Below are 107,096 nucleotides of genomic sequence, written 5' to 3'. Positions count from 1 at the left end.
AAGCACGATGCCCTTGGTTCAGGTTCTGGTCCCGTCTGACAACATGTGCAGAACACATGAGACATTCTGGCCAGCCACGCTTCTAGGAGCATTCTGGCCGTTCTTCCGAGATAGATGCGCTTGTTCACCTGATGGTTCACGGCACTTTTCCTCTTCTTTGCCAGCACCATAATGCAACCCCATTACTTCTTCTTCAGTCCTCGTTATTCATTGTCCAACTTTCAGATGCTTACGACGCAACTGTAAATAACATGGCCTGGCTCTGGCATAACTGAGTCCCTCAAGGGCCAGCCTTGCTCTTCAACACTTTAAAGAAGTCTTGTGCAGCAATAGACTTCCTAAATGAAAAGGATGGCTGAGAGTCAGAGCCATCCATTCACTTAGTCACTAAATGAGAAATTCCAATACATGCCATGTTTACATGTTTACATGGCATGTATTGGGATTTCTCATTTAGTCACTAAGTGAATGGTGCTATGCCCGAGTCTCGGGTTAAGAAATAAACATGTGCTATGCCCAAGTCTCAGGTTAAGAAATAAATATGTGCCAGACAACAATTGAAAACGTAATACTAAACGAGATACCTGCAAGCTGTTGTGCCTTTTTATTTCACTGCGTACGAGCAGGAGGGTGGAGCTCATTATCTGGATGCCCAAACACATGGTGATTATCATGACCAAATCCACATTTAAGTTACCACGAAAACAAAATTGACCCCCGCCCCCCAAAACCCCTTTCATTATGCTAATTTCAGAAAATAAATACTTTGTCTTTGCACAGAGATGAAAGGTAGGGGGAAATGTTCTTCAGGGTGAATAGAATAGATGTCAGGAGAGCCCCGGTGGCCTGGTGGGTTGTGCGTGGGGTTGTCAACCTCAAGGTCAGCAGTTGGAAACCACTAGCCGCTCCTCGTGAGAAAGAGGAGGCTGTGGACTCCTGTAAAGAGTTACCCACTTGGAAACCCACAGGAACAGTGCTACTTTGTCCTCTGGGGTCCCCATGAGTCAGAAATGATTCCACGGCAGTGAATGAGGGAAAATATATGTGCAAATAAATATTTTCACTTCGTCCTGCTATCCAGGACTTTGATGGCTCTTGTATTCTGGCTGTTGGCAGAGTGATACCAGCTAACTCCAATAATTGTCTCTGTTTCCTCACTGCTGTACCCCCATCACCATGCATTTCCATTCATTGTTTCTCTTTCTGACCCATCCTGCCTGGGGTTTACGGAACAATAGGTGAGTGGGGGAAAGGGCAAAGGGTAGTTGCTGTGCTGGAAATATGCTGTGGCTGTGGATTAGCTTTTTTTGTCTCTTAATAAGGAGAGAGAATTTCATAAGCATGATTTGGGAATCATGGCTAAGAGGACTTAGAATCTGAGGTGAAGACGTGGCCAAATGGAAATAGAGCATTAGAGTTTGTCAAGTCTTAGTATTCCAACAGCTTGAAGGATGATTCTGAGGAAGAGAAGGAAGGGAGGTGTCTTGGTCTGATCTCGATTCCAGGCTGGGAAAGATTGGAGCACAGGTCAGGCAGCAGTCTGCAAGACAGAGAGGCTCCCGGGGAATGAGGGAAAGGGAACCTTATCCCTTAAGTCTCAACAGCAGCAAAAGAGGCCAAACTCACTGCTCTTGAGTTGATTCTGACTCAGAGCAACCCTGTATAAACATTTCTGAGACAATAACGCTTCACTAGAACAGGGAGCCTCCTCTTTTTCCTGTGAACCTACTGGTGGGTTTGAACGGCTGACCTTGTGGTTAGCAGCCCAAGGCTTAGCCCACCGCATCACCAGGGTTCCTTGCTCCATCTCATAGGTCTCTTTAGTTGGTCAGCAGAAGCTCTCCTCCCCATTTTTATTCTTAGTTATAAATACAAGTACGTCAACCATAAATCTTTGATTTATTATACCTTTTTTCCTCTTTTAATTAAAATATATATATATTTTACTGTGTTTTGGTGAGAGTTTGCATAGTAAATTACATTCCAAAACAATTTCTATACATATTGCTCAATGACATTGGCTATATTTTTCACATATCAGCATTCCTTTTATGTGTGAGTGGTTTTCTTGATACAGTGTTCACAAATCATACACCGCCATGGTTAAAACGCTTTTGAAATGAGTTAGATATACATAATTACAATCAGTTCCAGTGCTCACTTCCCCCTCCCAGATTCTCTGTTGCTCCCCACATCCCCTCACCTTCCCTGTCCCTACCGCCCACCCGTCACACACATGCACAGTAAACCCCTGCACCCGTTGTTATCTCTGTGTGTCTACTCCTTTTGTGTGTCACACACTGGGAAACCCCGTAGCAGCAATAAAAGACAAAACAAGATAAAATGGCATTAGACTTTTTTTTTTTTACAAGACCTCTTTCTCTCCTGGGAATCTATTTATCTTTTCTCAGAAGGAAGGCCTGGCGATCTCCTTTGGAAAAATCCGCTACTCCACATCCTGAGGAGCACTGCTCTACCATGACACACCTGGGGTCACCATGAGTCGAAATAAGCTTGATGGCATTTGTTCTATACGGCTTTCCCAGGCTGTCTTTGCCTTCTTTTGTGCACATGCTGTTTTTCCAGCTATTCTGTGACAGAACAGAAGATATGGTAGATGATGTTCCTAAAGTTTTGAAGTTGAGGAACAGTTTTTCCCCATTGCAATTATAATGTTCGACCAAATAATGTGCAGGTTTTCAAAAACCACACCAACACACCCACTGTCATCCAGTCAATTCAGACTCATAGCCACCATGCTCAGGGCTTCTGAGACTTTCCATCTCTACAGGAACATACACCTCGTATTCGGCTGCAGAGCGGCTAGTGGTTTTTTGTTGCCAACCTTTAAGTTAGCCGCCCAACACCTAACCCACAATGCTACCGGGGCTTCTAAAACTTGATCCAGCAGTGCTTCATCCTTAAACACCAGTGACCCGGAATGAATACTCAACGCATCTAAAAAGCCTGGTCCCCCTTGTTGCAACAGAATTGTCTAACTTTCCAATCACGTGTAACATGTTAGAATTGACAATGGCCTACAAGTTCATAGTTTTATTTTACAATTTCTCAAACACGTTCACAGATATTAAGATGATCAGAAAGAGAACCTAGGGATTTCTGAGGGCTCCAAGCCTGGAATTACCCACGGTGGGCCTCTCCGTCCTGCCTCGATGAAGGAGGAACACATTAATACACGGAAGGCATACGGGGTTCTACATGGCATTCGTGTTTCATGTTCCTGAGTCTGATATTTCATATCTGGGTCTCAGCTCCTCAAATTACTGCACGTCTGAATCAAACAATGGCACATTAAAGACTAGACAACTTGTGTTTTTGAAAGAGGGCTTTATTTTTTAGGGCTGCTCTCCAAGGAAGGAGCCCTTATGGCATAGTGAGCTACATGCTAGGCTGAGAACCACAAGGTCAGCAGTTCAAAAGCACCAGCCAAGCTGCAGGAAGAAGATGCACGCTCCTGAAAAGATTCACAGCCTCACAAGCCCACAGGGGCAGCTGTACACTTCCCTATACAGTCATATGAGTTGGAATCAACTCAGAGGCCATGGTTCTGGTTTTTAGTTTGGGGCTCTATTTAGAAAGCATGATTTTAAAAATAATCATGATGATCTATCATTCTATACAGTTATTTAGATATACACATATTGCATTTTATATTGGCAGTCTATTTAGAAAGCATGATTTTAAAAATAATCATGATGGTCTATCATTCTATACAGTTATTTAGATATACACATATTGTATTTTATATTGGCAGTCTATTTTCTTCTCTCCCTCCCCCTCCTCCCTAAACTGTCCTTGATGCCTTTATTCGTTCTATAAATGATAAAGGTCATTTACTCAATGATCTTGCCAAAGATCACTGGCAACCAAATAAAAACAGAACAACACATTCTGTAAACATGATGTGCCAATACAGTCTCAAATTTTTCACCCCAGTCTTTCACTCTAATTCCTCTCACCCCAGAAACTTTTTGAGGGATTTCCTATAGTGAATCCAATTTTAGGAGCGAAGAACATGATGTATAGAGAAGTCAAGCAACTTGCTCAAATTCATATAGTCCATAAAGGGCAAGGCTTGATCCAAGTCCAGAGGGTCTGGCTGTAAAGTGATCATCCTCAATCAGCCTGCTGTACTGCCTGCTGCCTTGCTGTGTCTGTCGCACCTCAGGCTCTGTGGGAACATTGATCTGGAATGGCCACTCAGGCAGTACAAGGATAGCGCTGCTGGCAGCTATTTTTTGTTAGTTGCGTGGAGTCCATTTCAACTCAAGGCCAACCAATGTTGTTGGAGCAGAACTGTGCGAAGATTTTTCAAGGCTGAGACTTTTCAGAAGCAGCTAACCCTGTCTGTCTTCCAAGGTACATGTGGTTGGGTTCAAAGTGCCAGCCTTCCAGCTACTAGCCAGGTGCTTAAGCATTGGCACCACCACCCAGTGACGCCTAAGAATAATAATGGCAAAGAAAACTGTAGCTCTATGTATGGTGTTGCATACAGAGCTATGTATGGTGTTGCATACATGCGACAGGACGGGCCAGAACTACCCTGTTTGGGTTTCTGAAACTTTACATTTTTATGGGAGCAGACAGCTTCAGTTTTCTACCATGGAGCAATTGGTGGGCTTGAACCACTGACATTGAAGTTAGTAGCTCGGTATGTAATGCCACGATGCCAGTTGGAAAGGACTCGATGGCACTGGGTTTGGTTTGGGGGTTATGTAGGGATGGCTTACACCTGTGTGCACAGAAACAAAGGGCTCACAGCTGGACTGATAGTGAGAGGAGAGTGTGAAATTGTCAGGTATTTCATTTTGCTTGGCTCCACAATGAACAGCCATGAAAGCAGTAGTCTCATGGCCTAGAGCACTGAGCAAATTATCAAGGGCTCATGAGGGAGGGGACAGTGAGGAGGACCGGGAATGAGGACCTGATGCCAGGGGCTTAAGTGGAGAGCAAATGATTTGAGAATGATGAGGACAATGAATGTACAGATGTGCTTTACACAATTGATGTATGTGTGGATTGTGATAAGAGTTGTATGAGCCCCTAATAAAATGATTTTAAAAATAAATAAACTCAAAAGTTAAAAAGCCAAGCTTTCACTTCCAAGACTCAGGTGTGCCTGACCCAAGACATGGTATTTTTTGCAAAAAATAAAAATCCATTTTATTGGCATCTAATTCACATATCATAGTATTCAATAGTTCAATACTATCAAGAAGAGTAGTATAATCATCACCACAATAAGTTTTACAACATTTTCTTCATTCTTGTACTCATCACTATTAGCACCCCATTTCCCCTCAACCTTCCCGGCCATAACGCTAAGGAGCCATGTATTTAGTTTCTACCTCTATAGATTTACCTATCCTGGATCTCAAATACAGAGAAACATTTATACAGCAAACCAACTAACTGATAAGAATAACAAACTAAAACAGACAAAAAGCTCAATCCAAAAAAGGGCAGAAAATATTTTTGAAACTAGAATAAATCTAAATGAATTATGATGAGATCAAGTGATAGGGTGCTAACGTTTACCCTAACTGCATCAATCCACTTCCCAGTGCACTCTGCATGTGAGCAAGCCCTGGACAGCCCTGTGGGCAGTTCGTCTCTGGGTGTGTTGGGTCAGAGTCGGCTGGATGGCTACATGTGTGTCCAGACAATGCTCTAGGGGTATCCGGACAGTTATCCGATTGATTTTAGGCCAGGTCATTCTTTACTTTAGGGAGTCTGTCGTGTACATTATAGGCTGTTTAGCAGCATGCCCTATCACTTCCTTTCCTCCGCGCCCCCAGCTGTGAAAACACAGGTCTCTAGACATTGCCAGATGTCCCCTAGGGAGCCGAATCACCCTGCAACTCCTCCTGAGAAGCGCCAAGCCAAGCACTCCACTTACATTAAGTCGTATAATTCTCACAACTGCCCTGTGAACTTACTATCATTAGTTCCATTTCACTCACTTCACACCACTTCTATCCTATAATCGAATCATCCAGAAAGAGTATTAAGAAGGGGGGGGGGATCATAATCTGATCAGCTTAATTACTTCTAATTATCTTACTTGCAGATTAGCCATCTCCTTTGGTGATGCAGCAATACTTGGACTAGCCTGCTGGTGTGGGGAGAAGCGTTCCTTTATGAGGAGCTCTGTTTGAGTCTTGGGGGGAAGTTCTAGTCTCCTCACTCATTGTGGTTCATCTGACACTGAACACTGGTTTCCTGAACACTGATAAAATGCCAGGCAGCATTCTGAGCCCGGAGACACGGTGGCCATGACGTCCTCCCCCTCCCATTCTACTGGCAAGGTCCATCGGAATTCAAAACAATGATCCAGGAAATGAGGTTACTCGTTTATCTTCAGACCATGAGAATTGTCGTGAAAATAATAATCATCATCAGGCAACAGCACAGAGGGTGAACTGTGTAAGGAGAGAGTCGAGGCTGGAAGGCACAGCGTGGCTTAAATGAGGATGTTAATGAAGGGTTCCTTTGATTCCTTTCAGGCGACCTTTGGGAAAAGACAATACAACAGGGACCCAGACAGATCAGTGGTTGCTGGAGGCAGGAGGGGGAGGTGGGGCTGACTCTGAGGGGCACCAGGGAATTTTTAGAGCCATGAGACTGTATCTTAATTACAGTGGGGATTGTACAACCGGTTTGCTAGTCGAAACTCATAAAACCGTACACTAAAAAGGGGGAGAGCTTCGGAGGGGCTTCAAAAAAGTCCTTGGGAAAATGGAATGAAACATCAATGAATTTTTTTCCCCACAAATGTTTGGAAACCTCCCTCCCCTCCATAAATTACAACTGAAACCCCTCTCTCTTGCTCTGCTGGCCTCCCCTTGCCCAGCCCCATTACAGACACACACTGTAGCCTTTGTTTGTTTGTTTTTTAAATGGAAGTTATTTAGGCTGTTGAGAATGCGGGCTGCCCTGCTGTTTGCTAGGCTCACAGTTCTCCCCTGGGCCAGAGCCTGGAATTAATGGAAGAGAAAACCAGAGAGCCCCAGGGTGGAAAAGCTCCTGAGGCCTGCTGGGGCCCACATTGACGTCACTGCTGCTCTGTCCCATCGGTGGCGGTGGTGAGATCATAGCAAACGAAGCAGACAGGAGGGCACACCGTCTCGGGCCAGCCCTGGGTCCGGCTGCACCTTCTCTGGGCTCACCTGGCCGATGGCTTCCCCAGAGGGTCCGACTGATCCGGCTTGCCACCACGGTGGTTAGCGCGCCCTGGACTGAGCAGCTTGCCCCAGACACCCGTCCACACCCAGGCCGCCCCAGAGGTGACACACTCTCATGCCCAGTGCCCAGGGCCCCCGCTGCTGGGCAGCACTGACCTTCCCCAGCACCCTCGCCGCCCGCCCCCGCCCCCAATCCTGCCCCTCAATCCGCAGGGGACAGAAAAGGCAGCTTGTTTTCTCTAAGGAAACAGACTGCACTGAGAGCAGCCAAGGCCAAGGCCAAGGCAGGAAAGAATCTGCTGGGGCTGCTTTCCTTTCCAGGGGTGCACAACCAGTGCATGCAAGGTGGGCGGCACAGAGAAGGGAAACCCGCCTTGGGGCGGATTCCCAGAACAGCGTTTCTGGCAGCGAAATGTATTCTCTTATACATTATACACACGCACACACATCTTCTATGCCGACGCAGAAAAACACCGTCAAAACTTTGTTCTGCTAACCTCGAGCAACCTTTGTCTCTATAGGAAAACAAGGAACCCATCAGCTCAGAGTGGGTGCAGCCACCAGCCACCACTTCCGAAGGTGGGAAGACACTTCTTGATTTTCCTGAGGCTGGCAGGTGGAGGGGAGGACCAGCGAGCAGGAGGGTCAAGAAGAACTGGTGTTCGTCCAGTTCCCAATGTCTGGCTCAGACCATCTGCCCTGCGGGTGTCTCTGCGTGTGAACGGTGCACGCCTCCTCCCGGTCCACTGTGTTGGTCTCTCGATGAGCTGGTCAGCCGCCAGTTACTCAGCCAGATCTGTTCCCCAAGAATTCTGTGCGAACTATAGTCCCCGACTGAAGAATGCAAGGGTGATTGCAAAGGATGCGGGCTTCTGAAAGGATGGACAGCGTGGGAGAGGAGGACGCATAATGATGGATAAGAACTTTACCTCTCTGACTCTTTGTCCTTTCTCTGCACGACAGCCAGAAACACAGTGTGGCGTGCGCTACAGGCCTCTCCTGCTGTCCATGCAATGTCGCTGAGGGGGATTTTCTAAGAGCCAACCATCAGCGCAATAACAAACCTAAATGCCTAACCTGGCAACCTGTTGCGGTCAGAGCCGTCATGCACAATAAAGCAACATGCTGCCCCCTCCTCTGCCGTGCCCTTGACTGGTTGTGGATGTGGATGGATGTGTGATCCAGAGGTCTTCCTTCATGAACTGGCTTTGGGGAGTGGATCATAAGGCCTTTCTTCTTAGTCTGCCTGGCTCTACATTCTAGATTAAAAAAAAACAAAACCCACAGCCTTTGAATTGATGCCAATTCATACCAACCATATAATGACAGAGTAAAACTGCCCCTGTGGGTTTCTGAGACGATAACTGTTTATGGCAATAGAAAGCCCTGTCTCCTGAGGAGTGGCTGGTGGTTTTGAACTGCTGACCTTGCGGTTAGCAGCCTAATGCATAACCATCCTGCCACCAGGGCTCCTGGCAGAGCCTAAATAAAAGCCCTGCAGACATCTGTTCAGCCTCATAGTGATACCCAAGACTCCACTGACAGGTGGTTACTGGACATGAAATGCTTTGACCAGGAATCAAATCCATGTCTCACACATGGGAGGGGGGAATCCAGCCCCTGAAGTAAAAGGAAACTACTTAGTATGTGTAGTAGTAATATCATCTATTGTCAATTTGAGACTTAAGAGTGAAGTGGTGGAGTTTAACCTGTCCATCAAGTCACAACTTGATGACCTCATTTGGAGGTGCTAAAGAGATAAAATGGCTCACTGGAGGCAGGACACACAGACACTCCCTGTGAGACATTCCTGTTGAGAAGACATATTGAGCTATGCTAGATCCCGGGAGCTGAGGAGCCACATGGAGACCCCTGCCAATGCTGAGATGCTTCCACTGCCACTGGATCCACAAGATTTTCACCCACTGGCCTGTGATCTTTCTTCCTGCATTCAGCGTCATTGCATGTGCTGCGTGAGTCTAACAAAGAATTTATAGACTGGTAACGAACATATGGGCTAATATTGGATTTATAGACTTAACCTGGACTAACACAGTATGACTCTTCTAGTGAGTCTTTGCAATGCCCACCAAATGATTGGATGAGACCATGCAAATAGTATTCATGAAATCCCGGGGATTGGTTAGTTTTGCCACTCCACTGGGTATAAAAGTGAGCCATCTCAGAAGCAGGAGTAGAGGAATCCCTCAACTATCAAGAAAGATGACCTAACAGTGAAGTGCCAAGACCTTGACACAGAGTGGTGGGCTTCCTGACCCACAGAACAAGGCAGAGGCCAAGGGGTCACATGGCTGAGGACTGGCGAGATGATGGGACTGTTGGCATGATCAAGAAGAGGACTCATGACTATCCTTAATGTTTTCTGATCCTGACCTGTGGGAGTCCATTGACTTCCCTAATAAACCCTTGTAAATGTGAGGATTGTCTGAGTCCTGAGTGGCCAGTGCGATGGATGACTGAACCCAGCAGCGAAACAGAGTGCTGTGGGAGGGGAGGCTGGTGTTCAAACAGGGTGAAGAAGGTTGGAGGGGGAAGCCATGCCTGACCTTTGCCTCGTAGGAATCATCCTTGGGCAACATGGCATTGGATTCTCTTTCACCCATGTGCAGCCAGAGCAGATCCAATGTGCCCCCGTGCCATTTCTTCAACCACAAAGCCACTTTTTCCCTCAGTCTGGCTTAGTTAACTAACTATGAAATTATTCTCTGAAAATATAAAGCAGAGGTCACATTTCAAGTTGTGTGATAGGTGTCAGGTTGGGGTCCTGTCTGGTAGACAGTGAATTTGGAAAAAAATGTATTAAAGACAAAGATATGTCCTATGTCAATATTTAGCTCATGAGAATCCAGTCACAACCAGAAGTCTTGCAACATTTCTTTTAAGTGCCATAAAGAAGTAGGTTGAGAAGCTGGAAGGTTTCGTTTATTTAATGCATGGAAATAAATATAAGAACTTTGTATTCATTTCTTTGACCTTGAAATTTTGTAGAACCTTCTATTATGGATCTTATTTTTTAAAACCCTGAAACTTTTAGTAAAAGACCAGAAGCAAACTCACTGCCATCAAGTCCATGCCGACTCACAGCCACCCTGTAGGGCAGGGTATATAGCTGCCGCTGTTTCTAACTTTTCATGAAAGTAGAGCGGCTGACATTTCAAACTGCTGGCCTTGCAGCGAGCAGCCCAACGCATAAGCACTATGCTACGAGGGCTCCTTGAAACTGGTGGCAGAACACTATAGGCTAAAGGAAAGGTCCCGCCGGTGTATGTTATAAGACAGAGAGATATGATCATGCTCTAGTAAGTTGCTTTTATTCAGAGCTTCATAGGCACAGAGACTTTTCATTCATTCAGCAATTATTTATGAGTGTCTCTCATTGAAGCCCTTTCAGCTACTCAGGAGAGAGGCCAGGAAACCAAGGTTTAAAGCCTGTCAGGCAACTGCTAGGATACAGGGCGAACAGGGGCGGTGAGAGCAGAGTTCAGAAGGTCCAGGGTGAGACCCCAAGAAGAGATGACCCTGGGAGCTGAAACTTGAAAGACAGGCCAGCGGAGATTGAAACTGAAAGGAAAAGCATCACTGTGGGGGAGATTGTATATTCTAGAAGCCAAATTGTGTGTTCTGGAAACTGAATTGCTCAGAGTGGACCCACAGCTGGCGAGGGAGACAGGGTTAGACTGTGAAAGACCTGCCAACCGTGCCAAGGTGTTTGGCCTTTACCTTGAAGGCAAAGACAGTTCTTAAAGCATGTGTAAGCAGGATATTGGGATGAAAACAATTAGGCTTGTACTTTTTAAAGGTTAGGGAGGCTGGAAGGAGGGTGTTTCAAGCCTGCTGTACAAAACCCTTCCCCCCACCTCCATCCCACCCCCCCACCCCCAGTCAAAACGTGGCCTGATTTTAACAGGCCTACTTATGAAATGGTGAATGGAAATGTGTGCATGAGAGAATGTACATTCCTTGTGCTTGCCCCAGCGCTGTGTGCCAGCAGGTCTTGCCTGAGTGCCTGACCCAGCAGTGGGTTTGTAATGACCTTTCCTCATGTGCATGGAAGGTGTGAGTTTTGACTGAAGAAGGGGCTCCTACAAGCGGTCAATCACGACAGTTTGAGATTGTATTGTCACTGAGCCCTAGCCTTCCGACCAGACGTGAGAATGAAGCAGAAGTGCCAGGTGACTGGGAGAAAGACAAGGTTTTCGACTCCCGCCCGGGAAACTCACAGAGGTCGCTCTGAGATAGGAAGGACGGGAGACAGTGACTGGGAAGGGCCATGTACTTGTGACAGGAACCCTGAGTGGAACAAGCTAGATGGCTCCCACGTCAAAGACAGCAACGCACCCTGAGTGGGTCTGAGAAAGGGGCCCAGTGGGGAAGGAAATGAAGCAGATTGCCTGTAAATGTAGACCTGCCCTGTGGGTGTGGAAGCTCGCTCTGAGGGTAGAAACTATCGAGTAGTAGTGGAACAAATGAGAGACGTTATTGCTGTTGTTTATATGTTCCATGATAATTTCATCTTAACTCCCCTTCATTCATTTTGGAAAATTCTAGATTACCTTGAATACGAAAGACCGAAGAAGAATGGATGCATGTGTACTGTGTGCTGGAGAAGAACATGGAAAGGACATGGACTGATAAAAGGACAAGCCAATCTGTCTTGGAAGAAGTAAGGTCACAGTGATCCTTAGAGGCAAGGATGGAGAGACTCTATGTTACACACCTTGGACACATTGCCAGAAGAAACCAGTGCCTGGAGAAGGACACCATGCTGGAGGGGCAGCAGAAGAGAGGAAGGGCCTCAAGGAGCTGGGCGGACATAGTGGTTGCAACCTGGGCTCAGGCCCAGAACAATGGTAAGGGTGGTACAGGACTGGGCAGTGTTTTGTTCTGTTGTGCATAGGGTTGCTATGGGTTGGAATCCCCTTGATGGCAGCTAACAACAACAATAGATTACCTTGGTTGTGGTAAAGGAAACACAGCTTTGGGTGTATGTTAGACTAGGTTGACTAGAGAAACAAATCTAGAGACACTCCTATATGTACAAGAAAGAGCTCTGTATCAGAGAATAATTATATATTAAGAAAACATCCAAGCCAAGTCCAGATCAGGCCCATAAGTCCAACACTAGTTCACAACTCCTTCTTCAGACCCACACAGCACATGCAGGGATGCAAAATGCAGGAAAATGACAGGCCAGTGGGTGCAAAGTCTTGTGGATCTGTAAGGTCTCTCTCTCCTGGCTAAATTCCAACCTCGGTCCTTGGCTCCGCACGAGAACCAATTCATGCTGAAGCCTGGCTCGTGATCCAAGTGAATTTAATGGGAGTTAAAAGAAGCTTCAGGTTTTACGTGGCACCCATAGGATTCCTTTTGACCTTGTGGCCTGGCAGAGACTGTTCAGGGTCACGCAAAGATCTCTCTCCCAAGTTTTCCTCCGAAAGACCAGCCAAGACAAGACAAGCCCCCTCTCCCTCCCGGTTCCTGCCTTTTCGAGGATTCCCGGGGGAGGCGTGGTGAATGACCCCAGGTCGCTCCCATTGACTGAATTGCAATCAGCTGGCCCAGGTGGGCTGCTCCAGGTGTAACGCCCATCCATGCCCACCGGTGGGAAAATCCAGCTTTGTCCTATGCTGGCTCTCCTGGGCATGCGTCAATGGACTTCCCAATCCCTAGGCTAAGCTACCTAACAGATCCCTTGGCAGTTGAAGCATCTCCAGGGCTCTTGCTGGTCTCAGCTTGGCTCCACCTGGCTTGTCAACAGGTTGGCGCAAACAGAGAGAGAGTGTGTGGTCTGATTCCAGGGAGAAAGAGAGGAAGTCCCCATCTGTCATTAGAAGGCCATGCCCACCAGGAGGCATCATCCGACTGTGACTTGATTGACAGGCTAGACTCCACCCCTAAACTTTTTTTATCAAGTTGGCATGAAACTATGTAACTACCACAGGGTTCTATTAGGGAAAGTTAAAAAGGAAAACAGATTATCCTGAGGAATCAAGAGAAAGTGGAATAAGAATGTGAGGTGAATTTCACGGGATTAAGGAGGGTTTACTTGGTCACCTGCCTTTCCTTACCTGGAGGATCTCCATGCAGGGGTGTGATCTTGCCATACCTTATATAACCATGCATTTTAATAGGAGGCTCTTATATGTCAAAACTTGGCTAGCAGAAATATCTTAAAATTTTAGATAATTCTGCACCTCCATCTCATTCCGAGGTTTCAGACTTTTAATTTACATACCATATATAATAATAGTTTAAGTCTTGGTTTTTCAGCCCCCATTTCCCACATAGTCAGAGCAGGAAATGAAAAGTAATCATTTCTTTGCTAAGGGGATCCACAGACTAGGGATAAATTCTGTTATCTATCAGCTCTACACTTTACCCAGATTAAAACATCGATAACATTTGTATAATGATTATTGTCGATTAAATTTATCTGAGCACACATAAAGGACATCATATTGGCACCATCTACCAAGTTATCAGTGGAATAATAAAATGATAGGCTGAACTATTCCACTTCTGATCACTGATAGGATGTTTTATCTTAAGGAAAAATACTAAGACCTTAACAGAATTTATTGAAGTAATCTATCATTACCTTATGAATTTATGGATTTGTTATGCTGAAGTGGTAAGACCTCAGCATAGATTCTTAGCTGTAACTACTTCTTTAAAACCTGTTCCTTACTATTGCCAGAATGAGAAAGATAAAAACAGCCTTTTCAAATTCTAATTTAAATTGGATAAAACCAGGCTGAATTTTAGACCTTCTTATTAATCTACTTTTGATGACTCTATTTATATGCTATATGAAACGCCTTTGTCCATTGCAACAAAAAAAGAGTTGTCCTATGTACAGTCATTCTCTAGTTTTAAAAATAGTGTGTCTCTACTATGTGACAGATGTTGTTGTTAGGCGCCAATTATGTGTAGATTCTGTTTGTGGGGTCTCACGGAGACCCCCCTACCACAGAATGTGCCATCCTCACAATTGTTCTTATGCCTGAGCTCACTGTTGCAGCCACGGTGTCCTATGTGACAGGTAGCAGTAAATAATAGACCCAGGGGATGGAACACTGAGCTGTGTGCACAGGCTTCTGCTCTAACCACGTGTACATTTTAACAGGGGTAGGTAAGGAGATCTAACAGCTAAGCAGTTGGCAGTTCATGAAAACTTGGTGGCTGAAAGCTACCTAGTAGCTCCCTAGGAGACAGAGTGGGCAATCGGGCCCCATAAAGGTGGTTGCTGGGTGCCAATGAGTCAGTTTGGGCTCACAGCAACCCCATGGATGACATAAGGAAACACGGCCTCGTCCTACACCCTCTTCACAACAGGGGCTATCTTTGAGCCTCTGGTTGCAACCACTGGGCTGATCCATCTGATTGCAGGTCCTTTGTCTTTCTTGTTGCTCCGCTGCTTTACCAAGCATGGTGTTCTTCTCCAATGACTGATCGCTCCTGACAATGTATCCAAAGCATAGGTGGCCGAGTCTCGCTGTAAGGTTTCTCGAGTGGGTAATACCTCAATTCTTGGCTTCGGATGATGAAAGAATTAACATCAAAGCCTGTTTTGTGATCCAAGTGGGGGTTTTTATGAAGGACAGGACAAGTTTCAGGTTTTACAGTCTCGCAAGGGTACACGCTATTTCAGGGAAGTGTGCAGAGCCGCGAGGAAACTGCGCTGGGGCTCACAACTGGTCACGAGCAACCTCGTGGAAATGGGGGAGGGATCCCAGGGACTGAGGGAGGGCAAGAGGACTGAGGGCTGAGGTCAGAGGGGGTGCGAGACATGAGTGGGGACAAGAGCATCAGGGGGGCAAGAGTCTGTGGGCCCTGAGTAAACCCTCAGCAGAAGCATTGGGCTCCAGAGCACCCCCTGGGGGCACACCCAGGCAGCAGCCCATGTGCACCTCCACCCTCCGACTTGCCTCTGTCCAGGAGCAGGGTAAAAGAACCTAAGAGGAAGTTCCAGAACATGCCTCCTGCCTTTATTCTGGCCCACCCCTTGGCTGGGGGAGACGTGGTATTGGTTGACCCCACTGGCTATGTGAAGTCCATCTGGGTGATGTCATGGACCCGGGCCTAGTTTGGGCCACCCACGAGTGCCTCCCACCTGGCTGGGCTCTTGAATTTGAGCATGCTCAGTTAGAGTGTTCATAATGGTTGCCTGATTTCTTCTCAACCTCCTTTATGGGGGCCTTTGCAGGCATGGGAGGGTCAACCCCCTTGTCCCTGATCTAGCTACCTAGCATCACTATCCTTGCTTCTAAGGAGCATTCTGGCTGTACTTCTTCTAAGACAAATGTGTTTGTTCTTCTGGCGGGCTATTCTTCACTAGCACCCTAATTCAAAGGCATAGTTTTTCAGTCTTCCTCATTCATTGTCCAGCTTTTGCATGTGATTGAAAATACCATAAAGATTATAGCCTAGGCAACCCTAATGGGACAGTTCTACTCTGTTATATGCCTTTTTATGAGTCAGAACAACTCAACAGTATATGATATCCCACTCTCCAAAAAGCAAGCTCACCACCATTGGGTCAATGCCAAGTCATGGTGATCCTGTAGGAGAGGGTAAAACTGCCTCTGTGAGTTTTCAAGACTGTAACCTTTTACAGGTGTCGAGAGCCCCATCTTTCTCCCTAGGTATGCCTAGTGGCTGCAGAGTGTTGACCTTGTGGTAGCAGCTGAATACATAACCACTGTGCCGTTAGGGCTCCAACATCAGGCAGTGCCAAATGCGAAGAAATGTGAGGATAAAGTCTAGTGGGTGAGAGAACACTGCCCACATCTTGATACTGTCTCAGTTCTTCTTGGCTAACCCCCCAACTTGTACCGTCCACTGATGGGTCTCCAGAGGGAGAATAGGGCGACCACCTTATTCCATATGAAGTTATTGACCAACACTTAAGAAACCTAATCTGTACCCACTTTTTAAAGAGAGGCATTATTAGTCAATTTTGCAAAATCAAGGACCCAAGCCTTAGAAGACAAAACGAGCTGGCAGGCCCAACAATGGTTTCGCCGAGCAGTACATAGGTCCTAGTTTGTGCGTTCCTAATTGAGTTCCTCATTGGTTGAGTCTTAGGAGGTTGACAGCCCTCAGCCCTGCCTCGTTTTTTTTGTAAAGTTTCTACCAGCAGGGCAGATTCACAGGTCTTTTGTTTCCTTAATCCCTGAAGATGGACCAGTTTGAGGTATATTGCTCACAGTGGTGGGGGGGGGGTGCAGGTTTACCGAGTGGTCGGGAACAGGACCATTCATCCACACATTCAGCCAGACATATGACCAGAATAGCCCCAAATCTTCCAGTCAGAGGGACACCGAAGGTTGAACAGGCAAGTGTGTCTGCAGAACCAGAGGCCCGCGTGGAGGAGCGCAGCGAGATGCAGCGGGAAATCACATCATGCAGGCATGCTTTATTTGACTGGCTTTTATGGGGGTAGGAGCCGCGGTGATGTCGCAACTATGCCTAGTAGGCAGTTTGAAACCATTAGCCGCTCAGAGGGAAAAGGGCTGGGCTTTCTATTCCCATAGTTAGTTAATCTGGAAGCCAAAGGGGGCGGGGGTCACTATGAGTCAGCAGTAACTCCATGGCAGCGTTTTGTTTTGTTTGTTTTTTTCAATTGGAGTAGTGGAACAAATTAGCTGAAAACACAGATTAGTAAAACAAATGAAAAAATCTCAGGATAGAACAATGCATTTCATGTGTTAGGAACAAAAGGACATGGTGTCTGGGAATTCCTATTTTTTATACTGGGATTCAACTTTTGACTGGAATAGTGATGCTTCTGGATCTTTTATTATGGACTTAAAGATGGAGTAAAAACTCCAACAGTGAACAGTAAAAAACTGTTGTGTGTGTGTGTATGTGTGTGTATGTATGTGTGTGTGTGTGTGCGTGCGTGTGTGTATGTGTGTGTGTGCGTGTGTGTGTTGGGGGGGATGGTGACTATGAGCAGAATATTATTTGCTGTTAATATGCACAAATGTTAACATTGTGAAGAAAATGAGGGCTGGAAAGAAGTGCTTAAATTCCCAAAGTCCAGGCTTTGGTTTACGCAAATTTTATTTTATTTTTTTACTTAATGGACAACACTACTGAAGTAAGTTTTATCTGTGAGCCTGTGATCTGCAGTTCTGAAAAGAGTGTGAGCCAGGGGGGGGGGTTGTGGGTGAGGTCTTCAGGGGTGGAATTTGGAAGGCTTCTCCTTTCTGATTGTAACATTTGCTTCCCTTTGAACTAGCAGTTCACAAATTGGCTTCAGTGTTTTTTTTTGTTGCTTTTTCTAGTCACTTTCCCAGGGGAGTGGGAAGGGAGGGGTGGAGTGGGTGAACCACACATCCCTAAACAGATCTCCCAGCCTTCTCCGCAGCTGCCACAATGTCAATCTGCTAATAACTTGCACATCCGCCTGCGGAACCACCCGCTACCATTGGGTGTTCATTCTGAAGACATACTACAAGATTTCCTGGGCGAGCGTGATTTTACAGGGGAACAACCACAGTCAATCAGATGCCTAGTTGAGAGTAGCAACACCAAGTCTGAAAATAAAGGCATGTAAAAGTTGCTTTCAAAACCAAAATGAAGTGAACCCCTTGCACATCAGTCTAAAACCAAGAATGAAAGCCCCTCTTCCTTGCCCCCTCCCTGCCCCACCCCCGAACTCCACGAGGGCAGATGCCCTGCTCAAGCGTGATGAGTTTATGGAGAGCTCTTTAGGTTAGTAGTCATCAGATTCCCAAAAACCACAAAGGATCTCTGGTGGCACTGTGGATGAAGCGTCTGTGAGGTCGGTGGTTCTAACCCACCAGCTGCTCCATGGGAGACCGTTGATGCTATTGTTCCCATAAAGACTTTCAGCCTGGAAAGCCTATATAGGGGCCCGTGGGTCAGAATCCACTGGATGGCAGTGGACTTGGTTTAAAAACAACAAAAACCCTCTGTCGGCTTGATGGTTAGAACCGTAAGGTGCTGAGTTTTAACTGCCCCGTAGGATTTACAAAGCTGTCCGTTTTAGGGAAGTAGGGGGGCTACATCTTTCTTCTGCTGGTGGCCGAACAGGCCTGCGCTTAACCCATGGCGCCATCAGGGCTCCTATTGGGCAGGTAGGTGCTCCATAAATTCCTATTCTCAGCACACAGCATATAGTAGGAGTTGAGCGTCTTTGCATGTGGGAAGCCTCCTTTTGTCCTATTTCCATGATGCCACTGCAGTGTTGAGGGTTTACTGCTGGGGCACACACTATCTGGGGCACCGTAACGAAGAGATTCCTGCCAGGAAAGGATGGCAGGGGGCGGGGGGTTGCAGGCGAGGCCGGCTCCCTCAAAGCTCTAGGACACCACAGCCCTCGCTCTCCAGAGTCAAAATCACAGGCTGGCTTCTCTAATCGCCTTCCAGGCCGGCAGAGGGACCTCTTCTTAAACTTCCACCCCCAGGAATTCTCCCATCCCAGTTTCTGGGGGCCGGGAACAAACGGAATCTTTGTCAGGTCCGCCGCGCCCAGCCCCCTCCTCCCCCAAACCCCGCCCAGCCCTCGGCCCCTTTCTCTCCCCGCTCCCCGGGCCCGCCGGCCCGGCCGTCTGCGAGCACAGTACTCCGAGAAGGAACGCCAAGAGCGTGTCCCCGGCAGCGGCCCAGGCAGCAGCGGCGGCCCGGGAGCACGCGGCCCCGCGGGGAGGGGGCGGGGCCTGCGGGAGGGGGCGGGGCGGGGCCTGCGGGAAAGGGAGGGGCGGGGCCTGCGGGAAAGGGCGGGGCGGGCGGCCACTCGCGCCGCGCCGTGACTGACGGGCGAGCCGGGCCCGGCCCCCTCAGTCGGCCGGCCGCTCGCCCCCTTCAGGGCTGCCCCCGGAGTGAGCGCCCCGCGCCCCGGTGCAGCCACACGGAGGGGGAGTGGCCCGCTGCGGGCCGGCCGGCCCCGGGGGTGAGGCTGCCGGGAAGGGGTTGGGGGCGCCCGAGGAGCCCGGCGTCCCGTTCTCCGGCCCGCTGCCCCCCCGCCCCCGCCGGCCCTGCCGCGGCCGCCTGGCCGCCCCGCCCCGCCGTGACCCCCGGTGGCCGCCGGAGCCCGACGCGGTAAGTGCGACTTTCTCCTCGGCGTCGGGGCGGCGGCGCCGCGCGACCGGCCCCGGCCCCCCACCCCCCGCGCGGCCGCCCGCGCGTCTCCGGGCCCAGCGCCGAGCCCCTCGGCGGGCGGCTCGGAGGCTCCGTCGTGCGGGGCGGGGGCCGGACGGGGCGCAGCGTGCGCGCCCGGGGCTCGAACCCGGGCCCGGCCTCCCCGCGCCGCCCTGAAGTAGTGTAAAGTTTGAAGGGCGTGCAGCCGGGCTGCTTGCAAGTCCTGTCTGGTCAAAGAGCTTGGAAGCCGCTCCGGGTGATTTACCACCCCCCCTCCCTCCCTCGCTGGCTGTCATAACCTAATAACCTAAGTCTTAAGTTTTAAGAATTAATTGCCTCACCCACCCACCCCCGCCCGAGTGTGGAGAAACGGAAAGGGGACTTGGCCATCACGAGATCCCGCGTGCCTGCCATAAACTTTCCCGTGGAAGCTTCCGTGCCTACCTTGGGATCAGAGAAGGAGAAAAGTTTCCCGAGACGAAGAGTAAAATATCGACGATCACTTGGTTAGCGCTTCGTTCGCTTTTTAAAACTAGTTTTGGATAGATGACACAGCCACACCATTCGAGGTACCGAAGAATCATTGCCATGAAGCGCCCCCCCTCCCCCTAATCACCAAGCTGCGGGACTGCCCGATAGGGCGTCCAAAGCTGGAATCTACCGAAGCTAATGGCCTCATCTTTCTAGGGCAGAGCGGTCGGTGGGGTGCAGTGCTTTACCTACTGTGCCATCGCCACTCCTCAAGATTATACAGAATCGCCCCCTCCACCCCGCTGGAGCCCCCCAAAACTCAGTCTTACCCATTTCTTGTGCATCTCTCTAGGGATTATGCATATGCAAATGACCTTGCTTCTTGCTTTTAAAAATGAGCTGTTGTTTATTCACTAAAATATCTTGCAGTTAGTAGTTGCTCTATAAATATTAATTCTCCTTTCTCTGAGAAAAAAAGTTCAGTAAGTCTTTCCTTTTGGATGACAGAAAGCAGTAATGATTTTACCACCACCACCACCACCCCCAATCTGGTTTTAAGTGTTTACAGATTTGACTTCACTATTAATGCGGATGATCTTTTAGTTTGTCATGACTTATGTGAATACTTTAACGCAAACATGAATGTTCGGATAGTTTGAGGTAATAGGGGGAGGGAAAAGGTAAAATGAACTGATAAGATGGTTGATAGCAGGAAACAGACAACTAAAACCGAACCGACGGCCATGAAGGCACTGCTGGCTCATGAAACAGGTCTGACTCTATAGTACTGCTTCCTAGGATTTTTAGGGCTGTAACCCTTTACAGGAGCTGAAAGCCTCATTTTTATCTCGGGGAATAGCTGGTAGGTTTTGCTGCTGACCTTGCTGTTAGCATCCCAGTGCCTAACCCACTATGTCACCAGGGTCCTTACACAGAGCAAAACATACAAAAAAGACAAGTCAAAGGATATGGCAATACCAAACAGATGTGACAAAATCTTATAGCGTGGCACCCCATCAAACTTAACCAGAAAAAAACTCATAAAGGTCACCAAACACTCATAAAGGTCACCAAACAGACCTGGAACTATTAATAGGCTTTTCTTTTGTTGTTGGGTGGTGGTGTTTTTTTGTTTTGGTTTACTTTGTTGTTTTGTTTGTCTTGTGTTTGTGCTTATTATTGTGTCTACCTGTCTATCTAGATAAGATAGGCGGGTAAACAATCCAGACTAGAAAACAATGGGTCTGACAATTCCGGGGTACACAGGAGAGGGGGAGGCCAGGAGAAAGGAAGTGGTATGTCAACAAACTTAGGGACAAGGAAGCAACAAGCAACCTAAAATCGATGGCGAGGAGGGTGTAGGATGCCTGGTGTTGTTTGATCAAGGGCAATGTAGCCAAGAGGAATTACTGAAACCCAAATGAAGGCCGAACATGATGATGGTGGGGCAAGAGGAAAGTAAAAGGAAATAGAGGAAAGAACTAGGAGGCAAAGGACATTTATAGAAGTCTAAATACAGGCATATGCATATGTAAATATATTTATATATAATGATAGGGAAATCTATGTACATATATTTAGTTGTTAAGTGTTAAGGCAACAGATGGACATTGGACCTCCACTCAAGAACTCCCTCAATGCAAGAACACTTTGTTCTAATAACCCGGAATTCTGTTATGCTCACCTTCCCTGACACGATTGCTAAAGACAAAGCGGGTGCATAAGCAAATGTGGTCAAGAAAGCTAATGGTGCCCATTATCAAAAGACATAGCATCTGGGGTCTTAAAGGACTGAAGATAAACAAGCCGCTGAGAAGCCACAAAGCTCACATGGAAGAAGCACACTAGCCTGTGTGATCATGGGGTGTCAATGGGATCAGGTATCAGGCATCAAAGACACAAAACAAAACAAAAAATCATATTGATATGAATTAGGGGGAGGGCAGAGTGGAGACCCAAAGTCCATCTTTAGACAATTGGACATCTCCCCTTATAGAAGGGTCACAAGGAAGAGACGAGCCAGTCAGTCTGCAATATAGCAAGGGCAGCAAATGCACAGATGTGCTTGACAGAATGGATGTATGTATGGATTGTGGTAAGAATTGTACGAGCCCCCAATAAAATGATTTTAAAAAAGACACATACAACTTTCCTCTAGTTCTTTAATCTCTCCCCCACCCCCACCCCCCAACTCTCATGACCCCAATTCTACCTTACAAATCCAGCTAGATGCCAGCATGTACACTGGTATAGATAAGAGCTTGCAACACAGGGAATCTAGTACAGATAAACCCCTCAGGACCAATAATGAGAGTAGCAATACCAGGAGAGTAAGGGTTAGGGTTGGGGGGGGAGGAAACTGATCACAGTGATAGACATGTAAGCCCCTTCCTTGGGAACGAACAACAGAAAAGCGGATGAAGGGAGGTAGTGGTCGGTGTAAGACATGAAAGAATAATTTATAAATTACCAAGGGAGGGAGGGAAAAATGATCTGATACCAAGGGCTCAAGTAGAAAGAAAATGTTTTGGAAATGATGGCAACATATCTACAAATGTGCTTGACACAATGGATGTATGTATGGATTGTTATAAGATCTGTAAGAGCCCCCAATAAAAAAATTTTTTAAAATAGGATCTTGTACTAGAGGTGAGTCACAGTTTTGGCTCTGGACTTCCTAGAAGCCAGGAAAAAAAAGGGAAGAGGGGTAGGGGGGAGAGGCAAAGTAAGTTTCAGTGTGTTTTTAATTCTAAGTTAAAAAAAAAACAAAACAAAACCGTTCTTCTGGCAAGCAGAGCATTTTCTTGTAATGAGACCTGAGAGATACAGATTCTCATGGGCCTTAAGAAAAAGGGAACTATGTGATGCAATTGACAGCATCTTTAAACTATCCCAGTAGAAATTAATGAATCTGAGACTATTTCTTCAGTGTTCTTTAACATAAAGCAGTGCTAAAATTCTAAAGATGAATTCTCAGAAATTTTACTTCAATCCATTCATAACATTTAGGATCACCTAGAAAAGTCCCAAACTGTGTTCTCAGAAATGTGACTCAATAGTTTGTTTTCTGAAAAAAGGAATTTGAGCTCAAGTGAGGGTGAGGATGCTGGGTCGGACAGATTTCAGTAGTCTTTTACCAGAGAGTGTCTTGGAAGTTTAATATAGTAGTGCTCGTTTACTTTTATTTTAAAAAGTGTAACACTCAGTTTGTGAGCTTTGCCAAGTTTATTTGGCTGTGGAACACAAATGGAGAATAACTGAGCCTACAGGGATGGATCGATTGCATACCCTTCAGGCCATTCTTCATGGGTACTTTCTGTTTTTCAGAGCTAGAGAAGAGTTTGAAGGGAGACAATCTGGCAAGGGCCAAAGTGAATATAATCAAAGTCAGAACTTTAATATACTGTAGATCAAAGGAAAGTGACTTTTCCCCAGCATTCTTGCAATTCATCTTACATGTTGCAACATTAGACCAAATAATCTCTAGGGTTTCTCTCTCTTCTGTTTTTCATGGTACTCAGTGTCTTGAATTACACTAACTAGGATTATGCAAGTTTAAGTCATCCAACTCTGTGGTTGTAAAAAAGCCTCTCAGAGACACTATAGGACATGCTGGAAAGAGCATGGGATTTGGAAGCAGAGAATCTGGGATTGTACTGTGAATATGCAGGGTTATTGCTAGCCAGCTTCTGACCCTCTCAATCTGGTTCCTCATTTGTAAGATTTGAATGAAGACAGTGAACAGCTTGTTAATGGATAAATACTAGGAGTCTATAGGTGCTGTGTAGTAGATGTACAGCTATAGTGTGTAAGTGCAATGTATCTGGTGTCCTTCACTATCTACATGTGTTCCATTCCTGAGTACAATGGCAAGAGTTTGGAGGGCATGATTATGTTGTCTTGTTTAGTGTTCTCTATTTTACCTCTCTGGATTCTAGTATCCATGACAAGGGATACACAGAACTCACAGACAAAAGTCATGGTTAAAGATTTTATGAAGGAAGTTAACAAGTTACCGTGCTACTGAGAAATCTCAGGGTTGAGCTGTTTATCAGGATATGTTACAAAGTTCTTTTAGGGCTGTCCAAAGGAACATACTTTGCTGGAAGCCTCAACCCGAAGGCATGTACTTCAAACTCTTGGGTTAGCAAACCCAGCTTCCTGAATTCAGTGCCCAGAGGCTCCCCGCTTCAGTAAGTCTCAAGTCAAAAAGGCTTCACTTCTGTGGGTTAGCAAGCCCAGCTTCCCCAGTTGAGTGCTCAGAGGCACCCCAGTCCACAAGCCAGCCTCTTGCACAAAAGCATTCAACTTTGCTTGCCCCGTGGGTTGGGAAGTTCACTCCTCTGTTCCTGCTCTGACTCCTGCTCCTCTGATGTGTATAGGTGTCTTTTGGATCCAAGAGGTTCACTGCTCCGGAGTCTCAGGTCCGGTGAACGTGCTCCCACTCTTTGCTCTTGCTGGTAATGAGATCCCTTCTCAAGCTTCTCATTTTATACACAGCAGGATGGCACTCCAGGGAATCCTTTTCCCTGTTACTCACAGGTGAAGTCTTATCAGTTTCTTCCCCCACCTTCATACCAGACCCATGCAGGGAAACCTTGATTGGTGGGAGTTAGAGACTTTGGCTAGAAGAACCATATTAAATAATTCATCTTCCCTGCAATCATCCAACCCAAATATTTTTGGTTTCTCAGTTTCAGAACCTAAGAAATAAAAGTTGAGCGAATGAAGGATTCATTAAAAAATTTGCAGAAAGAGTATGGATAATGAAGGAGATTTCTATATGAAAATAGCTTAAGCCATGTGATCATTCTGCAGCTATATTGAGGACCAAGCTATTCATTGTGTCCACTCCACTTATGAGAAAAAGATTTTCTAATTACATCAGGCAGGATCAGTTATGCTATGGTAACAAAAGACGCCCACATTGTAGCATTTTAAAACACCAGGTTTACATCTGCAGCCAGGCTCAGCAGTAGAGCTCTGCCTGGTGTTCCCTTGGAGGCTCATGCTGTCAGAGGTTGTAGTTGGACACATGCTCCCTCAGTGGACAGGTCAAGGAAGGGGGTCTGATGGATGCACATTCTAGTTCAAGGCCCAGCACGTGAAGTGTCGTGTGTAACTTCCACTGTCATTTCAGTAGCCAAACTAGTTATAGTGCCACACCCCACTTTAAGCAGGTGGGGAAAGGCAGCACTACCATGTACCCCAGTGGAGGAGAGATGGATTAGTCTGTGAATACTTTTACTGGCAACTCCACCCAGTGGCCTTTGTGGTGCTAGGCGTTATCACACAACCTGAATAAGTCAAATCCAAATTATGGTTTTCAGTCTTCTCTTTGGAAAGCTGAACACAATATTTCTTTGTGAATGTATCTTGTGTTTAGTCATAGAACTAGGCTGATGAGAATTGAAAAGAACATCTTACACTAATTGGAAATGAAATGCTTCTTCAAACAGAACAATTAGATGTACTATTTTGGCCAAGTGAATGTCATTCTTTTTTAATGTAATTGCCATTCAGTAAACACTTAGATATGATGTGTATCAGGCACAGTGGGGGCCTATGAGGATACAAAGATAAATGGGGAGTATACAACCATAGTAGAAAATGGCTGTATTTGAGTTCTCTCTTTCATTTTCTCCTTAAGGAAACAACAGTAACAGAAATTTCCTACAGGATAAAACCCAAGTGTGTGTTTGTATACACATGCATGCACATGCCTTTTGTTATCATAGCATAACCAATTACAGGAATTTACTTAAAACTAGCTTAAGCAAATGAGTGTTTAATGAAAGAGGAATGTAGATCAATGTCACAGTGCCTAAGGGCAAGAAGTGCTTCCTAGTTTTAGACTCTACTGGGCTGCTGACACCAAGGTTAGCGATTTGAAACTACCAGCTGGTTTATGGGAGAAATAAGAGGCTTTTTACTCCCTCGAAGATCGACAGTCTTGGACATCCACAGGGGTGGTTCTCTGTCCTACAGGGTTTTTGTGAGTTGGAATCAACTTAATGGCAGTAAGTTTGATCTTTTTTTGTTGTTTTGCTTGTTTGGCGGGGGTAGGGGGGTGGCCTAAGGAGGCAATGGTCGCCCGATCAATAATAGAAAGTCAGGGGCCAGGGCTTCTTTCCGTCTCTCCAGGTCTTTAGAATTTCTTGCCAAAATCTCTTTCTACATCTACTTAAGTTTTTTCTCTAATGACGTTTTCTCATTTGCAGTTAAATGGGTGTTCTAACCTCAAGAGCTCACACACTTGAAGAAAAGTAACGAGCCTTTAATCGTTCCAAAAGATCTGGATTTTCCTAAGGGCCACATCTTGGGTAATACTCAGAGGTTAGCCACAGTTAGGCCTGGAAATACTAGAGTTGGCCTCTCAGCATGACAAGTTAGGGTTGCTGACGGGCTCCTGTACTGTTTGTGGGAGCTTGGTGATTGAGGAGGAGGCAGTTCTAGGAGCCTGCATCTTGAGATGCCATAGAACATTCTGCTGCACAATTAGCATGAGTTTAAACCTTCTAGTGGGACAGACTGATGACAATATCAGGGTAAGAAAGTAGAGATGGGGCTGACTTGTAGCAGGTAATGCCTCCTCCTGGACCCTGGCAAGGCTCATCCTCACTGTAATCCTTCATTAATCCTTTCACCCTCTGATAGTCTCGTTCTTGCATGTCACCTGCCTCCCATCCTGATCCTGTGTAAGGCTCCTTGCTTCTGAGGCTAATGACGCAGGAAGAAATAACCTTGCTCTTTGTTTGCCTCTCATCCAGTTTGGTCTCCTAAACACTATCTTATTTGAATATTGAACATTTTAAGATGCTATTGCCATATCCCACCATCAAAACATACTTTTATTCTTAATAAATTTCATGATTTTTTCTTTCTTCGTAAGCTTTATGTACTGAACTTCTCTAGCATAGCTCCATTGCATGTTCTATGTGTGTAATACCTCCTTTCTTATTGGTTGAAAACTGCCAGCAAACGACTGAGGCAGTGAGCCATGGAGAGGTTCCATATGTGACCAGGAACAGGGATTCTCAGAAAAAGAATACTGTAGTAATAGAAGAAGGTGAGTGGAAGCTATGTATGATATTAGGTGGGATTTATCAGGATATACGAACAACAAAACATTTGGGGTGGGGGATCCCTTATCTCTTAATTCTGTTAGTTTCACAAATATTTTTGAAGCCCCTTATACGTTGGGCTAAAAAGATAAACCAAAAGAGAAAAGACTTGGGCTCCAGATTGAGGGAGATCTGGACTATCCCTTTAAGATGTTCTTATCCTCTTAGTAGGTACATGAAGGGATCTTCTGCTGTTCAGCTAAATGTTCAGACTCACAGAACTACCATAGATGGTCTCCTCAGAAGGATACGAGACAAGAGCCACAGCTTGTCAGCCAGGCAGCATCCAATGGTCCTCATCAGTGGGAGTCATCCCTTTTGCAGCCCATGCAGTTTGTAGAGCCATCCGGGAGAGAGATCCAAGTGCCAGCTTAGGTGCAAGGGAGGAAACTCACTTCAGATGGGTAGGAGCCACTCAACTTAAAAGCCTCTTGTGCCATAGGAGCAACTGTCTCATACCACTCCATAGGCTGGGACATGCCAGTTACAAGAGACCTATCAGTCAAGAAAGTTAGCTTTGGCTTCCTTATCAGGTATTTCTCGTGCATTTATAGTTCCTCCAAGTCCAGATACAATTTACTAGGGTAGGGGATCATTTTTTGTGTAAGTAAAATTGCCTAGTAGCACGTTGATATATCAACTTATATCAGGTTTCAAGGGGAACAAAGCTTAAGAGTTAACTGAAGGTTAAATACAGATAGGGGAAAAGGTTTTATAAATATTTTGCTTCCACTTTTATTGTCTACATTGCCATTCACCTTGATGGAAAAACTCCTTCGGTGTCTTAGCACCTACATACTTAACATCAGATAGGAGCCATTCCCTGTCATCTTGGTGGTATTACAGTTGCTCTGTCACAGCAAATATATCTCCATATTTATAACATGTAAGGAGCGGGTGGCAAATCATTTCACCCACCAAATCAGAGGGCATTAAAGTAACCCAAGATTTTGGTACCATCATGCTATAGTCATTATAGTTCTTTTGTAAACAAGCTTTTAAAAAAAGATTTTATAGGAATAATTAGTCCAATGAACTAATGGATCATGCAAACATCAGTCTTCATGATCCTGAGACCGGAAAATCTAGATGGTACCCAGCTACCACTACTGACTGTGCTGCTAAGGATCGCATTAAAAGGTCTTGAATACAGTGGCTCTGAAGGAGAAAGACTGGGCTTTCTACTCCTGAAAACAGTTGCAGTCTCGGAATCCCACAGGGGGTCAATAGGAGTCTGCATTGACTCGATGGTAGTGAGTTTAAGCTGTTTGTGTTTTCATAAAGTGGGAGAGAATGGGGAACAAAAGTCAAAATTATAAAAGAGACGAGGCTTACTGGTCATAAAAAGACTCTGGGCCTTACCCTTCAGGTCTAGAACTGAGCTCACCCCTGCAGTAGAATAATTAACCACTTAAGAGCCAAAGGGGACAGCATGTACCCAAGGCCAAAGTTCCGAAGATTTGAGAAGGAGGAAGAAACAAGGAGTAGGATACGTGATGGACATTGAGAGCATTGTATTTAATGAGCTACCACAAAATGTGTATGAATTATCAAATACAAAACTGATCATCTGAGTTGTAAATCCTCACCTAATTCACACACAACTAAAAAAATTATTTTGTTTTTTATTTATTTACACACAGAAGTGTTAAAGCCCAGTATACATTTAACCCAAAAACACCCAAACTGTTATCATGTTAAGTCTCACTCATAGTGACTCTGTAGGACAAGGTAGAACTGCCCCTGTGGGTTTCCCGAGGCTGTAATTCGCTATAGGAGTAGAAAGCCTCATCTTTCTGCCATGGAGCAGCTGAAGATTTCCGACTACTAGCCCTGAGTTTTCTCAGGACCTACACCTCACCTTTGCATTAAAAATGAGCTCAAAATGGCTAAAAAACCTGATTGTAAATCCCAGATCTATAAAGATGGTCAATGAAAAAAATAGGGATAAATTTAAGGGCCCTGTTACAGGGCATAGGCATCCCATCAAATATAATGAAGGCAGCATACACAGTAGACAACAAAATAGATGACCGATACCTACTAAAAATAAAACACTCTGTGCATCAAAAGTGTAAAAAAAAACTCGTGGACTGGTGGAAAAATCTTTAGCAATGATATACAGGACAGGGGGCTCATCTTTCAAATCTACAGAAAACTGCAATTCCTCAATAACAAAAATGAAAATAACCCAATTGAAGAGTGGGCAAAGGACATACACAGATAGTTCACCTAAAATAACATCCAGAATAACATGAAAAATGTTCATTATCAGTAGCCATCCATGAGATGCAAATCAAAACAATGATGAGATAGATATATTACACTGACAATGACAGGCCAAGTTTAAAAAAATACAAAAACCAGAAAATGTGCTGGAGAGACTGCAGAGATTGGAACGCTGATACACTGCTGGTGGGACTGTAAATTGTACAACCATTGTGGAAAATAGTACAATGCTACCTCAAAGAACTGGGAATAGAAATTCCATGTGATCCAGCAATAGTTCTTCATACCCTAAAGAAATAAGAGCCATAATATGAACAGATGTGTGCACTCCCATGTTCATTGCAGCACTGTTGACGAGAGCAAGAAATTGGAAGCAGCCCAAATGTTCATCAGTAGAAGAATGGATAAAGGAGCTTTGGTACATATGCACAGAATAATAAGCCTCACTAAAAATCCATGATGAAACCTCGACTTACTCCATGATATGGAGGGTCCTGGCGAACATTATGCTTTGTGAAGTTGGTCACAACAGACAACAATTGTATGCGACCACTGCTATTAAGGATAAGAACCAAGACACAGATTGGCATACCGAAGGAAACAGACTTTGAAGGTCCCAAAGGGAGGATAGGCAACATTGGGAGGATGAAGCAGTGCACTAGAAGGTTGACGGGGGAAGACATGGAGGAAAAGGCAGACAGAGGTCTGTAAGAGGGAGAAGAAAAAGGGGAGGCGGAAGGGGGATAACATTGTGGGCTGGGGTCACTAAGTGGTTTGAACCACTAATTGCAGAGTTGATAGTCTGACATGTAACCCCTCCCCGCACCTAATCTATAATTTTAAGGTAGGAAAAAAGAGAGAGGAATGGGGAAAAGAGAGGGAACGGGAAGTGGGAGGTTTTGCAGGGATTGAGATCAGTGTCACAAAACAAAATGTCAATTCAATGGAAAACCATTTTGCCCAAATGACAATAAAAAAATTTTTTTAAGTCATTTGTTTTACTACCAAATATAAATACCGATAAGCAGTTGAGAGGATCCCTGAGTTGTGGGTTGTGAATTGGACTGCTAACCACAAAGTCTGCAGTTCAAAACCACCAGTTACTCCTTAGAAGAAAGATGAGGCTTTCAGTTCCTGTAAAGACTTACTGCCTAGGACCCAGTTGGAATCGACTCCATGGCAGTGAGGAAAACAGTTGAAGAGTTAAAAAGTATTGTTGATATTCCTGTGGGCCAGCGCTTCTCCATAAAAGAAATAGTGGCAGAATGGAGGGAACCAAATGGAGGGAAATCCATGAGACACTTGCATTTGGTGTGTAAATCCACTTTGGCATTTAACTACAAGTATGATCACCTCAGTTACAGTACATTGATGCATGGGAGTGAGGTTAAGAGCTTTGTGCTCTTTCTCTGTTATCACCCTACTTGCATTTAATTTAGTCAAGTCTTGTCACTGCGTTAGCAGGTGAGCTGCTCATCTCAAAGTCCAGGCTCAAACCCACCACGCATCTCCTCAGAGCAAGACGGGGTTGTCTCTAAGATTACAGCCTGAGAACCCCTATACAAGGTTGCTATGAGTTGGAGTAGACTCAGTGCCATACATTTACTAGAGATCTAATCTTGTCCAAGGCAGCCATATTCTGAAACTGCTTTCTCATCTGTGATAATACCTGTTTTACCTGCCTGAGTAGTACACGAGAATGTTTTGAAAGTAAGCTGGTGTGGTGCACTTAAAAGCACCTGGTCTTTAGAGTCAAACCTGGATTCAAATTTAACACTGGGCTCAACGAGATACATGAAGTTCGGCTTTAAACGTGCCTGAAGGATCATTGCTACAGTGGGCTCACACATAGCAACAGGTATGAAGATGGCACAGGCTCAAGCAGTGTTTCCCTCTGTCACACCTAAGGTCAGCTATGAGCTGGAACCGACTTGACGGTACCTGACACAATGGACCTATCTTTATTGTCCACCACGGAGCCCTGTGGCATAGCGGTTACAAATTGGGCTGTGATCTGAGAGGCTGGGCTTTCTACTCCTGTGAAGAGTTACAGTCTTAGAAACTCACAAGGATGGTTTTACCCTGCCCTATAGGGTTGCTCTGAGTTGAATCAACTGTATAACAGTGAATTTGGTTTTGGGTTGGTTAGTGTCCACCTGTAAAGGGGTTGTGTAAGACCCCTGTTTATTGGAGTTTTATGACAGTGGAATATCTTATTCAATATAAAGTATTTTACATCTTATGCATAGTTAGGTACTTCACAAATTGTAACTGCTGTTAGATCTAGACTTGCTGGCACTATTTACTTTAATCCCATTTCACTGGAGAGGAAACAAGAGTAGGGAGGCGAAGTGAGTTGCTTAAATTACATCATTAGTTGGTGAGTGACTTAGCTATTGACATAGGCACTTAGGCTACCACTTTAAAGTGATAATGTGGGAGAAACACAGCAGAAGTACTCTTGAGCCGAACAGCCTCTCATCCTCCTTATTACTTTACGCCGATTTCTTCTGTCCCTTCTGTAAATGGGGACTGACAGAGCAGCGCCAACACAGTCCAAGGCTCAGTGGATGCTCTGTAGAAGACCAGTGACATCTTGTTCCTACTGAGTTGGAAACTAACCAAAGGTGGTGTTTGTTCCCAAGCCTCTTTTTAACATTAGACTTGTTCTAGTAATTAAAAAATAGTAATGAATGTATTAAGAGAAGTCTTTCCATGAAAATTAAGTTGAATACATTGTAAAGCCTCAAGAAAAGTGAGTTATTAAATTTTGCTGTCAAATTGGGTACAGGCCAGGTAACTGTAAAAGACTAGGGGCGAGTCATCAACATTGAAAGAAGGGCTCTTCAAAGTGCCTGAGACTTTGCTCAGCAGTGGGTCTGCCGACCATTTGTCCATGGTCCATGAGGAAATAAAGCACTCCCACCAGAATGGAAACCAACTACCTCAGGCCATACACTGTTGGGTCCTGTGGATGTTATTTTCAGGGTAAAACTTCAGTGTGCTAATTCACATTCTGGCACAAATTCTTTATCTCATCACAGACTGACTACTGGTCTAGTGCATTTGGATTTATATTCCTCCAGAAGTGTTTTTTATATCCTCTCTGTATTTAGATGTTTCATCTAAATTTATGTAACAGAGAGAACCCAACTCCAGTAGGGGACCTGTATCATACGGCATTAACTCTATGGGAAACCTTTGTGAATACACTTGCTTTTATATGCTCAAGTTCAAATGTGTAAGAGAATGTACATATATTTATAATTGCCATTGAACGAACCAACTACAGATTTCATTTATACCCAAAAGGATGACCTTGGAGTCAATTCTGATTCAGAGTGATTCTATACTATCTATTGACTATCTCATCTTTCTCCCACAGAGCCCTGTGGTGTGTTCGTGCTGCCAACTTTTGGGTTGTTAGCCAAGTGCTTTAATTACTTTGCCACTGGGGTCCTTTTCATTTTAAGAGTGGGTACTTTTACTACCCATAAAGGCCCAGCTTGTCTGGAAATAACCTCTTTGACCTTTGTCAAATCTCTTAGCAATCAACACATGCCTCTGTGTATTTTTGTCCTGCTGTTTTGCTGTTCATAAATTAAATGTACGTTAAAAAAATTAAATGTACGTTTCTGCATTTTGAGTGTCTCAAAAACCCTAGTTATTTCTGTAAACCCTTCATAGAGTTTACAGTCTACTAAAGGCAGACATTCAATTAATAATTTCAACAAAATGAATGAACTGTCTGAATAAGTTGTTTGGGTGATATATGAAAAGGAGTCTGTTAAATGTTGTTGTTACACATTGAACTGTAATCTGCAAGGTCAGCAGTTCGAAACTACCAACTGCTCCCCAGAGGAAATATGAGGCTTTTACTTCCATAAACAGTACCGTCTTGGAAATTCAGAGAGCAGTTCCATACCCTATCCCATAGAGCAGCGGTTCCCAGCCTGTGGGTTGCGACCTCTTTGGGGGTGGAATGACCCTTTCACAGGGGTTGCCCAATTCATAACAGTAGCAAAATTACAGTTATGAAGTGTGCAACAAAAATAATTTTATGGTTAGGGGTTCACCACAATGTGAGGAACTCTATGAAAGGGTCACAGCATTAGGAAGATTGAGAACCACTGCCTTAAATACTGTTCCTTTTTAATTTTCTTTAAGTTTGGGGAACAAAAAGAAGTCTGAAGTGGCAAGATCAGGACTGTAAGGTGGATGATGCAACGTTTCCCAACAAAAATGTTCATAGGGCAGCCCTTGCTACCCTGGAAGAATGAGCAAGGACCTAGTTGTGAGGGAAAAACATGGTTGGCCTCTCTCTCACTACAGCAGTTCTCAGTCTTCTTAGAACTTCTTTATAAGCCCTTGTGAGTCTCCTCTGTCCTTTGAGAAAATTTATCAAGATGACCACGTTGGAATCCCCAGAAGCATATGCTATTACCTTCTGAACTACTTTTCCAGGGACCTAACTGCCTCATCAGATCCCCCTTTAAAGCCAGTATTTTGATAGGTCACTTTTTTTTTCTTTTGAGGGCAGCATAATGGAACTAAGAAAAGTGCATTACAGAGCGACATAGTTAAGCATCTTTTGTTTGGAGTAAGCCCATGTATGTATGAACCGGAACCCTAGTAGCAAGATTTTTATTACTTACCCTCATTTATAATTAAAATGAAATTTGTCTAGCGCTGCACTCAATCCTTCTGAAACTCTCATTTCTGTTAATGTTACTCTTCTTTCAGTCACTCAGGCTTGAAAGTGCTGTCGTCTTTCACTTCCTTCTCTCGCTTTGCCTCACACACCCTGCAAGATCGTTGCATCCATCCACCTTTCAGATCCCATGCTGTCAGTCAAATTTAAACCATGTGTTTCTCTCACCTGAAGAGCCTTTACATCGCTTTCTTTACTGATGATACCTCTCCTCACCAGCTCATTCTTCACAGTTGTCCTAGCCATCTTCTTGAGGTGTGCTTCTAAAGCCTCAATCAGAACCTCGTTACCGCTCAAGTGAAGTCAACACTAAACTCCTTGGTGATTCAGCAAGTCTCATTCAAAGCCTTCTTCAACTAGATTTTTAAGACCTTTCAAGTCAAGATGTGTGGCACTCATTTACTCATTCATTCTTTGAGTTGAGTTCAGTAAATATCCGATTCCCACAAACTGTACAACTTACTGAAAGTGCCATGGTATGGCGTTTTCTATCACCTCCCAGGCATATGGAAGTTGGACGATGAAGAGGGAAGCCTGAAGAAGAATTGGTGCATTTGGGTGTTGACAGAGAATATCAAAAGTAGTGTAGAATGCCAGAAAAAACTATAAATCCATCGTGGAATAAATATAGCCAGAATGTTCCATAAAAGTGATACTGGCTAGAAAGCAAATGTTTTGAGATTGATGATGGCAACCAATGTACACATGTGCTTGATACAGTAGATGGATATATGGATTGTGATAAGAGTTGTACAAGCCCCCGATAAAATGGGACTGGGCAGTGTTTCATTGTTTCGTATGTGGGGTCATATGAGTTACAACCAACTCAGTGGCACCTAACAACAATAAATATCACATATAAGTTATTAGGGATATAGTAACCCTTGCACTGATTTTCTGGTTACACTACAGGTACAGCTCAGACTTGTTAAAATAGATGATGTGTCAATTACTTATACATTTTTCAGAATGTAATTTAGGGATCTACATATTGTTTTATAGTTTATTTTCTCATCTTTCTGTTCCCTTCCAAATCTATTAAGGACATTTGCAACAACAATTAATTTGCAAGAACACAAATTTTCTCTTTTTTTAATACTTACAATGTTAGATTTTTATATGGTTGAAGAAGAGGTATTTGGTATTTTTTCTAGAATTAAAGTCAATATTAAAAGTACATGGTTTTCCTGATATCTTTTAACCTGGGTAAATGATTAACTCATTTTCTGCTATCATATTTTTTTAAGTTAGAGAAATTTAAATGATTTTGAATTAGCATTCCATTTTTAAAACAAAGCAAATTCTGCGAGAAGACCAAATTTTAAAGTATCCTGAAATTCCCAAATGCTAGAGGCATCTTCAAAATAATGTGATACAATTCAGGTTTGTATAGTGGGTGAAAAACTCTGTAAAATAGGATACTAAATTAGTTACAGAGCCAAGACCAGGGACAGAACTTAGTTCTTAATCACCAACATGAATGCCACTAAATAAAATGTGGGTTTTATTATTTTTATTTATTTAAAAAAATCATTTTATTAGGGGCTCTTACAGCTCTTATAACATTCCATACATCCATTGTATCAAGCATATTTGTATATATGTTGCCATCATTACTTTCTAAACATTTGCTTTCTGTTTGAGCCCTTTGGTATCAGCTCCTCTTTTTTCCCTACCCCCTTCCCACCCTCTTGACCCCTTGATAAAATATAAATTAATACTGTTTTCATATCTTACACTAACCACTGTCTCCCTTCACCTACTTTTCTGTTCATTATACCCCCAGGGGGTGGTATTATGTGTCAATCATTGCAATTGGTTCCCCCTTCCTCTCACCCTACCCCCCAACCTTCCCCCTACCCTCCTAGTACTGCTACTCCCATTTCTGTTCCTGAGGGGTTTGTCTAAACTGGATAAGAGCTCTTATCTGTACCAGTATACATGCTGCAGTCTAGCCAGAACTAAAAGGCAGGACTGGGGTCATGATAGTGGAGGACGAGGAAGCCTCAAAGAACCAGAGGAATAATGTGTATTTCATTGGTGCTACACTGTACCCTGGTTGACTCGCCCCTTCCTTGTGACCCTTCTATGAAGGGATGTCCTATTGTCTACAAATGGATTTTGGGTCTCTGCTGTGACTCCCCATGTTCTCAACACTATGTTTTTTTTTTGGTTTGTTTTGGGTCTTCTGGTGCCTGTTACCTGATTCTGTCAACAGCTCATGATCGCACAGGCTTCTTCCATGGCTGCTTGTTTAACTTCAAGCCTTTAAGACCCCAGACACTATATCTTTTTTTTTTTTTTGGACACTATATCTTTTGATAGCCGGGCACCATCAGCTTTCTTCACTACATTTGCTTATGCACTTATTTTGATCGATCGTTTAGGGAGGGTGAGTATCACAGAATGCCAAGTTGTTAGAATAAAGTGCTCTTGCATTGAGGGAGGGCTTGAGCAGAGACCCAAAATCTATCCACTACCTCAGTTTATTGCCATATAAATATATGTACATAGACCAGTTCCTCTATTTTCATGAATTAATGTATTCACAGGAGCACACCTATGTTTATTCCTCTATCCATAGCTTTTCTTACTACATCTTTCCTCTGTTTCCTTTTACCTTCCTTCCACCCACCACACTCACCTCTTACTAATTCCTCTCAGCTAGATTGCTGTTGCTCCAACACCACCAGGATCTCTACATCCTCTTTGTTGTTGCTTTTAATTCCCTAGTTGTTCCCCTGTCTATGGTGTTGTTTTCTCCCTGCTCCTTTCCCCCTCCTCCTACAAGTCCCTCTGGAACAGTTGGTCCCTTGCTTTCTCCTTGGACTTGCTTCCCATGTCTATCTTATAAAGGTAGGCAAAACAACAATAACAGAGACAAGACAAAAAGAAAACAAAAGATTGAATAAAAGAGAAACAAAAAAAAAACAAAAAAGAAAACACACACACACACACAAGCTCTTAAAAAGCATAGATAATTCCGGGTCTGTCCGCTGACCTTTATGACTGCCTCCCTATCAGTCCCGGGGCATTCCGGGAACTGCCCCTCCTAGACTGAAGTCTATATAGGGGGGCTGCTCAGGGGGTTTGTGTCTTTGCTTTGCTCCCATTGATGATCCGTTAGGCTCCCTTCTTGGTTTGCCATCTCGAGAGGCCATCTTGGCAATCAGTCAGAAGAAGATCACGAGTTCAGCTATATTCAAAGGTGGAGTCCAGAGGTTTTATTCAAGTTGCGGAGCCAAATATGTTAGGTTTCTGGGGAGTGGTAAACCTCGGTTCCAGCTTCAAAACACTGAAAGAATTAATACAGCAGAAGAAGTACTTTTGTAATCCAAGTGACTTTTGTGAGGGAAAGGGAAGTTTCAGGTAGTACAATCCCAAAAGGTACATGCAATTTCTGGAAAGCATGTAAGGCCTCACGGGAACCACATAGAAGTTCAGTACTGTGCACAAAAACCACGTGGAATGAATACCAGAACAGGAACCCCACCCTCTGCTTGCAGAACACCAGAACAAGAACAATACAATGTGTTCTTGATGTGTTTTAATGCAATGTATATGATTCACTGAAGACTACAGGATTAGAGTGATCAATATTTATTAGTCTAAAACAAATATTTTCTAAAAATCTTTGTGAGGTTTGCATAATGGTGACTACCCATATCACTTAGTTCCTGCTTAATTGTGATTTAAATTAAGTGAAGTTGTAGCTTTAAAAGCCACTGTTGACATGATCTCATCTGCCGCTCCTCCAATGACAAGTCAAAGTTTCTCTTGTAATGCCAAGTAAGTAGTCTCCTCTGCAGGAGCAGTGGATTATTTAATGTGGCTCAACTAGCCAAAGTGTCTTACTCCCACCAAATGAATGACTTTCCCTCCATGGGTTTGGTAAGAAAATGTGAAGAAGATAGGACTCACTTATGAATAATTTTGAACAGGATTCCCTGAGATTCCATCCACTGTGAATAAAATGAAGCCTCTGAGAAGCAGGATCAGGGATCTCATTAACCAGCAAAAGCCAGGAATGGACCACCTCCTCTGGACCCAAGATCCCTATGCAGTGAACCTCTTGGATCCAGATGACAACTGTTAGCATCAGAGGAGCTGCAGCCGTACCAGAAGCCAGAACATGGAGCAAAGTGGTGGACTTCACAACCCATGGAGAAGTAAAACTGAAGGCTTTTGTACAGGAGGCTGGCTTTGGAGTAGGGTGCCTCTGGGCACTCTCGGTTTGCTGACCCACAGAGCTAAAGCTTAATGCTTTCTGGATGAGGCTTGGGGCATTTATTAGCAGACTTGAAAGAACTATGTAACATGTCGTGATAAACATCTCAACCCTGAGCATTTCTCACTGGCATTACAACTTGTTGACTTACTTAATAAACCCTTTAATCCTGAATTTTGTTTGTAAGTTCTCTGTAACCATTGCAATGTATATTAGAACCCAGAGAGGTATAAGAGTGAACACTAATTATAAAACACACCATCATTTAAATTCACAAACTAACACTTGACCCCATTTTAAGCAGAAATTACTTTTAGATCCCTTGATTACATTTTGAAAATTAGATTTATAATTGACATTTAACATTATATGTTTTAAAGAGTGTCTGGGCTTTTGTGTATCAAATTTACCTTGATGGAAAGCAAGGATATTAAAAGAAAGGTACAGAACATAATTTTATGAGTTTGAATAAATTTTTGTATCAATTTGATATGACATCTGCTATTTAATCCTTGGATTTCAAAGTGATTGAATTTTATATATGAAGGATGAAATAAAAACAAGAAGTTGATAGGATAATGTGATAAGAAAATACAGAAAAAAATTTATTACCACAAGTAAACCTTTCTCTAATATTTTTAAAATATCAGATTCTTTATAATGAATAAAACTAAAAATCATTGCCATATGAGTAAATTCCTACTTATTGCAACCGTATAGGACAGGGTAGAACTGCCCCTGTGAGTTTCTGAAACTGTAACTCTTTACAAGACTAGAAAACCCAATCATCTTTTTCCTATTGAGTGTTTGGTAGTTTTGAACTAGTGATCTTGCAGTTAGCAGCCCAATCTGTAATCACTATGCCACCAGGACTCATCCTAAAGTTACACTATAGACATACTTTTTAGTCAGATAATTATTGGATTCTGCCACTAAAGATGTATTTATTGAGCACCTACTACCCACCAGGTACTGTTGTAAGCTGGAATTACAATGAGGAACCAAAATAAAACTGACTGAAACGTACTTTGTCAAGGGGAAGACAATAGCACATTATCATATAGTCAAATCAATCAAGTGGAAAAGTGCTATGAAAAAATTAAGAGAGTCAGGCATAGAGAGTGATGAGGGATATTCTACTTATATAGTCCATGAAGACCAGTTTGATAATTTAACAAAATGATATTTAATATATCTTTTTACTTTATCATAATTCTCCTAAGAAGTACTCATTAGAACAATATAGACTTAGGGGTACAGTCCATTTATTTTATTCAATAAAAGTTGCTGAAAGAAGAAAAAGTATAAAGATAGGCAGGATAGGCTATCGTACAAAGATGGCGACTGGACTGATGGTTCCTGAGGCCATGGGAGCGGAAGAGACGGGGAGGTGATGGGTGAGCCAATAATGAGGTGGGGGAGAGGAACAGGGGAATAGTAAGGATTCTAAAATTGATGGTAAGGAGGGTGTAGCTTTTCTGGTCATGTTTGATCCATCAAATTGTATCTGAGAGGTGAATGATGTGTAGTCATGACAGTGGAGCAGGAAGAAAAAAAGAAAAGAGGAAAGAAGAAGAAAAAGTAAAGATATATGTGTATATGTAAACATGTAAATACAGGTATATTTGTTTATATATATGTAAATGCAACAAGAAAACAAATAGACTAAATCTTACCTCAGTACAAGAACCGTTTGTTCTAGTAATGTAGCACTGTATGATAGCCACCTTCCCAACACAATTACTGAAGACAAAGTGGGTGCATAAGCAAATGTGGTGAAGAAAGCTGATGGTGGTGCCCTGGTATTAAAAGATATAGCATCTGGGGCCTTAAAGGCTTGAATTTAAACAAAAAACCATCTAGCAGGGAAGCAACAAAGCCCACATGGAAGAGGCACACCAGCCTGTGTGATCACAAGGTGTTGAGAGGATCAGGTATCAGGCATCAGAAGATTAAAAACAATCATGCCAATGTGAATGAGGAGGGTCAGAGTGGAGACCCAATGCCCATTTGTAAACAATTGGAAAATTGGACATCCCCTCACAGAAGGGTCAGTCAGGGTTCGGTAACACAGACAAAACACACAACATTTCTCTAGTTCTTTAATGCTTCCTTCCCCCCAATATCATGCTTCCTTTTCCCACTATCTAGCTAGACCAGAGCATTTATACTGGTACAGATAAGAGCTCTCAACAACATGCAGAATCCAGGACAAATTGACCGTTGGAGAACTAAGATGCACTTGATACAAGCTATAGTATTTTCATTTGCCTCATATGCATGAGAAGATTAGACATTGAATCTGAGGAAGACCAAAGAAGACTCAATACATTTGTGGTTTGGGTGAAAACTGTTGAAAATACCATGGATTGCCAAACGAATAAACAGTTGTGTTGTGTCTTGAAAGAAACGCGACCAGAGTGCACCTTTAGAGCCAAGAACACTGAGACTTTGCCCTACATATTTTGGATATGTCAGGAGAGACCAGTCCTTGGAGAAGGACATCATGCTCGGTAAATTAGAGTGGCAGAGAAAGAGAGGAAGGCTCTCAATGAGACAATGGACACAGTGGCTGTAACTGAGCTCAAGCATAGAAACAATTGTGGGATGTTGCAGGACCAGGCAGTGTTTTGTTCTGTTGTATGTGACTCATTGGCACTTAACAACAAGAACGAGTAGGAATTGCCTTACCAAAGGTAAGGCAAAAGTTTTGCTGTAAAATCATAGGAACCTTGATTAAACAAAAATATCAAATTGTGAGGCTATAGTTTCTTGGCATGTCTTCCATCTAGGTCTATAACAGCAGTTCTCAGCCTGTAGGTCGTGACCCCTTTGTGAGTTGAATGACCTTTTCACAGGGGTTACCCGATTCATAACAGTAGCAAAATTACAGTGATGAAGTAGCTACGAAAATAATTTGATGGTTGGGGGGTCACCACAACATGAGGAACTGTATGAAAGGGTCGTGGCATCAGACAGTGTTTTCATCTCTCTAGCCCTTCCCTAAAGACTGCACTCTAGGTTTATACCTTTTCAGAACAGTAAGTTATCCTCCAAGGACTTAAATCCTTGTATGTGTTCTTTGAGTTTTGAGAGCTTAAAGAAGTGTGAACAGGCAAGACTGGGGCTGTAGAGTGGATGGTGTTAGACTCTGAAGACAACTCTGGAAGCAACCCTTTTCTGCCCTTAGAGAATAATCAGATTCATTGTCATGAAAGGAACAAAATTCCTCTGATTTCCTGACCTTTTTCTCACTATTGCAGTATCTAATTTTCTTAAAATATCTTCATAGTAAGCCCCTGTGATCATCCTTTGAGGAAAATCTATGAAGATTATTCCTTTGGAATTTCAAGAAACCATCCATAACCTTCTGCCATGACCTTGAATTTAACTGGCCCAGCAGATCCCCTTGGAAGCCACTGTGTTGACTGGAACTTTTTCCCAAGGCACCATAATGAGACTAAAGGAGCCCTGGTGCTGTAGTGGGTTCTGTCTTGGGCACAAGGTCAACAGTTTGAAACCACTAGCCTCTTTGCAGGAGAAAGACAAAGCTTTCAATCCACAGGGAGAGTTCTGTGTCTTAACAAGGTGACTATGGGTTAGAATTGACTTCATGACAATGAGTCTGTAGAGTTTGGGAGTAACAAAACTAAGAGTCTTTTTTTTTTATAAGAGCACCACCACCAATCAGGTGTCTCTTTGCCATAGCCAGGGGTTCAAAACTAAGAGTCTTAACTGAGAGAACTTGTCTGCAGGCATCCACTGATAGTTTGAACATGTTTCTGATAAACCTATGTGTGTGTGAACTAAGGAGCCCTGGTGGCATAGTAGATTAGGTGTTGGATCACTAACTGCAAGATCAGTGGTTCAAATCACCAGCCACACCATGGGCGAAACACAAGACTGTCCTCTCCTGTCAAGATATACAGTCTCAGATACCCTGTATAGGGTCAATATGAGTCAGAATTGACTCAAGGGCAGTGGGTTTTTGTTTTGAGCATACCAGTACTGGAACTCAAGTAGCAGTGTTTTTTGACTGACTTTTGTGAAAAGGAGTTTATTTGTATTTAGGCGCATGTAACTAAGCCCATCATCGTGCCAGCAGGGATTAAGTGCTGCTACTTGGCCTTTGTCAACCAAAGATCCTGGTATTCCTTCAAAACCAAGCAGCTTATTTCAGTGGCCTATCTGTCACCTGCATTTCTTGACTACTTAGGACTGGCGCTACTCTGAAGTTTATGTCTCAACACTGGTGAAAGGGTCCTTGTGTCCACTTGGTGCTAGAGCATGGTTTAACAGTGATGTCTCCTGAAGGCTCTAGACTTGTCTGTATTGTACTGGCACATGTCTGGCCTCTAGTGGCCTTTTATGAAAGGTTAATCACAATTAATATAACTTTTTAGCTGTTGGAGCTAGCACATTGTAACCAGTCTCTCTGATCTGTACTCTTAATAGGTTGCATATATAGCTTTAAATTATATAAAATATTAACGTATTTTCTTTTGTATGCTGTACACTTAATTATCCTTTTTTTTTCCCTGCCAAAGTGTCAACTTTAAAACTTCTTACGAGTAAGATCTGTTTGTGGTTCATATTTCATTCCTTTGTGGTGCCTTGCATATATAGGTACTCAGTAAATATTTATTCAAATGAAGAGAGTGATGGGAAGATCATTGTGGGCTATTGCAGTAATAGTTCTTCAGTGGGTGGTTATGTATCATGTATTGCAAGATATTTACCACCACTGCCGTTAGCACTCTGGTTATGACAACACATAACCTCCCCTGCCCCTGCAGTTCCAAAATCCTTCCCAGGAGATGGGTAACCTTAAAGCGACCACTGTGGGGACCCTCAGGGCTAGGTGAATCGGGTAAGCCTTTCAAGGGTGGGAGTCTCTGAGTTGTGCAAACCTTAATGTGCTTGGCTACTAACTGAAAGGAAGAAAGTTCAAGTTTACCCAGTGACTCCTTGAAAAGAAAGGTCTGGTGATCTACTTCTGGAAAGAAAAACCAGCTATTGAAAGTCCTATGGATCACAGTTCTCACCTGACACTCCTATGAGGTGGCTTCGAAAAGTTCATGGAAAAATTCCACTATCTTTAATTGTATTTTCCCATGAACTTATTGAAGCCCTCCTCACAGAATCACAATGAGTCAACTCAGTGACAACCGGTTAAATACCTAAACTATGGTGGGATTTTAACGCCACAGACACTGGGATGCAAACATCAATACAAGAAGAAAGTGTAATAGGATGTATACTTTGTCTTGACTGACAAAGTGATGTGTGTGGAAAAGAGTTAGAAATAGATAATAGAGTAGGCTTTGAAGGATGTTGGTAGGAGTCTGGTGGAGGTGAGAAGGGAGGGGGAGATGCCCTTTCATTTTCTAATTTATCCTGCATCCTGCTGCCAAATTAATTTTCTGAAACATTGCCCTTCAACAGCCCATTTAATATTGTCTGCTAGTCTTTACACCTCTGCTCTAGGCATTTTATCTCACCCTAGCCATCCAACTTTATCTCTTAGAACTCCTTAAAATTAATTAGGTATGCTTAGCTGGCTAATCAGACTACTGCTTCCCCCTCCTTCATTGTTAATTTGCTCACTGCCTGCTTTTATTAATATCTTTCTTACTTTATAAAATCCTTTATCATTCTGTCTCAACAACTTACTATTCTTAGAAGCCCTTTCTCCCTAATGAAAATGGCCCACATCATCACCCTGATAGCCCTTTTGTCTTCTAAGTATTTTTGGTTTCTACCACAGTATTTAGCACAAAATTGTACATGGAATTTCATGCCTCTTATTCTTTTTGTCCTCTATATAATTTTTGTTCTGAAGAGCTATGTAAAGTTAAAGTACATGCTTCACTGTGTTTTTCTAAGTGAAGCAACTTTTTTCTTTTTTTTGATGGTCTGATTTAGGCATTGCTTTTTGAGTGAAATTATTTGTTATGATATATGTTAAGTACCTTGAAAACTCAAAATTCTATATTTGTATGTTACAATGTTTTAATATGGTAACACTGATTTAATATTGTAACATTGTGTCTTAATATACCATTTAATGTTGTTACAATGTGTTGTTCTTGATATGTAATTTACCAATATATTTATGTTTCACTAACCAGGCTTTATTCTCTTTCAAGAGCATGCTGCATATTTTCCTACTTCCCCACAGTACCTAGTAGAGTGCTTGCTCACAATAACTTAGTATTTTAAAAATATATATTTGCTTGATTTTTATTCGCTTTCTCAATCTGCCTTCACTGTAACCACGTTCAGATCATTGTTACATTTTGCTAAAAATAGAGGGCACCAAGTGGGCACTTGGAGACTCCATACTTGTCCCATCCTAGTCCTTGCTGCCAACCTTGAGCCACACTCTCCTACTCAAAGTCGTGTCATAACTATAGAGTGGTATTGACTTCTGAAGGTTCTTCCTTTGAAAAAGCGTAAATACTGTCACAATTTGATTCTTTGTCATTTTCAAACTTTTTTTTTCTTCTCTGTAATCTTCCTATTAGTCTTGGTTCAAATGAAGTCTTATCCAAGATCTAACTATGAATCAGATCCACTCCAATCTGGAGCCCCCACTTTGAGTCGTCCTTCCTCCTCCCCTTCCCTCCACAGAGTACACAGCTTGAAAATCACCATACTCGGCTCATCAGAGAAGGCTTTTAAAAACTGTTGTATGATGCTCCTCTAGGCAATCACGTAAAAAGTACAACATTTTTGTTTTTAAGTGCTTTTTAAGTACAAAAGAAAAAGATTCTGAAATGAATGCCTTCTTTCAGCAATAAAAGAGTTAATGTAGTAAGCGGTGGAGATGGAGGTAGAGCTGGGGATAGTGCTTTCTGTCTCCTCATTTGTGGTTTAAGAAAAGGGGGTGGTGTTCTGCATTTGAAAGGACCTCAGTGAATGCTGTCAGTGTTTGTGGAGCTACTGGTCAGTGTGGGAAGGCAGAGCAAGCAAAGTGGTCTGGCTGCTTCAGGATAGGTGGATGAGAGTTTGCTCTGATTGAACGGAATGTTCCACTGTGTGTCATCTTTATTCATTGTCCTTTGTTCTTTATAATGTAATGTATTGGTATAAAGTGAATGTAGATATATATGTGAATGTGATTGATTTTCTTTTAAATCTGTTTGTTGTGCACAGCAGGGCATATACTTCTCTTGTCTTGGTTGGATGCACAAATCTGTGTGCAGTGCCTTTTGCCCGTTGCCTAGACGATCACTCGGTTTCTCTGAGGATGTCTGGTTCTCGTAAAGAGTTTGATGTGAAGCAGATTTTGAAAATCAGATGGAGGTGGTTTGGCCATCAAGCATCATCTCCTAATTCTGCAGTTGACAGCCAGCAGGGAGAATTTTGGCATCGAGGACAGACTGGAGCAAACGGAGGGAGAAAGTTTTTAGATCCATGTAGCCTACAATTGCCTCTGGCTTCAATTGGTTACCAAAGGTCCAGCCAACTGGATTTTCAGAATTCACCTTCTTGGCCAATGGCATCCACCTCAGAAGTCCCTGCATTTGAGTTTACATCAGAAGATTGTGGCGGTGCACACTGGCTGGATAGACCAGAAGTGGAGGATGGCACTAGTGAAGAAGAAAATGAATCTGATTCCAGTTCATGCAGGTTGATTATTTTATTATGGCTAGAAATGGGATTGGGGGCGGGGTGGGGTGGGGGGTAGTTCTCTATAACTATAATGTTTAAAATAATTTAGTACTTATTATCTTACATCTCCAATTATATTTACATACATATACCTACATGCACTTACAATATCTTGGTCTAACATGTGGTACTTTTGCTAGGATTTTTTAAGCTGATGGAATATTAATCATATAAAATTATAAAGACAACAGATAGCATTCATTTTGAAATGCCGCGTGTTCCAAATATAGGAATGGCTTTCCTTTGGTGATAATTTATAGTTTCAATTTTATGCATCATTGCCTCAGGTTTGTCTAATTCTTTTTACCTTCTATAGTCCTAGCAAAACTACAGAAGATAATTCTATAGTACATAATTTCGTGGTATTTTAATTTGCCAAAGATTACAAAGTTCTCTTTTAATTTTAATGAAAATTAAAGGTTTTACAGGAAGGTACACATTGTAGTTGTCAGTATCTCTTTATTGTCATTATCAATAATATTTTTTCATGGTTATTTTCTTTGTCCTGTCTCTGTTGCAGCTCTCCGCTCTAATACAGAGAATACATACAGTAGCATGTCTCTTTCTGAGATGAGAGCTACTAATCCATGTTACTCTCATTATCACTGAGATTTGTGCTCTTTGGGCAGCTGAAGGACATTCCTTCAGGAGTGTTTAAAGGAACGTAAAGTGTCTAGATGTGAGCAGAGGGTGAAAGGAGCCCATCCAGAGGTCAACAAGAAGGGAAATGAGTTAGAGGAGACTGAAGAGGAAAAAAAAAATTGATAATTTCATAATGACTTTATCCCTGGAATCTGACTTTATCTTTGAAATGGGTTTTATTAGCTTAAACTGTAACTCATTATGTAACAAGGTACAGCTGGACAGTCAGCTTTCTGATTCATCTTCCCTTGAAAATAGGTATTTCTAAATATTACAAGGTATGAGTAATTTATCTAGCTCCACTACTGGATTCTTTTTAAATTTTACAGGGTTTGGTAACCCTTATAGTTTGTCAGTTGTGTGTTATTGATTTAGGCATTATAGGGAATGGGGATAAAATGAGTCCATGTTAAATGATAACATCTGTAATCATTTGTGTAAGAGAGGGAGGAGAATATCTTTACATAGATAGATTTAATTTATCCTTTTAAAAAAATGAGACCAGGATAGTTTTATTTTCATTTTAAATTTTGTATCAGAGAAACATGTACATACTGAAAGAGCCAGTTTGCTGGTCCCTGCTCTAGCTGGGTGACTGGTGGTTCGAACTGCTGTTCTTGCAGTTAGTAGCTCAGTGCATAATCCACTATGCCACTAGTGCCCCTTTAGCTAGACTACAACTGATGAAACAGTTAACTAAATTTTGTAAAAATTACTCATGATTTTATATTCTTGGGATAGAAATCAATAATTTTAACTGGCAGATGAGTTGAGTTAATGAGGTTTTGTTGTTTTGTACGTTATTTATAGGATACTTTTTGCATAAAGAGAATAAAGTAAAAGGTTTGTGAATTACCCTTTTATGAGACACCAAACGTTTCCATTTGAAAAACCACTTGAAATTGTATTTCCTTGAAAATGCAATGTATTCAGAGTATTTTAACGTTCTTTACTAAAATTAGAACACATTTCTCAGCAGAGGTTGTGACAGTCTTAACATGGACTTCCCACTTGGAGCAACTACACACGTGTGATGTAAAATTTATATATAGGTATGATATTAGAGCTCTTGGTCATCATCATTTATCTCTTTACAACAAAGGTAGCTTGCTTGGCTTATGATTAAAACCCAAGTCTCAATTCCCACTCCTAGCGAGCCTAGAAGATGAAGTAGAATAGTCCCATAGATTTCTTAGGACTTCATCTTTACTGAAACCGACGGCCGCTGCACATCTGTCTCCCTCGGAGCAGCTGGCAGGGTTCAACCACCGACCTTTCCATTAGCGACTGAGCACTTGCCCACTGTACTACTGAAAGTAAATTAGTTTACTCGTTAGTATCGGCTAAAATGTCATCTTAGTGAGATAGTTATGAAAACTTATTTTCGTTTTAACTGACAATTCAGTGCATTCTTTAACAATATAAAATGGACACTTCCTTATTCCATACTCAAAACCAAACACATTGTCATCGACTCAATTTGGACACATGGCAACCATATGGGACAGGGTAGAACTGCCCCTGTGGGCTTCAGAACTGTCATTCTTTAAGGGAGTAAAAAGCCTTTCTCTTCGGAGAGGCTATGGTTTTGTACTGGCTAGCGGCATAACCATAGGTAGAACTACTGTGCCTCTTAGTTATAGGAAATATGTCAAGGCAATTTAATATTCTCAGTGTCAAAGTTTGAAATTTGGTCTTAACATCTTACGTAAAAAGAAAAGCAGACATTCTGGATTTTAGAAATGTCACTTTTGTATATGTTCTTTTTTTATTTTTTGAGATTAAATATATCTAATTCTCACATCTTCATTTAAATCTCTGGCTCCCTGCCAAATCTTTGATCTCTGCCATTGGATGCATCCGTTTGCCCTCAGCATTTTGATTAAGTGAGCAGTCTCTTGGCAGTTGCCCTCCTATTGTAAACAAATCAAAGCTTATCACTGTTAATGTCAAAAGAAGTTACATGGACATTTATCAAATTTTGTATATAACTTGGAAACAGTTTGCTTTCTTATGTATTTGCAAATAATAAAAAAATATATAAGCATGTTATTTAATATATTCTAGTTTGATATCTTAAAATAGGAAATGCATAATGGAAAAAATGATATCCTGAGGTATTAAAATTTTAAGCAATCACAATATTTCCAGAGATCTCACAAAGACTGGAATTTTGTGGCGTTACAAAAGGGAAAGTCAGCAGAGTGGTTTTGCATACTCAGAATAATAACACCCATGATATATCTGCACAGCGTTCCATTGGCTCTAAAAGACATCATGTGTTGGTAAAACATGTTTCATCAGTTGTAGTCTAGCTAGAGGGGCACTAGTGGCATAGTGGATTATGCACTGAGCTACTAACTGCAAGAACAGCAGTTCGAACCACTAGTCACCCAGCTAGAGCAGGGACCAGCAAACTGGCTCTTTCAGTATGTACATGTTTCTCTGATACAAAATTTAAAATGAAAATAAAACTATCCTGGTCTCATTTTTTTTAATTTAAAGGATATCATTCAGATAATGGTGATTTCATTTGTTTGTAAAAATATATTTATGGCTCTTGAATGATTTTTAAATTGTTATGAAGGGTAAGATAGACTCTACTATCTCAAGAGTTTGCCAGCCCCCCTGAGCTAGAGGAAACATATGCTTGAGCCTTAAACTTCTGGTAATTTCTGCCCCTACCTACTCATATGAGAGAAAAGTTTTTCATCTTTTAACTTTGGTAACCTAGCCATCTTATCTCCATAGGAGTCATCCAAATCATTTTGGTATTCAAATGTAAAGTTTGTTTTATTACCCCCATGAGGAATTTTATACCCTAAGTAACCAAGTAGTTATCTTTTGTATGAGTGCTGAGTTACTAAAAACCTTAGCTCAGGATGTATATGTTAGGGCCCACCTGGTGCCAATAGTATAAATGCGCTACCCTTCACCTGACCAGCTTTGAAATTGTCACTCTTGACAAGTCAGAATCAAGTTGATGGCAGTGAGTTTAATTTTTCATTTTAGGATTTCATTATTTCAAAATTTCTATATAAAGTTTCATGTTAGTATTTTATATATTAAATTACTTCTAATATCTTAATTTACATAAAATATTACTGAACTTTACAAATATTCAGAATATTTAATAGCTGGTAATAATAGCAGAATAATAATAGCTAATATTTATTTGTGTACTTTACTTATTTGTGTACTTCTGTCAGGCATTATTCTAAGAACTAATTTAGTCTTCACATATACAAAAATTGCACTAAGTTGCTATTATCACTCAAATGTACAGGTGAGGTAAATGAGCCACAGAAAGGCTATGTAGTTGGCTCGAGGTTAGAAGGTTTTTAAAAATGTATTTAAAAAAATTTATTTCTTAGGACAGTTAAAAAATTTTAGAACAATTGAAAAGATAGTAGAGTGCCTGTATCCCTCACATGAAGTGTCTCCGATTGTTAGCATCTTAGGTTAACATAGTATAGTTATTATAACTAATGAACCAGTATTGGGACAGTACAGTGGACTAACTCCCATGGTTTAGTTGGATTTCCTAAGTTTCCGCCTGATGCTGTTTTCCTGCCCTCTGACCCCGTCACCTTTCGTCAGTGTGTTTCCTTAGCTTCCTCTTTCAGTTTCTCAAATGTTCCTCCTCTTGTTTGTTTGTGAATTTGACAATTTGGGTACTACTGGTCAGGTGTTTGAAGTTTTTCTCATGCTTAGTCTGGGCTTTGAGAAGAAGATCAGAGAAGTAAATTGCTATTTTAATCACATCGTATCAAAGTCTATATCATCAACATGTCTTATCTCTGTTTTTTAGCTTTGACAATTGAAAATCACAATATTTTGGATCCAAACACTTAAGATCTGGATTTCATGCTCTTATCACAACAGTCTAGTACCTACATATGAATAAGAAGGGCTAGGGTTGCTATAGGGTCTCAGTGAGTTAGAATCCACTGGATGGCTGTGAGTTGAGATTCTTTCAATTGCAGGTTTCATCTTGAACTAATATGGACAACAAGGAAGACCATCAGTGAGATGGATTGAAAAATGGCTGCAATGATAGGCTCAGTTGTGAGGCGAGCTCAGACCAGGCAGGGTTTCCTTCTCTTATGTTGGGTCTGCTGCATATCAAGGAAGTTAGGATGAACTTGGTGGCACCTCACACCAGCCATTATTTATTCAGAACAGCCCGTTTAATTCTCTTATCCTGGTTCTGGAGGCTGCCAAGCCTGGCTGGGATATAGGTACAGTCTCCAGACCCATCTGACTGATGACTGTACCACTCTCTGATAAACTCCAGATAGCTTGACCTTTTCTATTCGTTGGGCAGTTGGTTTACCACCCTTCCATTCATCTTGAAGGCAATTAAGGCCTCTTCCTCTTCCAGCAAGGTTAACTTCATAATGTCACCTTCCTGCAAGGACTGTCTTTTTTGTTTTGTTTTTTGTTTTCCTGAGCTTTCTTTACACTGTCACTCTGGCACAGATTGAAATTAAAATCCTCTTCATTTCCATAGGAAAAAACTGTCAGGGATGGCAAAGAAGTTTAACTATGATTTTCTTGTATCTAGGAAGGATAAACTATAGTGCATTCTGTAGCAAAAGATATAGGACCTCTCCTCAGATAAACAGTGCATGTGTAAAATATCTTGTAATGCACAGAGAATATTTACGAGACACTCCTCAAATTATTGATAGTTACTATTTTGAGGGTGGTTTGTATACCGTGCCAGTAAGCATTCTTGGTTTTAAGAAGCTGAAGTTGACTGGCAGATTTAAACAGAATAGGGATTTATTTCAAACGTATTAGTTCCTAGAATTTCTGGGACACCTGGAGAACCAGCGTGGGGGAAAAGACAGGTACTACAAGGGCACAACGGACCTTTTCAGGGCAGAAGAACCTGTCTATATGCTGCCTGCTGCTCCCAACCTCACTATTCTATAGTTGTTCCATTTGGAACTGTATGACAAGGTTTGAAGTTTTCAGAATTAGATATATTTAAGCATAAAACAATGAAACACACATACCCCACATATACAAGAGGTTGTAAGTGGGAAAAATCCATAATGTTTTAGTTCCATTTTCCACCAATTTTTTGAAACCCCTGTACATTCACATACACAGAGCCAAATAATTTTGCCATTTAACTTGAGAGTGTGGTTGTAATTGCCAAAACCTAACTAAAACTAACTAACAAAAATTAGAAATGTCTTCATTTATGTCAGTAAGAAGCCCTGGGAAGGCAGCCTAACTAGACATAGCTAGAGCTGGGTACTCATATAACACCAAAATCAATTTTCTCTTTTTAGATTCTGATTTCTTTTGCAATGACATTATCTCAGGCACAACTTCAGTACAGTAGCGAAAAAGCCACGAGCAGCTGTTAATGTTTGCATTCCATCACCTAACAACCCCAGTAGAAGAAGCATTACTTTTTCCAAAAACATCTTCCCGTGGGCTCTGGTTGGCCTTGTTTGGATCATGTGGCACTCTTACTGGCCAGGGCTCAGCCCCTTACTCCCCTTAGGCCATTCTGCCCAAACCACATGCACTGTGTGGACAATGTGTGGTCTCCCAGAAGGTAAAGAAGGGTTCTTTTCTATAAAAAAGACAAAAACAAAATGTCCACGAAAACAGGTTTCCTTGTTATTAAATTCCCACCTCTATATTATTAAACGGCTATATCATGCTCCCATAGATGGATGTGTCTTTGTTTATTTAATCCGTTTTGGATATTTTTTGGGTTTGGTTTTATTTTGTTTGTTTGTTTTTGTTTCTCGCTTTTTTTTCTTGTACAACCATCCTGTGATTAAACCCTCCCTTTAGCTAAAGCTCTGTGCAAAGAGATGAGGTTTCCTCTGAATAAAGTCCTCGGGGCATACATATTTTTAGGATTTTTGATTTGTATTCTCAGAGGCTTTTCAGGAACATTACATCTATTTCATTCTTACTAGCATTGTATGAGAGTGCCATTAACGTCCGTATTGCCACGTACTACTCTGTAAGAAAGCATGGCTCTTAATAAACAACATCTAACTTGCTTCACCTTAGATATTCTGCCCTCACTACCAGAGGGGAAAACATACATTTCCAAACCAAAAAATACTGGTCTAGAGGAGGACCAGGGTAAAGATATTCTTTTTCCTTGGCTCTTGTCATTCCTCTTTATCCAGCTGCCTTGTCCTCTCCGTATCCCACCTCTACCCCAAGCTCCTTCTTCCTCCTCTTCCTTGCCTATCGAAACACCAACGTAGATTGCAAACCTTACCTGCTCCAAGCTACATTTCCAAAAACTAGTCCACACAGATCTCTCCCTGTCTATAGTCTAGTAACGACTGACCTCTAGTTGGGGCGTGCCTAAGATGATCCATTGGGTGTTGCACCTCTGTTTATACTTTATTGTGTTCTCTACTTTTGTCCAAGTTTTCTAATACAAATAGCATTTGTACAGTAGTACTTATATATCTTTTATACATCAGTAAACATCCATGTATTTGGACATGTACTTAAAAGGACACCGAAGAGAGTATTCATCAAAAGATTTAGAGACTACCAGCCTATACTAAGCAATTTCTATTTTTATGTTACATTTATAGTTTTAAATATTTGTAAAAGATGCCCAAGGATTCATGGCACAGTAATTTACCATACTGCTAAGACATGAATTCTGAACGCCACAAGCAAAGCGGCAGGTGGCAAGGAGTAAATCACTTACCTTGGGAGTTGAGCCAAATAGGCTATTCAGTGTTTCAGGCAGCTCTTGGCTTCCTACTCATCATTGTTTATAATGTAATTTTTGTGAAGTGAGTTTAAAATTTTCTTTTGAAAAATTACTTTGTTACAAAAGCCTAATACAACTTCTGGTGATGAAAGTGAAAACATCTGAGGCATTTATAATGAAAAAGTTACACTGGTGCATGTGTGCGTGTGCACGCACGTGTGTGTATTAGCTGAGGAATTTCAAAGATTTGCAGTGCTGTTTTGTGTTGGCTCTTCCATTTTTTTCTAGTTTATGAAATCGGATTCTTCAAGCTTCAAATCCCTGCACGGTAGAATCATTTCTTTGCCCCCTGTAGTTTCTAACAACTGAGCAGTGCTGCGCCTTAGGAGTTGCTCTGTAAATAGGTGGGGACTTGACTCCGTTTAATAATTGACTCTTTCCTATCTTTAGACATTTATCTTACCTGTGGTTTATTGCCTATGACATAGAAACATAATCTAGGAAATGATTTTTTTCTGTATCATGGGCATATTCAGCAATGCCTACTTAATTATAGTGAAACCCAAACACCCACTGCCATCAAGTTGACTCTGACACATGGTAACCCCATAAAGGGTTTCCAAGACAGCAGATCCTTAGGGGGCAGATAGCCTCACCTTTCTTCCCTGGCTGGTAGATTTGAACCAGTGACCTTGACTTTGCAGCCCAACACCTAACCCTCTGCACTTTTTAAAAACAGTTTTAATGGCATTTAATCCACATATCATACACGCACTCATTGCAGTGAAAGTAATATAAAAGAAGATTTGGATTAGCTCATGCAATTCCTTCAAATATGATTTACCATCTGAGCCGCATATAAATAAAAATAGGTAGAGGTGTTGGGCATGTTTCTTCTGTTATCATATAAAACAACAAATAGAAATCACAAGGAAATATATTTTAAACCCTCCAGAAATAGACTATTTCCAGACATTTGTATTATGGATTAGGATGTCTGCTGGATTTACCAAAGGTCTTTTAAAAGAGAAAGTATGATGTTTAGTTGTACAAACTGAGAATGTTGCATTTCATCTTTTAAAAAGACAATCAGCCAGCCAACCAAATGAATAAACAAAAAACAATACATAAAGACAAAAAATAGATTAAAATCCCATTGCCCTGTGAAAAACAAGATTCTACAAACAGTAGTTTTCCTTGATGGTACACTTACTCTGGTTTGCGGGTAGTACTGTGTGTTAGGCACTGATCGCAAAGTTGGTAGTTCAAATCTACTAGCCCCTCACTGGGAGAAAGATGTGGCTATCTGCTCCCCTAGAGATTTACCATCTTGGAAACTTCAGATAGGGCAGTGGTTCTCAATCTGTGGGTTGCAACCCTTTTGGGGGTCAAACGACCTTTTTAAAAGGGTTGCCGAAGACCATATTTCCAATTATCTTAGGAACCAAGACACCACTCCTCTATTCGTCTCCAGGCGGGTCCGTCCACATGCAGATATGCTCACATACGGGGTCACCACAACATGAGGAACTGTATTAAAGGGTCGCAGCATTAGGAAGGATGAGAACCGCTGATATAGGGTCACTGTGAGTTGGCATTTACTCAGTGATAGTGTGGTTTGGCTTATTCTTTCTTTGTTTGTATGAAAGTATCCATTATTTAATAATCTTTACTAAGGGAATCCTTTGAAAGAAAGTACTATGTGCTACTTTATCCGTGCTTTGCTATTGAAGAAAACGAGGCTTCCCTTGTCCAGAGGAATACACAGTGAGTGGCAGAGTGAAATACACAGTGTGTTGGACAGACTGGACTAGCAGCGCTGTGCAGAAGAACTTTTTGCAACGATAGAAATGCTCCATGTCTATGCATCCCAGTGTGGTGGCCACTAGCCCTCACTCAGCTACCAGTTGATTGTACTGTAGTCGCCTGTGTGTGCTGTGATGCTGGAAGCTATCCCACCAGTATTTAAAGTACTGCGAGCAGGGTCACTCAGAGAGAACAGATTTCATGGAGCTTCCAAACTATGAACAAACTAGAGAGAAGGAATAGGCAATTTACTTCTGTGGAATGAGCCACTGACCACCTTAGGAGTAAGAGCGGAACGTTGTCTGCCGTAGGGCTGGAAGATAAGCCCCTCAAGTCGGAGGCTTGCACAATACCCCCGAGAAGAGCTGCCTCCTCACAGTATGTGCATGGACCTTGACTGGAGGGGCCTGACTAGAGCGAGAAGCAGCAGCTGCACACACCAGAACATGGGATATATGAAGTGTGAGTCTTAGGGAAGGGTAAGTTGTCAAAATGAAATGGAATGCATAAAGATTGACATCCTAGGCATATTAATGAGCTGAAAGGAACTGGTATTGGTCACTTTGGATTGAACAGTCGTATTGTTTTCTATACCTGGAATGACAAAGCGAAGTGGCATTGCATTCATCATCAAAAAGAGCATTTCAAGAGCTGTCTTAAAGTACAGTGCTGTCTGTAATAGAATATCTGTACACCTACAAGGAAGTTAATTTAATAAAACTGTTATTCAAATTTATGCACCAGCCACTCAAGCTAGTGATGAAGAAATTGAAGAACTCTACCACCTTCATCAGTATGAAATTGTAATCAAGGTGCAGTGATAATTACTTGTAGTGGGAATGCAAAAGGTGGAAACAGGAAGTACAGTATTTGGAAAATATGGCTGAAGAAAATTAAAATGATTTTTAAATGATTTCTTATGAACAGATATGATGCATTGAGTACCAATTAACAAAGATCAGACAAGTTGTGGGAAGATATCAGGCATGAAAAAAGTAAAAGGTCCTTTAAAAGACAGGAAAAGGAGAAAAAGGCAAAGAGGTTGGCAGAAAGACTGAAATTTGCTGTGGAATGTAGAATAGCTAAAGCTAATGGAAGAAATGATTAAAGAAAAGCTGAACAGAAAATTTCCACAGGCAGCTGATGAAGACATTAAAACATTATAATAAAACACACAAAGCCTTGGAGTTAGAAAACCCCAAGAGAGAAGAACAATATACCTCAGGCTGAAAGAACTGAAGAAAAAAAATTAAATCCATGAGTTGTAATATTGAAGGATTCTATGGGCAATATTGAATGATACAGGCACCATCAAAAGAAAATACGAAATTCTACAGTCACTATACCAAAAAAAAAATTGGTTGTCATTCAACTATTTCAGGAGGTAGCATATGATTAAAAATTGATGGTACTGAAGGAAGACCAAACTGCAGTAAAGGCATTAGTGAAAAACAAGGCTACAGGAATTGATGGAATACCAATTGCAGTGTCTCAACAAATTGATGCAGAACTGGAAGCATTCAGCAGTTTATACCAGGTAACTAGTAGGACAGATACCTGGTAAACTAACTGGAAGTGATCCTATTTGTACTCATTCCAAAGTAAAGTGACCCGAAGGAAGGCAGAAATTATTGACCAATATTCATATCACATGCAAGTAGAATTTTGCTGAAGGTAATTTTAAAATGGTTGCAGTAGTAAATGTACAGGGAGCTGCTAGAATTTCAAGCTGGGTATAGCAGATGATGTGGAACAAAGGATAAATCTTTACTGAGGCGGAGAATACCAGAAAGATCTTTACTTGTGCTTTATTTTACATTGATAGACATCGATAGACAAGAAGCCATTAAGAAATCCAAAGGACATATTGCGTTGGTTTAATCTGCTGCAAAAGACCTCTATAAAGTATTAAAAAGCAAAGATGTCATTATGAGGACTAAAAGTGTACTGGATGGATCCCAGCCATATTTTTAATTGCTTCATGTGCATGTGAAATTTGGACAATGAATAAGACCATAGAAAAATCGATACATTTGAATTATGGTGTTGATACAGGTTATTGAAAGTACCATGCACAACTAGAAGAAATACAAATCTGTCAAAAGTACACCAAAAATGCTCCTTAGGGGTGAGGATGGCAAGACTGTCTCACATACTTTGGACACATTATCATAAGAGACATCATGAAGGTCATCAAAAAAGAACACTGATGAGATTGACACAGGCTGCAACAATAGGCTCAAGCAGAACAACTGAGAAGATGGTGTAGGGCAAGTAGTGTTTTGTACTGTTGCACATGTGGTTGCTATGAGTTGGAGCTGACTCAGTGTCTCTTAACAACAATAACAGCCCCATCGGGCTGTTGAGCACTTGAAATGTAGTAAACTCAAGAACTATTTCGGGGCTTAAATTTTTTAAAGTATGTTAAAATAGCTCCATGAGGCTAGTAACTACCATATTGAACAGTTAGGACTAGAACCTTTGTAAATGCTCTTAAATCCCAATGATACATCTCTCCAGTTCATTCTCCTACATAAAAGCACATAATTGATGAAGGAAGTGGTAACTTTTTAAGTTATGCAGAGCCAGAATATTAAGAACCATTTGATTAGCCAGAGACCAAGAAATGTAGTCTCTGCACCTTGGAAACTGAAGACTCACTCGCTCATACCAAGCTGAAGGATAGTCACCGAACAGCAAGCAGACTTTTGTCCCAGATTTTTCATTGTTTTTTTCTTTCTGCTGAATCTTCCTCATTTTTCTTGTACCCTCACCCACCTTTCATATGGTTAGCCTTTTTGCCTCAGGGTAGAGGCAGGCAAGGATCCCCATCTCTCTGTGGCTGGTTTTGAACAACACTCTGTGTCTCCTGATCCCACTTTTGTCACCTATTGCTTGTGTGTCCATGGCTGCTCACTTCGGCCCTATTGGCCTCAAATTTCCTCATTTTCAAAGCATGGTTGTTGAAGCAAATGATTTGTACAGTTCCCTTCCAGAGGGAGAGTTGCTGTAGATAATTGTCTTAATGCCTTAGGTTCTGTGGTTGTATGGATGTGTAGTGAATTCTTGAGTTATTAAAAATGTGTGTACAAAACCCTCCCCCCAAAAGCACAAAAGAGGTGAAAGAAAGTTGTGCAGCTTTTGAAGTCCGCTGACTAGCTCTGCTCCTCCTTCACACTGAAGGGATGGCTTTGCTTCAATAGGCTACAAAGCAGGAGCCTGCACTTTTTTTCATCCTGCATTTAGAGCCAGGAAGTGGTTGCTGTACCTAGTATCTCAGCGAATTCATTGTCACATTGAAATAAGTTCACTTTAACCTGTGATGGCGGTTAAGCCCTTGAAAACAAATACAGAAGTTTGAAGTGTTATATTAGAAGCATAAGTTGGCTTTTTGTCACTGTGGATGTATTTAAACAACTTTGATGCTTTTACCATTTTGCTTGTTGACATGAAGTATTCCAGTTTATTTAAACTCTTTCAAGAAATGTAGTTTACATTAAAAAGTATTGCTACAAGAGTGTAGAATACTTAATGAAACAGTAATGTGAAGCTGTTTTTTCTCAACATTCAAAAACTTACTGATGCCGCTATTAGAAAGTTCTGTTTCATTGGGTGATGCTAGCTCATCACACAAAAGAACATTCAAATAGCTCACCTTGGAGTCACTATGAAAAATTAATATGAAGTATCAATAATGTGATAGAAGCCATATTAACCTAAGAAATGTGCTCTTTTACCTTTACAAGGATAAGGTTTGTTTACCTCATCTTGTTCTTGAAATAATATGTGTAACTATGAAAATAAAACAGTCTGATTTTCTCCTATTCTTAGATCACTGATACTCTTAATTGTTAGCAATTTCACAATGATGTAAAGTTAGCTTTATTGAAAAATGTTTTAAATCTCTAAATTGTTTTTAATCAAACCCACTGTGTTAGTCTGGGTTGACTAGAGAAATAAATTTATGATATTCATGTATAAGAAAGAGTTTTATATACAAGAGCAATTGAATATTGAGAAAAAACATCCCAGCCCAGTCCAGTTCAAGTTCGGAGGTTCAATATTAGCCTATATGTCCCATACCAATCTATAAAGTCCTCTTCAGACTCATGAGACACTTGCAATGACGCCAAATGCATGAAGATCACAGGTCAGTGGTGGAAAAGTCTTGTGGATCCAATGGTGGTGTGAGCATCTCAGCGCTGGTGTGAATCTCCGTGTGTCTCCTCCAGCTTCAGAGCTCTAGCGTAGCTCCATGTGTCTTGTCATCAGCAAGGTCTCACGGGAGAGTGTGTGTCCCACCTCCAGGGAGAAACATAGGAGTTCCCAGAATCCTCAGGAGAAAGTCATGCCCACACAGAGGCCTCATTGACTATGACCTGATTGATAGCTAGACTCCACCCCTATGCAAGTTGACAGATTATGTAACTACCCACCATTATTTGCTTTTGCTTATACTATGCTTTCTCCTAGATTTAAAAATAGTATCTAATTTTCATTTGTTTATGTAAATAACATAATTATATATTATTGTGTGTAGTTCTTAGAGTAAGGATCCTAAATACGTCATTACTTTGATAATATTTTCAGTGAACCACATACTTCTTCTAGATCATATACATTTTGCCTCTACTGTCATTATTGGCAATTATCCTCAGAGGTCATTTTTTTTAGTGTACATATTTGTATAGTCCTAAAAACATGTTCAACTGGGAAGACATCAAGCTCTAACCACATCAACTGCCATTGAGTCCATTCCGACTCATTGGAACAGCTGACCTTGCAGTTAGCAGCACAACGTCTGGCCCATTGCACCACCAGGGCTCCTGGGAGGAAAGAAGGAGGACTGTTTCTGAGTGAAGGTAATGCTCACTTCTGAAACAGGGAAACCCTAGTTCATCATAAGCTTTCTGGTGTGTATTGTCTAGATGGTCTTCTTGCTTGAATGACCTTTCACAGATAGAACTAGGGCTTCCTTCTTCAAAATCCTCATTCCTCTCCATCCAATCAGTGCTTAGGGAAAGGCTTATGGGCTTTTAGCCACTTCACCTAGAGTTTGTTTTCATTCTAAGATTATCCTTGTCTGCAGAAGAAGCTAGGATTGTAGTCTAGCTACATTACAAAAACCAACTGTCATTGGTTAGCGACCTTAGGGGACAGAGTAGAACTGCCTCTTTGGGTTTGTGATGCTGTAAATATTTATAGGAAGAGATTGCCTCATCTTTCTCCCACAGAGTGGCTGTCGGGTTCAAACTGCTGAACTTGCAGCCCTATTACCAGAAGAAGAAGATGAACACAACAGTTTCTACCACCGCCATGTCATGAATAAATCGCAAATGCCAGTCATTCCTTCTTGGCAATCTTGGCTAGACATTTAATCTCCCTTGACTTCACGTTAGTTGCTTTATAATTACAGACCTGGCAACTTTCCTTTTTCTTGTTTTGATAAGACAGTTTTTCTAATGCTCTAAGGTCTAGTGAGGATTGATTTAAGAAAGCATTTGTCAGATTCCTAATATTCCTACCAGTAAATCTGATGAGAAATGAGAGCCAGGTTATTGCACAGTTGGTGGTTCTGCAGCTGATTGCATAACTAGGCAACAGATGTTGATGACTTGATTCCAGTTATCCTGGAGGGGAGAATGTGGATGTGTAGCCGCAGGACTTCACTCTTAGTTCTAACTTTTTAACCTTTTCATCTTTTAATCCGCAGCTCCTTTTACACCTCAAATTGTAATTTGGAAATGCCAAATATTTCTGTAGACTCCTTTATCAGGCCATTGTATTGCTTTAGCCTGTGATATTAATTGTAGGTTAGCTCGGCTTTTGAAGATTGGTTAGAGAATCAAATATTTTATATGTTTTATGACCAAATGTTTATATTCAAACAATTACTCTATAAACGAATTCTTTATCATAAACCACTTTTTAAGTAAAGGATGGTTTGGATTTACATTTCCAAAATCGCTTACTCTGCTTCCTACCTTGAAAGGCTAGAACAATCTCTTCTGCCCTTAAATATAATATTAGAAGATAGGGCTATCAACATGATTATAGGCTGGCTTTTTTTCAGCAAAGATAAGGTGTTGACTAGATGAGAGACCTCAAATAAGATAAGGTAGCTGTTAATTAGCAGCTAGAGGCCACATTGACTCACAGTGTTCACAAGGCACACTTTAGCCATCACTCACTGGAAAAGACAAAAATATGAATGCTTAGACATTAATGTTGATTGCTTCTATTGCATGTATTTAAAGGGCCTTGATAACAAGCATCCTTTTTAATGTCAGTCCTATTTTAAAAGATGTGTTTCCACTTTTTTTTCAGGACTTCTAATAGTAGCCAGACATTATCATCCTGCCATACTATGGAGCCTTGTTCATCAGATGAATTTTTCCAGGCCCTTAATCATGCTGAGCAGACATTCAAAAAGATGGAAAACTACCTGCGACATAAGCAGCTGTGTGATGTAATTCTGGTCGCTGGTGATCGCAGAATTCCAGCTCATAGGTAATTGCTTTGATTTCTAAGTTTCTATATGTGTGATGTATTTCCTTGGCAGTCTGGTAGCTCGCTATGTTGAGGCAACACATTCTAGTGAATTATTTTGATTGAATATTTAATCACGGGCAATTTCTGTAAACAAAGAAAATGGTCATATGAAATTTTGCATATTAAATGAACCCCAAAGAGTCATTGAAGCAAATGGCACAGAGGACATATCTGACTTCAGTAGAGAGGAGAATCCACCTTCACATCACCCACGGCTGACGGGCACAAGGAAGAGGTGAGACGTACCACGATCCTTGTTCTGACACCAGCCAGAATCACTCCCAAAGCACTCTACTTCTCAGCTGGGTTTGATCATTCATTACAATGGCCACACAGGACTCACTGAAATACTCAGATTGTGGGATTTATTAGGGACACTAACAGCTTACAAAATGCTAAGGATACAGTTCGTCTGTTTTTACTGCCCCCTGTCAATCGTGCTGGCAGGCATCGCTCTCCGGCCCTCGGCTCCTCACCCACATGGTCCCTTGACCCCTGCCTTGTTCTGTGGGCCAGAAAGCCCACTGCTCTGCCACACAGTCTCAGTGCTACTTCTCTGCTCTGCCACATGGTCTCAGTGCTGCTTCTCTGCTGTGTCTCGTGGTCTTGGTACTGCAGTGTCGGGGGCAAAGATTTGAAAGAATGCTTCAAATATAGCTTACATAAAGGAGTCTACAGAAATATTTGGCATTTCCAAATTGTAATTTGAGATATAAAAGGAGCTGCAGATTAAAAGATGAAAAGGTTAAAAAGTTAGAACTAAGAGTGAAGTCCTGCGGCTACACATCCACATTCTCCCCTCCAGGATAACTGGAATCAAGTCATCAACATCTGTTGCTAGTTATGCAATGAGCTGCAGAACCACCAACTGTCATTTTCATACAAAGCGCAGCCTTCACTGCCATCTATAGCATTACTCATACTACATTTCTGGAAGGCATGTCGCACCATGTCTTCTGGAATGTCTTCCCATGCATCTCGAACCCACTTTGCTATTAACTCTATGTCAGGCTTCATGAGATTTCCTCCTTTTGTTAGTCAGACTTGACCAGATGACATCCATTCATGCCCCATCCTTCGCACACGGTCTTTAAAAGACTTATTCAAAGATACATGTCATAGGACGGCTCTGATTGGTTAGATGTGAGTAAACAAACATCCAAAGCCCTGCAGTGTCAGCGGAGAAACAGCAATCACCCGCGAGATAACAACAGGTGCTCGCTGGGGTACCACTGACCCGTGTATAAGCCGAACCCCAGTTTTTCAGCACATTTTTGGTGCTGAAAGACTCGGCCTATACACGAGTATATACGGGACTTTTACAGCACTTCTGTAATAAAGTTTTTAACAAAAATAAAATGTGATATCTAATAATATAAAGTAACCATTAAATTTAAAGTATTAATCTGCTAAAGTCATTCTCACATGTCTCCCATATATTACCTACTTCTGTGATTAAACTTAAAAGAAATAATTTAGGTTAAAAAATAACTATAAGCAGAAAAAAACCTTTGTGTTATTTTCCCCTTTGTAGAGTTGATTTAATGCTGTATGCTTGTAACTTTTTTTCTGGCGTTTAGAGAGTGATAGTTGAGTAGTGTGGGTAAATAATTTACCTCAGCAGAAAAGTTTCTGTGATGGTAATTTATTATTCCAAGGAAGGAAATAGAGCTTAAGGCAATTTGTCATACTTAAACAGCATTTCCTGGTATCATGCATTTTCTACAGGTAACATGTTTTTTTAAAGACAGTTTTTATTAATGAACATTAACTTGAATGTGGTCATTGAGAGATTTTTTTCCTCCTCCTAATGTGTTCTCAGATTGGTGCTCTCCTCTGTGTCAGACTATTTTGCTGCCATGTTTACTAATGATGTCAGAGAAGCGAGACAAGAAGAAATAAAAATGGAAGGTGTAGAACCAAATTCACTATGGTCCTTGATTCAGTATGCATACACAGGTACTAAGTCTGTAAACATAAATTTGTAACCCTTTCAGATTTATGTTCTATTGTTAAAGTTGAGATTTCTGCAATGAATATTGCATGCTATGGCTAACAGTTAATTTATCTATTATAATCCTTACTCTTGGTGATACCTGCACAGGTATTAAAGTTTTGTCATTGGTTATAATAATTAAATGTTTGAGTGGCATTTTAAAATGTTAACATAATAATTAGATAACAACAATGTTTTAAAATGGCTTCATTTAAATCTTGGAAGTTATGTATAGTAGACTTAAGTGACTAATTATTGTATCATTTAAACATTCTGATAAGCTACTTTTTATTTTAATAGAAGTTGTGATGAGCTACTGATCCCTGCCCCCCCTTTCACAGTTAGTACATTTTGTTCTTTTTTAAATGTCTGTAACCATCTGGACCTGGAACGCGTGTAACGGGATCTTAGAAACACTGCTGGTAGCACCTGTTATTTTGTAAGCTAAGGCCGTTATAATTATCCAGCTAATGACATTTCTTTTTATTCTTCAGGCCGCCTTGAATTAAAAGAAGACAATATTGAGTGCCTGCTATCCACAGCTTGCCTTCTTCAGCTTTCCCAAGTTGTAGAAGCATGCTGTAAGTTTTTAATGAAACAGCTTCACCCATCCAACTGCCTTGGGATTCGATCTTTTGCTGATGCACAAGGTTGCACAGATTTGCATAAAGTGGCTCACAATTATACTATGGTATGTTTTGATTTTGTTTTGTTTTAAGGCAGAAAGCCATATACTCTTTGTCATATTATCCTTTGGAAGAAAGGCCAGCCTTGGAAATGTCCTGTCTTCTGGGGTCATTGTGAGTCATTGGGAGTGGGTTTGTTCTTGTGGCGTATTGTCCTTTATTCTTGCAGGCCTTCCTATAGATTGCTGTTTTTCAATGTTTTCCATCTACCTTGAAGTTCAGGTGCACTGTCTGGCTTCTTTTTTCATCCCTCCCCATCCTCCACTTTCCCATTGAGTTGAACGTGTATGAAAGAATTGGCATTACTTTAGGGATCTTTCATTAGAGAAAACAGAATTTGATTTTTAAAAAGTGTTTTAAATGTTATTTACAAATATTAGGTATTTACAAACATTAGGAAGACAATTCTTTCTACTTCATATTTTCATTGAATTATCAGCCCAAAACCCCAAGTACTATTTCTCTTAAGCTAGAGTATATGAAGAAGAACATGACAATCAGGATTGGAAGAAGGCTCAAACAGCCTGTGACATGCACATGAAACAGATACAAGCTTGCCTACAGAATGTAAAGAGAACCTGAAGCACTTACTGAGATAGATCAGTGTGGATCACACTGCGGCATAAACAAGCGTTCTTACAGCTGGACCAGTAAACAAGACCTGATAAATGCAAGAGAAAATATTGAAGTTGTCCAGGATCCATAAGCAAGGCCCATGCAAGCTGCAGTGAAGGAATCAAAATACATACTACATTGAGCTAATATGCTGCAAAGAAAGAAAAAAAAACTTTAAAGAAAAAGAGCAAAAATGTCACCTTGCAGATAAAGATGTGCCTATCTATCGCAAGCCAAGGTATCTCATATGCATGTGAAAACTAGACAATGAATAAGAAAAACCAAAGACAAATTTATGTACAAGGAGGTACCCCCGCCAGAAAAATTGAATTTTTTTTCAAAGCTATGTAATTTTTTTTTTTTTTTTTACAAAACCAACCTTATCACCTTCAAAGTACTCTCCATGACACTTAATACATTTGTCAAATCTGCAATTCCATTCTTGGAAACATTGTTCAAACTCATTTGTTTGGATAGCTGACAGCACCTCCCTTGGTTTTTTCTTCACCTCTTCTATGGTGTCAAATCTGTCCTTCCATGCCCTCTGCATCTGCAGAAGCAACAAGAAGTTGCCCAGAGTGAGAGCAGATGAGTAAGCTGTGCAGGGCACGAGAGGCATGCTGGGTTTTGCCAAAAATTGCCTGCTGAGATGGCTGCGTGAGCAGATGCACTGTCGTGATGACAAAACCAGTCCCCCGTCTGCCACAAACCAGGCCTTTTTTGTCACACACTAGTATGCATTCTTTTCAGAACCTCTAAATAGCTTGATTGACAGTCTGACCTGGTGGAATGAACTCCAAATGCACTAAGCGTCAACATTTTCATCCATATGGGAAGTTGACGGACCTCCAGAACGAGGTTTGTCATCAGTGAATATTTCACCTTTTTTGAAACAAGAAAACCACATGTACTTGAGTTTTTCCCATAGCGCTGTCCTTGTAAGCTATGTTCAACATCACAACAGTTTCTGCAGCATTTTTCCTGAGCAGGAAAAAAAAATTCTCAGCCACAATCTGTTCTCTTAATTCGACGAAAAATATCACTGTTGGAGTGAAGCTGCTTATATGAAGAAAGCCACTGACCGGAGAGAACCTTCCAAGGCGACATCACTGGGGCACCAACTCAGGATGAGTGCTCAGTGCTCGCCTAGCGGGGTGGGGGTGGGGGGATGAGTACTAGGAAAGCTCTGCCCAGGGGAGCTTTTTTTGGAGGGGGTGGGGCAGGACTATCCCAAGGGTATTGGACCTATGGTGTTGGTGAAGAATGTTAAATATTACCATGAACTGCCAGAAGAACAAATTAATTGTCTTAGAAAAAGTATAACCAGGAAGTTTATGTTTAGAAGTAAGGATGATAAGACTTCATCTCACGTGCTTTGGATATCTTATCAGGAGAGACTAGTCCCTGGAGAAGGACAGCATGCTTGGTAAAGTGGAGGGCGAGTGATACAGAGGAAGCCCCTCAACCAAATGGATTGGCTGCGAGTGTGGGCCCAAACAGTGGGTGTTTGAGCCCGGCAGGAACTGCCAGAATAGCACAGGACCCTGTAAGATTTCATTCTATTCTCCGTAAGAGCCTTGGTGAGTTGGAAACTGATGTGATGTCAGCTAGCAACAATAGTTTCACTGGATTTATGTCAAGCCCTACCGTATTATAGTCACTAGGAAGGTACAATGGCGTAGGACTGGTTCTATTCAAGGTTTGCTGAGCTGCTTTTTGATGTAGGGCTTCTCTAAACATTTTACTCCATAGCATATGTGTGAAGTTTATAAATGTTCATAGGTTTGCTGATGGAAATTGGTTGTGATATGTTGGTACAATTCTAATACACAAGATAGAAGGATGAAAGGGAAGGTTTTTTTTATTAAAGGAGATACATCTGATTTTTGTGGGCTTAATATGATGTATGTTCATTATATGTAAAATTATACATTAAAAATAATTCATATGAAGGGTTCTGGCTCAAAAACATGAACATTAAGAGACATAGATCTAGGATAATGCTAAAATTGGACACATGAAAGACATTTTATTTTGTTAGGATGAGTTTCCGTGGTCTTAACACCAGGGTGCACAAAGAAGAGAGGGGAGGTGGAGTTTTAAGGACTACCCAACTGCCACACTTCAGCAGTTGGATCTTCCAGATATTAAGCAATGATTGAAGACTGTTGCTTTAAATCAGTACTCCCCAAAGTGGGTGATACTGCCCCGTGGGGAGTTGGCATTGGAACAGCCCAGGAGGGCTGCAAAAAGAGTTACTTACACTTTATCCTGGATTATGGGCTATAGTACAAAAGATTTTCCTTGCCAGGGGAATGCTGAATCTTTTTTTTTTTTAAATTTCCCAAATAAATTTGGGAACCTATGCTTGAAATGCTTTAATTGTTGTACCATGGAATCGGTTCCAACTCGTAGTGACCCCGTGCCCAACAGAATAGAACATTGCTCGGTCAACCCAATTTCTGAGATACAAAAGAATGTGAACATTCCCATACATGTATAAATTATCTTTACTACTCATGTTCAACACAATTTTTACCCCTCCACTTTATTTCTCATCCCTCAACCCTTCCATTGAGTTAGTATAGCTGTGAAAGGCTTAACAGTTCCTATGGAGCTTTCATTAGAGAAAACAGAGTTTGGAAATGTGATAAGAATAGATAATCTACAGCTATTAGCAAGCGACTTCTGCCTGCCTCCTAACCTGGAAGCGTGTGTAAGTTGACAGAAGTTGTGGATACCATCAAGTTGGTTCTAACTCACAGCGACCCTGTGCCCAGCAGTGCAAAATACTACCTGGGCCTGCGCCATCCTCACGGTATTTTGTTACGTTTGAGCCCATTGTTGTAACCACTGTGTCATTCTGCCATGTTAAGGGCCCTCTGTTTTCCTGCTCCTCCGCTTTACCAAGTATGATGTCTTCCTCCAGGGATTGGTGGTCTTTCAGCATGAGCATGTCCAAAGTACATGAGACAGATCTTACCGTGGAATCACTTTCATTGTTGTCATTATATACATTTATTTTATTTGGAAAATTTTTGTTTTTATTTATTTATTTTTAAGATCATTTTATTGGGGCCTCTTACAGCTCTCTTTTTTTAAAAATCCGTTTATTGGGGGCTCATACAATTCTTATCACAATCCATACATACATCCATTGTATGAAGCACATTTGTACATTTGTTGCCATCATCATTTCCAAAACATTTTCTTTCTACTTGAGCCCTTGGTATCAACTCCTCACTTTCACCTCCCTCCCCCTCCCTCACAAACACTTGATAATTTATAAATTATTTAATGCTTCCTCCCCCCACTATCATGGTCCTAATTCTACCTTACAAATCCAGCTAGACCAGAGGATGTACACTGATACAGGTAAGAGTTGGAAACTCAGGGAATCCAGGACACATAAACCCCTCAGGACCAATAATGAGAGTAGCGATACCAGGAGGGGAAGGAGAAGGTGGGGGGAGAAAGGGGAAACTGATCTCAGTGACCTACGTAAAACCCCCTCCCTGGGAGATGAACAACAGAAAAGTGGGTGAAGGGAAACATTGGTCAGTGTAAGACATGAAAATAATTACACATTTATTTAACAAGAGGAATTTCATGAGTGACCTAAAGCACTTATACAAAAAGCACAATCTTTGTCATGGTTTTTGTCCTCCCTGAGGTGTAATCACTTCTCAGGAATATTTCTAACTTATGATTACCTCATGACCTCAGGTGAGAACACAGATTGTGCTGTAGGACAATACTGTGCATACCTCGTAAAGTATTAAGTTAACATCTTTTATATTAATTCTTCTCCTTTAACTTACTTTTATTAATAAGTATATATCGTATCATTGCATAGTTCAATCGTGTCAAGCAGAATTGTACCACTCCATCAGTTTCCAAAAATTGTTTTTCTACATGAACTCCTTGTTATCGATTCCCTTAAAAAAATTCATTCCCCACACACGCAAACACCACTGAACCCTTCTCCCCGAAACTCTTATTCTACTTGCTGTCACTGTAGGTTCATTAATCCTGGGTTTCATTTATCGAAAAATAAAAAACATATAGCACAACTTCAAGATGGTGCCCTGCAATGACGTGACGCCTCTGAGATATATCCTAATGTGGACAAGCAGAACCCAAACAGAACAATACAAATCAAAGATACAGACAACTTAGGAAACCAGATCAGGTGCAGCGTGCAGCAGAGGGAGGGTCTACTGGCAACATTTTAATTGTTCAAGTCAGATTTATGCCTTTGATCTTCTATACTCATCTGTCCAAAACTCTCTCAGTTTAGTAACCACTTTCTCCCCCTCCTCCTCAGTTGTAGATAGAGGGAGTTCTGTGGAAATGGATTTCCTGTGTAGTTCCACAAATGAATCTTGGGCTCATTGCATAGTTCAGTCTCGTCACACAATTGGACAGTTGCTTCCATAATCAGTTTCCCAACATACTTTAACCTTGATATCATCTCCCTTTTACCTCCCTACTGCCTTGTACTCCCACCCCCAGTACCCTTGTTCTATTTGTTGTCCCTATGTACCAGGGGTCCTCAAACTACAGCCCACAACCACATGCTGCCCACGTAGGACATTTACCCAGCCCACCGGGTGTTTCTGCCCCGTTTGTTTTTTTTTTTACTTCAAAATAAAATATGTGCAGTGTGCATAGGAATTTGCTCACAGTTTTGTTCTGTTTTCAAACTATAGTCCGGCCCTCCAACGGTCTGAGGGACTGTGAACTGGCCCCCTGTTTAAAAAGTTTGAGGACCCCTGCTATATACTCATCAATCCTAGGTTTCATTTATCGAAAACCAGAAAAAATATCACAACTTCCACAGTGGGACCCCCAATGGCATAGCACCTTTGAGATACACCCTACGATGAACAGTCATAAACAAAATGAAACAGAGTGTCTCATCACCCACTTGCTGCCAAAACATATAATCTTAATACAGGATATAGGGTGTTGCTGAAGCAGGACCTTGATTGTCTGCCTACCAAGAGTTCGCCAATCTTGGTATAGCCATTTTCTTTCAAAAGTTCCCCCACCCTCCCAGCTTTGATCCTCTGTGCACATTTTTTTATTTTAAACTTCCACTTGCAATTTCAAATTCTTCCTGCACCACCCTGAAACCAAATTCAACTGCCATTGAGTTGCTTCCGACTTGCATTCTAACTGCCAATTTGGTTTCCGAGCCCATCAGTCTGTGCGGGAGCAGAAAGCCCTATCTTTTCCCCGTAGCGCAGCTGGGAGATTCAAACTGCTGACCTTGCAGTTAGCAGCCCAACTTGCAACCCACGATGCCACCAGGGCTCCTTTTTCTATATTAAAATCACTATAAAGTAAAGCCGGATCTACCCCCTTAATAATTAGTTCATGATTTAAGTAATATCTGTTTCTTACAAAGGATTTTTATTCACTTAAAAACATTTATATGCATTTAGGTCACTCTTGTTGTTTACAGTAGAGACATAATTGCTGCTTTAAGGATTAGACATAAATTAAATTTAAATTAGCTGGATGTTTTAAAAGCTATTTTTATAGCCAATTAGTTGTTGTAGATCTTTTTTATCCCCTCAAGACCATTATTTGATGTTACTCAGCTTCAGCAGAGACATAAAATTGAATTCTAATAACAATAAGTAATTTAGAGACAGATGTCTGGTTTGAATTGTTGCTATGGGAACTGAATGAAAATGTATAGGAAAATTCAACCTTCAATTTAAAATAAATCCCTCAGTAATTTCATTTGCTTAAAAACGATTTCAAAGGGGAAAGGGCATTATGTTATCAAGTGTTTGGTAGCATGATACCTGTTTCTTTCATCAAATGGATTTAAAATATGAAGTAAGAACAATCCCATGCCGGGAAAATCAATTCTACAAGCAGTAAATGGTGCATGTACTTGGGATGTTCCTACGTGATCCTACGTGATGAATACCAGTTTGAAAGAATGAGGAATCCCTTCTTGTGATCCAGGGTGTGGAAACTTGTCTTCTTAGGATGACTGCCAGTGTGACTTCCTGGAGCCAGTCATTTAATCTTAGAAAATTAAGACTGGTGATATTATAGAAACTAATTAGTGACATTATGGATGATTTATAGAACATATGACAATTCACTTTTAAATTGTTTACTCTAGACCTAGAAAACTTATAAAAATATTTCATTCTGCCAAAATAGCTGCTTCAAAATCAAGATAACTCTCTTGAAAAGAACTTTTGTTAACCTTGCACTAAGTAGAATTTTGATAAATTGTTGAAAAGCTCTATCTTAATATGAAATACATTGGAATAAAAGGGAATTATTCTAAATTATATACATCAGTAAGCAATCAGAGAAAATGCTTACTTAACAGCCTTTTTCTCATTGATGGTATTTCATTTCAGAGTCTGGATATTAATTATATTAACATTATATAAATATCTTGATTATATTATCTGCTATACATACCCTCTGTAAGCTTTCCAGGACTGTCAAGCAGACAGCCTCTTGTTTCTCCCGAGGAGCAGCGGGTGGGTTTGAATCGCCAGCTGTGTTTAGCAGTCCAACGCCACCCAACAGTGCCACCACGGGTCCTTTAGCTAGTAATAGAAACATCTGTATGCAGTCATATTTCTCCCCCTTGCAGATTACTTATTAAGGGTGAAACTACAAGTGGGCTAACTGGATTGAGAGCTTCAACATTTATGGCTCCTGCTGTGTATTATTTCCAAATCATCATAATGCCAGTATACCAATGAGTGGAACAATTTGTTTGAAGCCATTCCAGCATTGAGATTTTATTAAAATATATTTTGAAAATGATAATCAGTCATTTAAAATAGGTTCATTTGGGCATCTTTAATAAATCATGATGAATTGAAGCAATTGGATATAATTAATTATTCATGTATGGTTTTCCTCTTTAGACTCTCGGCTGAAAGGAATGTCAATCCAGTGGATATATATTAGATCAGTAGTTAACTTGGGTGACAGCAGGCTGTATATAAAATATAATTACTGTTTTAATATAGAGGATAGTTATTGATGGTTCTGGGCCTAACAGCAATTTACTAAAACTCGGCACACTGAGACAATGATAGTACATTAGAAATTTTAAGAAAAGCATTAAGAACCAGGATGCCAGAGAGGAGACGAGCCAGTCAAGGTGCAGTATAGTACTGATGAAATATACAACTTTCTTCTAGTTCTTTAATGCCCCCACGCCCCCCATCCTCTCACTATCATAATCCCAATTCTACCTTACAAATTCGGCTAGACCAGAGGATGTACACTGGTACAGATAAGAGCTGGAAACACAGGGAGTCCAGGACAGATAAACCCCTCAGGACCAATGAGAGTAACAATACCAGGAGGGAAAGGGGAAGGTGGGAGAGAAAGGGGAAACTAATCACAAGGATCTACATATAACCCCCTCCCTGGGGGACGGACAACAGAAAAGTGGGTGAAGGAACACATCAGACAGTGTAAGACATGAAAAAATAATAATTTATAAATTATCAAGGTTTCGTGAGGGAGGGAGGTTAGGGGGGGGAAGGAGAAAAAATGCGCTGATAATGGCTCAAGTAGAAAAACATGTTTTGAGAAAGATGATGGCAACAAATGTACTTGACACGATGGATGCATGGATTGTGATAAGAGTTGTATGAGGCCCCAATAAAATGATTAAAAAGTAAACAGAACCAGTATGCCTAGCACTTGCATTTATGTTATAGCTATAACGAAAATGGGGAACTTCAAAAAATTCATGGAGAAATTCTATTACCTTTTCATTCTATTTTAACACAACTTTTGAAGCCCCTTTGTATCTTATGTATCAGGATTTAAAACTTTATACTAGAGAGTTAAGTTTTCTCTCTCTTCAGATTATGTACTATAATGGCCTACTATAAAAACCTTTGTTTCAAACTTAGGGCATTTTGTCTCCACCCTCAGGTAACGGGGAGTTGATTCTGGTCAGAACAGAGTAATCCTCAGTGTAAGATCCTGGAACCCCAGTCCACCTTTGTGCTTTGGTACTTTTCCCCAGGGGACCGGAAGTGCTCTGTGTATAAATCAGATTAGACAAGGTAAACATTCTCAAAACAGCCCTAAATTGCTGTTGGCCTTTCAGAGAACATTAAGGTCGGTTTGGTTATAGAATAACCATAAGGAGAAGACACCCAGAACGATCCCAGGAAATCTAGCCATCTTGGAGGCCAGTTCATGATGAGAGATTACTTCAAGGTTCACCGCTGCTTAGCTCCATTGTTGGCCAGTAGCTGCTGAGGTGATTTTGCCTCTCAATGTCTAATGAAGTTTTCTATCTTCCTTTGAAACTGGCCAAAACTATCCCTAACTTGTGCAAAGCAATATCTGTGTCCCGAATCCCTTTTAAAATGTAGTAAGTGATACAATACTTTAATTCTACTTATATAAAAGCAAAAGACTTAACAATATAATTGCATTTTAAATGTTTTTTACTCTCTCTCCTAGGAAGCAGTAATGCAGTATAAATTGTGTTTTGGCATCAAATTCCAAAATGCTTTCATTCTCTGTAAAAAACTGTGATGGCCAGAAGGAAGAACACTGTTTCTTTGCTATTATTTCCTCTAGGAACATTTCATGGAAGTAATTAGGAACCAGGAATTTGTATTATTACCAGCCAGTGAAATTTCAAAGCTCTTGGCCAGTGATGACATGAACATTCCCAACGAGGAAACAATACTGAACGCACTTCTGACTTGGGTTCGCCATGACTTGGAACAGAGACGGAAAGATCTCAGTAAACTTTTGGCTTATATTAGGCTCCCACTTCTTGCACCACAGGTAAACCATTTTTGATTATCCAAAATTAGTGTCACACTTTTAACAACATTTGAGTATTCACTTCATGCTAATTGCCTTAATATGTACTTATCTATGGCTTTATTTTTCTCTTTGCCTATTGTACTTAACAAAGTATTTTCCTTGTATCACATGTGTGGAGAGAATGGGAGACACACAAAAAAAGGCTAGTTCTCAACCAAGAATGTTGGAGCATCTAAATTACCTTAGTTAAGTAACTTTGTCGATTTGGGTTAGTAATTTGGATTCAGCTACAAAACTATCCTGAAAATTGAAGGAAAATTAGTAAAGCTGATAGTAAAAGGAATATTGGCCTTTAGGAATCAGAATTTTTGTGCCACATGCTTATTAAGTATTCACTAGATGCTCGATTCTGGTGATCTACAGACAAATAAGACATGATCATTCTGTCTCTGTGATTTGCTGTATTCACACACCTCAATTTCTTTATCTGTCAAATAGAGAGAAAGCATTTTTTTTCTCACAGGGTTATTATGAGGATCAGAGAAATGTCCTGTGAAGTATAATGTTCTGCAAATACTGATGATATTATTATCATTATTACACTGTTTAAAATTATATTCATTGCAACAAAGGTAATCAGTCATAACATAAGTTACATGCCTAGTTTATTCTTTTCATAATTATGACTGCAATTTTTTAAGTGCCCCCTGTGTAGGCAACCACTCTTTACCTTGAGACCTTGAACTCCAAAGCTTAGTAAGAATTAGCTGTTACTGCAAAAGGTCAGATCTTTTTGGTTGTTGTTTTAAAGGGCCGTGAATGCTATATAGTTTGTATTGTCCTTGAGACTGTGCATTAATCCCTAATGAAAGTTATCTTATAAAAATCAATGCTGATGCTTAATGAGATGATTTTTAAGAAAGACTTCCCTTCTCCAAAGATGGAATATTATATGAGTTTATAGGAGTGACAAGAGAAAGACCTGGCTTTCTCCTCCGTCAGAGTTAAGTCTTGAAAGTGCATGGGGACAAGCCTACCATTCCCTACGTGGTCACTTTGAGTCAATTCAATATCAGTGAGGTTTTTCCTTTGGGAGTTTTATAGGAATGATTCACTGCATGAATCAATGGCAACTCAGGTGATCTAATTCTGAAGATCAGTCAGTGGATCACTGATCCACAACTGAACTTGGGGATGGCACAGGACCAGGCACCATTTCCTTCCATTTTGATTGGGTCACTCTGAGTCTGAGGCCCATTCAGTGGCATCTAACAACAACAAGGGAAGTGTCTAATTGTTTTATTATAGTGATTTGCACCGAAGATCCTTAAATAATCCTCTACCAAATGATCATTTTAATGTGTTTTTTTAATTATGAATTACCCAGAAGACAAGTGTGTGTCATTTTTACTTTATTTTACTTGAAACTATTCCAAACTAATCAAATTTTAAAGAAAGTGGGTAGAGACAAAGCGGGTAAATAATCAAATGTGGTGAACAAAGCTGATGGTGCCCAGCTATCAAAAGATATAGAGTCTGGGGTCTTAAAGACTTGAAGGTAAGCAAGCGGCCATCTAGCTCAGAAGCAACAAAGCTCACATGGAAGAAGCACACCAGCCTGTGTGATCACGATGTGTCGAAGGGATCAGGTGTAAGGCTTCATCAGAACAAAAAATCTTACCGTAGTGAATGACGGGGGAAATGCAGAGTGGAGACCCAAAGCCCACTTGTCGGCCACTGGAGATCCCCTTGCATAGGGGTCTAGGGGAGGAGATGAGTCAGTGAGGGTGCAATGTAGCACCGATGAAGAATACAGCTTTCCTGTAGTTCCTAAATGCTTCCTCCACCCCACCCCCACTATCATGATCCGAATTCTACCTTGCAAGTCTGGATAGAGCAGAGGATGTACACTGGTGCAGATAGGAGCTGGAGGCACAGGGAATCCAGGGTGGATGATACCTTCAGGACCAGGGGTGTGAGGGGCGATACTGGGAGGGTAAAGAGAGAGTGGGATGGTAAGAGGGAACCGATTACAAGGATCTACATGTGACCTACTCCCTGGGGACAGACAACAGAAAAGGGGGTGAAGGGAGACATCGGACAGGGCAAGATATGACACGATAATAATTTATAAATTATCAAGGGCTCATGAGGAAGGGGGTAGTGGGGAGGGAGGGGAAAAAAAGAGGACCTGATGCAAAGGGCTTAAGTGGAGAGCAAATGCTTTGAAAATGATGAGGGCAATGAATGTACAAGGGTGCTTTGCACAGTTGATGTATGTAAGGATTGTGGTAAGAGTTGTATGAGCCCCTACTAAAACGTTTTAAAAAAAAGCAAGTGGGTAAAAATAGCTAGCACATATGTTGTTATTGGTAGGTGCTGATCATAGTGACCCCGTGTTCTGCACTATCCTCACAATCATGTTTGAGCCCTTGTTGCAGTCGCTGTGTCCGTGCTTATTCCTTGTCCCTTTTCACTGTGAGGCCTTTGAGAACACCGTATCTTGAGTCTTCGGTTGGTGTCTGTAACATGTGTAGATCAGGTCTTGCATACCAGATTTCCCCAATGTATTAAACTTCTTGACTACTCTAACTCAGAGAATGGATTGTGGATCCAAGAAAAATGAAATCCTGACAACTTCAGGATTTTCTCTTTCATGTGGTGCTGTCTATTGGTTTTATTATGGAGGTTATGTTTTTCTTACATTGCTTTGTAATCTGTACAGAAGGCTATGGTACTTGATTTTCATTAACAAGTGCATCAAGTCATCTTGGCTTTCAGCCAGCAAGGTTGTGTCATCTGCATGTCACAGGTTGTTACGGAGACTTCTACCAATCTTGATGCTGAGCTTTTTTTTATATATATAGTCCAGCTTTGTGAGTTACTTGTTCAGCATACAGGTTGAATAAATCTAGTGAAACAAGACCACCCTGACACATACCTGTCCTGATTTTAAACCATGCTGTATCTCCTTGTGCTATTTGGATGACTGCCTCTTGGTCTGTAGATGGGTTCTGTATGAACACAATTAAGTGTTCGGAAACATATGTACTTTCTTCTAACATTTTTGATACTTAAACCTTTTGTTAAAAAGTCTGGTTTACTATATATGTAGTATAGTTTCCTTGATATATGAATTATTAATCTTCTTAATATATTCTATTACATATACCTTGGTTTTTATGATTCTTTTTTCAGATCTCATAATTATTTTCTACTAAAATTTAGAAATATAAAATTACCTTTAATATTCTTTCCATTTAAAAATTTCGATACTATAATATATATTTTAATCTATAGAATTCATAAATAATTCAGTCTACTTTTTTACATGAAGTAGTCTTTTGGAGAACAGTTTTAGAGAAATACTCAGATAATGTATGTGAAAATTAAAATATACAAATTGTAAAAATAATGAAAAGCTAAAAAAAATATATACAAATTGAAGATTTTCCCTTGTTTTCTAAATGCTTTCTTTTACTAATTTGCCATTCTTTGTGATAAAGGAGAAGGAGCCCTGATGGCGTGGTGGTTCCATGTTGGGCTGCCCATCAGGAGGTTAGGGGTTCAAACCCACCAGCTGCTCCAGGGAGGAAGAGGAGGCTGTCTGCTCCCATAAAGATGCACAACTTTGGAAACCCTATATAGGGCTGAGGAGGGGGTTCTATTTTTACCCAAAATTTACGAGTATATGAGAGCATTACTTTTTGTAGTTATAGAGCTTTCTGGAATAATTTTTGTAATGATAGTAACTTCCATTTAACTCATCTGATACTTGAAATAATCGCTGTATTTTCTTCTGCCTTTTTCATGTCTATACTTAAATATAATTAGTCCCAGATAGTTAGAAAATATAGATTGTCAGTATGCTAGGTAATATATTATATTGCATATTATAGTTATTAGTTAGTCTCCCAAGACTTTATTTTTTCACATTTATTTAGGAAATCCTAAAGTAATTATATATAGCAGAAGTAATATAAACATTAAGATTAATCTAAATGAGCCAACTAAATGCATATTCATTCATGATTTCCATAGCAATTATGACTATGTTTTGGGTGCATAGAAAAATTATAGGATAATTAATGCCAGATTTACACTCTGGCATAGGTCCTGAAACTTTTGTCTTAATTTGGCTTTTGTGCCTGGAGCATTCTTTGCTTGGTTTCCAAATGCCACAAACTATTTTTTATAGTGGCTTTTGCTAGCGAGGAAGAAAGACGAGTGTTTCTACTCCTGTTAAGAGTTGCGGTCTTAGAAACACACAGGATCAGTTCTACATGTTCCCATAGGGTTGCTGTGAGTTGGAATCGACTCAATAACTGGGTTTGCATTTTGAGTTTTCTGGAAAGTCTTCCTTCTCTTCCATTGTCAAAACATAAACGTATGCTTTTAGAACTGTGGACGGTATCACTGCTTGTCATTTTTAACAACCAAGAAGTATAAAAGATGGTACACTGATAGAGGGACACAGGGTCTTTGCTCGTTATATCCACATTCCCCACATTCAGCCACCGTTCGCAGTATTTAGACGGTAGAGTTAGCAGCTCTGTGGAATATCAACCTGCTCTTCCCAGTCACTCCCATAAAAGGAAGTTCTCCATGACCTCAGGGTCTTGTGTGTTCATAAACCTCACTGCATGTGAAGCAGGGGAAGCCCATTGAGCAAGGCATAGCTTCCTGTTCATAGAGAACCGTCATGCCACTCTGTTTCACCTCACCAGTCACCAGATTCTAGAAGCATCACCATGATTCCTCTCTGTTTCGTGGTCAAGAAATCATGTCCCTCCTCCACTCAAAGGAGAGTGGAGGGAACATCCTGACGACACTGCCCAAGCTTTAGTAAAGTGAAACATTTAAACATGTCGGGCCTGTTTAACAGTGGATATTTGGGTTTTAAATTTCCTTTGATTGTTATTAGCTACATTTTAATAGTTGAATATAAGAAAAAATTAAACTATCTACAGAATGTTCATGATTAAAGGTGGATATTTTGGGTTATGCTCCACTTGGGACTTTTTTTCTTTGTCCTGAAATGTTTTCTATATAATCTTGATATTTTCACAAATAGCCATTTATTTTGAGCAACACTAACGCTTTACATGACAGTCACTAGAGTTGCCAGTTACACCACAACATAACCTACTTTATTAAGCTTTACGTAGAATTTCCATGTTCTTTGTAAAAACATTTGTTAAGAAACTCATTATTCAACGAATGTATGGATGTGCTTTATACAATTGATGTATGTATATGTATGGATTGTGATAAGAGGTGTATGAGCCCTAATGTAAAAAAAAAAGAAACTCATTATTGATGTTTAAAAGAAAACTTAATGTGAATTTAATTGCTTTGGAGTTTCATCCTTTCCATCCAGAAGGAAATTTCATTTTTAATAACTGGGGCATTCTCCTTAATAATCTACAGTTTGTCAACAGTAGGTGATTCCATTATTCAAATTTAATCCCAGATAGGGAAAAGTCTTCCTATGGCCTCTAAGTCTAAAATGAAAAATTTTAAACTCTTCATAATGAGATATATAAGCAGCCTTGGTGTGCAGTGTTTAAGCCTTGGGATCAGTTCAAATCCCAAAAGTCTACCCCACAGAGGTAAAATCAGTACATAAGGGCATGTGTACAAAACTTGGTAATAGTACCAAAAACATGCAAGTGTATATGCACATTTAGATACCAGGATGCTGTGATTCAACGGCAATGAGTTTGGTTTGGGGAAATGTACAGATATGTGTATTTGAGTTATGAATGAATGTGTGTGAATTTATTTATTGAAACAAATGTCCATAATAAGAAAATGGTTGAAAAATGGTAGTACATTTACACGATGGCATCTTTAGTTCTTTAAAAGGAGAAATCAGAACTACACCTTTCATAGATGATTCATAGGCATTTTCATGAGATATTATGGAGAAAACCAGGGCTTTCTAATCCCATGAAGTCTTGGCAATTCACAAGGCCAATTCTACCCTGGCTTGTAGAAACGCTATTAATTATCAGGAAGTTTGTTATTTTGGCTTATTGTTGAGTAAAATGGGAAAATGAAGCAAAATAACTAATGATTAATGAGTAAAAGAGAAAACATATCAGCATACAAATCTGAAAATATGGGGAAAACCATGAAAGAATACATGCTCTGCTGTTCTTATGGCACCGAGGGGAGTAAGAGTGATGAGGAATGATAGAACATCAAGCAGTCAAAAACAGCATAAGATTTTCCTTTTGTAAAAAGTAGAGTGTGTTACCTGCGTCTTTGTCCTTCAACCCCCTACTACAAACCTGGAACTGAACTCAGTGCAGAGAATCTGCTTTCAGCCCAGCAAGGTAAGCAGTAACCCCAGAGAGTAACAAGCAACCTTATGAAACCAAAAGAGCAGTCTGTGCCCAGGGACAAGACACAGAAGACAGGAGGGGACAGAAAGAAGGACAAAGGGAAATGGGAAGCAGGGAGGGAGTGGGAAGAGTGCTGTCACATTGTGGAGACTGCCGGTAATTCCACGAAAGGAAATGGGTATGAACTGCTGATGAATTTGTACTCTAAATGAAACCAAATTGCAAAGGGTGTGGCCATAGTTGTGCATTTATATGAAGTTGCTTAAGTGGGAAATTAGACTAAGTGAAGACCAGGGATTTTGAGTCTTTCCATATCATCAGCACTTGCCCTCTAGGTGTTGTTTTGTTACTGTTGGAGCATTGTTTAGAGAAGTGAAGTCAATATCCTCCTGTTAGTCTGCTGGGACTTACAGGTACTCTTACTCAATCCAGTCTTTCTAGTAAAAAGTAAATACCTTGTTGTGGAAAATATAGGAAAGTCGTTTTCAAAATGAGCCTGGTTTTGGTATTGCATATGTGTGTAGGAATGTATGAAGGAAGAAGGAGCCCTGGTGGCTTAGTGGTTACATGTTGGGCTGCTAACCACAAGGCCAGCAGTTTGAAACTACCAGCCGCTCTGTGGAAGAGAGACAAGGCTTTCTACTCCCTTAAAGAGTCTCAGCCTCAGCAATCCACAGTGGCAATTCTACCCTGTCCTGTAAGACTGCTGTGAGCCAAGATGGACTTGATGGCAGTGAGAGTGAGCTGAGTTCAAAAGGGGAAAAATGAACACTAGCCTTCAGACTCTCTCTCCAGAGAAAAACACCCCAAGAGTTTAGAGTGTTATCATTTGTCCCTCTCCCCTCTCCACTTTGGTTTCTTAGTGAAACATAAATGTGCACTTTGTAAATCTTGCATGCCTGGGTTAAAGAGAGGTGCTCACACACGAATCTTTCATTGATTATTTTCACTTACTTTTCCTTAGTCATTCACTGAACATATGCCCTATTCTTTTCTAGTTCCTGGCAGACATGGAAAACAATGCACTTTTTCGGGATGATATAGAATGTCAGAAACTCATTATGGAAGCAATGAAATACCATTTATTACCAGAGAGGCGGCCCATGTTACAAAGTCCTCGAACCAAACCTCGGAAGTCAACTGTTGGTACATTATTTGCAGTTGGAGGAATGGACTCAACAAAAGGTATCGAAAGAATTTTTATTTGGGGGAAGGGAAAAAATAATTCTCAAAAGTAACGTGTCTGATCAAAGTGCCTGTTGAAGAAGTGACTGGTGCCGGGACTGGGGCCGAGAAAGTATTAAGTAAGCCTGGAACATCTTGTAATGCCCGAGAGAAAGGAAGTCCTCCAAGCATGATGAAGATAAGCCAGCAGGAAACAGCAAGCAGAGCAAGTAAGAGCCACCACTCTCCAAATCTGAGATTAGATGAACATCAAAATAAACGGTAAAAGTGGTACCCTCTTGAAGCAGTACATTTGTAAGTACATACACAGCGTTACAACGAACGAAGGGAAAGCTCTTCCATACAATAGCATATCAACCATAAATGTAGGTGAAGTGTGGGATTAGAAAAACCACCATTTAACAACTATCATAATAACCATTGATTGAGTTAAAAATCATCCGTGGATACTGAGCCTACTGGGTGAACATTAGAAGAGAATTGGATATTTGGTCTCAAACAATCACCCCACCATGTGTTCACTTGTTACAGGGGCTCGAATAGTAATTTTACAGTGGAGAAGGCTGGCTTAACCAATGGGCCAGAGTTAAAATTGCCACAAGTGCGGGCAGCACTGCCTCTGCTGGCGTTCGCTGAGCACAATCAGTAACACAGACCACGGGTATGTAATGGAACTTCTTCACTAGGGAAAGCATCCAGGTTTACAGGCTGCAGAATTGCCCAGTAACATGAAATCCAAAAAGATTCAAGAAGTATGGGAGATTAAAGAACACTAGAGAAACAAAACAGCCGGCTATAATTCATGGTCTTGGATTATCTTTTGCTATAAAGACATAACTGGACATTTATCGTAATGCAAATAAATTTTGTATGTAGCTTAGATATTAGCATTGTATCAATGATATCGTACAGATTTTCATAATTGTATTATGGGAGAATTTCTTGTTTTGGAGAATATAAACGGAAGTATATAGGGGCCATGGAAGTCATGTCTGTAAGTTTTACCACTCTTAAATACTTCTGAAAATATTCATATGTATACATGTGTCATTTAATGATGGTACATTCTGTGAAATAGGATAATGCAATTGGACGTTGTGTGAACACCATATTACATGCAGCAGGCCTTATACAACCCATAGTTAAGTGATCATAAAGCCTATTTTATAGGAAAGCCTTATGGGAGCCCTCTGAAGAAAACTTAGGCGCTGAATCCCCCGAATACAGGATACCAACCTTGTCAGGGGAGCACTGGGGTAGGGCAGGGACTGAGCTGGTAGCACATCAGGACTTGGCACACAGAAGTGGCCCTGGAGCCTTTGCTCCCACCTTCTTGGTACAGCCTCTTCCTGACCATGTGCAGAGCCCACCCAAATCCCAGAGCTGCCAGTGCCCCAGCCCAGAGGAGCCTTGGCAGGCACTGCACTGGGATGGAAGGTCTCACAGCTGCTGTGGCAGTAAATGAAGTCAGGAGGCAGCGGAGGAAGAGGCTCTGTGGAGATTGGCAACTCACTGCTCATCTAGGGGTTCAGGGTTTAAAAAACCATTTGAAGGAAATAAAAAAGAGAGTTTTTGCCCTTAAACAAATCCAACTATGAAATCACAGACATACATGTGATGGGATGTTGTATGAAGGGGTCTAAGGGATGCATACATATACAGAGAAATGAAATAGTCAGTGGGAAGGTTTAGGAACTCTAGCTCAAGAGTGTCTGGGAACCATTCTTGTAACTGTCCTTACTAATAGTAACAATTAGAGCGCCTAGCATGAGACATAGGGCCTTCTGCAGGTATGATGCTAAAGAGGTTTCTGTGTGTTCTCTTTCAATACACACTGATCTCCCTTCCTCTGAATTTCTAGAACCTATACTCTCTAATCCCTGACATCTGGCTAGCTAGCTAGCTGACCTCACTTCGCCCCTCACTCCTCCAGTTCCTGCCCCATTAACCTCCATGGTGTTCTTCTCACATGTCCCACATTACCCACATCAGGGACTTGTGCTAAGTGTCTCCTCTCACTGAATGTTCTGCTTCCAGCTGCTAGGCCTTCTACCCTATGGGTTCATTGTACATGTCTTCATCTTTTTGATTCAAGGAGGTAGCATTTGTCGTGTTGTTAATAGGTGTACGCCATTCTGCTAGGTGCTGGATCTAGATCATTTTGTTTCATCTTCATAACAGCTGAAAAGTCGAGTGTTACTGCCCTTTCGCACAGATGAGGATAGAAAGACTTAGTAGTTCCCAAGGTCACATTACTAATAAGTCATAGATCAGCATTCGAACACAGCGTTCTGACTCTGGAGATGACAGTACACATCCTTAATGCTTCACGTATCATGCCATTACTTCTTAGTATGTCAGGTGTAAATTCTTCTCTCAGGTTTTCAGGATCTTTATAATATGGCCCTTGCTCTGTAACCAGCTTTATTTCTGAGTCTTCGGAAATATTAATAATAGAACATTCTGATCTTCTACCACATGGAAGCTTTATTGCCCTTAATTCTGTCCACTGTTTATAGAAGAAGAGCCATTTGCACTAGTGGACTGGTGGCTTGGTTTGATCACTGAGCTCTTGGCCCCTTTCTTTCTGTGTCAGCTCAGTACGTGGTTGTGAGTTCCCACCGTTGATTCTTACTCATGGCGACCCCATGTGTTACAGCAGAACGTCTCTATCAAGCTTTCTTTGCTGTGATCTTCATGGAAGCAGATCGCCAGACCTTTTCCTTCACAGTAGTGTAGGTGGGGTCAAACCAGCCTTTAGCTTAGCAGTTGAGTACCAACAGCACCACCTAAACATCCTTTTTTATCACTTAGTACAAAATCCATTCATCTGAAACTGAACCTGTATTATCGTTAAATGGAAACCAATTTGTTCTCTAAACCTTCACTCAAATCACAATAAAAAGTAAAAACCAAAACAAAATCCTTTGCTGTTCCGTTGGGCTCATAGCTACCCTAACAGCCTGCAGGGTTTCCAAGGCGGTGGATTTTCACGGAAGCAGATTGCCATCTCTTTCTCAAGTAGAGCAGCTGCGGGATCTGGATCGTCACGTTTCTCGCATCAGCACAGTGCCACCAAGACGTCTTCTGTTCCATACTCCTAAAACCAAACCAAACCCACTCCCACCAAGCCGCTTCTGACTCAGAACACCCCTGTGGAATCTGAAGCTGTAATAAATCTGTACAGAAGGAAACTGCTACGTCTTTTCCCACAGAACAAGGGTTAGTGGGTTCAAACTGCTGAGCTTTCTGGTAGCAGCCCGATGTAAGCAAGGAACCTTTCTGTTCAGAATAAGGCCCAACAAGTAAGTTGGTGATGGTTCTTATCAGCCACTGAGGAACTGTGAAAATCTATTTGTGCTTAATTTTTCAAGGTTTATTTTTCAACACAAATTAAGGAAGTCCTAAGCTTCCTACATAGAATTTCCAGTTATTGGGGTTTTGTGATTTTGAGATATTTGGTTGTTGTTTTTTTAATTGCACTTGAGATTTAAGATTTTTATATCTTAAGAGTTATGCTTGAAATTATCAAAATGACTTTTAGTTGTAATAATACCATGATACTTTGTAATGAATGAGATCTAAAAGAAATAACCTAAAATCCAAATGAAAAACATTGTCTATATCCATTAGTGAGGAGACATGATTATCATTAGTGTACATTTGATAGAAGAAAGAAGCTTTTAAGATCAAATTTAGGGTGATACATTAAATATAATATTACATCAAATAATTTGATCATTTACTATAGCAAAAAAGAAGATTATTCAGATTAAAAAATAGTTTTGAACATTGCACTAATTTTTGTACTATGAAAAATACAGGGGTGGAAAACAACTTTGTATCTACTGTCTTGTAATAGATTGAATTGTGCTTTCCTCCCCTAAAGTATGTATCAACCTGGCTAAGCACAGGATTCTCACTGGTTTGGCAGTTACATTTTGATGTAATTTGATGTTATGTAATGAAGTAATTAACTCCTATAATGTGATCTGATAAAATTGTTCAGTCAGTTGTAAGATTAGAGTAAGACCCTTACTCGTATTATATCCCTAATTCTAGGTAAAGGGAGTTTCCCTAGGCTATGACCCAGGGCCTTTTATCTGACAAGAGATAGAGTTGGGGGGCCTGACTACCACCAAGCAAAGAGAATACATTCTTTGGACCAAGGATCCTTGTGCTGAGAACCTCTTAGACCCAGGAAAAGATCAATAGCAAAACACGTGTAGATTTCTAAGGACTTGAAATAAACTGACATAAAAGGCCTTCCCCTAGAACTGGCTCTCTGAATTTGGACTGCTGGTCCCCTAGACTATGAGAGAATAAATTTCCATTTGCTGCAGTCATCCACTTGTAGTACTGCTGCTATAATAGCACCAGAGAACTAAGACGATCCCCAAATAACTTACAGATTTATAAAGTATCCAGTGTAGAAAATAATACAAACTATGGTAGCATAATGTTTATGCATTAGGCTACTAACTGCAAGGTCAGCAGTTCAAAACCACCAGCCATTGTGGAAGAAAGTTGGGGCTTTCTGTTCCCCACAGGGGCATTTCTACTCTGACTTATAAGGTCACTCGATGGCAGCGAGTTTGGGTTTTGTTTGTAAATAGCATATGAGAAAATATAATATTCTATACCCATAATAATCTATTTTTAGATTTAGGAAATAGTAATACTAGTACTCTGATGACCTACTTGTTAAAACCTACTTTATCCTTATCAAGGAAAAGTAATTCTACAAGCATAGCACTAATTAGATGTTATGTTAGAAGTTTAGAAGAGAACTGAACTCTAAATAAATTATTCATAGTGAGGTGGTGGGGTTTTGTTGTTGATGGTAATGTTGATGTTTTAACTTCCACTGGACTCATAAAGAAAAAGCAATAGTTCCAAATAGTTCCTAAACAAAGTTATAATATGACCAAACTCCTCAAAGGAATGAGTCACTGGGACTCAGGGATCAGGACCATAGACTCAGGGACAACAAAGTCTATTGGCATAACAGGTCGCCAAGACAATGTTCGACATCCTGTTTGGGTGAGTAGTAGCTAGGATCTCAACACCTCACGAGCAGCCATCTAAGGTTCATGTAAAGTTTCTTCTCTTCTGGAGGAAAGAACAGTGATGAAAACTGAAAGATACATGGGACCATTGGTGTGATGAACCATACAAACATCAGTCTTTACATCTGAGACCAGAAAAACTAGATCGTGCCCAGCTATCACTACCAACTACCCTGAAAAGGATCACATTAGAACAGTGGTGCTCAACCTTCCTCATGCCGCGACCCTTTCAGACAGTTCCTCATATTGTGGTGAACCCCAACCATAAAGTCATTTTCGTTGCTACTTCATAACTGTAATTTTGCTACTGTTATGAATCGGGCGACCCCTGGGAAAGGGTCGTTCAACCCCCCAAAGGGGTTGCGACCCACAGGTTAGGAACTGTTGCATTAGAAGGTCTTGGGTAGAGGGGGAGAAAAATGTGGAACCAAACTCTAAATCATAAATGAGACCAGGCTTACTAGTTGGAAAGAAACAGGTAAAACCCCTAAAACTGTGCCCCTTAGTTACCCTTCAGATGGATCTGTAACCGAATTCACCGTGTGCTAGAATATTTAACCAGTAAGATTAAATGGGCCGCATTTAACCAAACACAAAAGTTCCAAGGGTTACAAAAGGGGGAGGGCCCGGGAGAAATCAGAGTAAGTGGTGACACATTGGCGAGTTCAGACAAAATGTGCATGCATTATTGAATGCAAGACTGTTGATCTGCTCTGTAACCCTTCACCTAATTCATAATAAAAGTGTTTTCTATCGTTCATGAAATCTCTCCATTCTTTTAAAAACGGTCTCTCAGCAGTAACTTGCTATAATGCCTATACTCAAAATTCCCAAAATACACATATTTGCACTTAAACAAATGCTTTCCTGTAACTCACTTTTTTGCTTCTAGTGATTCCTATCTTTCTCAGCCCTCTTGTAGTCAAATGTCTTAGAGTCACTTGTGCCCATTGTCTCTTTTCCTCACGCCCAAGCACGTCTCAACCACCCCAGTAAGGATGCTGCTGCGGCTAGAGGCCCTCCAGTCAGACCCTGACTCCCAGCCACCTCACGTACAATGGACTTACATGCTGACTGGTCTGCTGCCGTCTCCATTGCTGATCAGACTGTTGTGATCCATAAAGTTCTCGTTGGCTAATGTTGTGGAAGTAGACCACCAAGTCCTTTTCCAAGTGTAGAAATTCCCCTTAAACTCAGCATCTTAGCAACATTCAAGCGCCACTGACAGATACGTGGTAGCTACGCCTCATGAGGTACACTGGCTGGGAATTGAACCCAGGTCTTCTGCATGAAAGGTAAGAATTCAGCCACCCCAAACAACAATTTCGCCCTCACTACAAGTCCACTCCCTAAAGTCATCAACAACGCCATACTGTTGTCTTCATCTTCCTGGATCTCTTTGTTAGCAGGTCTGGCCAGCTTGGAAAGTTTTCTCTTGGCCTCCGTGACACTGCTTTTCTCTTATTTCTGGCTGCTGCTTCTCAGCCTTCTTTGACACACCTTCCTTACCCACTTGACTGAACCTATGAAGCCTGGGGCATGTGCCTGGGAGAATAACAAGCCATCAGGTTAAAGCCCTGGGCAGGGCCAGATCATACAGCACCTTGCTGGAATATAATACAAGTGTTAGTCTCAGTGCTGGTAAAATTATAATTTTGTTCATACGATTTCACACAATACTCGGTCGTGGTGATATTTGTATTTATGTAATTTCCATGTTACTGTTAAGGAGCAACAAGCATTGAAAAGTACGATCTTCGAACCAATATGTGGACTCCTGTTGCAAATATGAACGGGAGGCGACTGCAGTTCGGTGTTGCCGTGTTAGACGACAAACTGTATGTGGTTGGAGGCAGAGACGGACTGAAGACCTTGAATACAGTGGAGTGCTACAACCCCAAAACGAAAACGTGGAGCGTGATGCCTCCTATGTCCACACACAGGCATGGCCTTGGTAAGTGCCCCTCTGCAGGCTGGTTCCCAGCGTTGCATGCAGGCGTGCGTCCACAGCACCGTGCGTTCCTTACCAGCTAGAGCATGGGCAGTGTGGCAGCAGCCAGTACAAGGAAAGACGCGAGTACTACAGGACTTTAGGCAGCATGGTGATCTCACAAACCACTCAGACATAAGGGGCTTCACAAGTTCCTGGAAAACGAATGAAAAGATAATGAGGTTTTTCCATGAGATTTCTGAAGCCCCCTTTATGTGTGTCCTCTGTTGATAAGTAGTGTTATCTGACTTCATTGAAATGCTGATTTTGAAATCTTTAATGTTGGTGTTTTCATCTTTTACCCCTGGTTTTTAAGCGGAAATGAGTGATGACCAGAAAAAATGTTGAAAGCACACCGAGAATTTAAAGATGCTTTTCTGTCTTTCCATACTCACTGGGCAGGCAGGCATTCAGCATCTGTTTGGTGCCTTGCTCTCTGCCCTGTAGGTATGCAGAGATGAGGAGCTATCGCACATGTGAGATGGGTAGAAGAGACTAGAAATCTTGTACCAAGTGACTTTTCTTAATGAAATAAAAGAACTGTTTGATGAGCGTGAAGAAAGGGAGACAAAACTAGATGGAAGCTTGAAATGTATGAGGATCAGCTAACTTTTGCTAGAAACGACTGCCCTACGCTGTAGTGGCTTTAAACAACCATTCATTTAACTCATGAATCTGTGGGCCATTTGGGGGTTCTTACAGACTGGGCTGCCTTGACTGATTTCTGCTAGGTTTGTCATTAATCGGTGGTCAGTGGACAGGGCCTGGTTCTACGATCACCTTACATGTATGGTGCTAGGCATATGGCTAGCATGCACCACGAGGCCACGTGTCTTCAGTGACCTGTCAGGTGAGACCAGACTCCTTCAGATGGTGGCAGTTACAGGGCTTCAAAAATAGTAAGTGAAGCCAGAACTCTTATCTGTTTTGTTCTCTTGAGTGCTTGCCCCTTAGTAGAAACCCAATAGATATTTGTTGAGTAAACGGACAATTTTGTCTTAGTTCCTTGGTGATGGATCGCAGTATTGGATTGTGATAGCAAATTAAGTAGAGTAAAATTTCATTTTATTGAATTTTAGATTAATTGGAAAGGGGAATAAATTTCAAAAATATTTTAAATCTAAATTTATTGAAAAATATATTAACTCAGTCGATGTCAACTCATAGCAACCCTGTAGGACAGTGTAGAACTGCCCCTGTGAGTTTCTGAGACTGTAACTCCTTAACAGGAGTAGAAAGTCCAGTCTTTCTCCTTTGGAGCAGCGGGTGGTTTCAAACTGCTGGCCTTGTGGTTATCAGCCCAACAAGTAACCACGATACCACCAGGGTTCCTTGAAAAATATGAAATAATGGTAATATGTGGAAAATGTATTAATGGTAATATATGCATCTCCTGCCATTTTAAAAGCGACTTATGGCTTCAGATCTACCTCCTAGTTCCTATGGAACTAGATAGGGCCTGGCATCTTCAAAGTTTGCAGGTGACCGCCCAAGGCTCAACTGGTTTCTGCCCATATGGAGCAATAGAGGAAGAAGGAAAGTCGGGAAAGGAAGAAATGGAATATGTAGTAAATTGTCTCTGTGGACAGCTGCCTCCTTTGCCATGAGACCAGAACTGGGTGGTACTTGACTACCATTACTGGACATTTTAATCAAAGATTCTACAAGAGAATCCTGATCAAAAGTGTAACAATAGACAGTTTTATGTTCTCGTGGGCTCCAGAATCTGTGGAGCCCTGGAAGTGATATGAACCTGTAAAACCATTGCCCTGTGATCATCTTTAATCTTTAGAGCAAAAAACACCCCCTGAAGTCTTCTGAAAACCAAATAGTGGTTAAACTAGTGACAGACGCTCGCTTTGGCATTATGCCCTTTTACAAACTCTGTGGGATCCAATTGACAACATCAATGAAAGATAAGATAGAAACATAAGAGACAGTGAGGTTGTGTGAATGGGAGATGAGCAACTCAGAAAAGGAGGGCCCAATGTGAAGCGTGTACCAGCGGTTGAGCTGGTACATGTTTTCAATTAAAATTTACAATGTAAGAAAAAACTGACCATGTGATAAAGGGATTAATCGGAAACAAGCTTTGGACTCTTGCAAAGGTAACACGAGTGATTCCATCGTGACCCTTTTCTAATCATGTGCTACTAGATTATCTTCATGTCCCCCAGGAAACAGCTATACCCACAAAGTTTGGTGGTTGGCCGATTCTCAGAAAAACACCCAGCTCCACCACCTGAACTAACCTTTGTCTGACCACACAGCTATAATAGACCTCCACAGACTTGGCCTGCGTCTGCTTCTGACTAGTCCTTCAGTTTCCTGATGGTTCCTTTGCCTACCAATGGAACCCAGCTGCCTGTGCTTTTTGCCTTTATAAGCCCTTGTCACTCCATGCCTCAATATAGCAGCTGATCTTGCCCTGTACAATTTGCTGCCTCCCCAGCTCTAGTTGCTTTTCTTTCTCAATAAAGCTCTCTTTAATTGGATTTTGTCAGAGTCTGAGATTTACACTTGAACACACGTCTGGACCTCAGCTATGCCTCTACACCCTTGAAAGCAAGAAATTTGCTGCCACTTCTCACCACCACCACCCCCCGTGGAACACCCTCTTCCCCCTTACACACACACAAGAACAGCGAGGAAGGCATGTAGCCACATCATAAGTTTTTGCTCATTACACTTGCATTTTTAAGGTTCATTGTTCTTATATTCCAATTAAAATATGCTCTTTATGACTTAGCAGTAGCTAACCCATGATTTCTAAACTGTCTCCATGCAGGTGTGGCTGTATTGGAAGGTCCCATGTATGCAGTAGGAGGGCACGATGGCTGGAGCTATCTGAACACGGTGGAAAGATGGGACCCGCAGGCTCGCCAGTGGAACTTTGTTGCCACTATGTCCACCCCCAGGAGCACCGTAGGTGTGGCAGTCCTCAGTGGAAAGTAAGGAAGGATTCTCAGGTCCTTCAAAAACACAATAAACCAAATGTATGAAGTGGTATCATTTCTAAGTTAAAGACATACTGTAAATCATGAGAAGCCATTTAAGAGTGATGTAAAGGAATTTTTTAAATCATTAGTCTTTATTTTTATAGTAGTTCTAAATATAAGTAGTTAAAAGAGTGGCTTTGAGTCAGAATTGACTCCGTGGCAAGAGGTTATAAGCTTCTACTTACCAGTTTGAGTGCAGAAATATTATGTAAATATTTAATATTAATAAGTGTCCAGTAAAAAGCGAGTGTATTTTATACCTTTAAAGGTATATGGACTTTTAAATAATATGGCTTCTCCCTCTGTGTTCCTTAAGTAATTCTATATCTTCTACTGCTGTTTCTTTACTTGTACTTCTTTTCTTCTGTAATGAAAGGGTGAAAGCTAGATGGGACTTTAAAAGAAGGGCTCTCTTGCCTCGTACCTGCTCTACCTAGAGAAAACAGGTTTGACTAGAGCCATCAGCAGTAGCTCATGGTCACTCAGACACTTCATACAGATCTTTGGTCAGCCTGTCTCAGAGAGTAAAGCTTTATATGGCTACTAAATAAAATCTGTTGTTTATCTTTGCTCACTTAAAATGCTCTATCACTAGTTCCAGAAAGAAAGAATCTGGCTAAAATGTCAATAGGAAAAATAGTTTTAGAATTATGTTATTCATTACTATGAGACAAATTAGAAAAACGCAAGTATTATGAACATTTCTGTATTTTATGACCTAAGGTCTAGATTTTAGGAGAACCTACATAAGGTTGCTATTAATCAGAATCAATTCAGTGGCAGTAGGCTTGTGTTAAGTATTAGTTAATTACTTTTTATAATTCTTAGCACTATTATAAGTGATAAGAAATTAAACTCATTTAGGAAATGTCATGATACCCACACCCTTGCCCACCATACTGTTTGACCTGAAGAAATCACTGCAAAGCACATCACTGTGTCTCTTTCCTCCATGATAGCAGAAGCAGCCGCCAAAGAACCTAGCAAATGGAAAACAACTAAACCCTTTGGTTTAAATATTTAGGGTTAGCTCACTTGACAATATACACAATGGCACATCTTGTTCACCAGTATTTTGAATAGAGGACAAAAATATAATAGACCTCTACTGCTTTTCAGGCATCTGGTAGCCTGGACTTCAGGACATTGAAATGATTTGCTTTGTTATTTGCCTTGCTTTCTAATGAGCAGTAAAGATTTCAGGGTTTAACCTAGCTAACATATAATTTCTTGAGTCTCTGAAAATAAAAATTCAAACCATACTCATAAGATCTGGACAGAAGGACATCCTGGCTGACATCAGAAAGGTCTTATCTGGAAGCAGAGACTAACTACCAGAAAGAGGTTTGGCTGACTTTTACTGACTATACAGAGGCATTCAACTATGGGTAGCATTACAAATTATAAATAACATTGCAAAGAATGGAAATTCCAGAACACTTCATTGTAGTTGTGGCAGTTACACAATCTAGTGTCAACTTATGAAAGGATGGAGTCTGGCCTGTCAATCAGCTTGCAGCTTGATGACCTCATTTGGAGGCACCACGGAAATAAATAGCTCATTAGAGGCCAGGTACATATAGACTCTCTGCTTCATCTTCCTGCTGACAAGCCACATGGAGCTACACTGATACAACCAGAGCCTTGGAACTGAAGGAGCCATGTGAAGACCCACACCAGCGCTGAGATGCTTACAACACCACTGGATCCACAAGACTTCCCTGCCACTGGTCTGTGATCTTCCTGCATTCAGCATCATTGCTTAACTGCATGAATCTAAAGAAGAATTTATAGACTACTATTGACATATGGGGTAATATCAGACTTAAGGACTTGATCTGGACTATGCTAGCATGTTTTCTTAATGTACAATTGCTCTTAGATATAAAGCTCTTTCTTATACATATATGAGTCTCCCTAGATTTGTTTCTCTAGTCCACCCAGACTAACACAGTGGTCATAAGCCATCCGTAGACCTAGAGGCAGTCATTCAAACAGAACAAAGGGGACTGGGCGGTTTAAAATCAAGAAAGGTGTGCTTCAAGGGTGGGGTCCTTTCCCCATACTCGCTCAAGCTGTAGACCGCGCACGTGATCTGAGAAGCTGGACTATAAGAAGAACGAGGGATCGGGATTGTAGAAAGGCTCGTTAACAAACTGCCATATACAGATGGCACGATCTTGCTTGCTGAGAGCAGAGGACTTGGGGCCCTGACTCATGGAAGATCAAGGTCCACTTTCCTATGTGCCAAACCTGGTCATTTTTTGAGACTTATTCAAAAATCACCTATGGAAAACCTTCCTGATCACCTCTCCCTTCTCCATTCTTCCTAAGACTTACTCTCCTCAGCAGTTCTACTGTCCAGAATGTGTGCAGCATAGCCAGCTCCAGTTTCCATGTGTTAATATAGGTTCCGTTTAGAGCAAACTCTTGCTACCGACATAAACTATTGCTTAAAACATGGCCATCTTGCTATCTAAGAACCAGTTTGACCATCTATTTGCAATTCCTCTCCACATATGGAGGGAAAAAACAAGCATGAAGAAAATCAAAGATTCAAGAAAATAATCCAAAGGACTAATGGACTGCTTACACTGCAGCCTTTGCTCCGTAGGACCCAAAGAGCTAGATGGCACCAGCTAGTGCAGTCACCTTCTTTAATTAGAACTTCACTAGAAGGTCCTTGAAGAGTAGGAGAAAGGTACAGACAAAATTCAAAGCATGAAAGACAGCAGACCTACCGATTTACTACTCTGATGAAGAACTGTGGAACTCCCCAGACTGGGATTTGAGCCCAATCCTGCTATTATTTTGAGTTATCCTTTTAGTCCCCTTTCACCATCACATATATCGACTAGATTACTATGGACTACAACTGCTCTTTACGACCGACAACCACGACCGACAACCATGCTCCACTGTTTATTGGGTGACCTTTGGCAAGCCTTTAAATCTCTGTGAGCCCTACTTTCGTCACCTATGAAACAGGACTACAACAGCCTTCTCAAAGCATTGCTATGATGAATAAATTAAATAATGGACATGTAAAGTGCCTAACCTGTGAGAGGTAATCAGAGAAGATTTGTTTCTTTCCTTCACAACAAACTCCTAGTTTAGACTTTTTTAAGCTATAGTATATTCACGTACCATATTCTATCTATTCTAAGATACAATTTAACATCTCTAAAATTGGGATATGGCTTAAAATGAATGCTGACTTTCAGTTGCTATCAAACAGATGGCAGCTGTGAAATAGCTGACATCGTCTTCCAGTGCCTCTTGTTTATACGAAAGTGCTACATGGTATGGTAGATGCACGCACATGCACACAGTGTAAGAGCTACCAGGGTTCCAGTTCATACACGCACAAGTCAGTGTCAGACCACACTTGTTTACACACGTGCCTCTGATTGGTGGATGGAGAGCTACAGACTAGTCCTCTCAATCACATACTTGTTTTCGTCTCACTTGGGTGCCTTCAGAAAAACGGCCCACTCACAACAGTGGCTTCTAAGGGAGTCTACTTGGCCAGCTACGTTCAAAGCACAGTGGGCAGCTCAGGGACCCCTTTTGGGGGCACTCTAAAGGGGTCATCTTGATACATCTCCCCGAAGGGCCTAGGACAATCATAAGGGAGATTATTAGGAAAGTGTTTAAAGAAAAACGAAAACTGCCTTGGTGAGAACAAGGCTAGGAATGTTACACCAAGGGAATTTGATCATTCTCGGCAAGGTGTCTGCTCATTCTTCGAGAGTAGAAAAGGCTTCTTCAATGACAGTGTTGCTGAGAAACCTCACCCATGCACCCTACACCCCGATCTTGCCCCTGCAGACTTCTTTTGGTTCTCTAAACACAAAGAACATGGAAAAGGAACACAGTTTGAGGCCCTCAAGGATGCCAGAATTAACATTTTGACATAAAAATCAAGGGATGAAGAACTTCCTCAGGGAAGGATTAGAGATGGAAACGGCCTATACAGGGGTACAGACCTGCTGTAAAACAATAGCTTCGATGGTGCCCAGCTATCAAAAGAGATAGTGTCTGGGGTCTAAAAGGATGAAAGGTGAACAAGCGGCCATCTAGCTCAGAAGCAACAAAGCCCACATGGAAGAAGCACACCAGCCTGTGAGATCACGAGGTGCCAAAGGGACCAGGTATAAGGCATCATGCAAAAAAATATATATATACATATATATATATATACCATAGTGAATGAAGGGGGAAGTGCAGAGTGGAGACCCAAAGCCCATTTGTCAGCCACTGGAGATCCCCTCACAGAGGGGTTTAGGAGAGGAGATGGGTCAGTCAGGGTGCAATGTAGTACCGATGAAGAACACAGCTTTCCCCCAGATCCTGGATGCTTCCCCCAACTACCATGATCCGAATTCTACATTGCAGGACTGGATAGGGCAGAGGTTGTACACTGGTGCATATGGGAGCTGGAGGCACAGGGAATCCAGGGTGGACGATACCTTCAGGACCAGGGGTGTGAGGGGTGATACTGGGAGAGTAGAGGGTGAGTGGCTGGAAAGGGGAACCAATTACAAGGATCCACATGTGACCTCCTCCCTGGGAGACGGACGGCAGAGAAGGGGGGAAGGGAGACTCCGGATAGGGCAAGATATGACAAAATAACAATCTATAAATTATCAAGGGCTCATGAGGGAGGGGAAAATAAAAGATGATCTGATGCAAAGGGCTTAAGTGGAGAGCAAATGCTTTGAAAATGATTAGGGCAAAGAATGTACGGATATGCTTCATACAATTGATGTATGTATATGTATGGATTGTGATAAGAGTTGTATAAGCCCCTAATAAAATGTAAAAAAATGAATAAAGAAATAAAATTACAAAATGAAAAAAAATTCTACAAGTATAAAAAAACAAACAATAGCTTCATATTTTGATATATATTTTAATTTTTTACATTTTATTAGGGGCTCATACAACTCTTATCACAATCCATACATATACATAAATCAATTGTATAAAGCACATCCGTACATTCTTTGCCCTAATCATTTTCAAAGCATTTGCTCTCCACTTAAGCCCTTTGCATCAGATCCTCTTTTTTTTCCTTCCCTTCCTGCTCCCCCCTCCCTCACGAGCCCACATTTTGATTTTTTTTCATTTTGATATTTTTATTGAATAAAGTTTTCCATGATTTTTGTAGAAATTTTCATTCACATTTTTCTATGAACATTTTAAAGCCACCTTGTGTGGGAGAAACTTTGAAAGCCAGAATCTTACAAGGCAGAGGTTGGTCCGAGGGAAGATTCAAATGTTCACTCTATATGAATGATATATTTACTCTATATAATGATAGGGTAAGGCCACACCATTGAAATGGAAAATACTGCAGTCCATCAGGTTCTGGCTCTTAGGGGTTTCACTACAAACACACACCACACACACCTACATGGAACCCTGGTGATGCAGTGGGCTACCCACCGACCTGCTTACCACTAGGTCCGAAATTCAAACCTATCAGTAGCTCTGTGGGAGAAAGATGAGACCGCCTATTCTCATGAAGATGTAAAGACTTAGAAACCCAGAATAATCTACTCCCTGGCAGTGAGTTTGGACTTTGGAATATATGTACGTGTTTCTGTGTGTATATGCTCATACATGTAAACTGTGACGTGACACGTACTTGTATCATTTAGTTGGTAGCATATCTTCTTGCACAATATCATATAAATTGACAGTGTCTTGTAATCATTAGTGTCTTAGACTTGATGAAAGGCAGTAAGTAGAGATCTTTATCTTAATCATAATAAAAATCCTATAACTTATTGGTCATTTCATTTGTTCTTTTTATAGACTTTATGCAGTTGGTGGCCGCGATGGAAGCTCTTGCCTCAAATCAGTGGAGTGTTTTGATCCGCATACCAATAAGTGGACACTGTGTGCACAGATGTCCAAAAGGAGAGGCGGCGTGGGAGTGACTACCTGGAATGGGCTGCTCTATGCTATTGGTGGGCACGATGCTCCTGCCTCCAACTTGACTTCCAGGCTCTCAGACTGTGTGGAGAGGTAACGCCCAGTCACAGACACATAACAACAACCAGACACACAAATAGAGGGCCCTGTCACTTCCAGACAAATGAATAGCTGTTTCTTGAGAATTCCCTACAAGCAAGGCTGTTTTCCAGGAGGTTTGCAAATATTGGGTTGTCTGCTCTGGGCATCCCGCAATCTGTCTCCCCACTGCCTGCTTACATTGTTATCTTACCATGTTACTGACTACTGAAACCTGCTCTTAGAATTGATTGAATCATCTGGTTGGATGTAAGAGGTAGAGGCAATAGAACTTGCTGGCTAATTTGATGTGAAGAATGATAGAGGTCCTTTAAGCTCAAGAAATTAGGTAGAGGTGGTGCCACTTAATAAGAACTGGTAGGGAGTTGAATGCACGAGTCTGGAGTGCAGAGCAAAGGTTTCGGCTGAAGTTTAAGAGTCTTTAGAGCCAGAAGTACATGTGAGTCTCCATAGAAGAAGTGCAGGTATGGAAAATGTCAGCATCTAGACGTGGAGTGCAAATAACAAAATTAAGAACTGTAGCAGCAGGAGGAATAGAAGGAAAAACGCATCTGATACACAGAACATACATACTACCATCCCAATGGACCCAAGTGGCCCCTGTCACCAATTCACAGCATTCTTTAATCCACACCACATACTGCACTGGACTGGTACACTCTTCCAGCGGCTTTTTCCTCTAACGCAGGCCAATGTTTTACCACACTGACTGGCTCAAAAGACTCGGCCAGCCTTCTTGCCCCATGTCCTGTGCTTTCTGGAGGTGTCTGGTACCTCCCGTGTCATGACATCTGTGACCCCTTAGCCCCTAGAAGTTCTGTCTCAATACTGGCTGGGTCAGAAGGTTATGTTTGGGCTAGTACCTGTCATGTATGGCACTGCATGCTTCAGGGTGCCTCACATCAGGAGACATATTTGGCATGCCCCCCTCTAGCCCTGCAAAGACTGAACACGAATGATGGGTGGTGACAGTACAACGGGGCAAATGCATCCTGATGACTTTTTCCTTTTATAACTAGAAAGTGGTCTATGTGTTGCTGCCTGGGCACTACATGAATATCTCATTCTCTCTCACCCAATCATTTTGATACAGGTTGATCATCCTTGCCTGGATCCAGATTTTTACTAGGGTTTGAAAAACTGTACTTCTCTAATTGTCTTTCTTTTTATATTCATTAGCAGGAACTGTAAAGTAGGGCTCCCCTGTCAACATGAAGCCTGGAGTTATTTTAAAATACAGTTTTACTTACTCTACCACATAGTGTTTAGTAGTTTTTCTAGCCCTCCATTCTAGCTTACAGGATAAAAGCTTAGCTTTCCCCTTTAATTACCAGTATTTAAAATAAGGAGCTATTTGAATAACTGTCCAAGAAATATAAGTGGTTCCAATGCCCAAGAATGTTGTTGAGCCCATTTTTCTTCTCTCTCTGGCTGACGGGAGGGGGAGCAGGAAAGACATTATCGCTGTTCTATGAGGGTTGCAATTTACCAGCAGAGACGCAGAATTCGTGTGGAATTGTGATAAGTGGCTCAAAGAGAGGGGTGGGGTTGACAATTTTGAAAGACTTGGGGGCTTAAGGATATACTGCCAGAAGGTGGTTGCCTTTAAAAGTAAAACGAAGGAAAAGTTGGAAGACAAAGACCGTTTCCAAGAATAAAAGATCCTGTATAAAGCCAAAAAGGAGATGGTTCTTTTTTTTTAACGTTTTATTAGGGGCTCATACAACTCTTATCACAGTCCATACATATACATACATCAATTGTATAAAGCACATCTGTACATCCTTTGCCCTAATCATTTTCTTTCTTTTTTTTTCCTTTCCTTTTTTTACATTTTATTAGGGACTCATACAACTCTTATCACAATCCATACATATACATACATCAATTGTATAAAGTACATCCATACATTCCCCGCCCCAATCATTCTCAAAGCATTTGCTCTCCACTTAAGCCCTTTGCATCAGGTCCTCTTTTTTTTACCCCTCCCTCCCCGCTCTCCCCTCCCTCATGTGCCCTTTATAATTTGTACGTCGTTATTTTGTCATATCTTGCTCTATCCGGAGTCAAGGAGATGGTTCTTTTGAGAACCTGAAAGAGACCATTGTGGCTGGAAAACAAAGAGTTAAGAAGAGAGTGGCCAGAAAGAGATGTGGGGGGACTCTGGGCAGTGAAGCACATCAGGTAGGGTCTTGAGGCCTTAAGAATTTAGGAAGTGAGTGAGTTGACATGATTGGACCTTTCAGGATTAGTGTGACTGGATAAGGAGGTCAAACTTAGCTGATGATAATGAGCTCCTTCTATGAACTAATAAGAAAATGCAGTTGTATTTTCCGAAAGCAGGAAAGTTAGCAATGTTGCACTTCACCTTTATTGGGAAGAGAATAATTCAGACTGTATGGGTTACATCCTGCAATTTAGGAACTAGAGAAGTCTTTTTAAACACTTTGCCCCATAAACAACCGGCTCACTCTAGTACTGCACCCAGTGGACAGTTGCCCGCCTATATGAGAGGTATGAGAATCACTGTAGAGAATCTTCACTTCTGCCCCTGGATACACAGCTTTGGGCAGTTCTCATGTGCATACATCATGAAACGAACCAAAATGGTCAGAGATGGGAAGCCACAAGGACCAGCATGTATGTTACCAGACATAGTTTCAGGTTTCGAGTAGGCCATCTGCCTTCGTGTCATAGGGCTGCCATAAAGTCCTACAATAGACGGCCTTGAAAACAATTTGGAAAGCTGGAAGACCAGATCAGGGGCTCAGCCATATTGATTCTTCCTCAGGACTTCAGGAGAGAAAAAATTACTCTCTGATTTCCCCAGTGTCTGGGGGCTGCCAACAATCCTTGGTATTCCCTTGCTTGTCGACAGATCCTTACATGCTTCCCCACACCCTGTCCTCTCTGTGTAACTATTTCTGTCTCTGTCCTTGTTTTATATAACACCAATCAAAAGCCTACTCCACTTAGGATTTGGTTAACAGATAACATTTGCCAAGAAAAACCCTTTTCCCCAATCCAGGCCATAGCACTGGGCAGAGGCTAGGGCTTGAGCATATCTTTTACAGGGGCTACAGTTCCACCCATAACACAACCCAAAGCCTTCAAGTTCTTTTCCATATTGAGCCCCTTTAAGTAGTTTAAGTGGGGTGCATCTGCTAAATGAATCTGTAACCCTGTAAGTTAAAAGCATTCAGGAAAATACTGGTATTTTTTCTCTAAAATATGTTGATGTACTCTTACTTAATAAACAGCAAGACAAAAGATAGACTTAAAGAGCAAATTTACTGTTACATAATATACTTTGAGGACAATAGCTCCAACTCATAATTTTTCTTGCAGATATGATCCTAAAACAGATATGTGGACTGCAGTGGCCTCTATGAGCATCAGCAGAGATGCGGTGGGCGTCTGCTTGCTTGGTGATAAACTGTATGCCGTTGGCGGGTACGATGGACAGACTTATCTTAATACTGTGGAGGCTTATGATCCTCAAACAAATGAGTGGGCCCAGGTATGACATGTTCACTTTCCATTTTTACATTCAATAAAATGGATTGTATTTTCCATCATTTCAAACAAAATGTTAAAACAGTTACTTTAGTCAAACAGATTGGCTCAGTATTTTCCAAATGGAAATATGTGACAAAATACTCCTATTAGAAAGTAAATTCTTAACTAAATATGAGAATGTACAAGGGAATGTCAGTATAACATAACTGAAATCCCAAATTACTTGGAAATACATATAAGTTAATACTCAAGAGACATTAGTGGAGCTGCCACCATTTGTTTGCTGGGAATTGGTGAGCTATGCTAGCACTGATTGGGTTTATGGACCTACAGAGCCCACGGCCATCAAGTCGAGCTCAACTCACAGCGACCCTATGTAGGGTTTTAGAGACTAAATCTTTTGGGAAGCAGACAGCCACATCTTTCTCCTCAGAGCAGCTAGTAGGCTTGAACCACCAACCTCACAGCAGTCCAACACCTAACCCACAGCACCAACAGAGCTGCTTATAGGACAACAAGAGGACAATAAAGAAAGGAGATTGTGGAAAGAAGGAGAGTAGTCAGAAATTTTGAGCCACTTTCCCACACATGAACCAAAATTTTAAAGACTCAGCCTCCTGTTGGGTGAGAACAGGTCCCATTTCTGGCTCACGCTTAATGAACCTAATAAAGACGATGGGAGCAGGATGGGGCTTTCAACTCTTCTAACAATTACAGTCTTAGAACCCCTGCCCTATACGATCTCTCTGAGTTGAAATCTGCTTGATGGGAGTGATGAGAGTAAATAAAGAAGACAATCCAAAATTATATTGACAAGTAAAAAATCTTATCCTGGCAGACTCATTAACAAAAAGCATTCTGACCTGGTCTATTTCTAGAATGGCTCTAGCAATTCTAAAGAATGATCTTTTGAGATTTATGTTTCCATCATCTCCAAGAGCAGAATCAGTCATCTTGTGCCTGTTACACCAGATTCAGAATCTGGAACATCAGCGGCAGACAGTAAATGTTTGCGTCATGGTTCTCCACAGAAGGAGCAATTCTGGGCCCTACCAAGAAAACACAGCTTAGAAGAACGTGAACTGCTACTTCAGTGGGTAAAATACGGCATGTACAAGAAGTGGTTGGTATTTAGTGATGGGGGCCCTGGTGGTGCAGTGGTTAAGTACTCAGCATGTAACCTAAAGGTTGATGGTTCAAAGCCACCAGCTGCTCCCTAGGAGAAAGATGTGCTGCTCTGCTCCAGCAAGGATGTACAGCTTCAAAACCCGGTGGGGAAGTTCTGCTCTGTGCCATCTGGTCCCCGTGAATCAGACTCCGCCTGACAGCAGTGGGCTTGGTTGACTTTTTCCTGTTAAATGCCCAACACTGTAAGTAGTGAGTGGTACAGGCTATCAGAGAGAGAAAGAGTTGGGAGGGCTTCAGTGAATGGAGTGGGATTTACAGAATTGACTCAATTTCAGTAGATGGTGAAGGGGGAGAGGGGGTGAGAAGAAACATAAAATAATGCCACTGGAGCCGAAGTATGAAATATGTATTTGGGATTGATGGTTGATTATAAAAATCCATGGTTTAAAAGGGTAGGAATTGTTATGGGTGTGGCGAGAGTGGGAGGGCAAGGACAGAGAGAGGTCTGTGAAGGTCAAGCCAAAGAGTTTGGTGTTGAGGATCCAGCGAGACTTTTCGCTAAGCCCACATAGTGGGGAGAGAAAGCTCAGTGTGCTAGCCGTGGAGGACAGAGTCAGTTCAGGTCAGGCAGGCAGCAGTGGCCGCTGGGAAAGGACAGCAACGAGAAGACTGCTTCCTCGTAATGCTTGAGGTGCTGCGTTCATCAGAGAGGAGGAAAGAAGGGCGGGCTTGAGGGTTCTGCCAGTGCTGGAGAGAAGCCTGGTGGTGTGGTAGGTTAAACACTCGGCAGTGAGCCCCTGCAGGGCTTTACAGTCACAGAGCTCCAAATGTGTCCCTGTGACTTGGAACCAATTCAGTGGTCCTCGGTTTGGTACTTTGAGTTTCTTCAGTGCTTTGTTCATGTGCTCACATTTACTGCTGTGTTAGAAGTTCACTCACTGCCATCAAGTCAGTGCTGCCTCATGGCAACCCTGTTAGGCAGAATAGAACTGCCCCTTCGAGTTTCAGGGACTGTCATCTTTACAGGAACAGAAAGCCTCATCCGTCTCCTGAGGAGCAGCTAATGGGTTTGAACTGCTGACCTTGTATTTAGCAGCCCAACTTGTAACCCACTAGGCCACCAGGGCTCCTATTACAAGGGGCAACTTGTGACGAAAATAGCAAAGGCATGATCAGAGAGTTCCTTAGAAGAAAATAGAGCATGTAAAGGGAGGAGAAGTACTTTGAATGAAATCCTAATGAATAATGAAGATGGTTACTCATTTGCGAGGTTGTTGGATGGACTTTTGTGAATGTGGTAGAAGCAGAAGGCACTGACCAGAGTTGACCAATAAAGGGAAGAATAAGAGTGAGCAGTACTGAGGGGCAGGCAATTTTTAATTGATGATAGAAAGCTAATATTTATTAAGTATATTTTATATACCAGGCTATATTCTAAGCATTTTACATTAAAGACTTTATCTGAAACTCAATAATCCAGGTACTACTATTTTCCCACAATCCAAGGTGTGGAATCAGAGACCCTGGTAAATAACTGGCTAGAAGGCACATTAACAAATCAGTGGTGACGTTGTTAGTGGTTGAAGTAGTGTTTATGATTTGGTTTGGTTTCTGTGTGTGTGTTTTGTTCTTGTGGGGTTTGTGTTTTTGTTTGTTCTTTGTTTTTGCAATAAGAGGGTAGGGAGAGATTCCAGTTTTACTTGAAAATAGTAGAACTGTAGGACCCCTACTTGGGAGAAAGTCATGAAACAGAAAGGAGAAACTGACTTCTCACCTTTAGGAGCAAGAGTTTTTCTTCCAAGGATGGAGGAAAAGGTGAGAGTGGGCAGGTAGACAGGTATAGAAAGTCTTTAAGTGAAAACTCACTGTCATCGCGTCCTTTCCGACTCCCATCATAATGACCCTGTAGAACAGGGTCCTTTGGGTTTCTAAGACTCACTCTGCGGGAGTAGAAGCTTCTTCTTGCTCCATGGGAGTAGCTGGTGGTTTCAAACTGCTGACCTTGTGGTTAGCAGCCCAATGCATAGCCATGCCACCAGAGGGAGGAAATTGACATTGTGTGACCTTGATCTGTTTCTTTTAAAAAGTGAGATCAGTTGGTGCAGGAAATAAAGAGTAAGATTGAGAGTTTTAGCGCATTTTGGAATACATTCTAAGAGATTTCACTGGAGATGATGTGATTATCGACCATCAGCCTCCCTCCGTATCAGAAACAGTGGGGAATGGCCACCAGGGAACATAGAGTGAGAGAACCTTTCCTGAGATTTATTTGACTTAATCCCTTATGCTAGTTATAAGGAAATCTACTGACTAGTTTTTAAGTCTTGATTTCATAGACAATTAGAATCTTCTATTGAATCACTCTTACCTATATTGCAAATCTGTAACTACATAACTATTTTGTGTACATTGTCACACAAAGGGTACACGAAATTTATGGTTCCCACCCATGCACTACCAGCCTTGATCCAAACCAGGAGATAACTACAGTAGTGCATTTAATAAATTTTCCACACTCAACTTTCTAGCTGGTTGTCTTGGCAACCTCAACTGTTCATAGTTTTGGAGAACCGGTATATTAGGGATTTTGAAAAAAATTTTGCTTAATTGAAAAGACTTTTGTCTTAAATTATGTAGAGGCTACTCCAAGAATACTGTAAATATTCTATATGTAGAGGCTACTCCAAGAACACTGTAAATAGAGGGGGTTTAAAATACATGGGTTGTTTATGAAACTGCAACAGGGATCAAACAACAGATGGAGAATTCTCATATACATGCAGTCTCGATGTGTGCTCAAAATTCATGCGTTTGGGAGTGGGGGGTCTCACTGATCAGGGAGTTACTTTGACATCCACATTTTATTACATACTTCCATGTAAAAAAAAAAACTGTCTCCCATTGAGTCAATTCTGACTCACAGCGGCCCTATCAAACAGTCAAACTGCTTCTGTGGATTTCCAAGGCTGTAAATCTTTGTGGGAGTAGAACGCCTCCTCTTTCTCTGGTGGTTTCATACTGACAACCTTGTGGTTAGCAGCCTAACTCATAACCCAGTACAACATCAGGACTACTTGCACACCCACATACATAAGTACAAAGCAACCTTCTTTAATTTGTATTGGTAACCTCAATCCCCACCACCAAGTAATAGCATTTAAATTCTCTTCGGTCAAATCCAAAGACTCTTGCTTTGCTCTAAAGTTCCCTTTAAAACCTTCCCTATAGTTTTTTATAGCTCAGTGTCTATAGTTTATAGTTGGTCTTCTATATGAAGGGGGAGGAACGGAGCCAACAGTAGGACTGGTGCCCCGGGGTTTGGGAATAGCAGCTCTCTGTCAACAGGCACCGAATGATTTCAGAATTTTACCGGGTACTGTGGGAGAGTGGGCTTTTCTTTAACCTACAAACCCTATTGCTTTTGTTTCAGGTCGCTCCCCTGTGCCTGGGAAGAGCTGGGGCTTGTGTGGTGACTGTAAAACTATAATCCCCTAAGTGAAGCTGTTCTCCTCTTTTATGAATCTAATGCAGTTGTTCTGCGCTCAGTGGATACCTTTCTACTACATTGACTGCTACATTCCTGGACACCAAGTCGCTGATCGCAGAGTAAAGATGCTAACCCATGAGAAAGAGGTGTAAACTAGAATGAAATACTTTTGGTCTTCTAAGTAAATCAAAACTGCATCTGGTGGGCTGTGAGCATCTGTGCCTGACAGAAAATGAGGCCAAAGGCACTACTCTGAAGCATCACACCGTGCTTCCTGGGAGCTTCATTTTTTCTTAGCCAAACATTTTTACTCACATTATCCAGATTCTTTTATTAAAATGCAACTCACTAGTTAAAACTTCTAAGGTTGTGCCTCATAACTTTTTTCTCATACATGCATTTATCATACATTAGTTGTAGTACATTTTGCTTGTTTCCTTGATTATTTAACCACAAGCGCTATTTTAATGACATTCTAAAGACTCTACTGCTTGACATTTTCTAAAACAGGTGCATTTTGTGTGTGTGTCCCCTGGTTGTAGATTTTATTTCTAAAATTGGTTCCGTCCCATAAGGAAAGAAAAACATTAAAACGTTAAAAGAATAATGACCAAATAAAAACTTGACACAATCTTTGGGAACTATTAAATATTCATTCCATGTCATGGAGACTTGCCAAGAACTAGATGTTATTCCTAAATTGAAGCGCTGTGCTTTACATTACATTATATGCAAATATATGCTGTACTTTACATTACATATATGCAAATATATGTAGAGAAAATAAATGATATATACTGTATAATGTTCTTTCATCTACTTAGCTTTTAATTATGAAGATTTGTTTTCTTTATATCATGAAAAATACTATTACTTTTTACATGGACAGGACTACTTAGACCTCCTTGCATCCTCAAGCCTGCATTTGCCCCACCCCTACCCTAGTTTCTTGTGTTTGTCACAGTGGCCCTTTGTGCTTGTTTGTACTCAAACTATTTGGGGGATTGGGCTTATTGAATGTTGACAAAATAAGTTTAAAATGTTTGTTACCCAAAGTTTTGTACATTTGTAAACTCTAATTACATATGTGAATGTTAATACTGTCAGTGAATTATTTATTGTTTGAAAAATGCACAGGACAGTAACATTTTGTGATAATCTTGTAAGATATGCCATTAACTTATTATATAAAATGAGTACAAACTAAATGCCCATCTTTTAAAATAGAACGTTGTAGTTAATGTATTTTTCACTTTTCTATCAGGAGAGCCTTTGTTTCCGTTGCTTTCTTTCAACATTAAAACAAAATCAACTTCTTTTGAATGTCCATGAGCTATTTCTGCGTTGGATCCAAAGAAACAGAATACTTCTAGACCCCAAACCCCTCTGTAATTCCTTTTACTTTACAGCCACTAAAAGATTAATGGTGTTGGTAACTGATATATAAATATATGAAATATTAGCATATGATTCAATATATTGATACTTTACATATTTACAAAGATGAACATATCTCTAAGTCCTCATACTTGTTATATATAAATCTATGGAATAAGTGAATTATTTCATTTCACGTGTTTTTCTGGCTAAGAGGTTAGCTATGGAGTATATTTATGGATTTAGATGGAAGGGAAAGAAGAGATGAAGTTATAAAAAAGCCAAGATTTCGAGAGCTCACATGTCAACATAGCATCATCTCGTGGTGGTTGCCTGGCCCTGCTCCTGAGTGGACGTAC

General features: G+C 41.3%; 1 protein-coding gene across 3 annotated transcripts; it reads left to right on the top strand.

Annotated features, from left to right (window-relative positions):
- Positions 1-19,016: 19,016 nt before the first annotated feature.
- Positions 19,017-106,850, top strand: KLHL5 (kelch like family member 5). Of its 3 annotated transcripts, none has more exons than XM_075544431.1 (12): positions 19,017-19,298; positions 45,259-45,735; positions 61,271-61,453; positions 63,318-63,454; positions 63,986-64,182; positions 73,397-73,609; positions 80,940-81,126; positions 87,925-88,149; positions 90,974-91,136; positions 97,008-97,220; positions 100,575-100,746; positions 105,304-106,850. In XM_075544431.1, the coding sequence occupies exons 2-12, from the start codon at positions 45,353-45,355 to the stop codon at positions 105,358-105,360; spliced, it is 2,130 nt and encodes a 709-aa protein (XP_075400546.1). In that variant the 5' UTR covers positions 19,017-19,298; positions 45,259-45,352; the 3' UTR covers positions 105,361-106,850. The 3 variants fall into 3 exon arrangements, with proteins under 3 accessions (XP_075400546.1, XP_075400547.1, XP_075400545.1); XM_075544430.1 differs by having other exon boundaries at positions 19,168-19,298; positions 45,262-45,735; positions 105,304-106,849; XM_075544432.1 differs by lacking the exon at positions 45,259-45,735 and having other exon boundaries at positions 19,166-19,298; positions 105,304-106,838.
- Positions 106,851-107,096: the final 246 nt, after the last annotated feature.

The sequence above is a fragment of the Tenrec ecaudatus genome, chromosome 3 (genome assembly GCF_050624435.1).
Source record: "Tenrec ecaudatus isolate mTenEca1 chromosome 3, mTenEca1.hap1, whole genome shotgun sequence".
Classification (NCBI taxonomy): Eukaryota; Metazoa; Chordata; class Mammalia; order Afrosoricida; family Tenrecidae; genus Tenrec; species Tenrec ecaudatus.
The sequence above is the reverse complement of the archived record's forward strand: the minus strand, read 5'-3'. Positions and strand labels throughout refer to the sequence as shown.

Bases quoted from the DNA above. Each gene is read 5' to 3' on its own strand.
- KLHL5 (XM_075544431.1), top strand. From the start codon at position 45,353: ATGTCTGGTTCTCGTAAAGAGTTTGATGTGAAGCAGATTTTGAAAATC. The intron at 45,736-61,270 runs GTTGATTATTTT...CTTTTTTTTCAG, and splicing joins TCTGATTCCAGTTCATGCAG to GACTTCTAATAGTAGCCAGA. The intron at 73,610-80,939 runs GTAAACCATTTT...ATTCTTTTCTAG, and splicing joins TCCCACTTCTTGCACCACAG to TTCCTGGCAGACATGGAAAA.